The sequence below is a fragment of the Gymnogyps californianus genome, chromosome 20, assembly GCF_018139145.2.
Source record: "Gymnogyps californianus isolate 813 chromosome 20, ASM1813914v2, whole genome shotgun sequence".
NCBI lineage: Eukaryota > Metazoa > Chordata > Aves > Accipitriformes > Cathartidae > Gymnogyps > Gymnogyps californianus.
In genome coordinates this window covers 10,957,871-11,097,132 of record NC_059490.1, presented here as the reverse complement: position 1 = coordinate 11,097,132, position 139,262 = coordinate 10,957,871, and the positions used below count along the sequence as shown (strand labels likewise).

The 139,262-nt window shown below is 49.3% G+C and overlaps 5 protein-coding genes across 13 annotated transcripts; 4 read left to right on the top strand and 1 right to left on the bottom strand.

The window, feature by feature from the left end:
• The first annotated feature begins 903 nt into the window (after positions 1-903).
• Positions 904-19,114, top strand: HEATR6 (HEAT repeat containing 6). Its single transcript, XM_050909066.1, is given in 21 exon segments — positions 904-1,101; positions 2,352-2,459; positions 2,870-3,010; positions 4,012-4,127; positions 5,831-5,945; positions 6,208-6,309; positions 6,734-6,871; positions 8,019-8,311; positions 8,708-8,885; positions 9,195-9,401; positions 9,956-10,055; positions 10,274-10,632; positions 11,553-11,675; positions 12,258-12,344; positions 13,375-13,509; positions 14,694-14,816; positions 15,724-15,799; positions 15,802-15,847; positions 16,546-16,642; positions 17,084-17,288; positions 17,757-19,114. Coding segments are annotated over 21 exon segments (3,498 nt in total). The 3' UTR covers positions 18,308-19,114.
• A 12,549-nt stretch (positions 19,115-31,663) lies between these two features.
• On the top strand, positions 31,664-55,094 carry HNF1B (HNF1 homeobox B). 2 transcript variants are annotated; one of them, XM_050909019.1, is made up of 9 exons: positions 31,664-32,001; positions 37,511-37,710; positions 39,192-39,378; positions 39,862-40,103; positions 47,588-47,751; positions 50,786-50,918; positions 51,048-51,239; positions 51,986-52,104; positions 55,074-55,094. In XM_050909019.1, exons 1-9 carry the CDS (start codon positions 31,664-31,666, stop codon positions 55,092-55,094), a joined length of 1,596 nt encoding a protein of 531 aa, XP_050764976.1. The 2 variants fall into 2 exon arrangements, with proteins under 2 accessions (XP_050764976.1, XP_050764975.1); XM_050909018.1 differs by having other exon boundaries at positions 39,114-39,378.
• An 11,100-nt stretch (positions 55,095-66,194) lies between these two features.
• On the top strand, positions 66,195-74,357 carry DDX52 (DExD-box helicase 52). Of its 3 annotated transcripts, XM_050909128.1 has the most exons (16): positions 66,195-66,281; positions 66,470-66,550; positions 66,605-66,713; positions 67,054-67,184; positions 67,386-67,571; positions 67,838-67,981; positions 68,615-68,726; positions 69,033-69,105; positions 69,258-69,461; positions 69,872-69,962; positions 70,492-70,614; positions 70,845-70,995; positions 71,376-71,451; positions 72,308-72,379; positions 73,017-73,109; positions 73,678-74,357. In XM_050909128.1, exons 1-16 carry the CDS (start codon positions 66,195-66,197, stop codon positions 73,763-73,765), a joined length of 1,821 nt encoding a protein of 606 aa, XP_050765085.1. In that variant the 3' UTR covers positions 73,766-74,357. The 3 variants fall into 3 exon arrangements, with proteins under 3 accessions (XP_050765085.1, XP_050765084.1, XP_050765083.1); XM_050909127.1 differs by having other exon boundaries at positions 66,470-66,713; positions 67,057-67,184; XM_050909126.1 differs by having other exon boundaries at positions 66,470-66,713.
• A 1,456-nt stretch (positions 74,358-75,813) lies between these two features.
• On the top strand, positions 75,814-118,210 carry SYNRG (synergin gamma). Of its 6 annotated transcripts, XM_050908795.1 has the most exons (23): positions 75,814-75,899; positions 80,514-80,554; positions 81,877-81,995; positions 83,954-84,084; positions 84,412-84,517; positions 85,134-85,245; positions 86,405-86,704; positions 87,443-87,667; positions 90,158-90,235; positions 90,952-91,148; positions 92,025-92,273; positions 93,110-93,246; positions 95,752-95,870; positions 96,050-96,112; positions 98,576-99,526; positions 108,287-108,889; positions 109,246-109,409; positions 110,148-110,201; positions 111,536-111,632; positions 111,920-112,068; positions 114,907-115,017; positions 115,470-115,505; positions 116,535-118,210. In XM_050908795.1, exons 1-23 carry the CDS (start codon positions 75,814-75,816, stop codon positions 116,664-116,666), a joined length of 4,260 nt encoding a protein of 1,419 aa, XP_050764752.1. In that variant the 3' UTR covers positions 116,667-118,210. The 6 variants fall into 6 exon arrangements, with proteins under 6 accessions (XP_050764752.1, XP_050764753.1, XP_050764754.1 ...); XM_050908796.1 differs by lacking the exon at positions 86,405-86,704; XM_050908797.1 differs by lacking the exons at positions 86,405-86,704; positions 87,443-87,667.
• Positions 118,211-122,775: 4,565 nt separating this feature from the next.
• On the bottom strand, positions 122,776-137,668 carry DUSP14 (dual specificity phosphatase 14). The gene is made up of 3 exons (XM_050909130.1): positions 137,603-137,668; positions 126,421-126,519; positions 122,776-124,895 (listed from the first exon to the last, which is right to left on the bottom strand). The coding sequence occupies exon 3, from the start codon at positions 124,775-124,777 to the stop codon at positions 124,181-124,183; it is 597 nt and encodes a 198-aa protein (XP_050765087.1). The 5' UTR covers positions 124,778-124,895; positions 126,421-126,519; positions 137,603-137,668; the 3' UTR covers positions 122,776-124,180.
• Positions 137,669-139,262: the final 1,594 nt, after the last annotated feature.

The following is a 139,262-nucleotide window of genomic DNA, read 5'->3' as shown; positions in this document are numbered from 1 at the left end:
AGCATGGCATGGCTGCGAGCATGGCATGGCTGCGAGCGTGGCACGGCTGTGGGGGTGGCACAGCTGCAAGCGTGGCATGGCTGCAACAGTGACATGGCTGCGAGCGTAGCACGGCTGCGAGCGTGGCACGGCTGCGAGGGTGGCACGGCTGCAACGGTGACATGGCTGCGAGCGTGGCATGGCTGCGAGCGTGGCATGGCTGCGAGCGTGGCACGGCTGTGAGGGTGGCACGGCTGCGAGCGTGGCATGGCTGCAACAGTGACATGGCTGCGAGCGTGGCACGGCTGCGAGCGTGGCACGGCTGCAAGAGTGGCATGGCTGCGACAGTGATATGGCTGCGAGCGTGGCACGGCTGTGAGGGTGGCACGGCTGCGAGCGTGGCATGGCTGCAACAGTGACATGGCTGCGAGCGTGGCACGGCTGCGAGCGTGGCACGGCTGCAGGCCCCGTGCCTGCCGGACGTACGCCCAGGCCTGCAGCCCCTCGGCCGTGCAGAGTGCCGCTCCCTTCAAACCCGCGAGGCCGGGGCAGGCTGCGCCCCTGCCCTGACTCCAGCGGCCGTGCCGGGCCTGCCGCCGACCCCCGGGGCTCCCCCTCGCTTATTGCCTGGCTCCTTCGAGGTGAAAAACGGGCCCGTGGGGCAAACGCAGGCCCCGGGGTGCAGTGCGGGGGCTCTTCGGCCGGGCTGCCTGCTCGCCCCACGCCCCCGCAGCGGGGCTTTACCCGCCGCCCCGACCCCCGGCCAGGCCCGCACCCCGCGTCCCCGTCCCTCAGCCGGTCCCCCGCCCCGCCCGGCGGACGCGGGCCCCGCCCGGCCGCCGTGGCCCGCCCGGCCGCCGTAGCCGCCCCCCCGCCCCGGAAGTGCTCCCCGTTGCCATAGCGCCGCTGCCGGGAAGGCGGAAGATGGCGGCGGTGGCGGGGCCGGAGGAGCCGGAGCCGGGCGGTTCTTTCCGCCGTTACCTGGCGCGGCTGGGTGCCCTGCGGCCTCAGCCTGGCGCGGAGCGGCCCGACGGCGGCCGCCGCACCGAGCTCCACCTGCTCTTCGACCAGCTCATCTCGGAGAGCTGCGGGCCGGCGCCGGCGGCCGGGCCCAGCTCCCAGGTACCGCGGGGCCCGGGCGGGGAGCGGGGCCGATGGGCCGGGGCCGGGGGGCCGGGCGGCGCCGGAGCTCCCGCCGCCCACACTTGCGCGCACACGCACGGGGATGTGAACACGCTCGGGGCGGGGGGGGTGCGGAGAAGGCGCTCGCACGCGGGCGTGCACGTCACGGGAGTGTACACGTCAGGGGAGTGTACACGTCACGAGAGCGCACGCTTACGCGGGGCTCTCGCCCACCTGCATGGGTGCTCGTGTCGGGGACACGCGTGTGCCTGCCCTTAAGGGTGGGTGTGCGCACCGGGGTGGCCGTGCAAGTGCTTTCCCGGCTGTGCACCCCACGGGTGTGCGCAGGCTCGCGTGGAGGCACTCGCAGCCATCTCGCCCGGTGCCTCCAGGTAGCAGCCCTGCACGTACACCCCTGGGGCTCCCCACGGGCCGGCTCGCTGCAGGCCGCAGGTTTTCCTGCAAGTCTTCCGCTCTCCTCCCCACGACCACGTTCTCTCCTGCCTTCGCCCGCCCCTGGGTCCCTTCCCCACCTCTTTGGGTACTTGTGAGCTCTGCTGCCGTGTGCCGAAACCCGGCCGGGTCGGCACACGTGGCCCAGCGGCAGGAGGGCATGAGTGCTGGTGGAGATGGTGGGTGACGCCGGTGAGTGGGCAGTGGGTGGGACTGTAGGCACGGGGACTCGGCAATTTTCACAGTCTACTATTCAAACAATTAAAAATTTTCAAGTCTTAAAGTAAGCCCTTCAAAGCTGAATGCTGTAGTTTTGCAATATTGGTACTGCTTCATCGGGAACATGCTGTACTTCATTATTACACTGTAAACAGTGCCGACTTACCGCTTTTTCTTCATTTTATTTCCAGAGTAGACTTACTTTGCATTTTGGAATTAATTGATTTTTTTGGACAGTGCTCATTTTTCCCCCCTTCTGTCCTTGATCTAAATTTGTATTTTTCTTTTGCCGTTATTATTGGCTTTGCTTTTGCTCCAGTGTTTGAGTGGTATTGTTTGAGCAGCACTCCTGCAATTTGAATCCATGTCGGCATATCCCTGCGTCGGGATGAAGGTCTGTAGATAGCTGAGGGGAAGCTCACTAGCTGGAGTTTCATTTGTTTCATTACGTTGTCTGTGTATGTTGATGTTAGTGGTATCCCCACGCAGATCTGGTTGTGTGATCAAAGTCTTTGCTGATGTGGTTTCCACCTTAGCTTTGTAGTCTCTAAATAATAAACTGAGGCTTTCTTTTCCAGGATGTTTGTGCTCTGCTTGTCCAAGCCTGTCAGCTGGTTCATCTTGATCAGGAACATCTTGTCAGCAAAGTTTGTCAGCTTATCCATCACTTACTTAACAGATTTCAGGTACGAAAAGTTTGGCCTTGTCCCTCCTTTCCCTGTGTGCTGGCCCTCTGGTCCCCCACTAAGCCAGGGAAGCCTTCTGTCTTTTTACGGGGCTATGGAGCCGACCTTCATGCAGAGTTTCTCGGATTTTCACTGTATTGCTTATTTATTCTTAGGTGAGGTTCTGATCTGTGGCTCTAGCATGGTTCCTCATGTAAAAACAGCTCTCAGTCAGAAAGGATGTACCATCAGAAACACTCTTGGCTATAGGACACTTGTGTGGATTTATCCAGTTCTTAATTCTGATTCTGTGGTTGTGTGTAATTTTAAGAGCCAGATGACCCGAGTCTGTAACCAATATATCTGCGTATATTGACTCCAGTGGTACATGATGATATTTTCTTGACCGCAGTCCTTTTCTGTTACAACAGGTGATGGTTGATGAACAGAACTTGAATTTTCTTCTCTCCTACTGCATCTCTGCTCTTAAGCAGTGCAGCTCTTGGACACATGTTGAAATTCTGCAAGCCTTAGCAACTCTTGTTTACAATAATGGACCTAAATGCCAGAAAGTGAGTTTACAAGCTAAGAGAAAGTAACCACAAAAATATTTGCACCCTTTTGCTGTTTCTACTTTCTTTTATTTTTTTTTCCCCCAAAAGAAAGAATAAAAAAGTATCACGTTCTCAAATTGCCTTACGTTTCGTGCTAAGATTAGATGCCGTTTAAATAGTGACTGATATTTATGGAAAAGTTGAATTTCAGGTGTGATAGGTGTGTATACTAATAATCAAGAGATAACAGGATTCTTCCCATGCTGAATACCTCTATACCTGCAGGCTGCAGCTGTAGGGACCACCTATTACCTGGCTTGAGCCAAAGGCACGCTATTAAAGAAGGGCACCAGACTTAGTCTGCAGGCTAACCACCCTGGTATGCCTGTGTATCAGGCAGGAAGAACGCGGGGAGCTTCAAATTGCACGTTACTCAGCAGGCTCCATTGAGGATCCTGAAATTTATCCTGTAACCAGATCAGGTCTTTAGTGTGCGGAGGGCTCAAAGCCATTTCAAACTGGAGACTATCAGGTATCAATCCTGAGGTTTGTACGAAGCTCCTTGTTGCTGCAGTGTGACTGATAGTGTTTGTTGTGTTGAATTGTCCTGCTGTCACCAGCTCTTGGCAGCTTGCAGAGCAGTTTCTGCTGTTGGGCTGAAGCGCGGGGTGGTGATGCTAGCAGTTTTGGAGCTGCCAGCTTGCGTGGGTTTGTAGCCTATATAACCGCAGCGGTTTGGTACAGCAGTTGTTACTAACTTAGCTTTATGTCTGGGAAGAAAGCATAAACTGGGACTCAGTCTGAACTATGCTCATGCTCAATTTTGAATACAAAATAAGAGAACTTTGGAAATTAATATTTTCATGTCATTTTTTATAAACATAATCTGTCTATGGAATCTGAAACTGTAGCTGACAAATCTTTTTTTGTAGCGTAGATGTGTTTAGCTACCAAACAGAAGAACCAGGAGGCTGAGGGAAGAGCACTGACCCCTAATGACTTTTGGTGGTTTGTTTTAGTATCTCTCGGATTTGCTGGGCAAGACTGGGCTCTTGGTGCAGTTCAGTGATTCTGCTCAGCCAGACGTGGAACTCAGGAGGGCAGCAGTACGCAGCATGGCAAATCTGTGTCTCAGGTGCGTACAAGCCTTTTCAGATGGTGGAGTGGGTGCTTTAGAAGCTGTACATCTGGCAGCACAGACAGCTCATCTGCTCTGTGCTAGGAACAGCAAATTCAGGACCAGTAAGGTGTACATGCATGAATTTGAAATGTAGAACTTTAGTGCTCCAAGATACTGTGGATAAAACCATAAACTCTCCGTCTTCCAGAAATAATGTTACAGAGATCAGTTTAGGGAAGAAAAGAAAAAATGTTGTGCTGTCTGGTCCCTGCAGTGATTCTTTGGGTTAATTTTGCATAAGAAATGGTCAGCTACAAGTTTTTATAGTGCTTGTCAGTTATTCTTTTGCAATTCATCCATTTTTCCATTCCACATGTAAATAAGCTGATGCCACAGCAACATCAAATCTTCATTAACTGCTGTACAGGAAGAATTTTGACTAACCAGACTCTGTGGGCAAGCAAGCAATTAATAAAAGCAATAGATATTTGGACTTGCTGTAAAGAGTTTTTTGGTTAATAGTTTCCCTGAACAGATGGCTTTGTTTTTATTAAAAAAAAAAAACAAAAAAACCAAACAAAAAAACAAACACACACAAAAGCTTGGAATTTCAGCACTTATAGATGAAGTCTGAAGAACTACTTAATGTAAATAAAAGCAACATCTGGCAGTTTGGGTCATGATGGTTTTTCTATGTGGAGAGTTGGGATTGTTTAGCCCGGAGAAGAGAAGGCTCAGCAAGAATCTTACCGATGTGTATAAATACCTGATGGCAGGGAATGAAAAAGACAGAGCCAGTCTGTTCTCAGTGGTGCCCAGTGAAAGGACAAGAGGCAATGGGCACAAACTGAAATACAGGAAATTCCGATTAAACGTAAGAAAGAAAGAAAGAAAAAAAAGAAGTAAGGATTATCGAACACTGGAACCAGTTGCCCAGAGAGGCCGTGGAGTCTCCATCCTTGGAGATATTCAAAACCCAACTGGACGCAGTCCTGGGCAGCCTGCTCTGGTTGACCCTACTTCAAGCAAGAGGGTTGGACTAGATGATCTCCAGAGGTCCCTTCCAACCTCAACTATTCTCTAATTTCAGGAAAATCACTTGCAATATTAGAGTTGTCCTGTGAGTATTATCAAACATGCGTTGATGGCTTGAAGTAATTAAATATGTTGGAACCAGGTGCTTAGGAATCCATTACAAAAGAATTTGTTTAATGACTCTAAATCCACTGCAACAATGGCCAGCTCTTACTAAATGGTACTCAAGGTAGCAAAGATGAAGTGATGCAGTTGCCTTCTCTATTCATGTAGTAAGTCAAGTGGATATTAAAATGTTTCAGCACATTAAGGTTGCCCAGACTTCATGGAAACTAGGGAAATGGCAAAAGTCATTCTAGGCCCTTTTCAATGCCAAATTTTGCCTAAAAAGCATTTATAAGCATGACAGCTTGTTAAGCTACGCTTGGAGAGTCATTGTAATTGAGAAGGTGGCCACAGAAGCAGAGGAGGTGTAGGGCACGCTATGATTGTACTAGCTCTTTGTGCAGAAGGTTTCCTTTTGTTCTTTGTAGTGGTAGAGCTGATCCCTGTCAAAGAACCATCCATCTGGGGCTGTGCTCTTCAGGCTAGCAGAGGGCTTGGATCTGAGCTTGTGTAACTTTATAAAAAGCTGTGGGACAGACTGTAAACCAACCATTTGTCTCTTCCTGCTTTAATTTTAGTGTGCCTGGACAGCCATACTTGGATGAGTCGTACAGAAGTGTCTGTTTTCAAACTTTTCTAAGTGTTCTGCAGTCTTCAAAAACCTCTGATGTAGACGACATCACTTTTTGCATGGTAAGTGTCAGTCTAATTTTCTAGAATACTCTAATTAGGAGATTGTGCTGCTGGGATATTGCAATTTGGAATATATGAAATTTGGAATATTGTCAACTGAGATTTTGCTTAAATAGTCTAATTTTTTTTTTTAATAACCACAAGTAACTGTCCCGGTAATTATGTTGAGAAAAACCATGATTGCCTAGAAGGTCACTTGAAAGAGGTGAACCTTCCGTGTTTTGGGAAGGAAAAGTAAGTGATTCTGTGTTTCGGTTTTCAGTTACTGCAAAGTGCACTGAAAGGTATTCAGTCGCTTCTCAATGGGGGGAAGATGAAACTGATGCAAACTGACCAAATCGGATCTCTTCTTGCAGTATTAAAGGTAAATACTTAAATTCACTGTGAGAAGGAGGCAGACACTGGAAGGTGCATGTTCCAGATGCTTGTTAAGTGGGAAACAGTAGAAGACAAGAAAGAGGGAGCGGAGAAACCTGAGCTTGGGGGGAAATGTAGTGTGAGATATAAAGAAAAAGACATTGAGTTTCTCTCACAGCATCTTAACTGCACTTCCCACAAAGAATGTGAGAGAAAGATGGGAGGCTCATTTTTTTTAGACCTACTTAAAATCTTTCTAGATATAGTTGAATTTCAGATGTTGGATAGCTGTTACGTAGCATGGGGAGAGGCAAGACCTGGGGGAAGGATCACAAGCCCAGCTGACAATTGATGAACACCTGAGTAAATACACAGTAAACCTTTGTGCATCAAACAGGGAAAGAATGCTAATGTTTTTGTTACTGTTGTAGAAATGTATGTTTCACGGACTGCCAGGACTGAGCATAGAAATGCCTGCAGCCCTGTACCCGGCTCCATTGCCTCAGTATGATAAAAGGTCGCCCGTCAAACAGGAACAATCAGAACCGGCCGCCTTTAAGCAGACAGGGGTAAGCTGAAATTATACTGATTCTACTGCGTGCTCATTGTGTGCGTGTTTGTTGCGGTTGTGTGTTACCTGACGTGATATTAGTGGCTAACAGGCTCTTTGTGTTCTGAGCATGTGATACATTTCACGTTCTTTGCTTTAAAGGTATTGATTATAAATCTCTGCACTGAGTAAAATTGCTTTGTAAACTCAGATGACAAGAACAAACGGCTCTGCAGAGATTGGTTTTCCTGAGTTAAGCTGTGTGCATCAGTTATTCATCTATAGCCAAGAATTCTTGGCCTGCAGACATGGGACTGGTGTGTGCAGACTAGCCAAAGCTTTTTATTTTATAAGTTACATTTTCTCTCCTAACACTTGTGCAATTGTTTGACTCTTTCTTAGGGAAGTCAAGTTCATCTAGACGTTGATTTCCTCCCCCCTCCCCCATCTGTTCTGCTTAATCCTTCTGCAGGTTATTTTTTAACCCTGTAAACACTTTGGATTACCGATTATCTGAAAGACATTAGAGAAAATAAAGTTGTATAGTCATGTTGACTTGTTTCTTTTTAGATGTTAAATACCTACTGTAAATCTAAAAGAACTACAGGAGTATTTATTGTTCCTCTTCTTTAATCACTTTCGTGTGAAATATGATTTTTAACTAAAAGTTTTCTTGGAAATCTTTTGCTTTACTGATGAATAGGCCAAAGCTTAATTTTTGAGGCTATTCAGATATAAACTGCTTATTTACACTAAGGTATTACTACACTGATGTTATTGTTGCTACTAATAAGCAGTTTGCAAACTCTCAGATACTAAAGAATGATTGTTTCTGTATGTACTGTATTGCACATACATATAATTGCACTTATGTGCAGTATTGTTGCATCAGAAGATGCTAAATAGCTGTGATGACTCTTGGTTAAACTAAATCTCATCTAAAAACTCATTTAGAAACTTGTGTAATTTGATGTTGATGTACTATACAGAAGGCATGATTTATTATATTAAACTCTCTGCTTTTATTCTGGATTGGCAATTAGTTTTGTTTTCAGATAAGATCTTTTTCCCTTAGATTTACAACTAGAAAATGTTTGCACATCTTTCTAGATATTATTTCAAAAGATTAAAAAAAAAAAAAAATCTACTTTTTTGTCTTAAAACAGAACCGAAGAAAAAAGTCCAAAGGGAAACAAAAGAAGGGAGAGCCTGGGGAAGAAGGAAGAGAAGATTTGGGTGATGCAGGAAATGAATCAGTCCTTGGAGCAGACATGCTGAAATTACGCTTGGGGGATGTGCAGAACAGTCCTTGTTCGGATCCTCGGACTCGTGCATCAGATGTTGCATTCGTGCCTGCTGGAAAGGATCACTTGTCTTCACATTATACTAGTTGGAAAAGAATCAGCAGCAGTGAGTCGGAATATTCTGATGCTGAAGGTGGAATACAGAGCAAAATGAGGTGATGGTTGTTCATGTAAACATAAAGCATGGTAGCAGAGTGTGCTGTTGTTCATAACAATCTAAGCTCATGTATCATGTTAAAGCATGCCTTTTGTTCCTGTAGATCTGGCACAAATTTTACATGTGTGCAGACTCTTAAACTTCCACAGGATCCTAGCACTTTGTTCTCAATCAAAACTGTTGAGGAAATCACTTTCCCTTTTGATTTATGTGGTGATACAAGAAAATTGGAAGGCAGCCATTTGTATTGGTTTGAAAGTAAATTTGTTCTTTCTCCTCCTGTTCTTGGTCTAAAAAATTTCTTCTCACAGCTAGCCACTAACGTAAGTGAAAAAGTTTAAGTCCATTACTTTTCACTGCTGCTATTTCATTAATCTTTTTGTTTGTTTTTAAGATCTTATCAAGCCAATGTTCGTCAAGGGGCTCTAGCCTGTTTCCTCTCCGCTATAAAATCAATAGAAAAAAGAGTTCTTTATGGCTACTGGTCAGCATTTGTTCCTGATGCACCTGGGATTGGCAGCCCCCAGTCAGTGTCCTTGATGACTATTGCTTTAAAGGACCCTTCTCCAAAGGTGAGGCAGTTCTGAGTAGAAAAAGCATTGTATTTTTCCCATATTAATCTTAAGAGTTGTTTTCTCTGGCCTTCAGTAAGTACTTTGGCTTGTATCTGTGTTGCTTGGTCACCATACCGCAAGAAATAAAAGAGGATGTATTGGTTAAGGAAACAAAGGATTGGTTGTATACTGCTTAAAGTTATGAGAAAAGATAGTTGGAGTTGAATTTTGTCTTGCTGGAGAAAGAGACTTTCAGAAATTTTAAAATTCTCCATCAGCTCGAAGGCAGTGTTAAAAGTGGGTAACAGAAATGTTTTATCATTTCAGACCCGTGCCTGTGCTCTCCAAGTTCTCTCAGCCATCCTGGAAGGTTCTAAGCAGTTTCTTTCTGTTGCCGAAGACACTAATGATCACAAGAGAGCTTTTACTCCCTTCTCCGTAACTATTGCTTCTAGCATCCGGGAGCTGCACCGCTGCCTGCTGCTAGCCCTGGTGGCAGAATCCTCTTCTCAAACACTGACACAAATAGTCAAGGTAACTGTACTGTAAGTGTTTCAAATCCTGCCCAAGAGATGATATTGGTCTCTAGATTAAGTCTTGAAGCAAGATTGCACAGAAGTTATTGTAGCTGTTGAGGACTAAGGTGGTGGGGGGAAATAGACTGTTGTCTCACAAGGCTTCAATGACTAAGTCTTCCTACAGAGTCCTAGGGTTTCTTTTCTCTTCAGCACAATTCTCGTGTTCCTGCATTTCTTTCATGTAGTCTTTTTGGAGCTAAATGAACCCATGAAATTATTCTGAAGACTCACGTTGGCTTTAAAACTGGAATCCAAATTGGCAAAAAAAGCTTTCCATGGGCTACTGAAATTCCTTGGTCTTTGTGTCAGTCACAGTAGTTAAATACTTGTTCTTAGGAGCCAAGTTTGTTACCACTTTTCAAACAGTAGATAATTTGGGGCATTTGTTTTCAGGTGCCCTCAGATAATTAGCTGTCTGAATGACCTAAATTGCAAATGTAAAAACAAATCTGTTGGAGGCAGGCTGACATTGTAACCACCGCTCCATGTATGTTCTTTTGTGTGTTTCAGTGCCTTGCAAATTTGGTTTCAAATGTACCATACAGCCGTTTAAAACCTGGGTTGCTGACAAGAGTGTGGAACCAGATAAAGCCATACATTTGTCATAAAGGTTTGCATTCTCTTTGGCTGGAGCCTCTTTGTATATGTTATATCTTAATTCAGCATTGGTTATTACAAAATAGTTGGGGACTTTCCCCTCGCCCCGTGCTTCGTAAATACATAAACGTATGTATTGCTGTCGAATTTTATGTTATGATCTGTCTTGTCTGCTGAAGGAAGATGCTAATGGACTGGCTTTTTCTTCCCCCGCCCTTTTCTTTCTTGCAGATGTTAATGTTCGAGTTTCTAGTCTCACGTTATTAGGGGCTATAGTATCTGTCCAAGCACCTTTACCAGAGGTGCAGTTACTCTTGCAACAGCCCAATTCTTCAGGGCTAAATAATAGTGGTAGCGCAACCCCTCACCGTTTTAATTCTTCTGAGCAGTGGAGAAAAGCACTCCGCTCAGAAGGGGAGCCTCCAGATAATCCAGCAGGATGTACATCTTCAGAACCATGCTGGCTTCTCCGTCTCTGCGTTTCCATCATCGTTCTGCCCAGAGAGGATTCCTGTTCTGACAGCGATGCTAACTTTCCATCGTTTTCCAGCGTTTATGAACCATGTCCCCTTCGACTGGAATCCTTACAGGTGGGGATGAACAGCTAGCTTGTGAAATGAACAGCTTGGTACAATATCAAATTACCTCATGTCAGTCAAGCCTCAGTCGTGGCTTGACTTTGCTCCTAGCTCTTTCAGTGAGATTTGGCCTAAACCATTTGCTAGTGCAGCATGTCTGAGCTGCTGTGACTGAAAGAGCAGTAACATTTTGATTCTGTGCCTGTGGCCATAGCATAACTGTCCCACAGTAAACCTGCTGCAGCAAGTTCATCTGCCTGTGATTTTTGTTACCTTTGTTATTTTTAAATATTATTTGGTTGTGTGTGCTGGCATCTGGTGAAGGCTGTGAGACTTCCCCATGCAAACTCCTCCATACAGAATCTAAGTTAAAGTTTTGCTAGAAGACAGTGGGGAAGAACCTTGCAGTCAAAGAACAGTCTGCAAGGAACTACGGAGTGATGCTGGTATGACTAAAGGAGTACCTGTAAATGTTGAGACTTGGCCTTGTTTTTCTTCATGTAACCACAGAAAATAGTAAGATTTTGTAATGTGCATCCCGAAGAGTCTTACTCTTTTTCTGGAACAATGAATATTTGTTAAATCCAGCTTCACAGAATGCAGCAGCAGTATTACAGGAGAGTGTTGCTCTTACAGGCACTCTTGCTTAGTTTTTTAGCTACAGGAGACCTCACTTACAGTAAATAATTCATTGTCTTGCTACCTGATAGTGCTTTTGTGGCCCTTTTTTGAACAGGATAATGGAATAGGGAGGTTTTTAATTAGCTGTAGTATTCTAGAAGTTGTGCTGCAAGGTGTATCTGTTACATCAGAGTTTAGTATATGGTCCCAGTGTTGATTAGCCCGTTAACATCCTCTCTGTGTGTATTTGGGGTATTTTGGTTTAATAGCAGGAAAAAACGCTGAATGGAATTTCTTTTGTTTGTGTTTAGGTGCTGGCTCTTCTTGTAAAAGGTTATTTCTCTATGGCTCAGAGCTATTTCCTAGAACTTGGAGAAGTGGCTTGCAGATGCATGGAAGAAATGGATCCATCCATTCAGCTTCATGGAGCCAAAGTAAGAGCATGACGAAACATCAACGTTGTTTTACCAGGTCAATTTTATCTATTAGTGTGCTTTGCAAATACAGATGAGTAGCGATGAATATTCAGAGCATCTATGTGTGTGTGATGTAGAACACCGTAAAGAGCTGGTGCCTGCTGTAGCTCTTTGGGAAGTGCAGTACCCTGACACTTTCAGAAATGCACCTTCTGCTTCCAGTCTTGAATTCTCAGCAGAATTCTGTTGCTCTGCTGAGCCACCAGGAAGCTTGGGAAATGCAAGGACTGTAACACTGGCCGTTCTCTGATTTAGCATCAGCTGGTGCAGGAACTGTAGTCTGTCACCCAAAGGAAAGCTCAGAGAGATTTCCTCTTTGCGCGGCAATTTGTTATGCTGTTCTAGCTGGAGACTTTATCTAAGAAAGGCTTTTCCTCCAGTTTCTTCACTAGCAGGGACAGAATAGAGTCCAAAACAATACTGAATCTTTTATTTTTGTTCCCTGGGTAAGTAAGTATAGCCCTAGGTAAAGGTTACTATAGTTCCATGGTACACGAGTCATCCCTGATAAAGACCTAGTTGCTTTTTGTTTCCTTGCAGCTTCTGGAGGAGCTGGGCACAGGTGTACTACAGCAGTACAAGCCCGATTCAGCCGTTGCCCCTGATCAGAGAGTGCCTGTCAGCGTGGTAAGTGTGTGGGCTCCCTCTGAGATTCCACTTCACTGAGCTTCCTTTCTTGAGCTCGCTGCAAAGTCACTGGCATGGATAGAGATAAATCAATTGCAGGAAAGCAGAAAGGGCTCAGTACCCTGCGGCTTTAAAGGTGCTGATACATACAATTTTTGTAGACTTCCTGCATTATTTTGGCATTTGTTTTTATCTGTAGGCAGGTGCGTTGTTTGGGTTTTTTGTTTTTTTTTTCTTCTACATGATGTTAACACTGCCTCTGTGCCTTTCCTCATCCCTCCTCTTCCTGCCTGCTGTAAGCCAGGAAGCTGGAAGAACAGCACTGATTTTGCATGCGTCATTACTGCTGCATAAAACCTAGACATACACTTTTAGAGTTTTGGTGAATTTGCATTGTTACAAGAGCCAGCCTACATGTTCTGGCTGCTCACAAGTGCAGAGAGAGTGGCCGGAACCATAATATATGTGATTCCAGAAAAATCCATTGTTTGAGGCTGTTTGTTGGATAAGTTTGCGGAAGCTGAGGAACTGGCATTCTAGTAGGAACGTAGGCCTGTTTAAGTCTTGCTTCTGTGAACAGAAGGCAAGTTTAAAAATTTCTTTGGCGTATGCTAAGTTTTGAGCTGGTCACCAGTGACCCTACAAGATAGGAAAGGTGTCCAGTAGCACTGGGTTCCTGTTACTTGATATGAATGTAAATTGTCAGGCAAATGAAAATACCTAGCCGTGTGGATTCAAGAATGGAATTGTTATTCTACCTAATGCAATCTAATCTGAGTGTATGTGGCCTTAAGAAGGAAACAAACAGAACTCAGTGAATAAGTACTCGATAGCAGTACTAAAATGTCTTTAAAATGTTTCTGAATGCTAAGTATTTTAGGCTTTCAAAGAGTGGTAATCACTTTCATGTGTGATTATGCTATCTGCTGTAAGTATGTCTTAAAGATGATCATAGGAAAAGACAAAGTGCTATAGAACTTAGGCATAATTGCTGAGTTTAAATAGGTAAACCTGGCTGCTTCTTCTGTAGGTTGTAACTTTCTGGACTATGATGTTAAATGGCCCTTTACCTGGCACTCTTCAGAACTCTCCACATGCGACTCTTCAGACAAGTGCCTGTGATGCCCTGTCCTCTATCTTGCCAGAAGCTTTCAGCAGTCTGCAGGTAAGAGAGCACTCCTTAAGCATGGCATTTTTACCTATTGAGGCTTTATTCTTGTCTACCAGATTACAGTAAAGCCTTTTAAAACTTATAAGGAGAGGGTAGAGAAATCTTCCAGAATTTTTTTTTTTACATTCTGAACAAGTTGTGACTACTGAAGACTGGAACAGGCAATGCTGGGAGTAATTAGTCTGTCAAAACAATTAAACTGTGGGTCACAGAAGCTGTTTGGCCCTGCCATGAATACTCAGCCTTGGCGATGATGCACAGGAGATGGAGAGCAAGAATTTCTTTGCATGAGGGAGGGGTGAAGGGCTGGTATTTTGCTGGTTAAGTCTTTGAAGAGACAGCTGAGCTAACAGCCATGGACTGACGTTGTTCACCAATTTGCATGCATGGTTTTTTTTTCTTTTCGCTGGCTTTTAAAACACCAAACTGCGGTGATCGCCCTGGCAGAAGCAAACAAATGTGTTGGCCTTACTCTCCTTTTGCAACATGAAATATGCTTTTAAACATGAAAGCCTTGGCAGTGTATCACCGCTGCATTGTGCAGCTCCTTTTGTGTCACTGTGCCCTTCTTGATGGGGAGTACTCTGCCAGATCTCATTTGCCCAAGAATTGCTAGTACAGCAGTATCTCTGGAATTCTCCGTCTGGTTTCTCCGAGTACAGCATGTACTTCTTCACCCTGTACTTTGATCCCATACACTCTCTTGTCCCTGTGGCCGTGTGGGGTCAAGTCAGTGCCCACTCTGACCCTTTGCTCTGATGAAACAAAGATCTTTGTCATGGGTTGGTAAACTGACAATCTGTCCAGGATGAACTTAATCTGCCTGGCTGTCCTTGTTAATGAAGGGGAAAGAGTGAAGTAAGACAGGAAAAAGCAACCGATCCAGTCTGTTTTACCTCTGATGGGCCATGCCTTCTGCGTTTGGATGATAGTTAATATTTTGGTTTCCTTTGTGGTCTTAATCTAACAGCAACAAGATCATGTTTGCTGGAAGCATTCCCGTTTCCTGTGTGGCATCCTGAAATGCCAGTCAATTTACTGAAAAGAGTGCGCTCCGAATGGTAGCTTCTATAGATTCCACATATTAGGATCATTCAGAGTATTTGTCAGTTGTCTGTCTTTGTGGGACAGAGATCTTTTCAGTTTCTCTCTATTGCCATGACTGCTTATCGTTGCAGAATGACCAGCAGATACTGTGCGTCACTCTGCTTCTTGGCCTGAACCACAGTGAGAACCCGCTGGTAAAAGCTGCTGCTGCACGTGCGCTTGGAGTTTACATCCTCTTCTCTTGCCTTCGGCAGGTCAGAACTGGCCCGTTTTTCTTATTTCAAGCCATTTTATAATGGGTTTGATGAACCATAAGATGTGGGACATGAGTTCTTTTGGAATGAATTGGCCTTCCTTCTTGCTTTTGGTCTGTAGTGTGTATATAGCTTTTCCTTACTGTCTCCAGACCTGCTCTTGCCTTCTGTGTGGTGAACAGAACCAGTGCAGTTTTAAGTGAAATGAAGGAGAAGCCAGAGTGCCTTGTAAGTGAGAGCAAAAGGAGGGGGGTCAGGATCTTCCCCGAGCTCTCAGGGACAGAAGTGGGAAAGGCTAAGTTGGCACAAAGGAGCTGCAATAGATGAGGTAGAGCTGGGAAGAAGGGACTGTAGTTTTTGCAACGTGGCCTTAAATGAGTGATTGTAATAAAAAAATGATGCAGTAGCTGACGTTGAGATTTGATTCCAAAATATTTTGAAAGAAAATCCTTTACCATAGGCAACGGAATGAAAATGCAATGTAATGTGCCATAGAAGAGAAGATTAGACAGGGAGCTCAACAGGGAGTTTGGAGAAGCAATTACTTTAAGAGTGGGATTTGACGAGTATAAGATTGGCAGGCCAGGTAATTATGTTGAAATCCAAAGTAACTAAAACACCAATGAAATTAAATAATACATTGAAACCTTTCAGCAACAGCTACCCAAGAGAGTGGGGAACTTGGTCAGCATGCAGGCTTAGACTGTTAATTACAGATCAAACAAAGCTGTACAGAGAGCACCATAAACATGTGAAAAGTTGTTGCCTAAAAAAGAAGAGTATATGACTAGAGCTGGTCTCTGTGCAGGTATCGTCTTCCCTAGAAAGGCCAGAATGTGTATGTTACTAAGGAAATCACCTGAGTTTTAAAAACTCTCTAACTTTGCAGCAGTTTTTACATTTATAGGATGTGATGTTTGTGGCAGACACAGCAAACGCTATTCTGAATTCCCTCCATGACAAGTCTCCGAACGTCCGTGCCAAAGCGCTTGGTCCCTGGGCAATCTTACGGACACTCTGATCATCAACATGTACGTAAGCGCGCCTTGGCCTGCAGAACTCCTCTCTCTGCCTGTATTCCCGTAGCGTCAGACAGAGGGTACGGATCTACTTAGTATCAAAAAAGCCAAAATTTGGCTTGGATGCTTCTTTTTAACCACTCTTCAGCTTGTGCGCCTACCAGTGTATGGCACTGTATTATAAGTATCCCATAGCCATCTGGGGTTGAGTTCTACTAAACTGCTTGGGCTTAGGTCTTTCTAATCATTAGTTCTGGGGTATATTCCAAGTTTACTTTTCAGTTTTCTATTTCTTGTATGTTGCTTTGTGTAATTGCATGTTCCCTGGTTACTTTACTTTCAACCTAACACAGAAGTAAAATTAATAAATATTTAACACTTCCTCAAGCCAAAGACTGAAGGAAGTCTAACCTACCGTTACATTTTTAACAGGAGAAATAGTTATCATATATTCCTGCTACAGAATTGCCTCTGAGCAATTCATTGCCCTCTGTTTTTTATTACAGACTTAATGCATTGCTAACCAGCTTTCTTGCATTGATAGTTTGGTTTTAAATTAATAAACATAGTGGTCACATGTAGTAAGGTCTGCCTTACATATTAGCCTTCTAAAGAGTGAAGGTTGTTCATACGCCTTTCTAAAGGATTGTATCACATCTCTGGGGATGGATCATCTGAGCTGGCCTTTCACAGTGTGATTCTTCTGCTAGGGAAACGATGGGACAAAGTTTTCAAGAGGAATTTTCTGATCTCCTGCTGTTGAAAATGTTACGGTCTGCGACTGAAGCATCCAAGGACAGAGACAAGGTACGACTGAGGGGAAGGAGGGTGGAGTTATCATAGTGTAGTTAACTCTTGCATTTTTATTTAAAAAAAAAAGGAAAAAAGGCACCAGTTACTTTGGGGCGTTTTGCCCCAGCGGATGGGGCGCTGCAGCTCAGCATCCTCTCTTTAGGGCTGGCGTTTGGAGGTTTCCCGTGTTGTTTGACCTGCAGGGCATTTGATGGCGCTTTTCCACAGTGCAGCGGGTTTTTTGGGGGGTGGTTTTGGGTTTTTTTCAGAGTGACCATTTGCAGAGAATGATCTTTTTGGTGGCATTTAGGAAGTTACCATCTGATAAGACACCAGTCTGATTCCAGATGGGCTCCTTGTTGGCTCTGAGCATGATTTTGTAGCAGGCTTGACAAAAGCTTTGCCTGTAGCTGAAAGCCAGAATCGTTTTTTTTTGTGTGTGTATGTGTATTCCAGGTAAAGAGTAACGCAGTCCGGGCCCTTGGGAATGTGCTTCATTTCCTTCAGCCGTATCACATAGCAAACCCCAGGTTTAGGGAAGCCATCGAGGAATCTCTTCAGGCCCTTATTTCTACTGTTCAAAGTGAGGCCACTATGAAAGTGCGCTGGAATGCTTGTTACGCGCTGGGGAATGTATTTAAGAACCCTGCCTTGCCACTCGGTGAGTAACTTGTCCCGCTGGCTTTGGATTTGCACAGCAGGTTGTGGTTTTGATAAGAAGGTCTCTGTTACAAATGTGTTGGGGAAGAGGGGAGAAAGCAAACTGAGCTCCATCTTGCTGTCAGCTTTCCCAGAACTCTTGCCAGTGAAATAGGCTCAGATCCTGTGAATGCTAATACAGGCATAACTATTCAGTTGGATATCATGTTAGAAAAGAGCGTGAGGATGGGATTATAGCTGTGAATAGATGCAAAATGTCACTTTTCCTCTTGCAAAACTTCAGGAAATCAACTTTTTAAACTAATTCTTCATTTCATAACCCCCGATTCTCTCATTTAGACTGGAATAAATACAGTAAGTATAAGCCCATTAAATATTTAGGAGATACATTTACAGTTTTGTATATTTTGACTGATTGAAAAGGGTTTTTTTGGGTCTGGGGTTGGTTTTGTTTTGTTTTTTTTTTTAGGAGAGGCTCCTTGGACCACGCAAGCCTATAGTGCACTTTCCTCAGTAGTGAAGTCCTGCAAGAATTTTAAAGTCCGAATCAAATCGGCCATGGCCCTCTCCATCCCTAGCAAGAGGGAATGCTACGGCTCCACTGAGCAGTTCTGCCAAATCTGGAGTGCCTTGGTGGTTGCCTTGCAGAAGAGTGAAGATACCGAGGACTTTCTGGAATTCAAGTACAGTGCCAGCCTCAGGACGCAGGTCTGCCAGGCTCTGCTTCATTTGTTGAGTCTGGCAAAGAGCACAGACCTGCCAGTCATTTGGGAAACCATAAGAGAAAACGGGGATGCAATCAAACCCTATGTCTTGCAATATCTGAAATCTGGAGTTGAAGAAAACGAAGCAGGAACGCACACGGACTTGTGCGAGAGGGAGAGAGTATTAAAAGGAGCTATCGAACATCTCGGTGGGATAGAGAAACAGCTGGAGGGCAAAGCTAGGGTAAGAGTATCTGTTTATCTGGAAGATGTCTTGACAAACCATGCCAATGCCACTGAGCTAACAGAGGCTTAGAAAGAAACACCTATTTCAGTGACCAATAACTTACCCTTCTGCCTGGGCACAGAGAAGAAACACACTGCTTTCGCTCACACAGGGCATCCAGAAGAAAAGTTTCCTGTTGCTGGTATTAAAAAATTTATTTAAAACTTAAAATCATTCATAATGCCTGCTGAAAAGATCTATAGAACTTAATTTTCTTTTTTTTTTTATTTTTGTGTTTAGTGAACTCTTAAGTTGTCCTCGCTTGGTTTTGTTTGTACACTTAACTGTTACAGCGTTACCACTTGGAAAACAAATGCCTTTTCCTTCTTTGTACGTTTTATAAAAACAGCCTGTTCTCTCAGCTTATCTAAAAGCATTTTGTTACTATTGCTGCTGTATTCAAAATCATGTTTGTAAAGGAGGGGTCTGGAAGAATTTTGTTTTTCTGAGCGCTGCAAATGTTGTCACTCCTGTGTTCCCGCAATAAACCGAAATATGCCAATATTTGAATAATAGCTTAGAGCAAACACACTTTGCCTTTACCTGTCTGCGTTCCTGGTGTCGTACACCTGGCCTGCGCCTCCCTGCTGCCTTCGCTCTTCCTGTCTTCCCAAAACTCGAAATTCCTTGTTTCCAGGTGGATTGTACTGTGCTGCGTAAGCCAGAAAATTCAAAGTAGGTCCTCCGAGGCTGGAATTTTGACTCTTCAAGCAGTGCTACCCCTGGGGCTCTGTCGCCTTTCTGCGGGAGGTGCAGTGATGTTCTAAACCGCGCGTGGGTTTGTTTCTATTTCCGAAGTTCGGTCCCCTTCCCATTCCTTCATGATGATGTTACTTACTCTGTTTGCTGTGTGCTTACTGCGCTGATAGCCGGTGGAGGACTGAGCTCTCTGATGTTGCTGGGGACAAATCAGTGCCTCCAGGAATGAGCCTGTCTGTGGGGCACTTTGAGAATTAAGTGCCTGCTGTCCTAACCTCTGGGTGGATGTTTGAACAGAGCTCAGGGCAAGCCCTGGCTGTTGTAAAAGCTCTTTGGGATACAAAATTTGTCTGCTTTGTTTTTTCCATCCTCACCGCTGGTTTCAGTGGGGCTCAAGTAGCGTGAGTATCCGAAACCCCTTCAGAGTAATGGAATCTTTTTCCCTGGATGTATGGGGCCAGTTCCCTGCCGAGAGTGACTTCTCCCGCTGTAACAGCCTGCGGCAGGAGCGGCTCTGCCAACGTCTGGCGTACGGTCGGGCCTGTCTGAGTGCTTTGAAAAGCTGAGCAGCTGCCTGGGATGGAGGCTGAGGAAGAGAGCGGCAGAGCTGAGCACCGCTCCTGGGCCCCAGCACCACCCTTGCTGGTCCGTAGTGGGGCACGGGCCCCATCCTGGCTCAGGAGCACCCCTGGCTATGCTTCAAGTTACAGATTTGCACTTAAGCTGACGCTTGCTCCTTTTCTTTCTTGTACCTGTACCCATCTTTGAGTTTCCACCATCTGAAACAAGCCTGCGTTTTACAGCTGCATTCTGCCTCCAGAAGAAATCTGTCCCGTTACCATTGAACACACAACTGTGCCGGGATTTCTTGCCCAGGTTTGCTGACATCTCTAGAGCCGCCTACAGACTGTACCAGTTGAAATACTGGTGGTGAGGCAGCTGTGGGACTCGGTATCCAACACGTGGTCAGGCAGCAGACACCAGGCGTACCCGTGCTGAGTATCTGCTCCAGCAGCCCACATCCAATGTTGGGGTGTTCTTCTGAATAGAGAAATCTCTGATTTTATGCGCCCCAAGAAGCAGATGGGAGCTGCTGGGATTCTCAATAGCGCATAGCCAACTTCTTTGGTTTTAATAAAAACTTCTGTGAAGTCTCACCTGGCTCCTGAAACACCTAAGTGAGCGGCAGAGGTAAACGGAGAGCTCGAGCGGCTGCATAAAAAGGAAGTGAGCGTCCCTGCTGCACATGGTAGGAGCCTGCCCGCTCCGTGTATGAAGCTTTCTAAATAACCACGTCCAGTACTTCAACCCATATTGGGGAACCTGCAACTTTTCTCAGACAGAAAGATAAGAATATCTTTTATCTTTGGGAGCAAAAGTAGTTTCTAGGTAGCCTTGGCTGGAGGCAGCATAAGCAGTTTTCTCTGTGTGAGCTATCCATTTAACGAAGAGCCCAACTCTTTACTGGATGCTAAGCGGAAGGGGTTCAGCACCTTCCGATCTGCTGAGGCTGTTCCTCAACATTTGGCTACTCTCTCCCTCGAGACCAGACAAGAATAAGGCAGCGTGTCTGGATGCCAGGTAGAGTTCATCTGTAAAGGAACTGAACCAGTTAGGGGCTGGGTTTTGCTGGCTGGTTGTGCACACCTTTAGCCGCTCTCTTCTGTAGCTGTTTTCCCCAGGGATGCTCACAGACTCCGAGTGTCCCAGGCATCGATGAGACCCATCACCACATTATAGCAATAAGCACTGAAATGCTGTTTTGGGTAGAGAGTCTGGATTTTGTGGTCTCAGCCCACACACATTACAAACCTCCTGCCTGTGAAGAGGACGTACGATGGGTCTTACATTGATGCCAGCCTTCATCCTCCTGTAGGAAGATCCTTTTCCCAGCTTCTGGACACCCGTAGCTGACCCTCTGGGGAAAAAATGGTGTGTGCACAGGGGAGAGCGGAGAAGCAGGAGCTAGTTTTCGCTCTGGGTGGTGGAACTAAACTAATTCCATCCAGCATCTTCTGAAGATGAGATAAACATGTCATCACCCCTGCCTCCTGTCAGGGCCGGCAGCGTGGGGCTCGGCCCCGCTCAGCAGCCAGGGGTGGCCACGAGCTGCATCGTCTCTCCTGCCAGCACATGGGCATTGCCGGAGAGTCACAGGTTATAGGAGGGTGGAGGGGGAAGCTACAGAGATTCAGGCCTAATTTCTGTGGGCAACAACTAAAAAGCCGCTGGGTGGGGACCCGGGTCAGTCATGGATGGTCAGCTGTGCCTGGCCCCAGCCCCGCGGGCTGTTTCTGCTGCTGCTGGTTGTACCTCGGTGCAGTGCTGAGGGTGCTGGAGCAGAGCAGAGCTGGGATGGGCTCTCCTGCCTGTTATCGAGGTCAGTGATGATTTTATGTGTCCCTTCAGCGTCAGATGCTCATTTTTGGTGCCTGGTGGAGCAGCGTGCGCTGTGCACACCTTGTGCTGCTGCCCGTTGGCTGCCAACGAGAGCAGCGGGGGCGGACGCAGCCTCCGTCCTCAGCCAGGGACTGGTGAAGCACAAGGTGCTTGGGGCCGGCAAAAGCAGCACCTTCCCCACCCCGACCAAGGTTTTATTGTCCTGCCTCTTTATTGTTGTGTTTACAAGCCAGGCGCTTTGTAGGTTTTCCTATGAATAGTTTCAAGGAGAAGGTAATTACCTTATCACATGCAGGATGATTTATAGCCAAGGTGGCAAGGGACATTCAAGCTCCACATCGGCTCCGTTTGAAAGACAATCCGCCCGTTCTTCCATGCGGGGTCACTGGGTGGGTGAAAACAAAAGGGCTTTAGTGCCCGGCCTGCCTGGTCCCAGCACGGGGACATCTCCTGCGGCCGAACCCCGGAGGGAGCGTTTCTCCGGGCCGTGCCGATGGCCCTCGTGCCTGCCTGCAGCCCCGTGGGTCTCCCTGGGGCTGCCCGCGGTGGTGGGCTCTGCCCTGCGCAACCCAGCAAGGAGCAACCCGGTGAGTTCAAAGCTCAGGTTGCAGCTCGGGTTGTAAAGCCCTTTTTATTTAATTGCGTTACCTGGATCAGTAAATACGCAACGTGCCGCCCGAGAGCTGCGTGGCCTCGCACGGCAGCGACGTGCCTCTCAGCGGGACCGGGCCGGCGTGTGCGGTGATGTCTTGGTGAACAGAAGCAATTGCTTTTGTTGGACAAAACTCCTCGCCAGCGGCACCAGACCCGGCTTGCAGCGGCGGGGGGGGGTTGTTACACGTCTCCCCTTGCCTTCACATAGCAATTCTTTTTTGTTTTTCTTTTTTTTTCTTTCCCTCCAGTAACTCTGTCTTCATGGACTCGGAGCAAAGAGAACAATTCGCCGGTTGCCTTGTGGCTGTTGTGCTCTGAGCATCCCGACGCAGCCGCTTCTGGGGTGGGAACGGCAGCGCTCTGGTGGCCCCGGGGGAGGGAAGGGGCCAGGCCGGCCCCGGGAGCTGCCCCGGCCACCGGGCCACGAGGTGGCACCACGTCCCCGGCCACCGCCGAACGCCATCCCGGCGGCGTGGGCTCCCCACGCGGGGCGGCTGCCGGCGGGCGTCCCCTTGCACCGGGGTCCCCCTTGCAAGGGTCGTGAGAGTCCCCCTTGCAGGGTGCACGGGGGTCCCCCTTGCAGAGCGTGGGTGCCGCCTACCCGTGCACCCACCGGAGGTCGGACCCCCGGGGGCCGCAGCACCCACAGCCCACACCGGGACGCAGCGGGGAGCTGCCTTGGAACAGCGTGATGTGAGCGGGGTGCCGGCACAAAGTCGCAGGCGTGTTTCTCCGTGTAATAAACTGAACCTTTCTGCTCCCGGTGCACAGCCCCGGGTGGGGCCGATGGTTATCGCCCCGGCTCCGCAGGGACCCACGGGTTGCAGGCGCAGGGTGGCGGGAGGGCTGCGATGCCCCTTGGGACGCGGGTGCTCCGTGCAGCCCCGGGGACCCAGCCTGCCCGTGGCCTCGCTGCTGCCCACCTCCCCAAGCGAGGGGAAGAAGGATTCCTCCCCTGGCCCCTCTGTGGGACCCTGGGGTGGTGGTGGGTCACAGCAGCAGTGCCGAGCACCGCGGGGCCGGGGCTCCGGTGGCAGTAATGGCACATCGGCACATGAGCAATGGGGTGGCGAAGGCAGGGGTGACTTCCAGTGGCGGGGTCAGAGGGAAGAGGCTGATCCTCAGTTCATGCCTGCTGTCTCTCCCATAAAAAATGGCTCTGCACTATCTTGCAGGCCGTCCCTCCCGGGACCCGCTAATTTGGTGATTTTTATCCTGTCTGTTTTCCTTTTCTCCCCTCTGCCCCGCTGCAACCTCCCGTCACTCCTCCTCGGGGCGGCTCCGGGGTCGTCGCTGATGGATGGCCCCCGGCAGCGCCCGCACGGAGGAGGCGATGGCCAGCAAGGGGGCTTTCGGCACGGCCCGACCCCCTCCGGTGAGTCTGACCTGGCCGTTGCACCGACCTCCGCTCCGAGGTGACGCTCTTCCCCGGGGCTGAAAGCCCGTTGCAGGAAAGATCACAGCAGGAAGGGCGCAGGCGATGGGGGAAGGAGTGCAGAAGAAAACCATGAGGCACCCCAGGGCCCTGGGCACAGGCAGCGCCAAGCTGGGATGGGGACAGAGACAATAAAGAGGCTTGGAGAACCCCAGGGAGCAGGGGCATCCCTGGGGTCATGCCTCCCTGTGCTACCCCCGGGAAAAGGGAGCCCACGCTGCCCCGGGGGGTCCTCTGGCTCCCTGGGAGCCCAGACTGGTATTTCAGTCTAGACATGCTGGTATTTTTTCAGTCCAGCAAATTTCCTTGATGGCCCAGCGGCGAAGCACGAGCGCGCTGGCACCGGCGGCTGCTGGAGGGTGGGGGGTTCCCGCGGGGGCACGGGGGGCAGAGGCTGGGCAGCAGTCCTGCCGAGGCGATGTGCCCGATGCCTCCTCCTGGCTCCCGGGGAGGCAGGAGAAACGTTTGCACTGGAATGGGAGGGAAAACTATGCGAAACTTGAAATTTGCTCATAAACCCAGGCTGGCTGGGTGGAAAACTTGCCGCATCTTGCTCGAGCATTGGCCCAGTCTGCAGAGGGCTGCGACGGGCTCGCGTGAAAAGCTTTATTCAACAGCCGCCGACGTTCCTGCTGCCCCTGCGCCGCGTGCGGCCGCCCGGTCCTGCGCGCCCGGCAGGGTTGGGCTGGGTAAATACTTTGCGGGGGCAACCGGCTCGGCGCTGCCGGAAACATCACGGTGACTCAGGGGTCAGTCCCTTCCCCTCGATGCTGCAGGCACCGGGCTGATGCTTTTACCAGCCTGCCCGCCCGGGTGATGCTCCTCCTCGCACCACCTGCCCCGAGGGACCCCCGACGCCTGCCCGGGGACCGGCCGGGCGGACAAAGGCGGCTTTCAGGGCCCCGGCGGGGCCGGCCGTGCTTGGGCGGCCTCCGAGATGTGTGAAATTCAGCTTTTGCCTGGCTCCTTCCTGGAGCGGAACTGTTCTCAGCGAAACCGTCCCCGCCGCCCGCCCTAATGGCTTTTCTCTGTGCGCCCGCATTAATGAACGCGAGGCCCAGCCTAATCGGAGGGAAGCCATGCAAGTAATTGCTTGAATTTTTAATTCGGGGTTATGATAGGGGAATCAAAGTCACACGGCAGCCGCTGAGGCCGCCCGCGGCTCCGCGCCATTGACTCCCGCAATTTGCTTTTGATTTTTGCCCTCCCGGCTCCCCCCACGGCCTGGCGGAGACCCCGCTGGGCGCCGGGGCCGGACCCTCCCGGGGAGGGCACCCGGCAGAGAAATGCATTTGGGGTGGGGGTCCCACCTGGGGCGAGGGCTGGGGTGCGCTTGGCCGGCGCAGCCGTGCCCACGGGGGGCCCTTGCCGCAGGTGTGAAGCCATTTGCAAACCTCCGACGGTGTTTGCTTGCCTCCAAAATCCCTCTCCCAGCGACGGCCGCACCCCCACCTGACTGCGCTGCCTACGGGGAGCTGGGCGGTATTTTTCTTTTTCCATTGTGGCAGCTCTCACCCTCAGCCCGGGGAGCCGCCAGCGGTGACCCCCTGCCCGGTGCACAGCCGGTGCCACCGTCCTTGCACGAAGGGGCGAGCGATGCACAGACGGGCACCCATAACCATGGGGTGAGACACGGAATGGCAGGGCTGGCCAGGGTTTGGGTTGGGGTACCCGGGCCGGGGGCTCCCTGCAGTGCAGCCGGGGCTCCCACTGAAGCTTCGCCCAGGGATGGGACCCCCGTCAGCGGGGAGCTCCTCCAGCCCCGAGCATCTCCTGGGCCGCAGCACGCTGCCACGCTGCTTTTGTTTTCCCAGAAAACAACCCCACCTCCCGCGCTGGTTCCAGCTCGCTTCCCTCCTCTTTGTCTTAAAATTAATAAAAAGTCAGAGGACGCGCGGCTGCTCGGTAAAGCAGAATGGCATCTGCGAAATGTTTGCCCCGCGTGGGGAGACGGCGGCTGGCGAACTTGCCCCTGCCTCCCTGCCCGGCACCGCTCGGGGCTAGGGTCTCGGGAACCGGGTGCCCCGGGAGAAGCCGTGCCGTGCCGTGCCGGTGCTGCGCTCCGCTGTTCGGCACGGCCACGCACGGGATGGACCCCGTGTGCATGGGGCAGCCCGGCTCCTCTCAGGGAGCCGCTGGCTGGCAGGCTCTGCCCCGTGACCCCGTGTTTGGGGTTTGGGCCGCTGTTGTGGTGTTCTTTGTGCCGCGATTCCTGGGCAGATAGCATTGTTTGCCCTGACACGTAAGCCAGTGACAACCTGCAAGAGCTCTGGCATGGATTCCGGCTGCGCGGCTCCCAGCCTGCCCCGCTTCCAGGGCCTTTTTATAGCCCAGCAGAACTTGTTTTGCTGTGGCAGCGAAGCAGAACCCGAGTGTGGGCTGGGAGCCGTGGGGGGACATGCGTGTGGCTCACGGTGGGTGCTGGGTCACGTTGGCACCCCCTTACCCCCAAGCACCCCCCGTGGCGGGTCCCTGCTCCCCCATGGTCGCCCAACTGTAGTGCTCACCTCCAGCTCAAGACTTGGGGAGGTTGAGGGAAGCCCCCAAGCTCTGAAAATGAGGAGTCCAGGGTTTTGGGGGGGTCCCAGAGAGGGCTGGGTGGCCCTCTCTGGGAGGGGGACGCGGTGGCCAGGCCACCAGCGCAGAAGGGCATGCTGCCATGGCCATGGGCAGGGGAACATGCCAAGGCAGTGCTGAGCCCCACTGCCCGTCCCCTTGGCAGAGCAAGGGGACACCGAGCAGCCCCGGAGGGGTCCCACCTGCGGGCGAGGGGCCGCCAGCACCCCTGTGCCCCCCCGCCCCAGAGCAGCAGAGCCTCAGCAAAGGACAGGGGGTGAAGCCGGATTATGAAAGTGTTTCTTTGCTTTGCTTTTGAGAAAGGAGAACTTCAAAGGGGCCATTTATCACCAGACAAAGAGAGTCGCAAGTTATTTGCAAAGTGTAAGGGAGAAGCATTAATTATCAGAGTGACAGACAAACGCCGCTGCCGGGTGTCCTCCTGCCCACCCCTCCGCCCTGTCCCGGCAGCCCCCCAGCAGCTCCCGGCAAGCCCCGGGGTGGCACCCGTGCTCCCGTCCCTCCTGCCATGCCATCCCCGGCTCCTGCCTCATCTCCCCTCCATCTGGGGCTCGGTGTGCTGGGTAGTGCTGCGGCACCCGAGTTCCTGCCCGGCTCTGGGTGATGGGACCAGGGCGATGGGTGTTCCCAGCATGGGTGCACCCACGTGGCTGCCGCAGCTGGAGGGGCAACACGGGGGGGTTCCCCACTGTGTCCCCAGCTCTGCTGAAAGGCTGGGAGCTGCGGGCTGGGAGAAGCACTGCCAGCAAAGCCCACCTGGTGCCCCAGCCCTGCCTGGGTGCTCCTGTCGAGTGAGACAAGACCATGGTGGAAACAGACGGGGAGAAATTCGGCACCTTCGAGGCACCTGAGCAGCCTGGGAGCATTTTTTCCCCGTGGCAGCCCAGCTCACCCCAGCTGCCTGCGAAGCCCAGGTTCACCAGGACTTGCTGCGCTCGGAGCCGGGGGCACGTGGGTGGAAGAAGAGTCGTTCCTGCCTGCCTCGCTCTGCAGCTCCGTGACCCCTCGGGCACGTCCCTTCCCCGGGAGCCCCTGCCAAGCCCGGCCTCGTGCCGAGCGGGATGTGTGGCACAGCCGGTGATGATGCTGTCCGTGGGGTGTTGGTGCTGGTGGGGTCTCTGTGCTGGGTGAGAGCTGATGGCCGTGGCCGGCAGCCAGGCTGGGGGACGGGGACAGTAGGGCTCAGCCCGGAGCTGGGACACCAGACCCCTACAACTGAGCCCCCATCCCAAAAGCTCTGCAGGAGGAGAGCCACGGCTCTGTCCATCATCTGGGAGGGAGCAGATGAGGAGCGAGAACATTTACATCCCAAACCAAAGTGCCAACAGAGCCGGCCACCTTCGGAGGGTGAAAGCGGCATCCATGCCACCGTCCCCACCACCTCTGCAATGTCGGAGGGCTGCAAATATTGGGGTGGCTGGGGCACGAGGGCTCCCCGTGGCCCTGCTGAGCGAGCCCCACGCGGGGCAGGCAGCTCTCCCTTTCATGTCTGATCCCTCCCGAAACCACAGCTTCCCTTCGCCCCGCGCGGGGATCAACCGCGGGTCATATTTAATAAAGGTGGGGATGGGAGAAGGCTTCAAAACATTACGTCACCTCGGTGTGGGGGAGGCGGAGGCAGGCAGGGAATGCGAAAATCTCGGCGCAAGTGGGGGCAGAGGAGAAAAAATATCAGCAAGGGGATTTAATGGCCCTGTTTTGGTGGGAACTCTCTTGCCCACTGCCCGCGAGGTCAGAGGCGGTGTGTCTGCACGCGCTCAGGCGTTAAATGAAACTGTAAGAAAAAAATGAGAGGCATATACGAAATGCGTAAGCGCGTCCATGGCAGAAATCCCCCGGCGCTGCGTGAGTCACGGCGCTGCGCCCGGCTGGCCCGCCGTGGCGGCTCACGGGAGAAATCCCCGCCAGTCCCCAGGTTCCGCAGCTCCCGTGTCCCTGGGCTGCCTGGGTGAGGGTGGGCACAAGGCTACCCCGACGGGGACATGGGGGTGCCCTGGCAGGGTGCCCCCACCTGCCCCAGGGATTCTTCTGCCTGAGACGCAGCCGCACGGTGCCAGGAGCAAAGTCCCCCGTGCCGCAGCCTTGCCCGTGCCCGACCCCACGGGGCTGGCCATAGTGGCCAGCATCCGGCACGGGTGGCTTTGCTGCCCACTGGGAGCTGCTGCCCGTGCTCGGGGCAAACGCTGCCGGTCCCTCCACGGGTGATGGAGGAGGCTGTGGCTGCAGGCGAGGGATTGCCTGGCCGAGGCAATCGCGCCGGGATGGTTATTCCCTTGCGGCGATTGTGAGAGGATGGGCTTCTAGTTTGGTGCTGGGGAGCCTCTCTGGTGCTGTGAGTGATGGGGGAGCGGGAGGCGAGGCCGCCTCCAGCCATGGGAGCCGGTGGCCAGCACTGGGCATCCAGGCCCTCCCGCCACACACGTGGGCTGGCTGCAAACCAGGTGGCTTTGGAGGGCTGGGGGGCAGAGCAGAGCACGTTCAGCTTAAAAAAAACCCCAACCCTGTGCAGCCATCCTGCGTTCCCAGCCGCAGTCACCTCCTGGTGAAAGCTCGGGCTGATGCTCACGCCGGGCTGGTGCCTTCCCCCGGCTGGGAAACTATGTGCTCCCAGCCCCGTGGGGCACCCATCGGCCCCCCGAGCCGTAATGACCACGCTCTTCTGCTGAGAGGAGTTAATGAGCTGTGCCGGACAACGATGGGAAAAGGCTGATTGCAGTGAGGCTCCTGACACTGCTCGGAGGAGCTGGGCGTGGAGGAAGGGGGAAGAGCAATAGGGTGAGAGAGATGGACCAGAAAACGATATCCACTTCATTAGCCAGGTGGCTCCAAATGTGTGGAAACAGGACAAGGTCCAGGTCACCCACTGTGACAGAACATTATTATCATGCGATGCCATGAAGCCTGTGCAAAGACCAAGTCAAAGCTCACCAGCCCACTTGAAAGGGAGAGGGGACGTTCTCGGAGCAAGAGCCAGGCTGTTCCCAGGCTGGTGGCAGGGTGGGGGGTATCCACAGGCGGGTGCCTGGGTGCTCAGCCCGGCTCCTGCTCGCCCCCGGCACCTGCGGAGCCTCCCACAAGCTCTGCCCTGGTCAGGAGCCTGCGAAGGGGGCAGCTACGGGAGGACAGCGTGGGGGGCACAGCGGGTCTAAGCCCAGGTCCTGGTGGCAGTGGGTTGTTGCTCAGGGACGGCAGCGGCTCTGCGTGGTCCCCCGGCCCCAAAGGCGGGTGGGCGGTTTGGCATCTCAGCCGGCACCTGGGGTCAGGGGAGCTTTGGGGTGATCAGAGACCCGCTGCGGTGTGAAGGATGAGAGCACCTATGGGTGCGAGGGGCCTGGTGGGCATGTACCACTTGCCCTCGCAGGTGGGAAAGCCGGGCACGGGGGGGAATGTTCACCCAGCAGCCTGGTCCCTGCACCCTATAGACATTTGGGTGCTGAACTCCTTTAGGGCTGACCTGAGCAGGGCTGGCATCGGGAGAGGACCAGCCCACCAGTGCTGGGCACAGCGGAGCCTGGAAGCCCCCCCACCCTCGCTGCAGGCGCAGCAGAGCAAGGGCTCGCCCGGTGCAGGATGGGTGCAAGGGAGCCGCCTTCGCCTCCCCGGCTGCGCAGCCCTGAGCATGTGGGAGCAGAGCCGGGGAAGATGCTCGGCCGGGCTGGGGGCTCCAGGCTGGGAAGCGAGAGGGGGCTTTTGGGATTTTTCAGTCCTGTCTTCTACGGGTTGTGCTCAGCCTGCTGCGTGCCCACGAAAAACCCTGCATGGCCATCACGTGCTCATCCACAAACTCCCTCCTAAGCAGGCAGAGAGGTTTCCCACTCCCTTTGGGATACTCTTGACCCCCAGCCCTCCCGCCCCTGGCTGTGGCTCTGACCCCGTCCCTCGAAGGGCAGGGGGGCTCCGAGGACGCTGCGCTGCCATCCCGGCCCCAGGCTTCTCCTGCGCTGCTCCACCGAGCAGGAATGGTTTCATCTGACTCCGCAGCAGTGCGTTCAATCCATGCAGCTCCCAAGACACTCGCTCCCGCAGGCGGGCGCAGGCTGTTCCCAGCCGAGCTGCGGGGCTTTTCCCTTCGCTCTGCCTGGCTCTGCTGGAAGCCAAACTGCTGCCAGCTCCCCGGAGCATTTTGCTGGGAGGGGGACCCATGGCCAGCAGCAGCAGAGACCCACAGCCGGGCTCCCGTGGGGCTCTGGGGCCACACTGCAAAGCAGTCGGGGTCTGCCACAGGTGCTGGTGGCTGGCAGGATTTTCTGGGGGCTTTTGAGATAGGCAGGCAGCTACAGCTCTGGATACCCTGTAAATGTCCGAATCTGGGCTGGAAACGCTGCGTTTAAAGCTATCATCCTTTGCCAGGGCTGACATCCAGGTGCCAGCCAAAAGCGGCAGGGAACTGGGCTACCAAACTGAAAGTGCTTTGGGAGGCTGGGGGGGTCACGACTGGAGATTTCGGACACCGGCCCTGCCTTCCCCCGCAGAGTCCCAGGTCCCTCCGCATTGCGGTCTGGGTGTGGTGGTGCCTCTTGTATTCGCGCCTGCTTCGATTTAAGTGAATTTGTTGATCTTTGGGACTCAGTGCATTTACAGCGTTAGGAAAAGCAGCTTTTGTTCAGATCCCAGAGCCCGGCTTGGATCTCTTCTGCCCACTTCCAACCCATTCCCTGCTCCCACCCCTGACGGCTGCCAAGCTTCAACGGGGGCTTCGTGTCCCCTGAGCACCCCTGTCCCCACAGGGTCCCCTTTGCTAACTTGCCGAGAGTCCTTCCACGCCGCGCACAGCTAAATTGCCGTGAGCCTGTGCCGAGCCTGTCCCCAAAGCTGCCCCACAGCGGGGCCCAGACCCCCGTTGGAAACCCCCGGCTTGGGGGTGCTCTCCTGGAGCCTCACAGCCTGTACCCGCTCTGTGCCGGGGCTCGGACAGCGGGACCCCGCACGGTGGGGGATGCCGGGGGTGAGGGGGAGAAAACTCCCCTGCGAGGCCTGGGGGGAGTTTTCTCAGCTTGGCCCCCTTTCAGCGTGGGGCACAGTCCCCGAGGGAGCCAAACCCACTGTGGGGTTGCCCCCCGGACCTGGGGGGTGCGGGCAGTGGGGTGCCCGTTGTCGCCCTGGGGCTGTCGGAGCGGCGCAGAACGGGGGATGCCTGCGGTGCTGGAGGGGAAGAGCGCGTCCTCATCCCCGGGGGTGCGGCTGGCACCAGGGACCGCGGCCGCGCACCGAGACCCCCCCACCACCACGACCACCACCCCCGACGGCAGCCGGGGCTCCAGCGCTCGGAGCCACCGTCCCGTCCCGTCCCGTCCCGTCCCGTCCCGTCCCGCCTCGCCGCTGCCCCCGCCGCTCCTCCCGCTCCTCCGGGGCCTCCCGGCGGCCGCGGGCAAAGTCCGTCCCAGCTCGACCGATAAGGGCCGGGCCGGGGCGGGGGCGCGGGGGCCCGGGCGGCGGCCGGAGGAGAGGCCTGCCGGCGCTGATTTGCATAAGGTATATTGCCTAATGGTGGCGGTCATGGCTTGGTAGAGGGCGGCCCGCGCCCCGCAGCAGCCCGCCGGCCGGGGCGGAGCGGCAGGCGGCCGGAGGGAGGGCGGGAGGCGCGGGGCGAGCGGCGGGGCGCGCCGCCGGCGCCCGGGAGGATGGTGTCCCAGCTGAGCGCCCTGCAACGGGAGCTCCTGGGCGCTTTGCTCAGCTCCGGAGCCACGAAGGAGGGGCTGATCCGAGCCCTGGAGGACATGGTGCCCGCCGGCGGCTTCGGCGTCAAGCTGGAGAGCCTGCCGCTCTCCCCCGGCGGGCCGCCCGACGGCAAGGCCGCCTTCCCGCCGCTGGCCAACGGGCACGGGAAGGGCAAGCTCTCCGGCGACGAGGGCTCGGAGGACGGCGACGACTTCGACACGCCGCAGATCCTCCGCGAGCTGCAGGCGCTCAACACGGAGGAGGCCGTGGAGCAGCGGGCCGAGGTGGACAGGATGATCAGGTACCGGCGGGGACCGGGACCGGGACCGGGACCGGGATGGGGACGGGGCGCACCCCGCAGCGCGCCGGCGTCCGTCCGCAGGCGCTCGGTCCGACGGCCGCGGCCCCAAGCGCCCTGCCCGGTGGCGGGTCCCGGTGCTCCCTGCCCGGTGTGTCCTACCCGGTGGCGGGTCCCGGTGCGCCCTGCCAGCCCCGTGGTTAATCCCGGTGGGCCCTGCCCGGTGTCCGCTGCCCGGTGGCGGGTCCCGGTCCTCCCTGCCTGCTAACCACCGTTAGTCCCGGCGGCGGGTCCCGGCTCGGCGGGGCTGTGCCGCGGTCCCCGCGGCGGCGGTGGCGGGGAGCCGGGCGGGCCGGGAGCCCGCTGCGGAGAGGAGCGGGCAGGGAGAGGGGCCGGGGCCGGGACCGGGCAGGCTGGAGCCCGCCGGCCGCGTCCTCCCGCCCCGTCGGGTGCTGCCAGCCCGCCCGTCGCGGCGGAGCCGGGGGGCGGCCGGGATTGCCGGGGCCGTGGAGGCTCGGACCGGCCGCCGGCTCCGTCCCTCCGCCCTCCCTCCGCGCCGGGAGATAAAACATAAACTGCAACACGTGGAGCCCGGGGTGTTATTAATTTATTTCTATAAATCATCAACAGAAAGATACACAAAGGGCCGCGATTAGAGCGAGCGGAGCGGCGGGTTATTCATTGCCGAGGTTGTAAAGCGGCCGGGGAGGGGGGAAGGAGGAAACCCGCAAAGCGGCGGGCTGGGCTCCTGCCCGGCCCGGGGATGCGGCTCCGGGACCCGCTCCGGGCCGCGCCGAGCCGTGCCGTGCCGTGCCGTGCCGTGCCGTGCCGCCGTGCCGTGCCGTGCCGGTCCCGGCCGTGCCGCGCCGCTGGGAGCGGGGCCGCCGTCGGGGCTCGGCGGAGCAGCCCCGGGCTCAGCGAGCACCGCCTGCCCCGGGCCCGTCGGGGCGCGGACGGCATCGGCTCCCCTCCGTACCCCGGGGCAGGGGCAGCCGCCGCTCCTCCCGCAGCCGTGGGCGCCGGGGCGATCGTGGCTCCCCCGACAGTGCCCACGGGGCTGATGTAAACGGGTGGGGAGCCCCACGGGAGCATCCCTGCGTGCAGCGGGGGCACCTCTGTGTGTGTGTCTCCCACCTCGCACTGTGCTTTTCATACCTGTCTGGATGCCTCAGCGGCACCCTGAGTGCGGCACTGATCCTGCCCGCCAGGCTCAGCCCCTCCATGCCTGCCTGTACCCTCTGCCAGCCCACAGAGCCCAGGGTCGGCCCCGGCTCTTGCCCCCTAACAGCCCCGGTGCCTCGGCAGCAGCATGCCAGGGCCTGGCGACACCGCCATGGTCAGTGCGGTGTGCGCAGTGCTCGGCTCCCAGTACCGGCAGGGCAGACGGTGCCATTTGGGGACGGGGCTGGGCAGCGGCACCCGTGCCTGCCAAGGGGCTCGGCTGGGACACACTGGGTGCTAAAGAAGCTCCATGCGAGGGAGAAATCACTGCAGGCCTTTTCCGCTGGGGTCCCACCCCTCCTGTGTAGCACCGTGCCCTGCACCTCTGGGTGCTCCTGCCTGTCCCCAGTGCCCCCCTCTTGCTGGCTGCATCCGTCCCCGGGGGTGCCTGGGGTGGCAGTGGGGGTGCAGAGAAGGCTCAGCCCCGGGATCGCTGTGCTCCCACAGGTGTTTCTGTGCAAAGTTTGCCTTTGGTGCAAACAAGAGCAGGCACATGTCCCTGAGGAGCCTTTGCAAAGAGCTCGTGTTTGCTCTAAGAGAGGCCTTTGTACTTGGAGAGGGAGCCGGGTAAGAGAGTCGGGAACCATTTATTGCCGCCATGCATGGGGGCTAAACCCCTTCTGCTCCCGCTCCCCCGGCGTCAGCGTCCTGACCCCAGGGCTGGCTCGGTCTCAGGCTATTCCCACATCCCTGGGGGTGCTCAGCCCCACGGCTCTTTCTGGGACCGCGGTGCAGGCTTGGCCGCCCACCCGCGGCGTGGGGTGTGGGCAGGAGTTGCCCGTCTCGGTGCCGTGGTCCCGGGCGGTTCGCCCTGGCCGCAGCCCCTCGGCAAGCGGCACGTTGCCTTGGGCCTGTTCATGGCGCCCAAAGGGCTTCAGCTGATGCGGGTGGGAGAGGGGCGAGTGCGGCACCGTGGGCAGGCTGGCCCCGATGCCGGCACGGTGGTTTCTCGCAGAGCCTGGCTAGAGGGGTGCCGGCGGCATGCAGAGCCTGGCTCCGGGGCGAGACGCCCTGCAGCTCCCTCCCTGCCCCATCCCACTCGCCCAGACCCTACTTGGGCAAATAATATATCCCAGGAGCACCCAGATCCCATGGACCTGGGGACCGCGGGAACGCCACCCGCCCTCGGGCACCCAGCCGGAGATGCCCCAAAGCCGCTCCGAAACGTGTGGGGAGCGATGGGCGCAGCACACCTCCCCGCGCCGATTCCCTGTGTGCACGGGGAGATGCAGATTAGATAGATCGTTTCTGTAGGGAGCCGGGTTTATAATCCATCTATATAAATTCTTGGCATATTTCTCCGAGGATGTGGAGTGTATTTACCTGTTTTCAAGGCTGACAAAGGGGGTGAGCGGGTCCATGAATCCCTGGGGAGAGGGACAGGCTTTGCCCCCCTGCCTGGGCGTGAGGCTGGGGTGGGAAATGCCTCTTTCTCGGTCAGCGTTGGCGGCCGGGCTTCGTCGGGGTTAATTTTGTCCACAAAAAACCCCACCTTTCCTTGATTTCGGTGGAGAAGGACCGCAGAGCCAGGGCTATAAACTGGTTTTCCAGTATTACAAAGCACTCCTGGGTTGGGTTGGGTTTTTTTTTTTTTTGCATGTAAAGTCTTGGTGAAGATTGGACAATTAATGGGTTTTTTCATTTTGGTGACAGAACCAAAAAAAATGGGCTTGTGTTGAATCAAAAGGTTTTCCTCTCTGGCTTGTTAGGTTAACCAAAAAAAAAAAAAAAAAAAAGCCAAACAAACACTCAAAGGTTTCATTTTGGGTCAAGTCCAAACATTTTGTTTAACATGAAACAAAATGTTTGGGTTTGGTTTCAGGTTGTTTAACCCTTTTGAATACGGTCAAGTTGATTTGTAAAGAAAAATCACTGCTCAGAAATTAAAAGCTGAATAATTGTTTTGAAAGTGTAGGTGTGAAACATGCTGGAAATATCACGGTGAAGCATTTCTTAAAATAATAAAATGGAGGGAAACTCAGGGACTTTTTTCCTAATTCTCACGTATTTTTTCCAGCCAAAATGCTGCCAAATTTTATTTCAATTCAAAAATCACGTCTGTAACCCCCGAGTCACTTGTTTGACATTTAAAAAGTGCGCTCTGTTGCACTGGCTCACGATTTTAACTCTGGGAAAATGATGCCGTTGGCTTAGTTGTGAACCAAACTGCTATTAGAAATGATAATGAGCTCTGTTCCATTAACTTATCATTAATCAGTAATTAGTAGGATCAGTTAGGTGACATGAACCGCTCGTGACAAAAATCCATGTGAGCCCCTCGGCTTGGGCACTGCGAGAGGCACGGTGGCCGGCGGGCTTTGCCCGGCTTCTCCGGGAGGGAGCGTGCGGAGGAGAGCTGCGGTGGAAGGACATTTTCTTCACATCCTTCTTGGTGGCTCCCGCCTTCTCCTGGGCGAAGACTCAAGAACCCCGAAACCCCGTGTGCCGCAGCCATCCCTGCCGGCTCCTGGTGCCGACCGGCAGCGAGCGCCCGGCAGAGAAGTGCCCCCGCCTGCTGTCGGCACCCACGTTTGCTGCGGGGGCTGCTGAGCCGATGGCCGGGCCGCATGGTGCCATGCGTTTTGGGGATGGGAGCAGGCTTTTCTGTTTGCACCATGCCTAACGTGGTCTGGGGTCTGGGCTGTTGGGAAAACCGGAGTCAGTGTGTCCGTGTGCCTGTGCATACATACAGCTCCGCAGGTCTGCAGTGCCATGCGAGCATCGCCATATAGAGGACACCGTCTATACGGTGGGGTTCCCCTGCCCGGAGGACGGAGGATTGGGCACAGGGACAACGTCTCTAGGAAGGCTCCGTGCCCTCCTGCCCGGGCTCTGACAAAGCCCCCGCCGCCGTCAGCGGGCTGGCCCTGGTCGGGTACTTTTGCTTTGGATCCAACCAGCTTTGTTTTCACGCTGCGTTCAGGACAAAAAGTAAGAAATCTACTTGTTGGTTGTTTTTTTTTTTTTTTCCCCTTGACAAGTTGAAGGATCCAAAATAAGTAATGAATTGGGAAAGCAGTCGGACGGTTATTCCAAGCGCAGCGTTAGAGTATCGCATTATTTGAGTGCATGACTGTGACCAGGTTCAGGCTCCACACCGATTTTTCAGCGTTAAAGCACTTCCTTTTAGGCCAGCGTCCTCCTGTAGCGCAGAATAAACCCAGGGGTCTTGAATACAGCGAAGGCGTGTTGGCCGGTTCCTCTGCCGTCGCGTTGTGCTTTTGTTAGAGCTAAAGAACGCAGACAGCATTTTGGGTTTTGGCTGTAATTTTATTTGTTCCCTAGATCGGTGTCAGCTACCCCAAGGACACCAAAGCAATGCGGATTTAGGAAAGAGTCGTTTTCCACCTGGATCCTGCGGGAGCCAAATTCAAGTGTTTAAAAATATTCAAGAATGACTTTAAATTATTGGGGGGGGGGTTGGTTTTGGTTTTCCATTCGGGGACTTGCCTGGGTTTGTGTGCCTGGTTTGACCTTCGCTGCTCAGCCTTTTGCATATGGCCCGCGTGTGCGCTTCGCTGTTGTGGGAGCATGGAAGTAGGGTCTTTTTTAAGTGAATATTGAGATTTTTGGATAATTATCCCCGCGGGAATGGAAGGGAGAAGATAAAGCAGCAAGCGCAGCGGGTGGGGTTCGGTGGCAATGCAGGGGGTCCCCGGCAGCCGGTGGCAAGCTCCGGGGCACGGGGCACAGCGCGGGTACCGCACCCGGGAGCGGGGGCAGGAAAAGCATCCTCGGCACCTCCAAATGAGAGGTTTCTCTTTCTTCAGAGAGATACCCAGTATGGGCTTCCTGTATCCATACGTATGTCTGCGTTTGTGGATCCCGTTGTGTGTGCATATCTGCAAAGGGAGAAATTGCAGTGAACGTAATAACGGCAGCAGTTAATGGATGGGCTGCGTTTAGAATGGACTAGACTAGAATAAATTTCTGCTTGAAGGATCTGGAGGTGCTTTACCAGCATTAACGAGACCTCAGCGTGCCCCGTCAGGACACCAGCATCCTCTTTACTTCTCCCTCCCCGGGCAAACAGCCTGGTGGGCAGCCCCGGGGTGGCCGTGGCACCCCGTGAGCCCCCATCCCGCCAGCCCCTGCCTCCCTGGGGCAGGACGGGGCTGTTTTGGGGGGCCGAGATGGGAGTCGGGGAAAGACACACGCTCAAGGGTTCTTGTGCCCTTCTGAAACAGGTTTCGGAATAATAATAAATGGGTTTCCATCATGGGAAGAAGCAAATACCGGGGTGCTTTTCCCCCACCAGGAGAGATTAACCCTTCGTTTCCCTCCCCCCCAGCGAGGACCCGTGGCGGGCGGCAAAGATGATCAAGGGGTACATGCAGCAGCACAACATCCCGCAGCGGGAGGTGGTGGACGTCACCGGCCTCAACCAGTCGCACCTCTCCCAGCACCTCAACAAGGGCACCCCTATGAAGACGCAGAAGAGAGCTGCCCTCTACACGTGGTACGTCCGCAAGCAGCGGGAGATCCTCCGGCGTAAGTACCCGCACCAGCGCTCGCCCTTCGGGGCTGGCAGGGGGGGAGCTGGGGCGAGCGCCGTGGGGCAGAGGGGGTCCCCGCATCCCGATCCTGCCTGCGGGTAGCCGGTACGTCCGGAGCTGGGTGAGGAGCAGCCCCCTGCCCTCTTCCCTCGCAGAGCTCCCTGGACCCAGGCTGCCTAGCATCTTCCCCAAAACAGTTTTACAAGTAAAATGAATTTAAGGCGCAGGAAAAGTGGGCGAGAGCCCCTCTTGGTCACGGTAACACCGTGCGAGTTCCCCCAAGCCCATCCACACAGCTGAGTTTCTGTATATTTATATTCGTCAGAGCTGGGAAAGCAATTAATGATTAGACACAATTAGATGCCTTTCCCACCTCTGACCCCTTTTCCTCTCTGCTTCGCGAGACTGCTCATTTTCTGCAACTACTTGCAAAAAAAGTAAAGAGAGAGAAAAGAAAAAAAACCTGTAAATTGCTCCTGTCTGTAGCACGGTCTTGGGGCAGTCCGTGCTATTTAAAATGCAGATGACTTTGACCAAGTACACAGACTATTGCTTTTGTGCACCCCTTCCACCGACCCCTGCCCCGGGTTGGTCCCGTATCGCTCGAAGCAGCCCCGCTTTCGGCTGCGGTGCAGGTTGGGGCACTGACACCCCCCTTAAAAGGGCTCTGCCTTCCTCCTCCTAAAGGATGCAATATCCAGCGGACGGGAAGTGCAGAAAAGGGTTTAGCACTAAATACCATTGCTTTGAAAACACACCTTGAGACGTTAGAGCAAACAGAGCCTGCTCCCGCCTTGCCCTGCGTTTCCCCCCTCATCACAGGGGGAAAAGCCATTATAAAAAGAGGGAGAATTCCCCTGCAAAACTGAGAATAATAAAACCCTCCCATTAATCTCCCTTTACTGCCGCGGTGACAAGTGCCGGGTCTGAGGCGGGCTGCCGGGGAAGGTCACCTCTGGTGCCTGCCCGCCCCGGGCACGGGGCCGGCGTCCCACTGCACTGGGACGGGAGCGGGAGCCGGAGGGGAGCTCTGGGCGAGCGGAGAGAGGCACCCTTTTGGGGGGCTTTGCAGTCATCCTGCCTGGCTCCTAGCTTGCAAAAATCCTCCCGAAACAAGTGCACGCCGGCAGAGACCCTGTCCATGAATATGCATGCCCTGCACATGCCTCCCCATTAAACACCGTCCCTGAGGGATGGTAATAACTCCCCTGCCAGCGTGCAAGGCTCGCCCCTTCCCTGGGGTGGGTGGCAGGGAGCACCCGGCTTGCTCCAAAGTGTGCGGGGGCCGTGGGCTTGGGGTGCTGCGGGAGGGGACACGGGGGGGGGCCACCTCCGCGCGGGACGGTGACTCCGAGCAGCGGCTATAGGCCAGCTCACGTCTGCTCCTTTCTCTTTCAGAGTTCAACCAGACAGTCCAGGGTTGTGGAAATATGACAGACAAAAGCAGTCAGGATCAGCTGCTGTTTCTCTTTCCAGAGTTCAATCAGCAGAACCAAGGGGCTGCCCAGCTCGACGATGCCTGCTCCGAAACCCCCAGCAAGAAGATGCGTCGCAATCGGTTCAAGTGGGGGCCGGCCTCCCAGCAAATCTTGTACCAAGCCTACGACCGCCAAAAGAACCCCAGCAAGGAGGAGCGCGAGGCTCTGGTGGAGGAGTGCAACAGGTAACGGCTGCCCCGCGCCGCCCACCGCCTCCTCGCCCGCCCCGCAGCCTTCCTTCCAAAAACTGCCTGCGATGCTGGGCTCCCGGCTCGCAGCCCCGGCCGCTGGCTTGTGACACGGCTTTGCTGAGCTGCCGGGCCTCTTTTTGCCACGTTTTCCCCATCTGGGTGACATCCAGGGCTGAGCGAGCTCCATGCTGGGGCGGGGATGCCGTGAGGATGTTGCAGGGATGCCACGAGGATGTTGCAGGGATGCCGCGGGGATGTTGCAGGGATGCCACAGGGATGCTGCAGCGTTACAGCAATGTCGGAGGGAGGGGGGATGGCTTTCAAAGCATGAATGTAGTTGGAAAGAGCCGGCAGGCTTTTAGGAAGGGCTTAAACACCCCCAAATTCGCCTGTCCTCCCGAGGTCCTCTGCCCGGCGGTGCCGGCGGAGGCCCCCCCAGCAGCACCCTTGTTCCAACGTGTCCCCTTGCACGCACAGGGCCGAGTGTCTGCAGCGAGGGGTGTCTCCCTCCAAGGCGCACGGGCTCGGCTCCAACCTGGTGACGGAGGTCCGCGTCTACAACTGGTTCGCCAACCGGCGGAAGGAGGAGGCTTTCCGCCAGAAGCTGGCCATGGACGCCTACAGCTCGGGCCAGCCCCCGCACAGCATGAACCTGCTGCTCTCCCACGGCTCCCCCCACCACAACCAGCCCAGCGCCTCGCCTCCCAGCAAAATACCAGGTAAGCCCTCGCCGGGGGTGCTCGGGCGGTGGCGTTGGAGCGGTTGCAGCGCTGGCTCCCGTTTCTGCTGGGGAAAGGGGTGCCGAGCCCTCGGGGCCGAGCATGGGTAGCCTCGGGGGGGAAGATGGTCACCCTGGTCCCTGCCGCAGCTTCGAGGGGTGGTGGTGGTGCGGAGGGGAGCAAGCGCTGTCGCTGTGGTGTTATGGCCGGGCGAGCCACGTGGCGAGGGCTGGATTTCCATCCTGCCAAGGATAAATTGGCGTTTGCTTGGTTGGTTTAATTCACCGGAGTCCCCGTGCGGGCTGGGTTGGGCAGGGGAAGGCTGTGCCTGGCAGGGCAGGGAGGCGGGCTGCTCTGCGCCTGACGTATCAGTGCTGGGGCCTTGGGATGCAGCCCAGTGATGAGCACTGGTTTTCGGGGGGGATGTGTGCACAGGCGATGCTGCAAAGCCCGTAGGAAGATGTGGCAGCGTCTTAGCCTCGCTGCAGGGCTGGAGCTGGCCCAGGCTGGGTGCATGGTGCTGCACCATCCCCGTGCCGGAGCAGAAGGAAGTGGATGAAGAAAGCTGCTTGGGGGGTGCAGGGCTCACCCCAGCCTCCACCTCCCCACACCACGGTCTGGCCCCGTTGTACATAGTGAGGAGCCGACTGGGGAGAGCAGAAAACTCCTGAGGGATTTAAGCAGGAGATAACACCACCGGGGAGGGGGCTGCATGCCCGGGGAGGCTAATCGGGGCGGGCGGGGGCGGCGCGGCGTGGGGCGAGAGGCATTGTTGGGAGAACAATCCCCATTGTCCCCCTGCCTGCCCTCTGCAGCCAACGCGCCAGCCCCCCAGCAGGCAGGAGTGCTCGGCAGCGGGGGGTCAGCACGGGGGCTGCCCCCCAACCGCCCCGTGTTCCCCCTCCGCCATAGCACCAGCACCGGCACAGCCCGGCCGGGGAGGTTAAAACCAGCCGCCTCTTGGAAATGACCCTGCCTGGCTCGTTACACACACCCAGCTCGTTACAAAGGCAAATTAAAAGAAACTCGTGTGGCGGAGAGTCCCTGCGGGAAGGGCAAGGTGCCTGGGGAGAGGAAGCTGAGAACTGGGGACCGTGCCAGTCCATGGCTGGACACCAGTCCTTGGGCTTTAGCAAGCAAGGGCAGCCCCCAAAGTGGTACCCGGGGGGGGATGCACAGCATCCCACCCAGCTCCTGGGTACCGCTCTCCTCGTAGGGCCGGCCGGTGGTGACCAAAATGTGACCCTGCCCCAGGAATGCCCCGCACAATGGCGGGGACGGGGAGGACGTTTGCCCTCCTGTCACCGGCTGATTGCTTACAAGGTGCCCTACAAGCACATTGTCAGCAAAATCAGCTGTTTTCAGTGTCGGCCGGCGGGCTTTACAATACCCCACCAGCATGCAGCCCCACGTTGTCATGGCGTTGTCCCCCCCGTGCATGCTTAATTGACAATTAAGCCGGGGCTTTGAACGAACCCCGCTGCCTTTGATGTGCCCCCGTCCTGCCAGCGCGCATGCAGGCACCCCACGAGAGCCTTTGTTTTCTTCTATTAGGGGATGGCAATTACTGTAACTGCGGGCATTTATCTCGGGGCTGGAGGGCCGTTAAGCCCCAACCTTTATTTTCCCGTCGGAGCAGTGGCCAGCAGGAGCCGGCCGCGGCTATAGGGCCGATGACAGCCCATTCGGAGGGGCTTTTGAGCAGGGCAGGAGTGATGGCCGCTGCGTGGCAAAGGGCCCCTCTGGAGGGGTCAGGAGGGCTTGGCCGCAGGAATTTGTTGGCGGCCGGCACTCGTATCCATCGCCCTTGCTGAGGAGGAGGAGATGACGGGCATGGCGAGGGCCACCGTGGGGTTTTAGGGCTGGTTTTAGGGGCGATGGGCAGGGATGGAGCTCAGCCATGATTGCTTCAGGGTCGCTTGGACCAAGCTGGGTCCGGCAGGCTTGCAGCTCCTAAAACATCGCCGGGTCCGTCGCTGCTTAAACCTCCTCCGAGAGATGTTTGGGGACCCGCTGCCTCAGCGGGGTGCAGGGCAGTGCTGGCGGGGCCAGCCCCGCTGCCTGGCTGACCCCAGCCGGGGCTGGCCATGCTGGGATTTGAACTGCCCTTGCACCGCGTGCGACGGCGTCTGGAGCGCTCAATGCCTTAACAGCTTAATGACGGCGCTGGGACGCTGCCCGCCTCTCACCCCTGCGCGGCCCCGTCCCCCCGTGACGTCCCCCCGGGCAGGAAACGATGGGGCTGGCGGCGTGGGGCAGCTGCAAAATCGCTCCCGCGCCCGCAGACAAAGAGGGATCGCCGGCTCCTCAGGATGTCAATGGGGTCTTGCGAAAGGGCGTAATGACGGCCGGGCAGGGATAAGAGCTGTAAAAGTCAAACATCCTCCCGGCCTCTTCTCGGGGACCCATCTGTCAGGCCTCAAGCCGTAGTTTTTAACTATTTGGAGGTAAATACTTAAAGCCTATCTATCTCGGAGGCTTCTCTCAGACTCTGGACTTTTCCCTTCCTACGGGGTATTATCAGCGATCTTGGTTCCCTGTTTGATTTGAAGGTCACTCGGGGCTTTATCTCGGTGCCATGCCGTAGACTCTGGCTTATGCCATTTTTATCTTCAAGAGCCTCGAAGACAATCAGCGCATTGATGAGATTAGGTGACGCACCGCCCCGCTCGCCAGCCGCCCCCCGGCCTCCCGCCCTGCATACAAAGGGCCGGCCGGCGCCCGTCGGACCCCGCAAAGCCCTGTCCCCGCGGCCGGGGGTCGCAGCATCGCCTCCAGCCCAGCCCGGGGGGGGCCTGCACCGAAAAGTGGTCGGGGCATCCATCCATCCATCCATCCATCCATCCATCCATCCATCCAGCAGTACCTGCTCTGCAAATATCAGAGTAGCGGAGCAATATCAGAGCAATCATGTGTGTGTATATATATGTGTGTGTTAATATATATATGAATGTACATTACTTATATATATTTTTAGATATCTCTATAGATGGAGATGATAACAAACATAAAAATAACTCAGTACCACCCCTGAGATTCTTCCTAAACCCAAAGGGCAATTTAAGTGTTTTAACTTTTTTCGTAAAGAAGAGCCTGTCGATAAACCCTCGGTCCAGAGGTGCTTCGGTGTGTATCTGGATCCTACGCGTTGCTCCCTGGGGTATGTGCTGGTTCTGATTGCGGACCCGGTGCCAGCAGTTGTAATATTTTACTGTTGGGCGCATTGTGGGGTTTGGTGGGTACAGTGCGCTGTTAGGAGCTTTTCCCGGTTTTATGGGGGGTAATTAGAACTTTATGACAGCAGCGAAATGGGAGGGTCCAGTCCCCATAAACAGGTTTATAATGGACATAAACTATGCACCTCTGTAACTTAGCAGGATTAACGCTTTGGGGACAATTTGAGTGGCAGCCCAAAAATCAGAGCTGCCCTCGGCGCTGCCCGGACCTGCGTTTGGGAGGGTGAAACGGTTCCATCACCGATCCGGCTGCTTCCGTGATGTCAATAGGGTGCAGCATTGCTGAGTCCAGCGTGACCCCAAAATCCACACCGGTGCTTTGCCTTTCTCGCCCCGCTGCCGGGCTCCTGGTCCACGCCGGCGGCTGCATCCCTGTGGGTCGGGCAGAGCCGGGGCTGAATCCCTGACCAGGCATGTAGTACGGCCGGGTCCGTTTTGGGGTTGGGCATCGCCGGCGATTTGCAGGATGTTTGCGAAGCTCCGGGCAAAAGTGCAGCCTGGTGCCGGGGCGAGCGGCGGGCGCTGCTGCCGGAGGAGGTTGGGATGTGCCGTGCGACGGCGGCGGCAAGGGCTCCCGCTGCATGGGAGATACATTTAAAAGTACAGTGAGGGTTTTTTTTTAAAAAGTACAATTTAATCATATCAATATGACTTAAAGCAGAGGAGAACCAAGCTGCTTCATTGCTTTTGCCTGCCAAAGACACAAGACTGGTGTGTACCTAGAAAATGGCACAAGCCTGCAATGAAAACAGCAAAGTTATCAATTACTGCCCCAAACCCCCCCATTGCTCTCCCCACCTCAAAAGCCGGGTCGAGGGAATGGGTCTGGCACCTCTGAGAAGCTGGGGGCTGCTGGGGCTGGCTGCAGAAAGCCGTGGGTGCACAGGACCCCCTGCACCCTGGGTGCCACGGGGTCTGGGGGCTGTCACGTCGTCCGTCCCCGTCGGCTGAAACACAGGGTTAAGGCTCCGGGAGCTGGACCCCGCGGCTTGTCTGGAAACATGGGAAAGCAGTAAAACATTTCACAGGCAGTGCAGCTCAGGGGCTGCACAATAGCCAGGTCCCATAAACAGACTTTTATATTATGGCTGTAGCTCCAGTAAAAAAAAAAAAAAAAAAAGCCTTAAGGAGGGCAGGCTGCGTGGCCAGGCCCGTTCCCGGTGATCCCCATCCAGGCTCCTCTCTCGGGCGGCTGCAGGGAGAGGCTGAGGAGGAATAAATCTCTTTGCACGGGGGCTGCTTCCAGCTGCGGAGGCGCAGGAGAGCGGCGGGAGAACAGTCGCGTCGGGCTTCAATGGCCGTCTGAGCCCCTGCTCATAAACACTGGACCACAGAGCTCCCCGCTCGCTCCGGGAGGAAACCTTCATGTCCCGGTGCAAACCGCCGGAGCCGTCCCCGTGCATTCACCCCGGCCGGCGGGGTCCCCTGGGGGGGGTCCCATGGCAGGGGTAGAGTGGTTGTGCTGCCGGGGGACGGCTGGCTCCCGGCGCTTGGCACCCCCTGCAATGGTAAAGCGTGCCGAGGAGGGTTTGCCGGAGGGCAGCCGAGGAAGCCTGGGCACGGATTATCCGCCCTGCGGCAGCACGCTGCGTCCTGGCGTTGTGCAGAACGGGGTCCTGCTGCTGTAACAGATAAAGCCTAAAAGCAGGAAAATGGGGGCCAGCGAGGTGGCTGGGGGCAGCCTGGAAGAAAGCCTGAAGGTGGCTATTGCCCAGGTAGATGCTTTAGGTGAGGCTGGGCTGGGCTGGAGCTCGCCGTGCCCGCTGGGCCAAATCCAACCCAACCCTGAGGGCATATAAATAACGATAATACCCGTCCCATTCTAGAAATGGGAAAAACCCAAGCCAGGATAGTCGGTGGCTTCCTGAAGGTCTGCAAGGTAGCCATGGCAGAAGGCTTTTACCCTGCCCAGCGAGCGGTTTCTGGGCAGACCCAGGTGCCCACGGGCTTTGGGGACACACGAGCCCCCCGCCAGCACAGCCTCTGCCTCCGCGAGAGCGGGGTCCTCGGTGGGGCCGGACGGTGCCCGACCTCGCACTCCTCGGGAGAGTTAATCTTCGTCAAGACTCGGAGTCTTCAGCCGTTTTATCTAGAGACCCAAAATCTCAGTCACCAGACTATCTGAAAATCTCAGCATTGATTATTGTTTCTCAAACAATAAAAGTCTTGTCCTTTGGATTGCAAGAAAAAGCTTGAAAATCAGCTTTTAAGCTCTTATATGTTTTAAAGACAACTTCATGAATCTGAGTGTCTTTACTCATGAGTGAATTGGATATAGCATGGTTTTGGGTTTAAAATTGATTATTTTTGTTCTTACTGAAAGCTTCACCGAACCCAAAAGAGATTGAAGATTGAGCAGAAACTCCGATTTTCTTTCCAATAGGAGCCGCCTGTGCTCCTCATCTATCTTTAAGATCACGCTCAGAAGAAAGGGCTTTATTTTATCTCCCCTCCCATTGTTTAACCAGCGCTGCAGGATCTCAGACCGGCAGCGGCTGAAGCACACTCTGCACGAGGCCGGGACCGCGGGGAAGAATGTGTGTGACAGTGCGCCGGTTGAGTAATGTTTACCCTGTTCACGGCAGGGACGTCCACTCGGACCGGCAAATATCCACCTGCCAGAGGACATTCTTTTATTATCAGGGATAAAAGGGGTTTGCTGGGAAATGATCAGGAACCAGACATCGCGGGGAGATTCCTATCTGTGGGATGTGTTTAACCAGCTGATGGGGAAAATTCGGAGGAGATTAAAGAGTGATTTTGCCGTGGTTTTGGTGGAGGGCGCGGGTAGCCGTCTGTGCTTTGGCAGATGCTTTTGGAGCTCCTGGAAAGCTCCCGGACTCCAGTTAGCATTTCTTTCCTTTTCCTTGATTCAGAGATTTTTAAAGTAGCCCTTAGAGCATCGTTCGCTGAGCCAGCCTGCATCAGCTCTTCCCCTCAGGCACCTGGGAGAAGGAGATCCCGAAATCCCAGGAGGAAGATCCTTTACCTGGGTGGGTTTTGTATGTGGAGGTGTCTGTGCTGTGCCAGGACAGCCGAGAAGCCGCCGGCAACCTCTGCAGGCTGAGCCTCTCCGGCTGACAGTCATTCTGGAGAGCCATCCCCAACGCCCCTGTGCAGTGGCTGGGGGTCACGGGCGGACGATGCTCTTGGTGGTCTCGGTTGGGAGGGTGGGCTTCACCACCGTGGTTTTCTTTCCCAGGAGAGCTGTGGGCTGTCCGTCCGTCCATCCACTGCTTCAATCCCAGGGCAGTTCGGTGAACCCAGCCGGGAGCACGGTGCCGGACTCCTTGTAATAAATGGCTTTTCGCCGTAGTCGTCAAGGCAGCCTCGTAAAAGACGCTTTTGTTTCCCGTGGGTTTTCCTCAGTTAATTATTTGTGATCTGTAGATGCCTTTCCATGACACATGGCTGATCATATGGTTATCGGTGCAGGGTGTTTTAGCCAAATTAAATATATTTATATAGAAGACCTGTGCTCGAGCCAGATTTCCCTCCTCGGCAGTGGCGGGCTGCGATTTGATTTGGAGGTTTGTGTGTGTCTGGTCCCTCTGTCTTCCTGCGGTGATCTGTTAATCATACACTTGTCGAGAGGGAAATCGGATGCAGAAGGGCCTGAGAAAAAAGTGAGAGCCGTCGCTGTTCAGAGCTGGGCTGGCTGGGGGCTGCGAGGAGCCAGGCGAGCCTCGCAGAGGGAAGAGCTGGAGGATGCAGAGTCGCTCCCCGTGGCTCAAGGCCCTCAGGCCGGTGCCCGAGAGCCGCGGGGACATGGCAGGAATTTGCACGACGGGTGCAAACCGTGCAAATTAAAGCACGAGGGATGCAGACGGGTGCAGATGGGTGTCCAGGCTGTTGGTGCAGGTTGGGTTCCCATGGGAGCAGCTCTTTCCACCCCACAGCATCAGGGCCCATGGGCAGCGTGGGGGCTGCAGCCGCGGTGGGTGCTCAGCATCCCTCACCATAAACTTCTCGCAATAATTTCAGAAGGTGGGGTTGGGGAGAGGCTGGGAAGCGGCACTGGAGGAAGGGGCACATTGTTCGGTGCTGTCCCTCCCGTTTATCGTTCAAGGGTGTCATTTAGGAGCTCGCACGTCTGTTTGCATCCTTGTGCCGTGCACACCGAGGGAGCCGGGGCTGGGCGGGGGGTGGTTTGCCTTTGCAGGGACACTTTCAGAGGGGGTTGACACAGCCGGGGCACCCTTGCCAGGGTGCCCGTGGGTGATGCCAACGCCTGGCGGTGTTTTGCAGGGGTCCGGTACAGCCAGGCGGCGAGCGGCGAGGCGGCATCCTCCGGGGCCATCAGCCACCACGGCAGCGGTTCCATGGTCACCACCAGCCAGGCGGTCCTGCAGCAGGTCTCCCCGGCTGGCTTGGACCCGGGCCACGGTTTGCTCTCGCCCGACGGTAAAATGGTGAGTACACCTGGCCTATTGTGGCGGCGGCGCTGATAAGATAAGAGGGTCCAGCGGGCAAAGCAAACACGCTTTCCCCGGGTTTCACACGCGGCCCGCGCCGAACAATGGGTCATTGTGGGGCCGGGGCCGCGGCGCGGGTGCGCGACTGTCCCCGCCGCCCGCCTCAAAGGCGGCGCTCGGCCCCCGCGCTCCCCGGCGGGCAATGGCGTGTTTTCCGAGCGCGGCCCATAAATCTGACAGAGCCCCGCTCTGGTTTTTATTGATTGCAAGCCTTGCAGATTGAGTGCGCGCTGGGTGGATCACTGTTTGTTTTCTCGTGCCAATGACACGGGTATCGATAAAATGCTCATTCATTATTTTTTCCCTAAGCCCTCCCAAGTTTGGAGTTCCGCTGAGGAAGCGCTTTCCTTGCAAGCAGGGACCTCCTTGTCCCAGGGCATCACCCGGGGTACCTAACCCGCTAGTGCCAGCTCCAGCCCCAGAGCTCCTGCCTCTCCCCGTCCCCTTCCCCATGTGCTTGGGGCTCTGCTGCAAGGGCTTTGCTGGGCAGAGCTGCAAACGCCGGTGGTGGCAGGCAGCAGAGATGGGACATCAGCATCCCCGCCGGGTGCCTGACACCTCCCCATGCCGGGTGCTGCAGGGCCATTGCAAAAAAGTGGTTGTAAATGCAAGGCTGGGCTGGGTTTCCAATGCCCGAGCGCTCGGGGTGCTCCTTTCCGTGCATGCCTGGCTGGTGCAAAGCCCTTTGGAGGAGCGCGTGAAGGAGTGGGGCGAGGGGGGGGCGCAGGGGGACGGGGCAGGACGGGACAGGAGAGCACAGCCCTTCCCCGGAGCAGGCTGGCAGAGGTTTGCGTGCGGCCGCTGCTCTTCCGGGAGGAGGTTTTTTTCTGCTGAAAGCGAAAGTCAAACATGGCACTGGGCGGCGGGGCTGAGCCTGCTCTTCCCCGGTTTTCACTTCCATTTTCAGAGGGTTGGCCCTCTTGGGCCATCGCGTCGGTCTCCTCGCAAAGCTGGGTGGCTGCAGAGGGGCTCGTCGTCCCCTCCCTCAGCTATGGCACCGTTTAATTTTGCCTTTCCTTCTGCCGCGCTCTGGCTCGCCAGGGTCTCCGTGCAGCCCCTCGGGCTCGGACGCTGACCCTGCAAAGCCAAGTGTCCCCCACCAAGCAGGGGGGATATTGCAGAGCAAAACCCCAGCCCTGCCAGCACACTCCCTCCGCCCCAAACGCAGCCATATCTCCCCAGGGGTGTGTTGAGCCTTATAACCCTGAGCCTTGAAGTCATAAAATGAGTCAGGAATAAAGGCAGGAGCAGCAGGCACCGAATGCCCAGGGCAGGGGTCCACGAGGACGAAGAGATGCAGAGCTCGGTGGCAGAGGCTGCCAGCACCCCCCCGCCAGCTCCTTTTGCAGGGGCCGTGTCCAAGGGGTGGCTTTGCAGGAGCACAGGGAGGGACCCTCGGACGGGGCAGAGGGAGCTCACAGCAGCCAGGCAGCACGGGAGAAAGCTGTGTGGAAATGCAGCGGATTAAACTGGGAAAAGCAACCTGTTGAAGTGCGGTAGGCAGTGGCGTGCGGCAGCAAAAGCCCTGCTGAGTTATCCCCGCTGCACAGGCATTGCATAGCGCTGTCTGGGACTGCTCTGGTCCTCAGCAGCATGCGGCTCTGCCAGCTTATCTCTGATCTTTAAGCAGGGCTAGCTAGTGCTTGCAAGTGATTTAATAAAAATATGCTGTAGGCTGTGGTTTCTAGTAAGTAAACATGTGCCTTTAATACCCCACATGAAACCAAAAGCTGCCAACAAGTTGCTGCGTCTGAAGGGAATCAGTTTTTTTAGGGAGGAGCATTACTGAGGCTGCAGAAAGCTTTGGAGATTCACTCTTTTATGCTCCGGTGTTGCCCTTAGCCATGGTAGTGCCAGAGGGCCTCCCCCGAGGGTCCAATGTCTGGAGGGTCTTCTCCAGTCATGCAGTCTCCAGAGGTTTTCTTTTGGGTGCAGTGCTTTGGGTCTCAGCCCCCCGTGAAACGAGCTCGGGCTGCAGGCGAGCAGCGTGCACTTGCCGTGAGCTGTTTGACTTGTGCACCCGAGTGTGGCGTAACCTGGCCTTGAAGAGACTTTGAAAGTGGAAAATACCGGATCAGGAAATATGAGTCACTCCCGGGCTTTGGAATTTATTGATGGATTTGTTTCAATTGCAACGAGGCTATCTCCAGCTCACATGTGCAAAATAAACAAGGTGCTCGGACTGGTGTCCAGAAATGTCACACGAAGAGCCGAAAGGATGGCTCGGAATTGGGATGGAGGTTGCTCAGCGCAAGAGGTCTAATTAGAGGGATTAGGAGAATGTGCAGCAATTAAAGAAATCAGGCACTTAGCCCCTGTTTGCCCTGGGGACCAGCTCCAGTCCTCTCGGCACACTCCATGTGCCTTTGTGTGTCTGATCCCTAAACACTGACCTGAAATCCCCAGCTCCCGCTGGCTCTGGCTGAGTGCAGCCGGCCCATCTCACCAGTATCCTGCCCGTCTGCAAAAGTGGTGACTAAGATCATCGCCATGAGGCCCTTTTTATCTGCCTTCTGTCTTTTTTTTTTACTTCCCGAGTTTCTATTTCCCACTTCCCTCTACAACCGTGACGGTTAGAAGTTAATGAGTGTTGAGAGTCCTCAGCTGCCCCCGACAGCGGGAGCTTGGACTTGGGGGACAAAATGGCAAAGGCTCGGGATGTGCCGTGTCCCGGTGCCGTGCTCCAGTGAAGCTGGAAGCCAGTGCCAGCAAAGTCCTTCACCGCTGCTGCTGCTTCGCTATTTATTAACACGATGTTCAGGCATCCCAGCCGGGGTCTGCAGCCCCGGGGCGGCGGGAGCTGTGGGTGCGGAACTGAAGGTGCCCCAGCGAGGCTGCAGCCTGCTCGCCTCTTGGGAGGGGGCTTTGCTGATCCCCCCCCCCCAATCTCCCCCCTGGCAGGGGAGGGGGCCGGGAGCAGCCCCCTTGGCTGTGTCTCTGATGGCGGCTGTGTTGCCTTGCTCCTCGGCAGATCTCCGTTTCGGGGGGCGGGCTGCCCCCGGTGAGCACCCTGACCAACATCCACAGCTTGTCGCACCACAACCCGCAGCAGTCCCAGAACCTCATCATGACGCCGCTCTCAGGAGTCATGGCCATCGCACAGAGTAAGCGCGCGCCCCGAGCTCACCTCTGCGCCCCGCATGGACGCCCCCCTCCCCGCGACAGGGAGGGGGGACGCCCTGCCCGCTCACGCCGGCGCTGACTTCCCTGTTCCGCTCTCTCCCTCCTCCCAGGTCTGAACACCTCGCAGGCGCAGAGCGTACCTGTTATCAACAGCGTTGCCGGCAGCTTGGCAGCTCTACAGCCGGTCCAGTTCTCCCAGCAGCTCCACAGCCCGCACCAGCAGCCGCTGATGCAGCAGTCGCCCAGCCATATGACGCAGCAGCCTTTTATGGCCACCGTGACTCAGCTGCAGAACTCGCACAGTAAGGGTCCGGACGGTAGCTGCAAAGGGAAGGACCCAGAAAATGAGTTCAGATGGAAAATAAGCTTTTGCTCTCTTCCTGCTCTCCCCGGCCCAAGCTCGCAGCCTTGGCTGCCGCCTCTCTCTGCGGGTGCCAGCCGGCATGGGGCTGCGAGCGGGATGCATGGCGGTGCGGGGTGGCCACATCCCACCCCATCCTTTCCTTCCCCCGTGCCACCCGCCGTGCCGCATCTCCCGTACCGCTCCGCTGCTGCCCCGCGGGTGGGATGCAGCCCCCCACCAGCATTTTGTACAAACTTTATTTTTCCTTCCACGTTCTTATTGCTAAAACACGTGCTTTGCCAAAGGAGGTGGTCGGGCCTATTGCGCTCCCTGCGAAGCAAACGCTTCCCTGCTGTGCCCTGAAGGGATCTGGGTTCGCCCCTCAGGCTCATCCATCATCCCGGCTCTGCTCCAGCACTGGGCTCTGCTGCAGAGGGGTTGCGGAGCTCCAGCGTCTGGTCCAGCCGCAGCCCTTCAGTCCCCACTGATTTCCCCGGGTGAGCTGGTAGCTGAAAAAGTGGTAGCTTTTTAGCAGGCGGTGCTTTCTTTCCGTGGCTTGTTTTATCTCATTTGTGTCTCCACGACGCTCGTTCCCACGCAGCACCCCTGCGACCTGCCGTAACACGGCGCTCAGCTGCTCTGCCCCGGTGCGAGGGCTGTGGGTGGCTTTTCCTTGACGGCTGCTTGTCTCCCTCCTCTCCGCAGTGTATGCACACAAACAGGAGCCTCCCCAGTATTCCCACACCTCCCGCTTCCCCTCGGCGATGGTGGTGACGGATACCAGCAGCATCAGCACGCTGACCAATATGTCTTCCAGTAAGCAGGTAATGGTCAGGCAGACGTGGCCGAGGGTGCGCAGGGGTGGGTGTGCGGAGGTGGAGCGGGGCTGTTTCTCCCCTGGAGATGGGGCTGGAGGAGGGTGTAGCAGAGACCCTGTGCTGCACCCACGTGGGCAGCTGAGGATGAGCCTCAGGGTGCTGAGAACCCCATCCCAGCCCCTTCACGGTCACTGAAAAACCTGCTTGCAGATGGCAGGCGTGATGGGGATTCGGGTGATGGTCTGACGGTGCTGGATGAGGACTTCTCTAACGCCTGGTGGTGCCATCAGGGCCACGCTCGTCCCTGGGGCAACTTCATCAGCGTGGGAGCATCCTACTGGGGTACAAATTGGGCTGAGAAGGTCGGGACCAAGCAGGCTCTGCTGCCTTTGTGTCCAGGGTGAATCGACACTGGTTGGAGTCAAGCGGAGGAGCCGGGCTCCGATGCGCCCCGACTTCTCCCAGCCCGTAAATCTTTATCATCTGCCCAGTGCCGGCGCAGGTGGAAGGCAGGACTTATCCTGGTTCAAATCAGGTGTGCGCGGCCTTACTCAGACAATAGTCCCTTTCTGAAAGCCAGCTCCGGGGACTGTGGGAAATATGTGGCCCTTATTGATTGCTAGATAAATAAGAGAGCCTTGAACTTGCATTCAGATAAACTTTCTTACCGAGGTTTGACAGGGGAGAGGAAAAAAATGTCTGCAATGACCACAGAGTAAATACACCATGGGATTGCTGGGAGACCCCCCTGCCCCCGTGGATGCCCGGTGCGGGGCGAAGGAAGGGGCTGGGGCTGCAAAGGGGAGAAGTGGGGAGAGGGGCTGCCCGGGTGGGGGGTTTGGGGTGCCCGGGAAGGGGTGATGAACGCCACCGCCCCCCGGCTCGGGTCGGGCTCCCGCGCTTTGTAGTGCTTGGGGTGACCATTTATCTGCGCCCGCTCATCTCGGTCCGGGAGGCGGTCAGGCACGGCCGCGCTCCTCGGGAGCACCATTTCCTCCGCGCGGTTTTATCAGCCCATCTGGTGTGCGCTCAGCCCGAACTCCCCCTGATTAATTGTGCTCTCCCGCCACGGGCTGCCTTTGATGCCGGGCTGGCCGAAAGGAGCCCTGGGCACACAGGAAATATCCCTGGCAGGGAGATAGCGCCCGGCCATCCCCGCTGCCCGGCCGGGCGCTGCGATCAGCCTACCTTGACGCAGCACTGCCCGGGGTGGTGGGGGCTCCCTCGGTTTTCTCCCTCCATCATGCTTTTGCACTTTAATTAAAGCAGGAGGAGGTCTCGCGGCTCAGGAAGGGGGGGAGATGGGGCTGGGCCCCCGCGGCTGCTGCGTGCAAATTGCCGAAGGGGCACGCACCCACCCCGTTAGCCCCCCGGTACGTGATAAACAAGCACGGGCTGGTCCTACCAGCACCGGGGGCAGGATCTGGCCCCTGTCCCCTCGCACAGAGCCGGAGCGGGCACGGGGATCGTGTCCCCCCCAGCGCAGCCTCCCAGTCCCTGGGGCCTCTTTTCCTACCAACCATTTGACGTTCAAGCTAAAGCTGGAAAAATTTGTCTTTCAACATTGTTTTTTTTCTCAGTGGTCACCCGTTTCGTTAGCAAGGGGCAAATGAAGTGCTACAGAGGCAGCACGGGGGCCCGTAAATGCTGGTCACCCCCCAAATGGCTCAAATGCCTAAATATTTTTGGTGATTTGGGTTTCTGTCACTGACTGGGGCTAACAGGGGCCATCCCTTGGCTCCTCCACGCTTTGCCTCGGCATAAGGCAGGCACTGCTGGGCACAAGGATGCCTGGCAGCGATGGGCTCCTCCGAGGTGGCCAGAAAGGGCAGGAGGGTCACTTGGATCCCCAGGAGAGTTGCAGTTTTCCGAGCGCAGTTTGCTGGGCGAGGGCTGGGTGCTGCTGGTGGGAGTGCACGGATAAACCCAGGGGGTGCACAGCCCACATGAAACCCCAAATCTGAGGGGCTGCGCTGCTGCTCCCTGAGCAACCCCCTCTTTGCAAGAGGAGAGGCATTCTCATGGAAAGCAAAGCCTCCGTCATTCCCCGGTGGCTCTTCTGCACCCTGCAGCCCCCGAGCCAGACCCTGCAAACCCGCTCCGTGGCAAAGCCCGGCTGCTCCCGGTCCTGCCGGCAGGGACGGAGGCCGGCGGGATGTCCCTGGTCCCACCCTGGCTCTCCCCTCGCAGCCCAATGCTGCGGATCGCTTATCAGATGTTGTTATTTAGGCCTGGAAGGGGCAAATACCTCCCGGTTCCTTTGACAACGCTTGAGGCCGAGCCACCATTTTTATTACGTTAGCAAACACCTGATAGCCGCGGCCTGTCCCTAATGACATGTCACGGGAGGCTCCTGGCGTCTCCTTATCTCCGCGTTATGATGTTTGCTGTGCGCTCCAGCCCACAAGGTCAACCCGTGGCTCCTGGCCCCCCACCCCACCGGTGACCAGGGGGACCCCCGGGTGGGGGACCCACCCCGAGGGATGGAGAAAGGGACCGCTGCGGTGGGATGGATGCGGGGGCTGCTCAGCTCCTTCCCCGGAGGTGACAGCAACGCTGGGGGACAGCAATGAGCGTGGCCCCCGGCCCCGCTCCCACCCAAGTGCAAGCTCCTGCCCTCAGCCTCACGCCTGGCTGCTCTCGGCAGCGCTGCTGAGCTGCGTGGCACAATCTCTGCAACAGCCTGGGCACAAACAGGCCCTTTTCTAATTATGATTATTTTTGGGAAGGGGTGGCAATATCTGGCTCAGAAAGTATTTTCCCACTGCCTCCCCCTCGGGGGTGCTGGGGAGGGCTCGGGGCCAAGCAGGGCTTGTGCGGCACCACCGAGGTGCCGGGGTGGTGCAGGAGGTGATGCCTCCAAATGCTTTGCAATGCCCCCGGAGAGCCCCCCGCGGTGCTGCCTTCACCTCCTGCCTGCCTGCCTGCCTGCCTGCCTGCCTACCGGTCACTGTGCTGCTCTTCTCCCTCCCCAGTGTCCCCTGCAAGCCTGGTGATGCTCCACACCTCGCTGCTTTTGCACATAGCAACGGGATCTTATTTTCCACAACATCCCACCGGCGATCCGCGCGCCGAGCCCGGGGAGTTGCCAGAGCGAAGCCCAGCGCCGCAGCAAGGAGCCCATCAACCCGAAACGGAGCCGGAGGCTCGAGACTCCCCGTCGCCCTTCCGCGCCCCGACGGGGACGAGCCTGGACTCGTGGGGTGCCCACCCAGGACCATGCCTCTCCTTCCCTCCACGCAGTATTTCCAAGATGTGTCTTGGGGATTTTTTTCTTAAGTATTTGCCTTCCAAGAGGCCGTTGGCTCTCCCGAGGAACTAGGAACAAGCTGTACTGGGAACTGGCAGAAGGGGAAGATGGATAATATTTAAGTTATACTCCTCCACCCGACGGACTGAGAGGGACTTGGGTCTGTTACTTGGCGTTTGGAAGGAGGAATTGCATGTGCTGTTGAACTGAGCCAATTAAACTGTAAATATAGGTACAGTCTGCTCCGTCCTCACCCTTCCCCACTCCTATACATAGAGATTTATATAAAAAGAAGTAAATTCTGTCCAATGGATGTAAACTACTGTAATTAAGTGCAATTCCCCCATCTGTATATATTGTTCCCAAGTCTCTTCTCTCTCTCCCCCCCTTTTTTTTTTGGTAAAGGTCAGAGTTGATGGTTTTGGTTTGGTATTTCTCTTCTTCCTTTAAATGAGTTAATTCAAAGACCTGGGCCTAGGCAAGGTCAGGCAGCACCGGTCTCTGCTCTGCGGGAGGACAGGCACACGCGTGTCCTCTGCACGGTGACATCTCACGTGAAGGAAAGGCATGGGGTGAGCCGAGCGGAGCCCTGGCAGGACCTGGACGGTCCGCGTGGGGACAACTGCCGCTACGGAGGTCTCAAGGGACTCTTCTGCTTTCGGGGACTCTGAGATGGACTATGGTGGGGTGGGGAAGCGCCCAGCAGCCCGGTCAACACATCCAGATCGCTGGGAAGCGTTCGGCATCAGCAGTTTTCAGGTGAGCCTGTAGCATTTGCTGCTACAGAGGTGACTGAAGCTGCAAGAAATTCTGGTGGGATCTTCCTCAAGTGAGGTTCAGAGACTGTCTCCCTTTTCTCCTCGCCTTGGGGCGCAGAAGGGACTGGGTGCCCAGTTACTGCCTCGTCTCCTGCCCAGTGAACGGCCAGTACAGGTGGCTTATTTTCCACCATTAGCAGGTTGATGATGAGCCTTGTTGGCTCCACCCTTATCAATAAACACGGTGCTCTCGTCCTCGTGGTGTCACCTCCGAGCTGCAGCTGGACGGACGGACGCTGGGCTGTGATGTGAACGCGCCGGTCCGCGGTCCCCGCCGGCTGCCTGCCTTGTCTCGCCTGGCAGCGCCTCTGGGAGGAGAAGCTTCGCAGCAAGATCTCCAGCTTGTGAATGGGCCCACCTCTGCGGTGAGGGCACATCCCAGCTGGGCACCTGCTGAGGACACCGAGCTCCACACCCTCCGGAGCCCTGACGGGGTTTAGGTGCCCAAGTCCTACCTCCCAAAGCCTGCGGAAGCTGTACAAGGCATCGTCTCCCCTCCCGTGAGACACAAGCTCCTCCATCCCTGCTCCCCTTTGTAAATGGATCTAATGCTCCCCAGTTGTGCAAATTTTTCGTGAGCTTCACAGCGTGTGCCGACTGCTGAGAGTGATTTAGAGAGGTGGAGAGCGGTAGAGGTGCCCATGGATGGATGACCACTGCTAAAAAGAAAAACACTGGATGCTTTCTTTGGGGCAAGAAAGGCTCTTCTGCTGTGTTTGTACAATGTTTAGCGCAGTGGGACCCTAACCCTTGCTGGGACTAATAGGAGTTGCCCTACGGTGAATAAGTCATCATGAATTGGAGACCAATATTCAGAATGACATTTAATTTAATGTATACCATAATTAAATACCATTTCTTCTGAATCATTGCTGCCGTGTGGTCTGTAAATTCCGCAGTCATCATCTGCTGTGGTTTGGCAGACGTCGGTCCGGCAGGCAGCGGGAGGCAGGGACGCAGGCTGGTGGCAGGGACGCAGGCTGGTGGCAGTGACATGTCCCTCCTGCTGTCCCTTGCAATGCTGATCTGGGTTTCTACCTGCCTGAACGTGGTGAGTCAAGTGTTTCATATGAAGCCCCAGGTATCAGCCAAAAATAGCAAGAGGCTCTAGGAGGCTGGGAGACCCATGTCCTCACCCTCCTAATGATGCACTAATGATGTGGCCCTTAGTCCAGCACAGTTTATTCCTCATCCTCTGCTAACTTTAGCAGCCGAGTGTTAAGCAAACCAATTAGGAGCCGAGTGCCAGACAAAGCCAAACCCCATCCGTTTTGGATACTGAGCCCGTGGGTCCCTAAAGCACGAGGGGGAGGCGGGAGGGTGTGCTGCGGTCGCTGTAAAGCTTTTGAAGACCTTTGATTGCGAAGAGCTAACATAGCTGAGTGACTCAGAGCACATCAGTAGGAAAGGGTGGTCCTTCTGAAGATGCGGTGCAGGGCTGTGGTTTCAATCACCTTTGAAAATGCCTGGTTTTGGTTTGGCACTCTTTTTTTTTTTCATAAGTTAAGCGTGGGCTGCTGTGGGAAAGGCTTTCAGAGCAGCAATCTGGTGCTCACCTTTATAGCCAGAGCAGGACACCCTGATAAAAACCTTCCCACGCAGTTTCTTTGTTTCTGTGAATTTTAGCTACCGCAGACAAAAACTGGAAGCGCAAAGCTGGAAGAGGACGGGAGGCACGAAGACTGCTTGGTCCCTTTCGTGCAGACTCGGAAGTGATGCTCTCTTTTAGCAAAAGTTGGAGAGAAAAGATGCAGGTTTTATTCTGAGATCCCCTTTGCACCTTCCTGAGTGCCAGGCTGAGCCCTTTTCAAATTCTGCTCCTACCTATTGCATTCCCACCGGTCAGGGTGGAAATTACTTCGATTCTTCTACTTATGCCAGCTATGTTTTGCTCTGTGAGTGGCTTGTGAAGCTAAATGGGCTAAGCTTTCCCCAGCTGATGCACATCCAGCATCAGGTCGAATTGGTCCTGCAGAGGAATGGGCATTCCGGTGGGAAGCAGAGGGGAGAAAGAGGCACTAGATAACCTGCTGTAGCTGAGCTGATGCTCCAAGGGGAGCAGTACCTTTTGGGGCTTGATTTCTGCACCAGCTTTAAGATAGACACAATGGGGCTTGAGGTGTGAAAACTATGTGTAAAGCACCCTTTGGTAAGTGCTCCAGTATCAGTGCTGCTCTCCAGAAAGCCCCGCAGAGAAGGTAAGTGAAAACCTTGGGGAAAGGAGACTCTGAGATACAACCCCACCAGAGAGGGACCTGGTGAGGGAAGGAGGGACTGAGCCAAAAGAAAACTGGGAAAAAGAGCATAGGACACATCCAAACAAAGACACAGATGAAGAAGGGGACTACCACAGAGCAAAGAGTGTGTGATAAAGCGGGCAGAGTAAAGTCAATAGTATGAATAGAACAAATGATTAAGAACAGATGGTATTTGCCCAAGAGGTGTGAATTTATGAAGTTGCCAAACAGCTCATCGTGTGCTGTCACCCACCCCTGGGTAGCAGGAGATGGGAAGGTAGAAAGCATGGCGGGTTGCTAGAGGACGCTGTGGGTGCTACACATACCAGCGGCTTCATGGGGAGAAAGGTTCCCCTGTTTTGGATTTAACCTCTGTGCTGAGGAAACCTTTCTGCCCAGGGAAACACCATCCGAAACTGCTTCCCTGAGCAGCCTCTAAGCTGGCCTGGGGCTGGGACTGTCCCTGCCCAGAGCTCACCTTGCGCCAGAGAAGCACTGGGTGGGGTGTTTGCTCCCGCAGACACCCTGGCTGCCTCATTAGGTTGTTGGAAAATACGATGGAATGTCAAATGAGGCTCCTGGAAGACATTTTTTTTTCCTCCCGTTGCTGTTGGGCACGTTGTGTTTGTCCGTGATGCGGTTGTTATGGAGCAAAGAAACGAGCAGAAACATGACAAAGTTCATTTATGACCAATACAGTTCTCCAGGGCTGAGTGATTATTTTACAGGTCAAAGCTGTTCACAAGGGAATTCCTTGCACATGAGGATCCGCAGGCTGCCACGAGGCTTTATCGGTCACTCTTCATGTTCATAACAAACTGCAGCCTCCTCCATGGCAGAGCGCAGGGACACCGCTGCATTGAATTTGAAGTGCAGGTGTGGGTGCAAAGGAAAAATCCCCCAAATCCCAGCGTAACCGAGGCCAGGGGGTAACACCCAGGGTCAGGGCTGTCGTGGCTCTCTGCGATGTGAGGACCCACTCTCTCAGGTATTGCCCAAAGCTCACTGTGTTTTGGTGCTCCTTCTCTGACCGGGATGGGTGGGCTGTGGGGCAGGGGAAGGGCACGGACGGATACAGGGAAGCCCTGAGAGATGCGGAGGTGGGATGCGGGAGGGCTGGGCTGGTAAAGGACCTCTCCTTTACCTCCAGAGGAGAGCGCAGCCTGGTGACACCTGCCTGGATGGGTAAATCCCATGCCCCGACTGCCTCCTGCTTGTGCTGCAGCACCGGCGATGCTGCCGGTGAAGTCACTGGGTCAAAACCAGTTTAGCGCCGCCCTCGCCGCCTGCCCCAGAGCCGCGATAGAGCTTTATCAGACCATGAGCACGAGCCCTCGGCGCAGGGCTGCGGCCGTCCCCGGGGAGCAGGGCTCCTCGGTGCTTATCACCTCCGTAATTGTGGGGAGGAACAGAGCCAGGGAAACCCCGTCCAGGGCCAAACCCTGCGTGCCGGCTGCTGGCCGGAGGGCTGGGGCACCCTGGTGCTGGGCTCCCCGTCCCCGGGTGCGTGACGGCAGCCCGGTGGTGGTGCAGATCTCGCTGCCAGAGCAGTGCCGGGGCCGGAGCAGTGCCGGGGCTCAGCTGCCGTCCCCAGTGCGCCAGTGCTGGCCAGGCTCTGGTCCTGCTGCAGCCAGTCCGGCTCACATCAGCCGGCACGGAGCATGCGGGTTCCTAAGGAAGTCTCAGGTCATCCCCGTGGAGGAGCAGACGTCCTGCTGGCTGTGAAGGCAATGGCCTCTCCAGGCATACCAAAATACAGAGGAGCTATTTCAGCAACTTTAAAAATGTCATTTGGTGCGCATGTAAACGTAACGCGCAGTTGCACAACAGCACCCGGCTCCAAACGTGCGGATCTTTCCAGACTTGTTCTGCCAGTCCAGCCAGATGGCCGGATCTGCTGGAAATTTCAGCAGGAAAACCAGCAGCAGCGGCGTGGGGCTGTGCAGAGCCTTGGCTCTGCTGGGGCTGTGCTCCCCACCAACGCAGCCTGCACCCTGCACACCGTTGCCCAGCGGTCCCAGCGCTGCCTTCCTGCACGACGGGTCAAAAGGGAAAGCATCGTCAGTCCCCTGCAGACAGCAAACACCCTCTCGCCCTTTGAAGCCTTTGAGTGGATTTGGTTGGGCTGGTGGCAGAGTTTGAGGAGTACGCAGAGAGGAATGCAGAAAGTGCTTGCGTTGGGAGGACGGGCTGTTTGCAGACGTTGCCAGCTCCCCGCTGCGCTGTGGTCTGGCCACGGGAGCAGGTATACGGAGCCGGAGGAGTCCCTGCGCCAGGCGGGTGGCAGCTTCGGGCAGCGTGCATTGATCCCATCTCCTGCTGACACGGGGTTTCCATGATGTGTTTGCAGGAGGTCTTCACAAGTCTGTGAAAATGTGAAAAGGTTTGATGGGGGGAGAGATGTGAGTCATAAAGACCAGCAGCAGCAGAGAATAGCACCGTAACAGTTTACTGCCCTCAACCAACGCGCTGCTGCCAAGCACCTTAAAATGCTCTCAGCGGCCAGAGAAAACCTCACTCTGCCTGCTCCAGTGCCTCTCCGATTGCTCCTGCAGCTCCGGGTGCTGGGACCTCCATACCTGCTGCTGCGCTGCCCCACACCGGCCTCCCCCCAACAGCCAAGGGACCTGCAAATCTGGAGGGCTCACCGGTCTGCAAAGATCTCAGGGAGCCTTGATATCCCACCGTCCTCCTACCATGACAGGCCAATGCGTGCAATGCTCCGCATCCCACGGCGGAGCAACCAGGGCTGCCTCTCCTGCTGCCAGCACCAGCAGGTCCATCCCTGCAGCCCCGCACACCCACCGCAGCAGAGCCCGGCCAGCAAACCTCGTGAGCTGCTCCACACCGTTTGCTCTGCAAAGGTCCTTTGCAGGCAGACGCTCAAGTGGCTCGCTTGCCTTCTCACTGCGAGTGCTACGAGATCTCCTGCACAGATGAGATGGGCAAGACACCGCCCTGGGTCCTCCGGGAACAAAGGACGGACACTTTGTGGAAGGAGTCCGGTTTCACTGCGTGTGGTCAGGTTAAACATCTGGCGTGAACAGACTGAGCCACGGACAGTGTTACATGGGCCGGGGAGCTGGGCTAGCTACTCCTCTGTGCAGACAGGTAAACAGCTAAATAAAAGCTCAGAGTCAACGTTCCCAGAGGCAGAGCCCCATGGGAGGCTCCAGGGCTTGGCTGCTCAGCCAGCACAGGGAGCCCGGCTCCCCTCGGCGCTTGTAGAGTGCACCTTCGTTTAATCCTGAAGGGTGATTTACCCCTGCTGCGGACGGTGGAAGGGCGACAGGTCCTGCAGCAGCACCGGGGCGAAGGAGCGGTACGTGCTGCCACAAAGGGCTCAGCGGAGCCAGCAATGGGAGTGCTGTGGGAGCCACCAGCATCGGCGGGGAGAGGTTTCTGACCCCCTGGACTTTATTTCTCTGACCCAGGGATAAAATTTAAAAGTCCAAAAACTCAAATGTGGACTCAAGAGCTGTCCCATCCCAGCAGATGTGTAATACAGAGCCACACAAAACCTGCACCTCAGACATTTTACATTATCTTCTGATTCAAGGAACTTTGATTTTACTTTTGTATTCAGCAAAATTAATTCTCCTCTCTGTAATTAATATGCTGCTCAAATGGATTCTTAATTACAGATAAATCACAAATCTACACACTCAACTGTTATGCTTTTCAAGTAATAAAAGAGATCATTTGTCTTCCTCAGATGAACAGAGACCAACTAGCACACCATTTCCCCCTTTATGAAGAATTCATTTGCCTTAGAAAGAAAGTCTTTAAAAAAGCATTGCAAGGATTTCTTGAATAGGGGATCAAAGCTCCCACACTGCTGGAAACCATTTTTGCTAAATAAGATGTGGGTAAAGGAAAAAAAAGTAAAAGTTTTTTGGTAGCGGTTGGGATTACAACACCCTTGGGAGGGATAAGGACGTGGGGTCAAGAAGTTGTGACCAGGTTAGCAACACAGGGAACAGAAGGGGAGGACAAAGGAACAGAAAGTGGAAATGGACGGATGAATGAGGAAGCATGTTTCTTTGCCGAAAGAGAATGGATGCTACATCAATTCATACTGAGAGCTAAAGGATGAGGGCCTGTTAATGGATTGGGGGACACAGCAGGGATCAGAGGTCATGAGTGCACTCAGCTAGGCTAATTGACTGTTATGTGCATATTAGTGATGATAATGTAGTAAGCTAGCGGGACGCGGGGAGCAGATATGCAAAAGTTCCGCTGACAAGCGCTGTCCTCTAATTCCTGTCTTACACCTGCTAAACGAATGCACACACACACAAAAGATACTGGCCTTAGCTGGCTGGCTTCAGGAGGGGAGCCCACGCCTACAGGTAAGCATCTCTGACCTGACTGTGCCTGTGATGAAATGAACTCGCTCACCGGATTTGCTTTGCAATCTTAAGGGTTTTTATTTCAGTGCTACGTGTTGGGCATGGCCCAATGATCTGACCAACGCATCTCACCGGGGCTGCTTCTACACCGTCACAGAGGTCCCCGGAGCACCCCGGTGGGATGGGGGGGCTGCTTCGGGGTCAGGAGCGTACCCTGCTACTAACCACCTGCCTGTACCTGCTGCGGTCCCAGGGACTGTCTGCAAGAATAACAAAGAAAAGGGGAAAACCATACAGCCTGGACTCTCCCCCACATCCCAGTTCAGTCCGCGGGCGTCCTGCCAGCAACTCCAGGCAGAACGGGCTAGCGCTGACCCTCCTCTGCTATAATTTTATGCCAGCCCCAGTGTGTCGGAAGCACCGTGTTCCCTGGCACGTACAAGCACGTGCAGGGGGGTTAATATAAAGACCACGAGCTGGCCCAATAAATACTGCGTTCACCCCGCCCGAGTGTGGCTGTGGCTGGGGAAGGTGTTGATGCCCCCCCTTAGCGGGCACAGGCGGCTGTCTCTTGTTTGCTGCGGTGCAGATGGAGTGAGAACTCCCTGGCAGGAGGCACCGTGCTTTCCCTTCACTGGTTTGGATCAATTATAGGGAACAAAGCAAGTCATCCTTTGCCTTGCGGCGTTTCTGCAGCGTGCACCTGAGAGGGGTCCTTCTCTGGGAGGCTTTAGGTCACCTTGCTCAGCAAAGCAGGAGCAACACAGAAAAAGAGTGAAATCAGCTTCAGTCCCAGATACAGGATCAGTTTTGAAGTCGGGTGCAGTTTTGAGCTGACTTTTGTGGAATCAAGATCCAGCCCGGTGAGCACCGCTAATAAAACAGGATTGCCCAGGTTACATCAGGCTGTTGGGGCATTAATCACCGCCTCTGTGGCTGGGCTGAGCTGAACCGCCTGTGCTCCCGCACCACGCGCACCCTGCAAAGGCCTCGCTGGTCATCTGGTGTCAGCGCTGACTTGGCAATTAGCGCCGAGTAATTGATAGAGCAGCACCGAGGAAGCAAAGCTAAACCTGACACCGTGACAAGAGCGGTTTTGCTTTGCGTTAACTGAAGTTGCTCCATTTTTGTATTTCACCGACTTCTCCCTTTCACCCCCGACACACTACATGACCCCTCGCAGCCCAAGTCCTGGCGCTGGTCCCTCCGACCGCTCCAGGGCAGATCAACTTCAGTGTAAGGCAGCTCAGCGCCCGGGGCCGCACGTGCTGGAAGATGGGAGTGTAACGCCGGGAACTGCTCCTGCCGGAGGTTCCCTCGCTCCTGGCGCACGGCTTTCTGCCTGCCTGGCACCTGGCGCTGCTGCCTCGGAAGCAGAGCTCCTTACTCCTTACACAAAAGGATTTCCCAGTCGACTGATGAAGAGAATATTTCCCGTTTCCTCGCTCTTGAATCTGCTGACAACATCTCTTGGTGAGTGATGGATATTGGAGATGATTTATAGTTCTTTGTTACACAAATGCCTCCACATTCTTCCCCGTCCTCTCACAGCAACCATTAGTCACTTCTCCCGGCAGAAAAGCAAGAGCCTCAGCGCGGGAATGGCCCGAAGGACATGGCGTCGAGTCTCTCTCTCCCGCACTGGCTTTATTCGCTGTAAATACAACATCGGCAGCAGCTCGGCTCGGGGACACAAACAAGGGAAGCGTCAGCGTCGCGGTGCTCTGCACCCACCCAGGTCTCCGTGCGGCTGCTTCCACCCGGCTGCCGGGAAGTCAAAAGGTTGGCAAAGAAATAGCGCTATAAATCAGGCAGATAGGGGCGGCGGGGAGGATCGCGTTTATGCAATTTTTCATCTCAAAGTTTGTAATTAAAGTAGTGAATGTTACAGGAGGAACAGCCATCGTCCGTTTCTCTTAGAGCTCTTGGCAATGTAAACGTTTAGCCCTTGAGACTTTTATTACATAAAATAGTTTTTGTAATGCTGTTGTTGCTTAATTGGATTTCTGTTTGTTTTCCTTGAAGAACACCAGGAAAAATATCTGTATTGTTCGATCTGATATAGAGTACTAGGAGACTTACCTGTACTATTAGGTCTCACAGTTGATCATAATGAATAAATACATGAATTAAATAAATTCTGATCTTAATCTATGCAAAGTTACTCGATTGCCCTGAGCAGCTGAGCCAGTTGCTGCATTGCTCCTGCCATTGCCTCTAGCATTTCTTTCTTCAAGCACAGTTGTGAGGCCGGATTGTATCAGTGGAAATCAAGGATTAAACAAATTAACGGGGCACATTCCTGACTTTTAATTTAGGTGTCGCTGGGACTGCTAACCGGCGTCACAAAACGCGCGCTGAAATGTTCTGTCGATGTGGGTCTTAAAATCAGGAGGGTAGTGCAGGATTGAGCCCTAAGTATTTTTTAAATACTTCTTAAATATTAAGTATTTTTAAAATGGGTTTGAATCAAACCAAAAGAGAACATTCCTCGGCTTTCACAGGAAAAGGCAGAGCCACTCGTTGCAGATCACAAAGGGACTTCTCCGTCAATCCACGAAGAGAATATAAAACAAGGGATGATCCAGGCAATGAAAAGTGCTAATAAGCCGCTGTTTTGCCTCCTCAGAAATATCTAGGGCCTAAGTTTACATCTCTAAGAGGCAGAGTGGTTGTGCCCAGCGGAGCTGATAATCTCGACTTGCCGGCACCGTGATGGATAGAAGAGAGGCCAGTCCTTTGAGACGGGCTAATGATACTGTAAATCACCAAAGCCCAGACACGTCCGAACAAAAACTTCCCGCAAAAGCTTTTGTCCTCTTATTCAGCTGAGCCGTTCCTTAAAAACAGCCGAAGCAGTCAGCGCAATTAACTTGCCATCAGGAACACACAAAAGGACAAAACGCTGCGCTCGGCCTATAAAGATGTAGAACAGTTTTATGGCTCATATGCCGGGTTTGATACTTCTGATTCGTTTAGACCTCACGCAGATGATTAAAAATTTTTAAAAAAAAAGGAAACAGGGCATCAACAAACACCACCCTGCTGTGGGTCCCTCCCGTCCGGCCGCTTCCAGACCCCGTTACTGCAGCTCCGCTGCAGTAACGGGGTCTGGAAGCGGCCGGACGGGAGGGACCCACAGCCACACCGCTGGCCCGGAGCCCTCGCAAAATCGCTGCTTTCCGCCCTCGGGCTGTCGGGACAGCCGTGCCCGCCTCGGGTTGGCTTCTCCCGGTACCCCGGGCCTAGTACGGCCTAGAACGGAGCGCGTCCCAGAGAAGCCTAACCGCGCCGTTGCCATGGCAGCACGGCGCCATGACACCCCGCGGGGTGGTTGCTAGGCTACCCAGCCAGGCACGTGATCGGTTCCGCCTCCGCGTCCCCGGAAGTAGCGAGTACTTCCGGGGTGTGCCGCAGGGAGTGTTGGGGGTGCGGAGGCATGGAGGCTCAAGAGCTGTTTCGGCGGTTGGGTGCCGGTGCCCGCTTTGATGTGCGGCGCTTCGGGCTCGATGCGCGGCGATTCGGGGTGCGGTGCCACCGGGGATGGGGGGGGGGAAGGCTGAGACGGGTCCGGGCACCGTTCCCTCCGCGACACTGGCTCATAGGCCCCGTCCCTTCCGTACCCCGGGCCTACCTGCGGCCCTGTGGTAGCGGTCGGGGAGGCGCTGGGATCTGGTCAGGGCGTCTCATCGTTTTCCCTGCTCTCACCCCCAGGTGATAAAGGGGAGTGGCGGCGGCGTCTCGCTGGAGAGCCTTGACTTCTTTGGACGCAAGGAGGAAGCCCCACTGGGGTCTGCCGAGGAGGGCTGGGGGCTCACGGGGGCCGGAGAGGAGGTAAAGGGTGGAGAGCAGCAGCAGCAGGAGGATGGAGCAGGGAGAAACGACGGAGAGGTGGCAGGAAAGAGAAAAAGAACTGCAGAAAGCAGTGAAGGGAAAAGAAAAAAGAAAAAGACACGAGGTATTTACATACACATACGTGTGTCCTTGGCAGAATACCCTGATAAAGTTCATGCTTCTTTCTTGTTTCAGTTTACTTTAAATCTGCAGGTACTGTAGGTCATTTTACCAGAAAAAAAAAAAAAGAGGCTTCTGGGTTCTTTGGCTGGCTTGTGTCAGAGGTGATAAAATAATTGGGCCAAGATTTGGTGTTAAGGCATGGGGATGTGACTGCCGTCCTTCTGGATTCTTCATTAACTTTACTGAGAATGAGAGAAAAAAGGTTTTGAGGTGTTCTTTTTTACCACATAATTTTTGACTGGATTTTACTAACGGAAATTTCAATTTTTTGAAACTTCCAGAAGGGGCATCAGTGCCAGAGTTGTCAGAAAATAATGGAATAAAGTGGATGTCCTCTCTGGAAGCAAAATTCGAAGATGCAAAAGACAAAAAACCTACTGCAGAAAAACTTGAACGCTTGAGAAGACAAAAGGTGGGACCATGGGATTCTAACGTAGCAACAGATTACTTGGTTTCTGTGGGTGTTTCATCCAAAAGTTGAGGTTCATTTATGGTAATTGCTCTTGGGAGGAGGGTGACTGAGTATGGGGAAATTAACCAGAAGATGAATCCATACATGTTTAGTTTTATGCTCTCAAAGAAAGAAAGAAAGAGTTTGTCTTTTGCCTTTTAGATAAACCGCTTCAGAAATCAACACAAGATTAATGTTCAAGGAACAGATCTTCCTGACCCAGTTGCCACGTTTGATCAACTTCAAAAGGAATACAAAATCCACCCTAAAATCATGGAGAATATTCAAGCTGCTGGCTTCCAGGTCCCAACACCAATCCAGATGCAGGCTATTCCCGTCATGCTTCATGTAAGTTTTCTGGTATTGCGTTTTATTACAGGGAGTATGGCAAAATTTGGAGAGCAGCCTCTCTTTAGGGTCACGGCAGTGGTTAGTCGCACCACTTTAGAGATACGTCAGCTGCATCAGAGTTCAAAACTTAGCCATTACAATATTCTTGATCTGTGCTTTTACTGTTGTATTGTGGGTTAGTTTGTAGCATTAATATTTATGTGAATGTGATTTTGATATCCCCCCCCCAGTAAAATATAACACCCTTCTTGTTTTTTTTACAGGGTCGGGAACTTCTAGCTTCAGCTCCTACTGGGTCTGGAAAAACACTGGCATTTTGTATTCCTCTCTTAACACATTTGAAACAACCTAGGAACAAAGGATTCAGAGCTCTGATCATATCACCTACCCGAGAACTTGCTAGCCAGGTGTGTGTTGAAGGGAAAGGGGTTGTCATATTGATGTACTTCAAAGTTTTCACTCTGAATCAGTAAAATAGCAGCTTAGTAAATATTTTTTTTTTTCCTTTATTACCCTCAGATATCAGAAAAAGCTAGTTTAAACTTTTAAGTCTTTTGTCTTCTGTGAAATAGCTACATATCTAGTATCTCAGTCTAATCTAAATGATTAGATTAGAGGCTCAAGAGTCTTTGATCATATTTTAAAACTGCCCAATGCTTAGGTGCTCTTAATACCTACTTTCATATTTGAGATTGCTGCAAGAGATTTATCTGTTTGTCCCAAACACAGAATTTCAAGGAATAACTTTATATTGAAGCTTTGTTATTAAACTGAAATAAAAATTACAGCTTTGGGCAGAGTTCCATTTTTATTCAAATGGGCGAGGGGGCTTATGGGAGCTATATTGTTAGAGTCAAAGTATGGTAGTCAGACCTGTGAGAAATGCATTTTATTATGCTAAGAAAACCAGACAGCTTTCTCTTAACACTGAAATCATGGTGATGTTTGAAGCTGTATCTTCAGGATTGTCTGTGGTTTTTCCGGTTAGAAAAGCTAATCAGCTCAGCTTGAAAATTTAATCTCTGCTGCTGCCTTTTCAGACGCATCGGGAGCTGGTGAAGTTGGCTGAGGGGACGGGCTTCAGAATACATATGATCCACAAGGCAGCTGAAGCAGCAAAGAAGTTTGGGCCCAAGTCTTCTAAGAAATTTGGTAATTGTTCTAACTACTGAAGAGCTGCTGAAAATTTAAAAAATGTCACTGACCTTTCTCTTCTGGCCTGCACGGTGTTAAAGAGATCAGTTAATACCACTCAAGACGTGCAATCTGTTGCTCAACACTAAAAAAGTAGCTGGCATGGAAGAAATAGAAAGTGAGCCTGACAGTGGGCCCTGTTAAATTGTACCTCTGGCAGATTGGATTAGGACTTATGTTTCTCAGGGCTCTGTTAGTCTGGTTTATTTTGTGTCTTTTTCAATGTTTTGCCTTTTTTTTTTTTTTTCCCTCCCCTTTCTATAGATATACTAGTTACTACTCCAAACAGACTCATTTATTTGCTGAAACAAGATCCTCCAGCAATAGACTTGACCAGGTACCGAGAGTCTTTATCAAATCTGGCTTTGCTACTGGCTTTGCCACTGAAAAGCGGATGCGTGCGTAGTCCTTGCATCTGTGACGGTCTGTTAGAACTTTTGCCTTCTCCACAAGTGACTCTTACTGAAAAGAAAACCTCTCTGTTCCTAGTGTGGAGTGGCTGGTGGTGGATGAATCAGACAAACTGTTTGAAGACGGGAAGTCGGGGTTCCGAGACCAGCTGGCCTCCATCTTCCTGGCATGCACGTCCCACCTGGTGAGAAGAGCCTTGTTCAGCGCAACCTTTGCACATGATGTAGAGGAGTGGTGTAAACTCAACCTTGACAGTGTTGTTCTGGTGTCTGTTGGAGCAAGGTAGGTGTGCAGTTGTACTCTGACCCTTTCATGGTTTTTTTGTTGGTTTTTTTTTTTTTTCCTGGGCAAATTATTTGTTTTCTTTGCATCATCAGTCTGCTTGGTTTTATGTCTCTGTTGTTAGTCTTAGTACTGCAGGTTGTTTGTCTCCAGAAAAAATTGTGTAGCCATGTAGATCTTTCTTGCGTATTGGGGAAAGTGTTGTTTTCCTTTGCCCATTACTTTATCATCAAATAAACATTAATCTTAGGAGCGTGTACTGGTGAAATAAGTTTGTCATGCAGTATTTCTCATTCACCAGGTAGTATTTTATGGGGTTTTTATATTTATTTATTTTTTAAATATATATATATATTTATATATGTAAAAACACTGACAGCAGCACGCTTCTGTTGGATTTCTGGTTTCAGAAACACTGCGGCTGAGACAGTAGAACAAGAGCTGTTGTTTGTTGGATCTGAGACAGGAAAACTAACAGCAATGCGAGAGCTTGTTAAAAAGGTATTTTGGAGAGATTGAGTACGTTCTGCTTACTACTGAACTGAGCTGTATGTTCTGTCAGAGACTCATAATTTCCTAGGTCAAAGATTTCTGTGTGACACATGTTAAACCATTGTCCAAATCTGCTGTACAAGAGGAAGAGTAAGTACTCTGCCTATGAAAACTGAGAGTGCTCCCCGTTCTTGGTTATATATTTGAGTCTTGCTTAGGAGCAGTTTGTATTAACAGTCTGTTTAATTTTACTTGGCAGCGTGAGTGGGTTCTTCACACTGGGTGGGGAAAAAAAAAAATGTTTGTTTCTGTGGATTAAAATGCAGCCTAATGCTTAAGTTAGGAACCATTCCATCAAAGGCAATGGAGCTGAACTTGCTTAGTTCTGACTCCCAAAGATTTGGCTAGTCAAAAAAAAAAAAGTCCTCTGAGATGTAAAATACTGGGGCTGGTTAAGTCTCTTTTTAGTAGCTCAGTGTCTGCAACCAATAATGGTAGGAAAAGGACTTGAACCTTAGACAAGCTTATTCTTTTGCAGGGTTTTGCTCCTCCGGTCCTTGTTTTTGTACAGTCTATTGAGAGGGCTAAAGAGCTTTTCCATGAACTTATTTACGAAGGCATCAATGTGGATGTCATCCATGCAGACAAAACTCAGCAACAGGTAGGAGGATGTAATTTCTTTCCAAGAAACACTTCAGAAAGAAAGGTAAAAACAAGAGTGTTGGAATGTAGCTTCAGGTAACTTTGACAGTAAATTACTGCAGGTTTTTGTTTAGAGGTTTAATTTTATTTGTTAACATCATGACAGCTTTCAGGGAACAAGTTCACCTCCTTTCTCAAATTGTTAATTAGGCTGTTTCCAAGTACCTTTCTTCTCTTTTCTTGTCCTAGAGAGATAACGTAGTACACAGTTTCAGAGCTGGGAAGATCTGGGTGCTCATCTGCTCAGCCTTACTAGCTCGAGGGATTGACTTCAAAGGAGTGAACATGGTCATCAATTATGATTTGCCAACGAGCGCGGTGGAATACATTCACAGGATAGGTGAGTGTTCACAAATTATGTCCTTTTTCTCATTTCCTAGATCTTTAATGTAGATGCTCTTGTGCATGAGCAAAAATCCTGAAACCAAGCCTCCTCTATTGCTGCAGCACTAGCTTCTACGTCGCTTGAGCCAGCTTATATCTGGGCTCAACTTTCAGTAAAACTGCATTACTCTTGTCAGTCTCCTATGAACCTTAAATATTTAGATGCTTCAGACATTCCTGTGCTTTTATTCAATGGGAACAATCTTTGGGGGTTGGCTGCTTAGTAGTATGCTTAGTACACTCACACATGTCAGGAGGCTGGGGCTGTGAAGAGGAATAGAATAAAGGGAGATGTTAAGTAAAATCTCTACTCTTTGCAAAATTTGTGTTTGACAGGTCGTACTGGAAGAGCAGGGCACACAGGAAAAGCCGTCACTTTCTTTACAGAAGATGATAAACCTTTGTTACGGAGGTAAATGGGAAACATGATACAGCAAAAAATGTTTTTTGTGTTTCGTATAGTGTACTGCTGAACCATATGGTTGTGTCTGGTACCCCACACCTCGTAAGCACAGTATTGCCATGCTCTGGAAACCCCACACTGCTGTAAAAAGCTCTTACAGAGCGCACGCTCTCTATTTCTATCGCGATGGTGGAACTGCAAGGTGGTACCACGGTGCAGGAAAGACCGAGAACATTTCAATTTTAAGGTTTCTTTTTGAAGTCTTTCACTAAGGCATCAAGAGAGAAACTAGCATCCTTTCACTTCTTTCAGTCATGTTGCCAGTAGTGACAACGTGATGGCTTAGTTGGTAGCACCTTTCGGGGAAACTCGGTTATTCTGGCTTGAACCTCACTAAAGGGCAGGTTCAGCAGTCTTTACAACTAACTTTGCTCTTGTTCTGGTTTTCCTGAATCATTTGCCATGTAGAAAGTATGACTACTTCATGCTGTGCTTTAGGTTTTCTAATCCAGTTCTTTAACTTCCTTGTGTCCAAAAGGACTTGGTACGATTCTCTGTTTTGGCTTACTGCTTTCTCTTCATCTCCTTGAAGACTGTACTCACATAGAGTTTCAAATTGTTTAAACTATCCAAATGGAGTGAGTAGTTTCATTTAAGCCTCTTATGGCTTTTTGTTTCTTCCTCACCTTACTTCAAACTCGCTTTTGTGTCTTTATTTCTTGCTTCAAAAAAACCACAACAAAAGAAAAACACAACAACACAACAGCCAGTTGTTAGGGATTGCTGTTTTCCACAGAAGATGCTTATCTCTTGTCCCAGCACTCACTGCTGCCTGAGTTGATCTCTTCCTTCCTTTTCTTTCCAGTATAGCCAATGTTATTCAGCGAGCTGGCTGTCCCGTGCCAGACTACATAAAACACTTCCCCAAACTGCAAAGGTACGTTCGTTTGAATAGTTACCAGTTTGTTTCCCATTTTAAAAGCCTGCATGAGTGGTGCTGGGTGTATAAGGGTTACAAAAGATCTAGTTGTTTGCAATATAGTTGCAGTTTAGCTGCAAAAGGAATTTTAGACCGGGTTGGGGTGGCAGTTCTTTACCCAGATAAAAATGGAAACAAAAAGAATTCTCGACTTACGGTTTTCCTGGAGTTAACTATTTTTCAGTGAGTTCCCTGCCTTAGACTTCCTAGGCCCATACTCATGAATTGGGCTTGTGATACATGAAAGAAATTCCTTTACTCTTTTGAGTTACCTTTAGAAAAATTGGTGTATGCATATAGATAAATAATTTTTTAATTAGTGCTTCTTTTCATGCTTTTTCGTAACTTCTAATAGTTTCTAAAACTAGAAAGCCTTATATATACATTAGACTTATATGCTAAAATAAAGTTTGTTTGAATGTCTTGGAGATAACGTGGCTGAACTAATCTTGGAATAAACAACACTGAAAATATATTCAGACCCATACATCCCTAACAACCAGTAAAGGTTTTCATTATCTGTTTTATTTACTTTGGATATTAATTTTTGCCCTTTAAAGTAATTTAATCCTCCTTCACTAAATGTCGTTCTCAGCAAACAAAAGAAGAAATTCATTAAGAAACCCTTGAAAAGAGAATCCATTTGTACCACCCCTCAGTGCTTCTTAAAAAAAGCCAAAAGAAAAACGTAAGTAGGTTTTTCTCAAGAGGAGGTAAGAGATGCCATTTATCCAGAAAAGGCCCAGCAAGCTTCCTCCAAAATAACCGCTGACTGGTTTGGATGGACCACCCGGTCATAACGATTTTAGCGATGGTGAAGTTTTAGTGTCAGTATCTGTCTACTGGAAATTGGATTAATGCCATCAGTTTGCCTCGCATGGTGCCGTGCATCAGGTGATACAAGCTGAGTTTAAACCGCTGGCCTTAAAGCCAGACTTCAGACTAGCTGTCATTTGACAGAACCTATCTGCTCCTCTTCTGGCAAAGGGCTGGCTTTGATTTTAATGCATGGAGTATGAATACAAGAAGCAGATCTTAAGTTGTAATGACTGGAGCTCGCAGAAGGCTGGCGTGTAGCAGTTTGGTATAGCAGAAGTGGTCACAAAGAAGAGCATTCCCCAAGCTTTGGAGGTTTGCTACTCAAGGATTTATGTTCAGCTGCACTAATACGATATAAAACAACTAGTGTCTGTGTCACTGCTATATACTTCATATATTATGTTCAGGTGTCTTGGTCTCCGATGTGTTTCTTGTAGGAAAACTACAAAGGAAAATAGTAAGGAAAAAAAGAAAGTTAAAGAAGATAAAGATGGCGGTAAATTACAGACTGTTTCAAAAAGCTGAATAGCGACCGACTACTCGTGAGCTGGGGCTGATGCCTATGTCTGTACTGAAGAGCAGAAGAATGAAGATAGCAGCAAAGGGCAAGGGGGCAAAATATTTCTTATGTTTCCTTCTGGATGAGGATGGATGTTGACATGCAAGAAAGTCTCTACTGAAATAGCAGTAGAGGATTCCTGAATGCTTCTCACAGAAGCTGAAGAGTGTGCTCTTGCAGTAAATGCCTTGTGTTTCTGAACAATAGTTCAAAAATAGCATCTGTTTGTGTTACTGTCACGCAGTTTTATATTACTCCTTGGCAATACTGTCAGTTCTGTGTTCAGATCATCCCTCATATGTTTGTCAGACTTCCAGAAGATTCAGTGGCAGAAAACACAAAGCTTACTGTTAGGCTTCGTAAATGCAGCCGTCAAAGACTTCCCCAGACTCTTTAAAAAAACAAACCAAACCCAACCCATTTGTATGTGAAAGTAAAGCCTTGCTTCTCCTACTTTTTTTGCTTCTGCTAATTTACATGTCTGTAAACTCTAGTGATTTTGTACTGTTTCCTATTTAAGCCTCAAAACAGAATAAACAAGGTCATAAAAGATTCTAATACAGAGACCTGCCTGTCTATACAGCCTTGACGGAACAAGTCTGCAGGCATTATTCCTTAGCCTGTTACGCAAAAAGGCCAGGCGCCACACATTTTCCACTTCCCCATCTGCTAATTGTGTTCTCAGTCCGCTGTCGTCGTGTCAGAATTCCGGTAATGCAGGAATGGCTTCTCCTTTGCAACTATAATCCTCCTGTACAGGATTGTCGTGTTGCTGTGTCATACTTAATCCAATTTGGAAATGGATCCCAGGTCTGCGTAACTCATTTACAGTAGAGCACTGTTAATTGCTCTGCCCGACTGACAACTGTGAAGTTGTGTGAGAAACTGATGTAAGACGCTCTGCATCCTGTTTTGCTTACTCCTGAGCTAGACTGGCTGTTTGCAGAATTGCATCTTATGTTTGGGTTATGTAGGAAATAATGTCTTCGTTTTGACATCTATGAACAAACTTGCCTGTATATTTTAATAAAAATGCAGTCGTATATTTTGATAAATACCAAGTTGCCTGCTGCAAGATATTGATGACTGATATGGTGTGGGATATGTTTAACAACTTGAGTAAGAAATCACTGCTACTCAGCTTTAAAGGCACTGCTAATACGTAGAATAGATGTGCTTATTCCAGTGGTGGTAGCAGGAGAGAAAACAGCTTTTGATCGTGAGCAGCTTTGTGCAATTCCAGTTCTGCAGAAGGTGCCACCGTTCTCTTTCTGGGGGACTTGGTTTTAAAATGAGAGCTTAAATTTCATCTAGCTCTTCCTCTAAGGCTGGGTTTGATTTTAGTGTGATTTCTGACACCAGTCGGTAGCTTATCGAGAAGTTTAAGCAGTGGCCTTTCTCGGGGTTCACTCCCATGTGACGTACGGAAAAGCTCTCACGCTGAACACCCTCTTTACCCGAGGGTAAAGGACAACTCCACAACTTCCACGCTTTGTCCTGTATTTTAGCAAGCCTTGGCTGACCTTACGGAGAGAGATGAGCCGCTTGCGCGCAAGCTGTATGACCATCATACCGCACCTCGTCAGGAGCGCTAGTTTTACGGTACTTCTGAGGTTTTGGGGCTGGCACAGTTACGGTGTGATATAGTAATATTTCCAGTGCCCTCAGCAGGGGCGCGTTCGGCAGCAGCTGTGGGGCAGAGCTCGGCCCCGGGGTGCGCGTCCCCGCGTCCCCTTGATGTTTGGGCGGAAGGGCGGCACTTTTTCACGGAAAAGAGATCTGGTTGTAGGTGCCTGAAGTTGACTTTACCAACACACGGCCTCGATTTTAAAAGCGTTCTTGAAGAGAAGGCAGGGCCCTTCTCCCCCTGTCAGGTCGGCATCGCCCGCCCGGCCGTGCGTTCCCGCCGAGGCCGCTCTCTGTGGGGCCGGACCGTGGGCGGGCCGCGGCCGGGCCCGGCCCCGGAAGCCGCCGCCGCTCAGCTGACAGCGGCTGCCGGGGTCGGAGCGGGAAGATGGCGCTGCGGCCGGGACCCGGCGCGGGGGGCGCCGGCGGGGCGGCGGGCGGTGCAGGCAGCGGCGGCGGCACGGGGGCCGCCAGGTCGGTTTGGCGACTAGAACACGGTGGGGGTGGTCGGTGCCGGGTCGGGGGAGCGGGGCTGAAGGGCTGCGGCCGGCGGGGGTGTGGGGGCGGAGGTGGGGGGGGGGGGGGGCTGTGGAGAGGAGGAGGAGGAGGAGGACAGATGGGGTAGGGATGGGGGGTGTGTGGGAGCAGAGACCGGGGGGCGATGGGGGGACTGAGGAGGACACGGGGCGGGGGGGCAGAGATGGGGGAGCTGGTGGGTGATGAGGGGGCAGAGGTAAGGGGGAGACTCGTGGGGTGGGGGCTCGGGGTACAGGTGGGATGTGGGGGCAGAGGGGTCAGGGCCCAGGCGGGGTGTGTGGGGTCCTGGGTGGGGTGTGAGGGTCCCAGGCAGGGTGTGGGGAACGCAGCCATGGTGGCTCCGCAGTTTGCTGGGATTTATTCGCGTTTTGGGAGCCCACCTTATCCCCCGGCTCATCTGGGCCTGTGGCAGTGGTGTCCGGGCTTGGGCAGTTGTAGCCCGCTTGCCATCAGGCTCCGCAGTTGCAATCTCAAATATTGGGGCAGAAAGGGATTTCGGGATTTCGCCAGCCCTGCTTGGGTGCCGCTGGTGTTGGCAGCGATAAATGTTGCTTATTGCCACCGGGCAGGTTAGTGGGTGCTGCAGGACGGAGCCTCTGCTCGCCTGCCGCTGCTGCGGGGAGTTTTCTTTTCCCCTCCATCCCACAAAGGGCACTTCAGTGAAGAGGGAGGACTGAGGAATGGTGTCAGGAGAAAGAAAGAGTGGTAAATGAGATGCGTGAACATGTCGTCGTGTTTTTGGAAAAATTGGGAAACTGTATTTCACTACCTTTGAAGGCTTAGTAGTTTTTTTTTTTAATGTAGGCTCTTGCGTGCTGTTTATCTGTTGTCCTACTTTTAGGGAGGCTGGGTAAATTTTGTATTTGACAAAGGGAATTTAAGTTCATTGAGTCTTCTTGGATATCTGAAGCCTACAGTTTTGTCAGTGTTACTGGGAATGTGGCGGCGGGGGGGGGGGGGGGGTCTGCACCGGGGCAACCTTCACCCACGAGGCATGGGTCTGGAATACTTGGGAGGAGAAAAGCTGAAGCGTAGACGTCTGCCTGTGTGTGCTGCGGAAGGGATGGGAGGCTATCTTTGTGTTTCCCCCCATATATAAGTCTGAAACAGTTCTTGTGAGGGGCTGGATAAACCACCTAACCTCTTAGAGCAATGCTGCCTGCTCAGCAATTTAATAGGAAAGTAACAAAAACGTTGTCAGCAGGCTATGGGTTTTGAAAAATAAAAGAATTTAAAAATCATTGTTTCCCATTGTTAGTATTTTGGTTTCTTTGAGAATGAAGTCTGGAGGTAGAGGAAAAGTTCTGTTCTCTATGTCTGTGTGGGTTCTTTGCCTTGTTTCACTTTAGTTTTGTGGATTTCTGCCATTCAAAAATACTATGACAGTCTATATTGCGTTGATAGAGTTGTATTGATTGGGAATTAAGAGGTTTAAAAAATCCACTTGTAGATGGCAAAATGTTAAGTGTAGTTTGGAGCTTTTATAGTGAAGTACGAATATAGAGAAGGAGTTGCTTCTCCCCACGCTCCTGCATTTTGACTGAAGCTGTTGGTTGGTTTGTTTAGGTTTTCTTTGAAGCTCCATATTTAAAATACTTGTCTGATAGGAATTTACAGATTTATGTTACTACTTTAAGAGTTCTACTGCAGGGTAATTGCTTCATCTTCCTTATATTTATTTTATATTACACTTTCTTACTGTGTTACCCAAAGCATTATGGCTAGTTGCATGAACCTAGGTGGTAAAGTGCTTCTGCTGTTGAGAACAGAAATGTCTGCAGGTGCATTTAAACCACTGTGGAAATAACAAGGAGGAAGAAACTGTATTAAAGTAACATGCTTGATGATAGTCCACTAATCTATATATTTTAAACATCTGGGGTCATAAAAGTTTCCATTGTCTAGAAAGTGCATTTGGTCATTTTAGAGCATACAGTCAGCTAGCTATAAATGTTCTTTTAGCCCCCAAGTAGTATATTGGTCCTTACAGACTGCTTAATTTATCATGCCCATCTTTTTTTTTTTTTTTTTTTTTTAAAAGAGGAGACTGTTCTCATTTTGTCTGTTTATTCTTAATTCTCCTATCAGTGTTGTTGTTTTGAGATAACTGGAATTAAAATGTTTTCTTTAAAAGAAAGCTACTTCTGATGTTGCTCCTATCACTATATGGTTTATCAAGTTCAAATGGTTTTCTGTAGCGCTTCAGTTAATCTCACAAATGACTGTGCCTTAGCTTGCTTTCTCAGTGATGAGAAGCAGCTGCTTTAACTAGATGCATGTGGGCATTTCTTTTGCATCTCCAAAAAGCAGTTTAGAAACAAAGTTCCTGTTGCTTGACTAAATAAGTTGATGGGGTTTATGTACGTGCGTGTGTGGCTGATGTTGGCAGTTGCACAGCTAAATCTTGGAGTGAGGTCCGTGATGAATCCGAGCCACATGTACAGAGTGCTGTGCTGCAGGAGCTTGCTTTGCTACTTTTAACTAGCTCTTCTTCCAGTGCCCTCTAATTAGCTGCAGGTTTTTTTGTTGATTGGTTTTTGTTTTCAACAGAGACTTATAAATAAAGCAGGAGCTCTGTAGAAAGGGATAAATATTTAATAGTCTGGCCTTTATTTGCTTCCAACAAGCAGTGGTACCTTGCCATGCTTGTTCAGTTTACATGACGTTTGCTGATTTGGAAGAATTCTTGTTGACTGGATTCCCCAACAGGAAGGGAAAACATGAAGCTACGAACACTTTTCCATACTTGTGAGCTTTTCAAAAATAACTTTTAATGTTTCATCGTTCTGACTAAACTAAGAATGGTGTATTTTTATGATGCCTAAAATTGCTGCACTTGCAGATCTGGTTTGCAACAGAAGCTCTACACATCTGAACTTGCACACATTTTAAGGGGGTATATTGCGGAGGAGGCACTCTGTACTGATAACTATTTCCATAGGTGAAAACAAATGCAGGCAAAATCCAGTTAATTCACTGGGCTTCAGCCCCTGAGTGGAGAAAACAGCTTTTCTGACCAGCACCGGAGTTCAGTCAAGGGTCCTTCTGTGATTTTCAGTCAGCTGTTTGTCTTCACGATGTTAATATTTATATGCTAAGAAGTGGATTAAAGACGACCAAATTGAACACCAGTCAATAGACCTTGGCCGCTGAACTGTGTGAACTGAACCCAATCCAGAGAAGCCCAGCACTTGTTTAGAGATGAGGTAGCATGCATCTGCACAGCGCTTCAAAGAGAGAAACCAAAAATTGCGGTGATTGAGGATGATAAGACCTGGACCCGGTGGAAGACGTAGGTGTGTGTTAGTTGTGGAAGGAGAAATTAGCACATAGTGCTCAGGGTAAAAGAAGAAGCTTCAGTATTAAGAGGATTCTGAGTTAGAGGATGAAATGAAGAGTAATATGGGTTGTCTTGGTGACCGTGTAACCTGCTGTCTGTATAGTGGGTAGGTACAATTTGCTCCTGGATAAATGCATAATTTAAATTCCTTATTTTATCTTAGCACTCATATTACACAGCTCTTTTATATTTATAAACTAGGCTGGCTTTTGGAACTTCCTGCAGGTTTTGAAAAACTGTCTGCAGTCATTTATGATAGCATTTTCTCCTTTACTCTTAGGCAGTTTCTTTTACATCCACCCTCGTGCTGAGGAATACTGAATATCTATAAGTGTGTTTTTCTTTCATGGTATTTTGATGTAATAGCTGCCTGGGACACTGAGTGAGGTTCTTGTTTGGTAAATTACTGCTGACGTGGGTTTCTGAGAGTTGCTTGCAAATGAGACTTTTAAACTAAGTCCTTTTTTGCTGTTTGGCAGCACAGCACATGCTTCTGTTTGAAAGGGAGGGCTAGCAATTTCCATTATGATTTCAGTTGAAATTTTAACAGTTCTTCCTCCAGGTGCACTTGGCCCTCGATACTTGAATGAATATTTTTTTCCAAGGCACTATTTTTCTTGTAATTAGATGTAATTGAGAAAGTAGAAACTACATTATTTTGTGATACTTAGTGTTTCAAAGGGGGGGAGAATGCAGAAGTGGTGGATGGTTTGTTTCTCTGCAGAAAACTGTTACTAAGCAGCTGAGAACTATTGTCTGGTGCAGTTCATGGTCTTGCTGAATCAGATACTTCCAACAGGAGATGCTTATTCATTCTGCGGTGCTTGAAGGCCTAGCCTACACTAAGAAACTGACCTGTTACCAACCCGCGTAGGTGCCGAAACTCTCTTGTGGGTGATGTCGATGAGTCAAAGCCATTTTAGTGTTGCTGTGGAGGATAAGATCTATTTCTTCCTAGCTTTGCAGCCCATGACAGCACGGATGGTGCTGGTGGGACTCTCTGGTGCTTTGGGGGATCCCTGGGAGGGGTGGCCTTTTCCCTGCGGTGGGTTTGGGTTCTGTGAGACCTGCGGGAGCAGATGAATACGCTGACCAGAAGGTGGGAGGCTTTGGGTGGTGGTGCTGACTGCAAGTCGAGATAGATTTTTTTCCTTCATTTATATTTGCACTAAAATTATAGACTTTCATGTACCCTTGTTTTCCTCCCGCAGCTTCATGTTTCCTGTCGCTGGTGGTTTAGGCCCCCCTCAAGGTATGTATCGATTTAACATTTTGAGCGCGAAATTCTTTACTTTGTTTAGATACATTAAACAATTTAAAATAGTTCTGCACTGCTGCTCAGAAGTGTGATTATTAATTGAACTCCATAGCTGTTTTTCCCCTTGAATTCAATACTGGTAAGGTGGCTCTCACAACTCTATTTATAAAACTTTCTATGCAATGTTGACTAAGCAGCGTTACCAGAATGCTAGATTAAAGATCTAGGAAAACTATATCTCCATTTTTAACCTGAATTTGCCTTTAAGATTTTTGTGTTATTTTGAGTGTGGTATTTAACCTCTTTATGCTTCATCTACCAGCTGTGTATACCCATATTGTGTGGGTGTTGCAAGACCTGGTAAATATTTACAAAGCACAGCAAGACCCTGGGACAAGAGTCACAACCTGTGTGGAAAGTATTAATACAATAGGAGAGCCTCAGCCTTAAATTACCTTTGTTCTCATTCCTGTTGCAGTGCTGTTTAATTAATGGAAAATACAGCGAGAACTTGTAGGGGAAGTGGAGAGTTTTCTTATAAAAAGTCTCAGGGACTGATTTATAGATTATTCCTGAGCGTGTCGCGTCCCTCCTGGAGTGCTTTTGCGTGTGATGTTCAGTTACGCACAGTTATAATTATCTCATGGTGTGCTGGTAACAAATGTGTGTTAGTGTGTGTCTCCCAAGATAGCAAAATATGAGATACGAAAATACTGAAACATAATCCACTTGGCTTTATTCAGTGAATTAGTACATTCCAACTTGATTTGTCCAATTTTGTTGAAGTTTAGCTTTTATTGACAAATATTGTAACCATTCTAATATATGTAGTGGGCTAATTAACTGACAGACAAGTTATCCAGCCAGATCAGAGTGTGAAGTTATGTTGTGAAAATGATGAGTTTATTTCGCAAGACTTACCTTCAAAAGCTACCAGTTTGTAAGTTTTCCTGTTCAAGAGAAATGGACAATTATCAGCACCAGTCAACCTGGTTAATTAAATCTTGTTAATTGGAAATGACCCTTTCAAAAATCATATGGGAAGAAACCCACAGAGAATCCTTAGGATGGTGGGAGGATTCATCAGCTTAGTTATTGAGAAAGCCCCATAACGTTTCTTCCCTTAGACTGACCAATATCTAAACTAAGGAAATTCTGTGGCTGCCTGCAGTGTAGCATATTTTTTTATTTTTTAAATAGTTCAGCAAGACTGAGAGTTTTTTCCTCTCCTTTGCTGGTTTAGATAAAAAAAAGCGTGAGGGGAGGGAAGCTTTAACACTAACTGGGAGCTTACCTTGTTTAATGTTTCATTTTAGGGATGATTCCTATGCAACAGCAAGGATTTCCAATGGTTCCTGTCATGCAGTCCAATATGCCAGGCATGATGGGAATGAATTACGGTTCTCAGATGCCTCCGGGACCCATGACCATGCAGGTGCGTGGCAATGAAATGTGGACTGAAATGAGATGCCTTGATGCTTGTCTGAAAGGTGACAGCTGATGCCATAGTCCTCTCTCAACTGCAGTGGGGTGAGGGGGTGGAACTTGGCTAGAAACTGCAGTGTGGGTGTTAGTCCGTAGTGGGACATCCGATTTTGTAGTATTCTCTTTGAAGATATTTCTGATAATTTAAAGAATTCTTTAAGTTTCGTTGGGATCTGCATAGAGAGAGTGGGGGAGTTTGGCATACATTACTCACTGTTGTAGAGTGGAGAGAAATGAGGGTGTAGTGCAAGGACAGCATTAGTAATATTTAAGGTAACTTGGACATTATAGCCCACTCAAAGATGTCAGAATCTGAACTTTAATTTCATTATACGTGTTATGACACCAAAGTCTGATAAAAGAAGCATGGTCTCTGAACAGGAAAGGAAACAAAAGCATCAGCAAGATGTTGAAAAGCTACCAGATGCCACCTACTCCAAAGTGTGGTTAGTAATAGTATTGAATTGTTAAGTAACTATAATTCAAAACTCCCACAATGTACCTCTTCTGTCTTTTTAATTTTTCTTTGTGCTTTTTCTTCTTTTGCTTTGGTTTTATGTACTTACTGTTAAGGTGGCGTATTGTGTAGTATTTTAAATGAGACCTTTATAAGCTGATAAGAAGTGACTGCGTACACAATCTGATTGATCATGACCAATTCAGTGAATGGTTTTATCCCTTTGTAACGCAAATGCTGGAGTTAATAGAATTAAGTTTCCTGAGTGTAGGTGGCAATTCATAAACTTTCTTTTTAAACACCTTGTTCTAGGGAGCAAGGAATCTCTTAAATGTGCTGTATTTCCTCACGTGACCGGTTTTCCCATTTGTCCTACTTCCTGTGTTTCATTCTCATTCTTTTTCTTGCTTGAAGTAACTTTGTCTTTAACTTTGCTGTTGCCAATTGAGGAATAAGAATGAAATATGAGTAGGTAATATTATGTTTTCTCTCTTTTAATCTTTTGTTTTCTATTTAGCACCATATGTGCTTATGTACAAATTTGCATTTTGCTGAAATTTAGTGTTTTGGCGTGGCTTTGTAGCCAAATTGCTATGTGACAAATTGAATTTATTGTATCTTGCCATCTCCTTACATTCCCTTCCCTTCCCACCCGGAATTTATTAGATTAATTTTGTAAAATTTATAGTAGGAAGATGTTTTTATGAGAGCTGGTCTAAAAATAATAAACAACTTTTGTTCTCTTCCTACGTGTTCTGATACCAAATACAAAATGAATGGTAAGAAAAGTAAATTATTTTCTAGCCCCTTCTATATTAGGCAAGCTTTGCTGCTGTAACTGTACCAGAATATATTTCTCAGCAAATGTTTCTGATACAGATGCAGTTTATTCAGACAAGTCTCCTCTTGGCTGTTGTCGTATACTGTCTCCCTCCCTCGGAGCCCTGGATAAGCTATGTTTGCAAAATGACTAGACTACATTTTGTCAGCATCCATTGTTGGTTAGGAGCGTGCACCTCCAGCAGGGAATTTTAAAGTATTATGCAATCACTTAGAATAGGAAACAAAAAAACCCAGGAAAACCCAAAAGCGTGGTACTGAACCATGTGTAGCACTGCAGGATGCCTGTAACCTTCCTGCTCTTGAGGTAGGTTGTATGGATTTGAAGTCTTGATTTTTGCATTTGAGCAGGAGACCATCCTGTCTTCTAAAATCCTTTAAGAATTGTAACTCATTATTGAGAGGGAAGAGTGCCATCTACTGAATGTCCAGTGCTTTGTTCTGTAGTAGCTAGTCTGTGCTCAGACACTGCCCATCCAACTATTCTTAATGCTTTTAATTTTATGCGATCTACCTAGTTTGCAATTTGGCAGGGTGTAATTGCCAGTGGTTTGGCTTTTTCTATGGGGAAAAAAAAAAATCTTGGAGTTGTATTATTTATTTTGTTCTAGGGTGGCATGCCCTTAGGGCCGATGCCAGCGACTGGAATGCCTTACATGGGACAGGCTTCTTTCTTGGGAATGCGTCCAGCAGCCCCGCAGTACACCCCTGACATGCAGAAGCAGTTTGCAGAGGAACAACAGTAAGTGACACTTTGCTGACTCTTGGGGAATTCTTCTTTTTTTAAGGGGAAGATGTAGTCTGGAGGGGTGGTCCACGCAATAAAAATATTGATAGTTTCTCTAGAAAAGTAGTCCATTTAGGGCTGTAGAATATTGTTGAGATCATTCCATTGCATTGGAAGGCCATCTATGAAGTTAGTAGTGGCTGTCAATAAAGCTCTGAGAAGAAGCAGAAATGTGTGCAGCAAGCCATCTGAATTTGAGACAGAAGAAATGGAAAAATCTTGCCATGAAAATTGTAATGAAAAATTATTTTTAGATTTTTTTTTTTAATTATTTTGCCTCAGGAAGAGATTTGAGCACCAGCAGAAATTCTTAGAAGAAGAAAGAAAACGGCGCCAGTTTGAAGAGCAGAAACAAAAGCTGAGACTTCTAAGCAGTGTGAAACCTAAGGTATGTCCTAAATAATAAGTGGGGTGTTTCTTTCTTCAGGTTTTTTTTAGTGACTTTTAATGGGATGGTCTCTTTCAACAAGCAAGTAAGTGGGGAACTTACATGAGACATCAGATTACGTCTTGAAAAGCATCTGGAATAGTCAGTCCTTTACACACTCTTGGGGTAATGTAAACGAAGTCTGGTGTTGAAAATGAAATTGGCTTTTGGAAAAGTAAACCAACCTGGTGTGTAACATTTGGGAACAGACTGAGTTTCTAGAATAGAGAATGTTTGGTTTCTTGTTTGTTAACTTTGTCCAAAGTTTTGGACACTTGCAGTGAGCTCGAAGGCTCTTATCTGCAAGAGTACAAATAGCTGAGTAAGGTTTATATATTGTTCTTGTGCATAAAGCTGTGTCTACGGACTGAGAAACACTGTTATGGTGTAGTCTGCAAAATAAATGCTTTCTAAATATGGGAGTTATTGTTGATATGCTTCAGGAAGGCACTGCTGGAGAAAGACGGGTTTAATCTAACAGCAGGCATTGCTAATTTTCGTACTGAAGAAGTGTGGATATTGAAAGAAAACTGAGCTGTACCGTGAATTTTTCAAAATGTGTTCTGTGGTGTTTCAGACAGGTGAAAAAAGCAGAGATGATGCTTTGGAAGCCATTAAAGGAAATTTAGATGGTTTTTCTAGAGATGCTAAAATGCACCCAACGCCAGCATCACATCCAAAAAAGCCAGGTTTGTAATTTTTCTCATCTTCCAACTGAAAATAAAACTGTAATGTTTGAAATCCTCAGCAGGGGGAACTAATTCCAAGAAGTATTTTTATTTGATGGTACAAAGTGAGTGGATTAACTGTTTTGTGAAATAAAGTGTCATTCTAGCAACTGTTTGCTTGATCAGGTTATGAGGGTGAAATATTAGATATCGGCTTTTATTAGAAGATTTGAAATCTTTAAAAGAAAGCTTAATGTGCTGTGCTTAATGTGAAATATCATGGAAATGGATAATGCGTTTGTTCTTTTCTAGTCAAAGCATTAATTAATGTTTTGCAGAGTGCTTTTGAAGCCGAGAAGTGCTATACAAGTGCTAAGAATGATCAAAATATTGTATAATGACTTCAGTGTACTGTAACAGCTTACTTGTATGCCGTTGTCTGGCCACGGTCAAACCGAAGCCTTCTGTATTCTCTTCTCAGTAATTACTACATTAGTAACAGTTACTACTAAAGATTTCCTATGGGTTGTAGTATAGTTTGTGTCTGGCCTGAAACAAAGCTTATCTAGACAAGCTTTTTCCTATATAAAATCTTTTTCTCTACTGTGGATTTGCTCTTTCATAATTTTGAAGTTACAGGTGGTTGCTGACAATTTTCCGTTGTCTGTAGATTTGCCTATCCTACGTCAGTTTTGTTAAAATGGGTAGCTATGAAAGGGATCAAGCAGAAAATTGTCTAAATGAGTAGACATTTCTTTTGTATCTTATGATATATTATTGAGTTTCTGAGGATAAAACATTCCTTTGAGGGAGAATGTGCCCCTGTGCAGACCCCCGTTATGTCCAGTTTGAAATATTACCTCTTGATTTGTTTTGACCCAGTCTGTTTAAAACAAATAGAATACTTTCATAGCCAGTGTTAAGAACCAAGTTTCAAAGTGTTTATGTCATAAAAATCTGGGAGAGAAGATGCATGGTTGGAAGTGGCTGCTCAGTTTTACCTTATGTGTTTGTTATGCTGACAATAATAACTCTTCACATCTCTGTCAAATAATGCATCCACTGCTGTTTCCCCTCGCCCATTTGCTATGTATACCTAGTATTTACCACTTTTCCTCCCTTTCCACCTGTGAACCTTTTTCCTCATCACTTTGCATTGTGTGTTCATTCCATTTTACAGATCATCCCACATCATCCCATTCTGCTGTATCTGTTTCCCACTCTGCTTTTCTCGGTGATGAAGAATTTAGTGACTTTATACAAGGGCCTGTTGAAATCCCCAAACTGGTGCCTCAACCCACCTCTCAGCCTTTTCAGCCTTTCCATTCTGCTACTGAGGCTGGGCAACTGCTTTCAGAAAAGGCTGTGGTCCAACCTCTCCCTCCAGCCCAGACTCCAGTGTTATCCATCCTGCATGGTACAACTGGGCAGGTTCCTTATTTTCCTACCTCTGCATCTTCACCCAATATCCATAAAACAGGTAACTCTAAAGTATCTTTTTTTACATGTTGCCTTCTGTCATAGAGCTACACAGTGTCTTTACTTACTTTGTTGGGGTTTTTTTAGTCTGGCTGAAAGAAGTAATATATAGGCAAGTAAGGAGAAACCTGCTGATCCATGGGAAAAGATGATTTAAGTCCCCTTCTTCCTTCCCTTAGAACTGCACTGTAAAAGCAAGTCACATGTGGATCCAAAGTTTGCTAAATATGCATATGGCTGATCTTAAGTGAATTAAGTCTTGTGTGCTAGCATCTTCGTAAGTCTGTGTGGTAGAAAAAGATACAGTTGATGGAGGTATAAAAAATAACTATTATGCTAATGTGGAGCACTTGTGTGCTTCCTCTCTTGGAGGCTAAAGGGATGTTGGTGAGATTAACATGAAGAATTTTGCAGATGTAAGTAGATCCTGGACACTTCTACTACTGATGCCTAGATGATTATGCAATGGTAATCCTGATACAGAAAATAGTTTCGTGTATTCCTTCTCCTACTTGTTGCTTTTTGTTTGTTGAATTTGTTGTGTATGCATGGTAAGTAAAGGGTGGAGTCAGGCTATAAAAGTGCTTGAACAGGGTGGTGCTGTTGGTTTGAGCTGGGACGGATACTCATCTTGATAACTCATCAGTGGTACCAATAATACTTTTCCTTTGAAAGTGTGGAATTGCTGTCTGGGTGGTTAATAACAAAATATAAATAATTCCTCCTGCTGTTTATTCAGGCTCTTCCTTGGAGGAGAAAGTCTTAGATAATGGCTCAAATGAATCTGAACAAGAGCAAACCAAACTTAAAACATCCGAAGTTGGGCACAAAGCCTCGGCTGCAAGCCAAGTTCATCCCAGTCTAACCATCAATGACTGGGATGTTGTAGGTGGACATGAAAGTGGTACCACTGCTGCAGAGGTGCACAAGGCTTCAGAACAAAACATAGCAGTTGAAGAGTGTGGTGAGCAAATGAAACATTTGACGGAATTTAAATCTAATTAGATGCTGCTTGAATGCTAACACTCTGTACACTAATTCTAAGGCCAATCCTGCATAATTTTGCTCTGAACGCCTGCTTGAATAATATGTCAGTGCCTCCTGCTCCTTGCTGAAAGTATAACAAGTATGATTTTGCTCTGAACTTTTTCCACGTGAGTTTACTGCTGTAATCACTTTTAACATGTTTGTTTAATGAGGTCTGCTGTTTTAAAATATTCTGTCCTCTTTCCTGGGGGAAAAAAAGATGTGCTCTCTAAAGTTTTTTGGTTTTTTTTTTAATTATTTAAAGAAACTTATTACTAAAGATGGTCAATGTCATTGTGGGTTTTCATCTTTTAACTTTGAGGAGATAAAATCTTGTTAGGTTAAAACTCTTAGCTAGTTAATACTCATTTCCCAGACAATTTGCCGCTCATATGCATTATGTCTAAAACTATCTGTGCTTCAGGGATCGAAATTTCAAAAGCTGGACTAGATGAAAACTTTAAGCAAGCTTTAGTTCCAATTTGGATTTTATTAAAGCTGACTATTGACTGTTTGGTTTTGTTTTATTCCAATCAAAGTAGAGGCAAGGTCTCTGGTGCACCTTGATTAGTACTCTGATGATGTACTTAGGGGTTACATGAAACGTGGGCTCCACTGTAGTAAAGTATGATAAAAATACATGTAGTCCTTTGTGTAATCTCATTTTACTGGGCGGTGAGAGGAGAGAGAGAAGGGGGAGAAAGCTCCTGGTCTGTAGATAATTGAATTGGGCACTTTCTCAAGCAGTTACTTCTTTCCTAGAAGTACCATAACTTTTAATAAACTCATGTGTTCCTCTCCTCAGTTATTGGATATGTTGCTTTCAAGTGTTTTCTTATCCAATATATTTAAGAAACATTATTGGATGAAATTAAATGGTCTGAATGGATATTTTTAATAAGTGGAGGGGCTTTGTAATACACAGTAAATTACTAAAAATGACTTAACTTTAAAGAATATACAGCATGAAATAGGAGCTGTTTGTTTATTCATAGTTCAGTCAGTTGCATTGTTCATTTTGTACAAATCCAACACAATCTGATGCCTGATTTAAAAAAAAAAAATTAAGGGGGGGGGGGTGCGGAGGGAGGCAGGAAACTACCCTCGTTTAAGAGTGTGAGACAGAGCGAGTTTAAATACAGCCTGCAGATGAAGGTGGTGTTGGAAGTGATTGTGTAGAGCAACAATAGTTAAGAATAGTTCCAAATGTTGTTAAGGGTGCTTTGAAGGATGAGCTGAAGTACTTTGTGCGGAACAGAAGTTTAGTAGTTAAGTGGTAATGCTGAAAAATGGCAGACCCTTAGTCACCTGGATATTATAAAAGTTTTGAGTAAGACTCTCCTATCTATCAACTAAATGTGACTGAGAATTCCTTTTCACTTCTCATATTATTTGATTTTTACGGGGCTGAATTTTATCAGAGAGATTCAAGGGTGAGAAGCAAGAATTGGTAGGATGCAGAAGCGTATGGAAGGGTGGTTAAAGCTGAAGAATAATGAGACTGGAGGAAGTAGCAAATTTATTTTACTTGGCTGGTGAAATGGAAGGAATTGCTTATATTAAAATGTGCTTGGAGTTGCGGGATGACTAGAAATTAGACTGCAGTCAGGAGGGAATCCATGTGGAAGATGAGGAGATGCAAGGGCACTGGGAAAGACAATGAAATCTGAAATTATTCTGATTTTTGTCACAGCTCCATCCAAGATGAGCATAAAATCTGCTCGGGGAGACTAGATAGGAAGTAAAACTGTGAGACTGAGGGGAAGAGTCCACACAGTGGAGAAGAAAATAACCAGTTCGCAGGGAGTAAAGTATGGCAGATCCCATTATGAAAGCCTGTAGTAGTGAAGGCGGCTATGATGTCTTCTGGATCTGAAGACTAGGAGCAATGGGGCAATGGATACATTTTTGTGAACGTGGGATAAGATCTTGCTGAGATTCAGTCTAATAGGCTGCTTGTGGATTTCCCTGATAAGGATGTTCTGGTGGAACATTGTGGTTCTTATGGTAGGTATGAATTTATTTATTCCTCAAGTAGCCCTAATAGCTAGGGCTAATATAGTTAATGGGAAGACTAAATTTGATATGGCACAGAACTGCTGCTATGAAATTTTACGAGACAATGAGACTTGAGCTTCTGTACAACTAGAAATTAAGAGGGAGGCAAATGAGGAGCTCCTTATTTCATTATGTATATAACTGTATTCTTGCTGTTACTGCCAAATCATTCTAGTTATTATGTTGAAATATATATTCCTGCAGTAGCTGTTTTTCCTCTGAGCACGGTGATTCCTATCTGAAATCTTTGCCTGAAATGCTAAATGATACTGACCAGCTGTGATCTCTAGTCTCTAAGATCTTTATACTCTGAATCTGTATATCCTAATACAACTGTCTGTCTTTTTCTTACTGAATGGAATATGTTTAGGAGTTGGAGTATTCCCTTCACAGGACCCAATTCAGCAAATGATGCCTCCTTGGATTTACAACGATAGCTTGGTCCCAGGTAAACAAGAAAGTGGGCATTTAGCCAAGGGGGCAATAAGGTGTGAATGTATGTGTGCTTACGTTGGCATTTATTGATCAATGCATTATTCTTCAGTCGTCAAATGAATCCTATGTCTTTGATGCATTACATATTTATGGTGGCTTTATCTGCATTTGAAGAAGTACGAGTTTTATTCAAGCATGTTAAATGTTTAATCTAGAATTTGTTATGACAGCAGATTGTGCTAGTAGAGGTTGCATTGCTGATAATACTGCTTTCATGGGTAGTCTGGTTTTTGGCATGTCTTGTAATTAAGCAGGCTCATTTCTTAAGGCTATTTATCTTATATATGCAAATAACACAGTAAATAGAAAATGAAATGCTGTAGCAAATATTGATTACACTGAGGTTTAAATACATAAAGCTGTTATAACTATCCTTTTATATGGATTATCCTGCAATTTCGTTGAAGAAACATGCTTTGAAATGGAACACTAAGTGTATTTTATATAAAATATTTCTTTGCTTGTGTTAAACCTGTCTGTAAAGACCATCCAATAACGCATCTAAATGAAACATGATACAATACAATGCCAGAATGCTGTTGCCTTACCTTACACTTCAAGTGTTACTAAGTTGATATAATGTTGAGTTTGAGACAAAATAGAAAAGCAATCTTAAATTCACTTGAAAACAGCAGTTGTCACTGTCTAATACTGACTCCTTCTTGACAGAGTTGTATAAGAAAATTGTAGAAACCACTTTGACTCCTGCTGGAATAGATACAGCTAAACTCTATCCCATACTGATGTCGTCTGGATTGCCCAGAGAGACCCTTGGACAGATATGGGCTTTAGCCAACCGCACTACCCCTGGGAAGCTCACAAAGGAAGAGCTCTACGCTGTCCTGGCAATGATAGCAGTAACTCAGGTATGGCTAACACTTTGGAGATTAGTGCAAAAAGGCAGTTCACTTAACTAATCTGCCATAGGTTGTGTGTTAGCATAAGTGGCAGGTATACCACACCTGTAGTAAAATACTACTTCTGTTGAAGTCCAGAGGAGGAACTGCCCTTGTAACTTCAGTGGGATTATAATTTCATCCCCTGCACTTACATTTCAGTTACTCCTTTCTTTAGTGTCAGTTGAAGGTAGTTCTTGGATATACCTACTAAACACGTGTGTATGTGTTTCTAGTATAAAATACTGTCTTTTTTCTTCTGTTGTATAGTTTGAGGAAAACAGATGTGTATACGGTTCCTGTATCCCTTAGTCTGCGAATAGCTAGACTTGTTACCTCTCTCCTGAACCAGTGGAGTGTTAATTTTAGGCTTCCATTCTTTGTCAGCGTAGTGTCATCTCTTAACAGTTTATTTCTAAATACCAGCCCTGTATGCAAACTAAGGCAACAGTATCTTGAGCGACGAAGATTGAAGCTGAGGTACCTTGTGGGAGTGCTGTGTGGGAAAGATGATACAGCACACACCAGGTTCAGCATAGCTTTGCTTGCCAGTGCTTACTAGATTGGTTTACCAAAAGTCAAACAAGAATGCTGTCAAATGCCTCTGCCCACCCAGACAGGTATCAATCGCTACCCTCTGTGTAACTCCAGCAGTCAGGGTGTTGAATAGGATTCACTTATACAGGCTCTTGATAGCATGTTTTGATTTGGAAGGTTTACTCGAAGCTTGACCAGTACCCTGCTCTTTCATGATTTCAATAATTCAAGCTAGAAACCAGAACTGAGAACGCAATATGCCTTTTTGTTGAGGTGTACATGGTTGTCTTTGCTTTTCTGCCTTTGCAGAGAGGAATACCTGCAGTGAGTCCTGACGTGTTAAACCAGTTTCCAGCTGCCCCCGTTCCTACTTTAACTGGATTTCCGATGCCGCTGCCCGCCACGGTGAGCCAGCAGCCTCTGATGCCCTCCGCACCGCCGGTCTCCGTGCCTCTGAGCATTGGGCCAGCCGTGATGGGAATGAGCATCACGGCACCAGCGGGCGGAGCTGCAGGACAGCCTTCGGGAGGGTTCGTGCCATCCTACCCGCCGAGTCAGGTTAGCTCGCTCTTGTTGCGTGGCAAATCTCCGTTCTCCTGGAAAGAGAATTAGCCTGGCTCTCAAAGCTACGTAGTGACAACAGACTTTAAGGAAGCGGCACAAAATGAAGCTGCAATCTGGCACGTGACATCTTGAAAACATGAAGTCACGCCACTAAGGATGTTCTTTTATTTTTCCCCTTTCTTTCTGGTGGCATTAGAAGAGGTACAAAAGCATTCTCCATTACAAACTAACTGCATTGAAAGAGGATTTTAGTTGTAGTTAGGATTTTGTAATGCACATAAAATGGAATTTTAGGTTAAACTACACAACAGACTCTATTAGCTGGTAAAATAAGTCAGAGTTTTCAGAAGAAGCTGAGAACTTTGAAAACCTTAGGTTTACAACACTGTAAATTTTCCTGTTTGCAAATATGGTTCATCCGTCTTTGGAAACTATTTCTTCTGATGCTTTTGCTGTGTGTATTGATTTTTAAATTATTGATTGATTTAAATTATTAATATTTGTCCTGTATTACAAGATTACGTGGCTATGATCAATAATACATTTAATGTGAAAGGAGTAGAGTTCCTTATTCACCTGTTCTTCATGCACATTACTTGTAATTTTGTACACCTTGTGTGTGTTTTGAGTTGGGTGAGGTGCAGGCGAAGTGGAAACACTGACCATGCTAATTTTGCGTGCTAATGTTGAAAGGCTTTTTCCTTCTTTTGTGTTTTGTTTTGGGTTTTTTTTTCCATCTTAAGTCAATCATGCTACTCTGAACTGCTTTCATGCTATATGACAATTTGAAAAGACACAGTATAGCAATTTACATGCTGTTTGTAATTCAGGTAGTAAAACCAGAAGATGATGACTTCCAGGAGTTTCAAGATGCTTCAAAGTCTGGCTCACTAGATGACTCTTTCACTGATTTCCAAGGGGATGTAGTTGGCTCCTCCAAAGCAGCCAGTTCACAGCATCGGAGCAGGTAGCCGATCTTTGATTTCCACCCCTTCAGTATTTTAGAACTCTCTTAAGAAATGAAATGTTTTCCTCTTTTGTGGGTAGCTTCCTAGCCTGTAATTTTCTTCTGTCACCTGACTTCTACTCTGACAGTTTCTTTTGAAGGTTGTTACAACTACAATTAGGCTTTCTGAATCAAAAATGACATTTGATGTGCCATAGGTGGTTGGCCATTCTTTAGCATTCTAGTCATCATGCTGAGGTAAATTGCATTTACAAGGTATGGGGATAGGTTTTCAAGTGTTTATACTACTGCACAGGCAATTGAAAGTTACTTCATACTGTGCATTCAGGCGAAAATCTTACATAAAGCTATTCAGAAGAAATACACTGGGACAGAGGAGTTCTGCATTTAGTGCTGCGTGCGTCCATTAAAAGTATGACCCCATGTTTGCTGGAGTTGATAGAAACCATTTGCTGACATCAAGGTCTTTCTTCAGGCCCTGAATATGGACCCCAAAATTCATGCAAAGAGCACGACATCGTACTCTTAAATGACTGAGAACTCCAGTGGACAGGGTTTTTGTCATTTCTATCGTTTCTCTGGCCAGTGCTTAAACTTCTGATAACTGACTGTAAGTCTCAATTGAAATCTCACTCAGACCTCAGCAATCTTGGCTTTTCATTTGGGAGACTGCCAAAATGTAATTCCAAATCAGGCAAATTTTGTATAACAAAATAAGTAAGCATGTTTACTCCCTTTGAGAGTTTACAATTAATCTTTCAAAGTCCTGTGATTACAAAATTTCAGTGTTGTTTCCTTTTACTGCACATGGCAAACTTTTATGTACCTCCAGGTGTCTAATTGTAGACATACCCAGAAAATTTGTATTGAACTGACTGTTCGTAGTTGCAAATAGAACTAGCGCTTTCCAGGTAAGCAGTGGTTACCAGTTGCTTCCTCAACAGTGACGTCAAATGGGGTACTGAAACAAATTGTTCTGTTACACCGTGCCTAATGGCATTCTATGTAAGAAATTAAATTTTGCTGATGTCAATCAATGCAACATGCATCTGAAGATGCTCTATTTTAAGTATATTGTAATTTGTGTTAGACGTCATTTTTGCAATTAAAGCTATTCAGTTACTGAAAGTTTTAACAGAAACATTGTTTGTAAATTCCACAGTGGGAAGTAGGGGATCATTAAAAAAAAAAAAAAAAAAAAAAAAAAATTTAAAATGGTGTTTCTTTTTCACTGCAGCAATTCTCTTTATTCAGTTGTAAAAGCGTTCAGTTTTGAACAGAATGTTACAATGAGCTATAATCTAATTGCTTATGGAGCTTTATTTAAAAAAAAGCCATCTGTAGAGTACAGATAATTAACCATTACATTTGCCAAGATTGCATATCTAATAGCCTGTTTTGCAGTGATGTGAAATTTAATTATATTACCATAAGCTATATTTTTTTGACATTGCACTTTCTGTCTGCAAGCGTCACGGACCATCATTAGCACATGTGTGCAAGTGCTAGGTTTGTATGTTGCTTGTAGGCTGCTGATAAGGAGATTTAAATGGCTCTGGAAAGATTCTTGCTTCAGGCTGAAGAACGCCATAGAAATTCATTCACGTTTTCAATGTGCAGTAGTATTGAATGACACAAACTAGAGGTAAAATGCATCATTCATATGTAAAGGATGTTGTTCTGTAGAGCTGCCAAGGTCTGATAAGGGGGCTTGTGTGGAGGGCAAGCAAAGAACGTCTTCTCAATCTTACAGCAGTTGCTAACGTGGTGTTAGGTTATTATGGCAGTTTTACTATATAAAGTAGAGTGTGTTTATGTGCAGAAAGATTTGCTTGTGTAACTGTGGACTAATCCTTATTTTGCTGATTAGATAGCTACCTAAACTCGCTAATTTGCACTGACAGAAATTCAAAGTTATCCTTTCCTTCCTTTTGAACAGTGGTTCCACTTGATTCTCTTAATTTTGCAATATGTAATGAAATATAATCAAAAGTAGATAAGCTGAAAGTATGGAGCTTGCAAAATCTCATGCAGTTTTAGCTCTTCACTATATCTAGTTCTATCAGGGAGGAATTGTCCTTACGCTGCCCTGGGCAAAGTGATAAATTAAACAGCAGTGATTCCTGCGATATGTCTGTGTGCTTATTCTCTCCTGGGCTAAGAATTCCTGTGGTGTAAAGTTCTGAAGTGTTTTGTTCATGTTTTGGTACAAATTAAAATCAAGAAGGGTGAAAATTGACTTCTGGCCTAAAGAAATATGATTAGGTGAGATAAAGTGCGAATTTACCCATCGGTTACCCAGCTGCCTGTTTACATGCTCTTATTCTTAATAGATATGGAGGTAGTTTACATCAGGTTCTTGATTAAGAACTCTTTAGGGTACAAGCTTAGGTTCAGTGATCCAAATGTGTATTCATAATAAGAGGCTCTTTTAAATAAAACCGGGAAATGTAGATTTCTTATAGATAAATTAAGGAACTTTGCTTTTATCTCTCTTGTTTTTAGTGTTCCTTCTTTACTAATGCCACTCCCAGGTAATAAGACACTCTCATCAACTGATAAGTATGCTGTGTTTAAAGGAATTGCAGCTGAGAAGCCTTCTGAAAGTACAGCTACTTTTGGAGGTAAAAGGAAAAATATACAACCACTATGAGCAATTTATTGCAATATTTCATATATCTTGTTTTTGGCATTGATAAAATAGCAATATTTAAAAAATCAGAGCAATTATGTCAATATAAAATTTATGATAAGAATTCCTAATATCTTTATGTAAATGTATTCCTTTTCTCATATTTGCTAGATTGTGGAGACAAGTATAGTGCTTTCCGTGAATTAGAACAACCATCAGAGAGCAAATACTTAGGTAAGCAGTATGGGTTTTGGAGCTCTTTTAATATGTTTTCATGATTATTTTTATGAGCTGCACAATTTCCATTGCTAGAATAATGGTGCTTCTGCTCCTCTAAACAACTTAGTAGGAAGTATCCTGAAAAAATAGTATAACATACTATTGGAACAATCTACAAATCGTACTTCTAGACGATTGGCATCTCTTTTGCATGCTTTGAGTTTTATTTAAAATAACATTTTATTTTAAAATGGCTGGGATTTGTTCATTTTAACTAAGGAGTCATGTATTCTTAGAAGACAGAATAAGATGCTTCTGGACAAAATTGCAACTTTTTTTCTATTGTTAGGGCAGAATTTAAACTTTTCCTGGTCTCTGGTGCTCTAAGAATAAATCTGATCACTTATTTTGAAATTTGTGTTTAACTGGTTTTGATTGGGAAAAGTAAAACCTAGATGGCATCCGAGGTGCAACATTTGTGTAATTACAAAAGCAGAGTCTCCCTAAGCCTTTTCCAGAACCGTCTATGTCTAACTCATTTATGCAATGTAAGTGGTAATCTCATCTTTTTAATCAGATGGGGAAAAACTTTTGTATGTTATCAGTAGACAGATAAGAAGATAAACATATTACTAACTTAACCTGACTTCCACAGAGTTATGTTCTTACCCAGCATTTTGTTTCATTATTAGAAGACAACTTTAGTTTCTAGGATAGAACTGCTTACCTGAGTTCACTCCTGCTCCTTATTTTTCAAAGATGGAATTCTTCTTTTCAGACACTGAGTTTCTGAAACACGTGTAATGTTTTGTGAGATTTTCATGCTCAGTACCTCTTCAGGATTAAATGCATGCAATGAAATGAAATAACATTTTATCTCTTTCCGTACATGTTCTAAAATATAGAAAATTACTATATTTGCCTGCTATCCAGGTCTGACCACTCTTAACCCTTTCACCAGCTTACATTTCTAATGGAAAAGTTTGCGATTCATCAGTAAGTTTAGTTTGCTGTGATGTTTTAATTTTGATCACTGAATAGCAATTTCACGAATATTTGTATTGTTGCTGGGCCAAGTGAATTGATTTGGAGGGGAGGGAGAATGGAAGAATGTCAGGTATAGTCATGGTCCTTTACTACCATTATAAAGGATATTCTTTTAAATCTTCGTTAAACTAATTTAAAGTATGACACTGTGTGGTAGCTTAAGAATTAAATGTTAATGGTGTACTTCTAAAATAGAACAAAATCTGTTTATCGGACACTTGTCTTAAAGTACACATCGATACTTTAAAATTACAAGTAGTCTAAGTATGTACATGCTGGTGAATGGGTTAAACAACTCGACATTTTTCACGTTCAAAAGAAATTGCTTTATAAAAAAAATAATTGCGTATGAACAGGAATAAGCTTATAAAATTAGTACACCAAAATACTTAATGTAAATTCAGTAAAAACATTGTTACCTAATGTTTAATCAGGTTTAAATTATAATCCTTACATAGCACGATCTTACATTCAGTATGTAGTTCAACTAGAGATCTGCACATCTTGTGATTAATCATGCTGACTTTCATGTGAAAGTCTGTCTCCAAGCTCCCTAGTAAAGCTGTAATCAGTCTTAGCAGAAGATGCCCGAGTTATTGCAGTTACTGAAGTTCTGATCACTTAACACTTTTGTACGTTTAGGTGAACCTGATGGAAGGAAAACATGACAGATTAAAATGAGAGCTTAAAAATGTTCTAAACCAACATGTTAGGATCACCGCCTTGCATTCTTTTCTGTTTGGGGCTTTGTCTCTTCCACCCGTTGGGTTCCCCATTGTGCCCAGTTGGATAGGCTTGCTGGCTGGCTGCCGCCTTTCGAGTGAGCTTTTTTTGAAAGTACCTTCAGCCACCAGGCAAGTCTGGTTGGTCTCTCCTCTGTTCCCCTTTCAGCTTATCAGCAGGGTTGCTTTTGTCTCAACCCTCTGCTGATGCCCCATGAATAAACTGTATTTAGGCAATATTTTGAAGGGAGGGAGGGGGAGAATTGCTTCTGTAAGAAGGCAAATACTATATTGGTATAAATGAAATTCAAGATTACGTTCGTTGTTTGGCAAATATGAGAAGGATGAGGTGGGAAAAAGAACTTATGTGGAAGCTGAATAAGACAGTACTGATCACCTTTTGAATCTATTGGTCATGATGTGTTTTGATATTAACTCAATGTAAAGGGAATTTAATATGACTTTGAGGCTATTTGAAAGACTTAAGTGTTTGCTGGAATGAATATTAGAATTGCTGACCTTGAAGCTTGTGTGGCTCGTAGAAGTTGAGTTTGCAGTTCTACATGCATCCTGAGGTCTTAATTTAAATAGTGTGCATAAAAACTTCTGACATTGCATGAATAATTTGCTTGCTTGCATGGTGTGAGTATGATGTATTTGTTGTCACTGCAGTGTCTTATTATTGTTTTTTCATTGTTTTTATTCTCAGGAGATAACCTTGCAGAATTCAAGCCTGCAGGAACCGATGATGGTTTCACAGATTTTAAAACCGCTGACAGTATCTCACCATTAGAGCCACCTGCAAAAGACAAAACTTTCCCTACATCCTTCCCTTCTCTGCCCGTTCCGTCAAAACAGCAAACACAAGCAAAGACCTCTTTGAATCTAGCAGACTTGGATCTCTTTTCCTCTACTGGAGAAAACAAGCAGCCATCCTTTCCACCTGCGTTTAATGCATCAAAATCGGGCTCCTTTCCTCCACCGCCCCTTCCATCTACCACTGCCCAGCCAGCACCCAGCAAAAGTTCAAGCTTAGCTGATGACTTTGGAGAGTTCAACCTTTTTGGGGAATTTTCTAATTGTGCATCAGCCAGTGGACAAGATGACTTTGCAGATTTTATGGCTTTCAACAATAGCAGTGGATTTTCCGAACAAAAACCAGATGACAAATACAATGCACTTAAGCTAGAAGCCGGTCCTGTTCCTCAGTCTGGCTCGTCGGCCAGCACAGTGAAGAGTGGGCAGAGTTCTGCCACCGCTGTTACGCCCACCAAATACGATATCTTCAAACAGCTTTCTCTGGAAGGCTCTGGAGCAGGCTTTGAGGAGGCGAAGGACAATACGCTTTCTTCAGTGAAAAGCGATGATGATTTTGCCGACTTTCACTCTAACAAGTTTTCTTCCACATGCAACAGCGTGGATAAGTCCCTGGTGGACAAGGTCGCAGCTTTCAAGCAGGCCAAAGAAGACTCTGCTTCGGTGAAGTCTCTGGATCTCCCTTCTATTGGTGGCAGCAGTGTCGGCAAGGAGGATTCTGAAGATGCATTGTCTGTTCAGTTTGACATGAAACTGGCTGATGTGGGAGGAGATCTTAAGCATGTCATGTCTGATAGCTCTTTGGATTTGCCAACAGTTAGTGGCCAGCATCCACCAGCAGCAGGTGAGGAACTGGTTAGATTGCTCTGGTAACGTAGGTGACGGAGATTTCAGTGTTGTTCTGTGTGCTAAATTACAGTATTATGCACTAGTCTTTCAGTAGTGAAAGGCTTCTAAATCTGTGCACCCGCTAGCCAACAGCCCCTTAGCAGGGCAGTGTTTATTTTTTGTCTTAGAAGACTATAAATAGATTGAACAGTTTGAACTCCATGCCAGTTTATTTTTGAGATTTGACAACATCATATGACTGGTACCTGTTAGCTATTGTCACTTAAGGGATTCGAGTGGAAAATTTTCTAATGCAAACAATGTCATTCCATTTATATTAGCAAGATGAATGGCAGAGAGTCTCACTTTAATCTCTTGGTTTCAACAAAGCGTTTGGCTTGGGGACTTAACCCGCTCTGCGCTTCTAAAAGGGTAGGCAGAACACTAATTTGTGCTGTTAATGAAAAGCTGTCTAATCAACAACACTAGTATATTCCCGTTACAGTGGGGCTTAATCTGTGTAGCCAGTATTTTGCAGGACTGCAAGTAGAAGTATTGCATACACTTTTTAGAGTTAAAACCCTCATTGGAATAATTGTGCAAAGGGCCTGTAAGTGCTAGTCTCATGATTGGTAACTTTTGGACCTAAATTTAAAACCATGGGACTCTTACTTTATCCTTATCAGGTTTTCACCTTCTTTAATTTCCCTCTATGACAGTACTCCTGAGAGAGTGAATTGACCATCTCCGATCTGATCGCATATCATAAAACAAATTTCCCAAGTGTCCTGCTTTTTCTTTTCATATGTACATAGGAAGATAAGATGTAGTTAAATGTTCTGTGGCCTTCAATAATACGGGAACCATTACTGTGTTCTAGCGACAAGTATTATGCAGTGAAAGGCTTTTCTGAACAGGGGGGAGCATACAAACTGTAAATGTAAAAGCTGTTACTGCAAGAACTGGTTATTTCCATATGAAATATTTCTTCCATTTTTGCAGATATGGGTAGAGAAAATATACAGTACTGTAATTTTGCATTATATGATATTTTTAAGTAGGGGAGAGAATTAAGTTGGCAACTTTGACATGGAAGATACTCTATAACAGGGTACAAAATATCAGGAATAATTTATTAGCAAAGACATTTAATTTTCATATTACTGCTTGGTAAAATTCCAAGTTGAGTGAGCTGTCAAAAACGTAGCACCTACAGTGTATTCTTGAATGTTTACTTTGGTTTTGAAAGCACTTTTTCCTAATATTTTTCTAGCCTCTTTCGGTGGTAGTTTGGCTTATGTAGGTCTTCTACAGGATGTGAGATTTTGCCACAGAGGTCAGTGATTAATAATTGCCATTTGTGGCAGGAAAGACTTTTTTGGTTTGTTTAAAGGGGTTAGCCGATCATGTGCTTGTTGCTAAACTTTTGAACTCTGAAGTATTAATTAGAAGCTATTTTTATTAAACTTAAACAAGTCTGTATTCTCCTATGGTGCCAAGCTAGATGTTTTTCCACAGGGAGAGTTTTACTCCATTTAACTGTTTGGATTTCGTAGCGGAGCGTGCTCTGGACAATCTGTTACGAATACTTCTGTGCTCATGTGTTCGTTTATGTGTGTTTGATGCATTTCAAGCTATGAACTACTGATGTTCAAGTCCTTTTTTTTCAGTTTACATAAAGTTAAAAAAGCAGATTTTTTTTTTCTCTTAATTTTCTTCGATCTGTAAATCTAATGTCAAAAAGGGACAGTATCCCTTTGTCATCCTCACTGCTGAGAAATGGGAGACTAGTCATTGGGAACTGTATGTTTGCAAGCACCGTGTAACATCTCCAGTGAAAGAGCAGTGGGACAGAGGTGCTGATAAATGATTTGACTTTTCTGACATCGATACAGAGGTCTTTATCCTTTGGCTATAGAGATTTCACGTTGCATAGCTTCCAGGTATGGACAGGTAGGTTGCTTATGCTAGGAATTAGAAAGAAATTGTTGAGTTGCTTCCCATACGATGGACTTTGGTCTCTGAGGGAAGAAAGGTTTTCAGTTTTGCTCTCTCCAAAGGGGATACTGTCTCTTTAAACTTTGCTATAATTCTTTGTGTGAAAGGTAGATTATACTAATGTTGCCTGATTTCTCTTGCATTTACTTCGTATAACCCTTTGAGCACTGGCTGCATGCTGTTCGTTTCAACCAGGCTGCTTCTTTTAAACCAAATTTACGTTTCACTCCAAGACGAAAACATTTTAATTAGCACCTAGTCATGTTATATGAACCTAATTTGTTCTGCGTCCTGCCGAACGTTGCAGCGAGAGCGTACCCTCGCCCGGGTATTCTCAAAGGGTTATCCATTTGCTGCACTTACAAATCTGTAAAGTACCTTTTTCTTTGGCATTATTGGAGATCTCTGTATATTTTAATCAACTTCAGGTTTTTTGCTGCTTTTCTAATGTCTAATTTCAACTAAACATTTCCTGTGTGAATGTGCCTTCTCAATCTGCTTTGATATCTCTCTTCTGCAAGTATTGACCTGCATGCTTTATTCTGATAACGCCCTTACGAGCTCCTATGTATCACTATCTTTTGTGATCTGTAAGTCCTGCTGTGTTAATAAATATTATCTTGGCATATTTTGAAAACGTGGGGATGTGTGTGATTTGTTGCAAACCAGCAATGTATCCCTCTTTCCTGCAAAATACAAAGTTTAAAGTTATAGTATCCCCTTAAGCTGGCGGGTGCCTTTCTCTTGCAGAGCAGCGTGCGGGTGAGCTTCTTTCTCCTCTTCCAACGCTTTGACCTTGCTCCCTGTGCACTTCTGAAACCTTACATATCAGGCTAAATAATATTTTTCAAAAGAGCAGTTTTTGAGAGGGATTGAATAGAGGAAACGTGTGGATGGCAGGGTTGTTTCTGTGAGGTGGTTTTGAGGGTGTGGTGGTAGTTCAGGCTCCAGACAAATACTGTTTTCTCTGTCCGGTTGTCTCCTCATCTGGATTTCCCTGCTGCCAGCCAAGGTTATGATACGCCTTTGTGAAGGGAACCAACTGCAAAATGTGTCGCTATCGAGGCCTTTATGAGTAGGAGCCCATTAAACAATATTCTGATATTTATTTAGCTAATCTGGAGTGATTTAATCAGTGCCCCAAAATAAAGGGTCCTGCTTCCTTTTTCTGTTTGGGAAGTCCTGCCTTACTAAATATTGAAACTTTCAAACACGAATGATAGCTGCAAATTTGGGTCACGTAATGATGTCACTTCGAATTCCTCCAGATCCTGGGCCACTAACAGTTTGGGATTAACGTCAAATTAGGAGACAAGGTAAAAAGCTAAAAATAATTGACATGTGGAATAAAGTTAAAGCATTACACCAGCGCGAACTGGGGTTTTGTAGTTCCTTGCCAGAAGAGCAAAAACCAGACCAGAGACAAGAATATGTTGGGTTTTTTTCTTCTTTACACGTATCTTGATAGACTTTAAAAGAAAAAAAAAAAAACCAACACCCCCCTTTCATTCTGGAGAACCAGTAGGTTATGCCTAGCCCTAAAGCTTTTTAAACTGAAGGCTTGAACATAAACCTGAGAAACTTAATTCTGCAAGGCTTGTGCTATTAGTATTTGTTCAGCTAATCATACCTGGAGGAGAGAGAGTAATGTTCATGACTCTATACTTTATTACATTTTTGTCCAGACTTGACAGTCAAATTCACTCACTTGCTCTCATTTAGTACAATTCTGCAAATAGAAGAGCTTAACAACACTTATCCTGCGAAGGCCTCTAACAGCGGAGGGTGCGTACGTGTTTTCTGAACGCCTTCCAAGCTGAGCCAAAGGGCGCAGGGGTGCAGCGGCTGCCCTGGGCTTCTGCAGGACTGAGCTGAGCTGTCTCTCCGCTTCCAATGCAAGCTCAGGGAGTTTTTATTACGCTGTGAAACGTTGTTTATCATGATAATTAAAAAATAATAAGCAAATTCTTTAATTCCACAAGGTCTGAAGGCTTTTCTCTGCTTTTTCCTTCCTTTTAATTTATCTTAGTCAGCATTCTTGATGGTTTCCACCTTAGCAGTGCTAGGTACTGCCATTCTTTAGCGAAAGTAAATTGGAGTAACTCCCTTATCATTAACGCTGTTCCAGACTTCACCAGCTGAGAAATGGGCTTTGAATTTTTCTGATTGCTAATAGGCATGACACAGATAGCGGCAGTACATACAAGCCTCTGTATTCTTCCAGTTTCATCTCTGCCTTTATCAGGTGAAGCCCCACTGGAAGCAGTAAGGCAGTGGTGCCTGTCCCCATCCAGTCTCTGGACTTCTTGCTCAGACTGCTGGCGATGTTCCCAGTGTAACAGCTCTGGTTTTGGTGCGTTGATGCTGTTCCACTAGGAACAGAACTACCTACCACCTGCATCACCCTAACAACCAAAAAATGACACAAGGGTTATATTTATTCGTCAGAATTTAATATAAACTGAAATATAAAAACTTGAAAGTCTCCTGTGTTGGTTAAAATCACTAAATATATTACAATCTTCTGAATTGTCTTTTTCAGTTTTCTTTAGAATATCACGAATGCTGTCAAGGGTTTTCCTTAAATGACTAAACTGTTGCATTGAAGGCTCCAGCTTGTAAATTGCCTCCAGCCATAACTTAATCCTTGGTAGTTGAAATAAATTGTTATAGTTGGCTCAAATGAAGGATGTCAAGTTTTTCTGTAGATGAGATAACACTGGGAAACGGTGTTTTAACTGTATTTCATCCTCTGTCAGTATTCTCCTGTACATTCCTTGGCAGCTATTGCTTTGCCTCTCTCCAGCAGCTGCGTGGCTGGCTTGTATAGCTGTAGCTGTCCCCAGGTGATGATCAGGCAGGTTGGACTATGGTTTTGGTAGTTCAAAATAGATGGGAAGTAAATGGTAAATATTTCAAACCTTTTGCTTTGGAAGAAATACAAATTGGGTTTGGTTTCTAAAGCTTTCGGAAACTTACTGCACTCTAGCATGACACTGTGAAGATCACTTTTTCCATTTTTGGTCCACTAGAAAATATTTTTAAGGAAAAAAAGCATGGTTACGTGATATTTGAATGGATCTGATTTTGATCTTTAGACACACATGCACCTGTCTCACCCTGCCCTCATCTATAAGTGATTTGAGAATCTATATCCAGTGTATTTAATCTGCGGTGTGTTTCGTGGTCTCACCAGTGCAAAGCTGACGGTGCTAATGACATGTGGCTTTAACTCTATTGGGAGTAAGAGCTTTTGGATTTTTATAACAAAACTAAACTCAAATCTCTTGTGTCATTTCTGAAAGACACCACAGAATTGCTACTGAGATTACTAAGGAATACTGTTTTATGACGATCTATTTCACTGAAATCTATTGATATATCTCTTGTGATCAGATTATAGGATTCCTAATGCATGATCAATTCAAGATTTGCCCTGCTTCGACAGGGAATTTGCTATATGCTCTCCAAAAAATGCTAAGAAATCACTTTTAACCTTACAAAAAAAGATTGCATATCCCCAAACCAAAGCATTTTCATAGAATTTTGAATGGATTTAGTCTTTGCTAATTTTTTTGATAAAATTTGATGCTTCTCATCAGTTCAGATTCTGTTCTTACTAAAAGCATCCTCCAGGAGGAAATGGCAGTAGCTCCATAGCATCTGTCTGCGCTAAGTGTGATGCTTAGTTAAAAGTAATTCTTTTTTTTTTTTTTTCCACTTAATCATCTCTTGTTTTGGAAAAAATATTACTGATACACATGCATCTTTTTAAATTTTGAATTGCCATACCAGCAAAGCGAAGCTTTTATTACATCAGAGGCTAGAACCGCAGCATTGTAACTGGAGCTTTTTTATTCATTACATGTATCTCTGGTCTTTAAGAAAAAGGCTGTTGGAGGAGCAGTTCTTAACAGTGCTTAATAAAACAATCTTTTTGCCAATAATAAAGATACCCACATCATGAAGAGTTCTCTAGGGTCAGCCAAGAAGTCCTTTTCACATGTAAACTGCTTCTTCACTTATTAGTCTGGTGGCAAGTTGCTCTGCTACCTGTCGGGTGGGAAAAGCTCCTCTCTTCCTTGTGCAGCAAATGTGCTAAGAGCTCAGATAAGCCTTTAGTTTTGCTGTAGCTATGACGAAGGTTACGATTTTACTTCCTCTAGTCAGAAACAGCGAACTTGCGGCAAATGATTCTATGAAGTGCAGTGCATGGCACAGCAAAATGTTGGGTTTTTTTGCAATAGAATAAAAATTCTTATAAAAGCTAGTTTACCTTGGATTATGGACGGTTACACATGCATTCTTATTTTTCATACTTTTCAATAAATTGTTTTAGAACTGCTTTAGCTGTAAACACTTTGTCTCTCAACCCAGTATTTTTCCTGTAATATAATACTCTCAGGCAAGTTTATGCACCAGAGTAATCCTTTCATAACTATCCAAAAAAATAAAATGTACAGAATTGAACTATTACATTTCATGTCAGCTCTTACACCCATGCAGATGGGTTTCATGTCTGCATGAATTCACGTAGAGAATCTTGAATCTTAGTTTGTGAATAATTAAAATATTGTTCTGCCTTCCCTGCTGTGACCTATTGATTGCAGGTGAAGCAGGGGGAGTTCAGGATTCCCACCGAAGCCTGCTGCTGATTCTGCCTATCCCTGAGCCAGGATCAGATCAGGAGGAGTAGACTGACCTGGTCCTTTAGGATGTGTTTTCAGCTCAAACTCTTACCAGTTATCAAAGAAATCATTCACAATATATTGTGCAGATCTTCACAGTAGGATCATCGCTCTTTCTTTTCATTTCCTGGTGAACACTGAAACAATAGCAGTGCTTAAATCTTTGCTGGGTTTTGGAGTCAACACAAAGTGAGGAAAAAAAAGAGGTTGCCTAGTACACTGTGGTATTTTCAAGATCCCAGGATTAATTACAGTTGGCTAACATTTTGTAGGTTATTCTGGCACTCTCTCTAATGCTAGCGAAGCTTTCATTTAACTTCTTTAAACAAAACCATATATTTGAGAGCACAAGGTGTGGTTTCTTGTGATAAATTACTGATCCCTTGCAAGTCAGCTTCTTTTTACCTCAGAGCCTTCCTTCTATTCAGTTTTGCCATAAGCAGGTGATTTCATCTCTTGCCTGCTTACCCTTCTGTAAACTGCTTGCTCTACAACTTTAATATTCAAATGGCTCTTTGAAATCTTGCTGTACATATGCAAGGTGCTAACGTTTGTTACTGAGATGCTGTCATGTGCAAATGCAGCAGCTGCAGGCAGACTATCCCTTAGGAAAATCTGATAGATGACACACCATGCCTCGCTGGCCCATTGCAAAGGGCCTTTTATTGTAGGAGCCATTAAACTCTATCATTATATTGTATATTTGTTGGACTTTTTAATTAGTCATGTATGTGGGTCATGCCTGGAAAGCAGCCTAAAGCATAGCATGCTCTCCCCTTCCAGTAAAATGAATAAATGAAGGCAGAAATGTTTTGTTAAAATGGCTTAATCCTCAGGCTGGTGTGGCCAGATGGAATAAAGAGGGCAGCTGGAAAGTCAGCTTCGTCCCACCCTGGCTGTATTAAACCCAAGTTGCTGCTACTGTGAGCCAGCCAGTTAAGACCATAATGTTGATCAGAAGAGTCTCAGCTAAAACTGTGCTAAGAGAATATATTTTCTGGTTTGGGTTTGCTTTACCTCGAGACCGTTTGACCCTAGGCACTGAGCAGCAGCTGAATGTCTAATCCGAACTGACAATTGTTAATGCTGGAAAACAAATGCCACATGTAGTCTAGTAGGGCTTTTTTTTTTAATGCTTTAATGAAAACTACCCAGCCCCTGGCTCTCCGTGCCTTCGCTATGGATCAATCTCAGTCTAAATGTGAAAGATCAGTTGAATGAGTAGCGGACAAAGCCCAGCAGACCCTGGTCACTGTGCAGGCTCCTTTGCTTGCTCTAATGTAAGCAACCAGGCTGTATCTCATACCTGCTCATGGCAGCGAGAAGAACCTATTGGCCCATATAATTGCCAGGTGAGTATAAAGGTTTGGAGCTTTCTGCAAAATAATTGGATTTTCTCTATACTTAACTGAATAAATAGTTTGTAAAAGCTAAAACAAGATCTTTGCAATATTCACGTCATTCCTGGAACCTGTAAGTTTGAGGAGTCGGCTGTGTGGCACTGCAGTAACTGTGATAAGCTTAAACAGGATTTCTGTTTTTTAAACATTCTTGCAGCACATTTTTATACATTATTTGTATCAAAGCATGAATATAAAATTAAAGTGTATTAATACTTTATCGGAGGGAATGGAAAAGTTAGCCCAATCTTCTGTGTGGTTGGTTTTGATAAGATGAAATAATGCGATAAGATGTTTGAGTTGCTAATGTTTAGATTTTGATTGCAGATTCTGCAGCCAGCATCAGAACACTGAACTGGTGATCTGTGCAGTCTGTACTGTCTAGAAACATTTATTTTTTTAGTGTTTCTTCACTACCCGTAATGGGATGGTGACTTTCAACTTAAAATATAAGGCAATATTCAAAGGTCAAGGCTTACATTTATTAGATGGGGAATTTTTTTGTATTAAATGCTTAGGTATTTTTCAGATTATTTTTGTGCAAACTCTAAGCCTCATTGAAACAACAATTCACTGTGTTTGTTCTTGCAGTTCTTTAAGACTCTTAGCAAGTTGCTGTTGTTTTTATACAGTGTAGAGAGATTAACGTTTGAACTTCAGCTTCTAATTGTAAGGGTTTGTTTTTCTCAGATATAGATGACTTAAAATGTGCCCCATTTGGAAGCTATAACAGTGGGTCTGCAGTCAGCAGCCTGGCAAGCTATGACTGGTCCGACAAAGACGACATTCATCAGGGCAAGAAGCTCTCCTCCTTTGTCCAGTCTTCAGGAAGTGGATCCTCTGCGGCTACTTCTGTTCTTCAGAAGAAGGAGACTTTGTTTGGCAGTTCGGAAAACATTACCATGACAACAGTTTCCAAAGTGACAACCTTTTCTAGTGAGGATGCTTTACAGGATGTTTCCTTTGCAGCCTTTGCAAACTTTAAAGACTCTGGACCAATATCCAGCGGTCCAAGTGACGATGACATTGGAGACTTTGGTGATTTTGCAAGACCTTCATCAGAAGCACAGGATGCAGCAGCAGCAGCTGACACAAATCAAGAGGCAGATTTCCTCGCCAGTGGTATCTCTTCCGAACTGCGCCGAGAGTCCACAGATGACTTTGGAGAATTCCAAAGTGAAAAGCCAAAAATCAGCAAGTTTGACTTCCTGGTGGCAACTTCCCAAGGCAAGGTGAAATCTAGTGAAGAAATGATCAAGAGTGAACTGGCTACCTTTGACCTGTCTGTTCAAGGTAAGCCTGTTCAGGGTGGAGGAAGCCCATAATGCATGTGCTTATCCAAAGCTAATTTTTCTAATCAAATTATAAATTGGCCAAGGGGGGGTTTTCCAAAGGCTACTGGAAACAAGCTGAATCTTCTCATTGATTTCTATTGCATTTGCAGCAGGTCTCTTTCTAGAAGAAAAAAATTTTTGTGCCAAAAAATTGTAAGAATTGAGGAACTGGGGAAATTTGCACCAGTCACCGAGTAAATAGAAGGCTTTGTTCTTCTGGAGCAGTAGTGCATCCCTTGCTACTACTTTATTCATTTTAAATAGTCCGTGCCTTTACGACTAAAAGACTAACTTGTTTATATCCTAACTTTTTAGGGTCTCATAAAAGGAGCTTAAGCCTAGGTGACAGAGAAATAAGTCGCTCTTCACCTTTACCAGTTTTGGAACAGCCATTTAGAGATCGTTCAAATACTCTAAGTGAGAAGCCTGCTTTGCCCGTCATCAGAGACAAATACAAAGACTTGACTGGGGAAGTTGAGGTAAGGAATTATCTGGAATACAAGTAAACTGGCAATGACTTTCATCAGTGTGATATCAAGGGTGTTCTGTATCCCAGCTCTTTGGGACTTCAGCTATTTGAATTTAGGGTATGATTCTAAGATGGCATCGGCTAAGGTTAGATGTTTTGATTGGAAACTGCTCATAAAGGAGGTTTCTTCTCTCCTGTCTTTGAAGGCTTGTGAAGTGGGACAAAAATGCTGTTGTCTGAAAGTCAGTTGGAATCACTTGACCTTGCAGTCTAAGCTTGTAACTGGAAATTAGTTACGACTTAAATCTAATCCCCACTTTGGCACTGAGACCATTGCCTTTGGGAAATGGCTTAACTTTTTTGGCTGTGTGGTAGCTATTTCTCTCGCTCATCTTGAGAATAGATGGTTAAAGGACTCAGATTAAATTCTGCTAATCCCCATTTCTAGAACAGCAGACCTGTAACAAATGTGTCAGGAGTAGGTATGTGCAATGCAAACTTGTTACCCATTCGTGTATGTTCTTCCTTTTGAAACTAGTTCTAACTCCCAGAAATCAAATTTTAGAGTTCAGGTGCAAAGAGAATATTTAAAGAACGGGGGAAAAATTAGGAATAGGTATGTTAAATGTTTACATAGCTAATCTGCAAAGAGTCTCTTAAAATACCTGTCTACTGTACGTCTATTGTGATAGGAGAAAGGGAAATGTGTGTAGGAACAAGATTCAGACTGTCCTTTTCTTTCAAATAGGAAAGTGAGAGGTATGCATATGAATGGCAAAGATGTTTGGAGAGTGCCCTGCAAGTAAGTGTATACCCTCCTCCGAAACCTTTTCTTCCTTCCTGCAGGTACCACCTCATTCGGTGTTTAAGACCATATAGGCATAGAAAGGGTGTGAATCAGCCCAAGTGGATTACAGTTTTTAAACGAAAAGCTGTTACACAGCAGAAGTGCTACCTCCTGAGTTAAAGAGCCTATATTAATCTCCTTGTCATTTGTGATTAGTTTGGCTTTTTCAAGTTAACTAGTGGTGTTCTGTCGTGGTTTAACCCCAGCCAGCAGCTAAGCACCACACAGCCACTCGCTCACTCCCCCTGGCCCCACTCCCAGTGGGATGGGGAGGAGAATCGGGAAAGAAGGTAGAACTCGTGAGTTGAGATAAGAACAGTTTAATAACTGAAGTAAAATATAATACTAACAATAATAATAATGAAATATAATAATAATAGTAATGAAAAGGAATATAACAAAAAAAAAAAGCAGAGGGAAAAAAAAAGGAAAAAAACCCAGTGATGCACAATGCAGTTGCTCACCACCTGCTGACCAATGCCAGAGCTGCGATCCGCGCCTCCCGGCCAACTCCCCCCGTTTATATACTGGGCATGACGTTCCATGGTATGGAATACTCCTTTGGCTAGTTTGGGTCAGCTGCCCTGGCCGTGCTCCCTCCCAGCTCCTTGCACACCTGCTTGCTGGCAGAGCATGGGAAACTGAAAAGTCCTTGGCTTAGGATAAGCGCTACTGAGCAACAACTAAACCATCGGAGTGTTATCAACATCATTCTCACACTAAATCCAAAACACAGCACTGTACCTACTAAGAAGAGAGTTAACTCTGTCCCAGCCGAAACCAGGACATGTTCCTATGTTTTGGGTGCCCAGTAAGGCATGTTGTTCGGGGCATTGATACCAGCATCTGGCTCTTCAGCGCTTCTTGAGAAACAGGCTTGTTCTATGTGCTGTGCAGAGGGCCATTAATTTTCTGGTAATGGGTGTCAAATGTTTCACAGCCAGATTAGTTTTCCTTCACATTTCTTCTTTGCATTTGAGTATTAGACAGCCAAAACTATGAATGTTATTATTAAACTAGATAGCAATGCATGCATACTCTTAAAACTATTATTTTGGTAATGAAAATATTTGGGGGAATATGTTAATGTTTTAAATGTTCATACTTTTCCCCTGATCTACTTATAGTTACAGCATGAATATATAAAACCATGGGATGGAGTATGGCAATTATTTCTTATTTAATTTGCCTCCTTTTTTGTATAACAGTTTCTGTTGGGGACAATCTTGTTTGTAATAATTATTTTAAGGTAGATAACACCATCATTTTATGAAATTCATTTTCACCAGGTCATAAAGAAAGCAAATGATACCTTAAATGGAATAAGTAGTTCATCTGTTTGCACTGAAGTTATCCAGTCTGCTCAAGGCATGGAATATTTACTAGGTATGTTTTAATTTACCGTGTCTCTTGCATTGAAAGTTCTCCTCTGAAAAACAGTAATACATAATAACTCTTTCCAAAATGGTATTATTTTTTTAGCTTAATCTTTGCCTGCACCGAAGTAATGAACAACTCTTCTGGTAAATAAATGTAACTACTACTTGGAAATAGCTGTCCATGACCACCTTTCGTGTGCCATGCCTGTTTTGTGCTGTTTCTGAGTTAAAGTTTCAGGAACCTGTGCTTGCAGTGAATTCTCTGCAATCCTCCACTGTGTTTTGTATCAACAGGGGTTGTTGAAGTCTACAGAGTAACCAAGAGAGTTGAACTGGGTATCAAAGCAACTGCTGTTTGTAGTGAGAAACTCCAGCAGCTGCTGAAGGATATTGATAAAGTGTGGAACAACCTAATAAGCTTCATGTCACTTGCTGCTTTAACGGTAAGACCAAAAATAAGCTATGTCTTTACTAAAGGAAATGTCATAATTATATGTAAAGTGATGTCGCAGGGTGTCCTAACTTTACAGTTTGTATTTTTCTCTTGCAAAACGGAAATACACTTATTTGTGAAATCCAGTTTAAAGCTCTCTGTAAGAAAACTGTTATTTATGTACAAACATGATGTTATCTTACTTAGTGTCTTAATGATTTAGATGATATCCTGTGTGTCTGTGGACCTCTCCAACAAGGGAAATTTAGTAAAATTTCAATAAGCCATTTTATGAGGCCAGAATAATGTGGACATATCTTGTCTTTGTAATATCCCTGCAATTAGTTTTAATGCTCACAATACAAGAGCACGCAATGTAGCAACACAGGAATAACTAAACTGTTTTCCTTTCTCTCTGCATTTGGAAATGCCTAAGTTTGCTTTGGTTCCTGCTACAGACTAAATAGCTTTTCCTCCTCTGAAAAGAACTGCCAGAAAAAGCTCAATTGCTCTGAGACAGTCTGGTAGGAGCTCGAGAGCTTTCTACGTAACTGGGCAAGTGTTAGAAGGAGAGATGGTGAGGGGCTGTCTGCGGGCTGGCCTTTAAGAGAAGGAGCACCCCATGGGAAGGGTCTGCAAAGGAATGGGGAAAAAGAGGGGCACATTGGGGCCAGGTACAGAATACACAGAATTAGAAGGCAAGAAAATCACCTTGCCGTTAAATACCTTGCACTTTTTTGTGTATGTATGTTGCAGGAAATACAATGTGCAAAATGACTTTCTTTAACCATGGTAAAACTCATATTTTTAGGGAATCATCCATCTGTAAGTGCTTGATATCGTCTTGCATAATGGATCCCTTTAACTCAGTATATACCTAAGGAGTCTTTAACACTTAGTTAGTATCAGTACGTCGCATCAAGCATCAATAAGCAGATCATTACCATGGTTAAGTTTTCACTGAACATTTTGATTTGTGGCTTCCTTCTTGCAATGCAACTACGGCCACTAAAGATTTTGAAGATTTGGGAAGATTGCTTCCCAATAAACACTCATTTATAAGTAAGACCCAGAGTACTTGGTTGCTGCTTGAAATAGCCATCTTCAGCTCATTGTCATTCCCTGCAAAACAGGTATTATAAATGATCAGTTCCTTTTTACATAGCTTTTACACATTTTAAACCTCTCCAGTACAAACAGCGGTGGCAAACAGGTATTTCTGGTGATGTCCTGTGTTGCACAAAGCCTGTCGTAATATGAAATCTATACTTTCAGTATTTTACTGCTTGGCAGATGAAGTTGATAGACTGGGATTCATCTGTGTGAACTCTGACATTGTTGATAGTAACAATCTAAAAAGCTATCAGGATCCTGATTTAAGCAAGTGGATTAAAATTTAGTTCTTAAAGTGCTTTTCCTTGGAAGATTACAGGGATTACCTTAAAGTCCAAAGCTTGGCCGCGTGTTTTCTGAGCTGCAGCAGTCCAGATAAATTTTAAACATACTAGGAACTGTGAATAATGACTTCTCATACACGCACAGTACCTCTGAAGTTATCTAAGAGACACGGACTCCTGTAGCTCTCAAATTCATCCCTTCCCCTGGGTCACAGGAAGGTGTGGAACCCATACCTTCTTCCCCTGGTGTTGCAGTCACGGATCCCAAACGATGCAGAAGTGCCAATTAAGTAGAGAGAAGTATTCCAGCTCAGAGGCCTGTGCTTGGAAAGGTTAATTTTATCTTTTAAAGGATTTTGTTACAAGGTAATTTTATGCACAGCCTTGTGGTTTTTCACTGCAAATTACAGGATGACCTTCTCATTTGCTTCACTCATGCATTTTGTAAACAAATATTAGAGTGCCTTTATTAATTTGATTGATCTACTTAAAGATTACAGGGTGTTTTTTTCAGGATTCCAATTATTCTCCAGCCATTCAGCGGGGGAGCGTGATCAGCATACCTAGAGTGTGGATTAAGAATACACGTGTTCCAGGATCACGCCTTTTTTTTTAAGCTTCTTGCATTTCTAGTCATTGTTTTTATTTGCATTACTATCTTCAAGCAAAACTTCAACAGTTTTATACCAACCTTATGCAAAGTTTTAAATTATCATTTATCTTGTGGCTGAAATGTAAGATTACGTACCGGAAAAGTGACTATATTAATTTATTACTTATTTGCAGGCTTATTCTCCCAACCTTTGCCTCTCTTTAACCTGAGCTTGTATATGGCTGGTAACCTTAATTATTCTATGGTTTGGTTAACCTTAATATCCCATTTTGTACTGCTGTGCCATATTCTAGCTTCAGAAAGAATAACAACTGCCCTCTTTTGATCAGGCAATAATACGGAATTCAGGACAATAAACACCGAGACAGATACCACTTCAAATGCTAACTAGTGAAAGCTGTGCTGGCCGATGCCTCGCTTCCTTGCAGCTGCACAAATAGTTGTTGCATACCACTGTTTATCTTCGTCCAGTTCTTAATACGCTGCAGTTGAAACGTAGCAGCCGCCGCCTGGGCTCTTTCCTCAGAAGTTTCTTCCCCTTTTGATGTGGGAACGTGGAACTTAAGAATTCTTTCCTTTGTAGTCTAACCCTTTTTCAAGAGCTCGAGTGTTATAAATTAATGCTGATGGAGATTGCATAGCAGGATTGCAAATACATACTAATGGCTTTGATTAAATCTTGCATCAGTTTATGAGAGAAGGTAATATGTCATCCCTGCCATGTTGCCAGTGTGATACCGTGGCTCTCGGTAGCAACCGGATCGATAATTTTTATCATGACGTCTGAAACTTTTTCAGTCACTGAAAATGCCTAACTTTTATTGTCTCATTTCTTTAGCCAGATGAAAACTCACTGGATTTCTCTTCTTGTATGCTGCGTCCAGGGATTAAAAATGCCCAAGATCTTGCCTGTGGAGTGTGCCTCCTAAACGTGGATTCAAGAAGTAAAGTAAGTATAATGGCCTCTACTGTTAAACTCATTTCTAATTTACAGTGTGGACTTTCATTTAGGCCTTGGGTGTATTTAAAGAATTCTCATGGCTATAATTTGTAACTGGAAGTGGCAAAGGCAAAATCTGACCTATAGATGGGACTCAAATAATCAATGTCCTATATTCATTGGGCTTTGGGTATGACACGGATGCAGATAAAGGGTTGAGTTAAATTGTTCATAATGGGGAAGAAACTGGGATACTAAGATTTAAAAAGTATATATATTTTTTAAAAAATAAAAATCTTTTAATGACTTTTCTTTATGAAATGCATCTCTGAGGATCACCAGGAGGGGACTACTGCAATTAGCAGAGCTGGGAGGGAATCCCAGGATATGTACAGAGTAATGCCAACCCATTAACACATATCGGCAGTTTTGCTGACTTTTTGGTTTCAACATTATTTCAGAAAGAAGAGAAACCTGTGGAAGAGCTTCCTAGAAAAGTATGAATCTGTAAAAACCATGTTCTTTATAGAATCATTCTTAGTTGAGTGTGGAAGGCTGAACTGCTAACTGGCTTTCAGCTGTCATTCTCAATTGTACCAATCATTAATCCTTTTCTTCGAGTCATTTTTTGTGACTGTAACACTTGATCTGATCAACTAACATGCTCTAGAGCCCTCCTTTGTCTTGTCTGCATGCTTGTATCTTGTGAATAGCTTTCTGGTTTTGTGCTACTTCTGTTGTGTGGTAGAAAATTCACTGCAGTGAGTTTCTGAATTTGTAGCTGCCTGTGTGTCTGTTGCAGAAGAGGGGGAACTGTAGGGGTTTTTTTGCTACAAATATTGACTTTTGGCTATATGTAGTAGGCAATGGCATTTTTAGAAATCTCTGCAGGAAATCTGGGGTGTGAGGAACAGGATTAGAATATTTTTTTTAAATAGGTAGCTGTGAAGCATTGGAAAATATCTCCTAGCAACAAACACAGAGATGTTTTAAGCTTGTTCATGGCTTCACACGCTCTGTTCAGAAGCTCCTATTGTAAAGCAGATTCCATTAACAGAAGAAAGTAGATCAAATTCAACCTGAAATAACACTAATATCAAGAACTGCACCTGCCTAAATCACAGCAAAATTTGAGCCAGTGAAATAAATGCAGTAGCTATCTACTGGCTGGCAGAACAAGCTTTTCTCCTGTATGGATATGTAGCAGAACTAGAAGATGCATGAGACAAGGTGAGTTAGTTGCCAGGTGTCAGATCAGGCAGCATGCTAATCAGATGGTTCACTTAACACAGGGTGTAACAGGCAAAGTATGCATCAGGTGTGATGGCTGGAGCTTCTGTCCCCCTGCAAACACTTCGCAGACTAAAATAAAATATTGTTCATTGGGTGATCTGTTCAGAGAGAGAGGGTCCTGCCATGCTGTGCCATTCTGGGGTGATACCTGTGCAGTATCCATTTTCCACTCTAGTTTCTAGATCCTGGAGTAGATGAGACTGTCACACTTCTTTCAATTCTTATTATTTTAGGCCTTTAATTCAGAAACGGATAACTTTAAGCTGGCATATGGAGGGCACCAATACCATGCAAGCTGTGCAAATTTCTGGATCAACTGTGTGGAGCCAAAGCCTCCGGGTCTCATCTTGCCAGACCTGCTCTGAAAGCAGTTGCACTGAAGATGGAGTATCAGCTCTAATAATGCGGGACACTTGGAGTAAATGGTGTTGTAGGGTAAGTGGAAAGGCTTGAGGTGTGGTTAGTGTTTGAAATGTTTCAGTTTGATTTTTGTACCATAACGGGTTAAAGCCACTGTCGCATACAAATGGCTCGTGAAGAATTTCACTTGAAATGGCCGGTGTTTCAGAAACAACCAGGAAAAAAAATGTAGTGTGGCAAAAAATGCGGCATTTCAGTCTTTCTCAAGATGAAAGCGGGTTAGTCTTTGTAACAAACGAGTCTGCTAACCAAGTGCATAAATCTCAGAGAGAGGACAGTACCTAGCTTCCAAGAAAAACTGAAATGCTAGACTGATTTGCATAGAAGTGACCACTTAAATACTTGAAGTACGTATTTGCAAACAAATCTCCTCTTTAATGTTTTTGGTGTATGGACCATGATGTTTTTCTTTAAATATTTGCTGCTATAATATTACAATGCATACAATGCACGAGTCACAGGAACTTTCAAGGCAAAATGAATTATTGACTTAGAAGGAATGAGACTGCGGAGAGCCGTTGTATATTTATACTTCTACTGTTCTGTATTGTAAATTATACTGTATTCCTAGGCATAGCTGGTTAGTACTGGGGGATAAGGACTTGGAAAAGTTGTTGAAATTTTCCCTATCATATCTGGATTCTTTAGTACAGGCAGCTGGATTTTAAAACTTGTAGTCTTTGCTACTCTGTTGTAAATATAGACAAACTCCTTCCTTGGACCTGTCCTGAACTGCAGGTATGATTTGTTATGTTTCACCCGACCCTTTGGTAGTTGTGTGGCTGCATCACTGTCGAAAATTGGACTCCACTGATACAGCGTGTCTGCTCCTGTATATGTATATTTTACCTTTTTTGTACGTTAATACGCTTTTCTTGATGGGATGCCTGCATGTAACTTGTGCAGTCTAGTGCTATCTGTAATAACGTGTTTCTCCGACTCAGAACTGGCAGCACAAGATGGCCCTTAGCTCCCGCTACAGGCGGGTGTGATTTAGCACTGAAAGTTGGTGGCCTGAAGCAGGCTGTTTTTTGAAGCAGGGTATTGCACGCCTGCTGTTTCGTTGCTTATGGTAGGTATTTGCGTACACCTCTCTGGACAGGAGGAGGTCAGTATAATAGACTATGACAAAAGGTTACCCGTACATCTGAAGTACCTGATTCTCTCTTCAGATACAATATCCAGACGACAGTGCAATCAGCTGTAGTGCCAGTTACAGAATTTTAAACCTAGTGGGAGCTTCATGGCATTATTATAAGAGCCTTATCGCTATACAGTCTTACTCAGTCTGCAGTGAATGAAGTGGGGTGTGCACCCATCGGGTACAACTTGCTGCTTAATTCTCTGACTTAAGTTTCTCAGATCTCTAGGAAATCTCCCTTCTCTCTAAAGACATCAACAGCTTTTCCAAGTTAATCTTGCCTCCATTATAAGTAGCTGACACTGACCGGTGGTTATTTGCTGAAATAGAAATTACAAGGAGGAAAAATGATGCTTCGTAGTTTAAAAAAAAAAAAAAAAAAAAAAAAAGGCTTAGGTATACTAAACTATTAATTATACCACATGAAAGAATCTTGGCTAATAGGAGCGCTAGGTGTCTGGCCCCTTATTTACACAAATTAAAATAAATCTTCTTGCTGCCTGAAATTAGCTCATTCATAAAATAAGCAACTTGTGCCTCCAGTCGCAAGCTCAAGCTAACCAAGTGGTAGATTTTCCACAGCGTGACAGTGACCGCCTGCCTTCTGTTGCCCAGTAATTATCAGAAAAAGGGCAGTCACTCATCGCTTGCTCTCTATGTCATTTATTAGGTGTGAAATAGTTACAGCAGTCAGCACCATAGCTTTTGACCACGTACATTGTTTTCCATCGTAACGAGGGGCTGCTGTATACATCACCAGTGCAAGTATTCCCACTGATGTTTGGGGTCTACTTGGCACAGTGAGCCAGCGCTCACTTTTGCATCCTGAGTTACAGAAGCACTTAAGCATTGCCTGACTTCAAGCAAATGCCTCGTCTTGCTGCTAGCAAGGGGACTTCTCAAGTGGCTTTGAGTATCTGGCTGACGCAAAGGCTGTTGCTTATGAAATGCTATATTGGGAAAAGGGAGTTTATTGTTAGCGTGGGTTTCCCCCACAGTTCCTGAACGTTAGCTAGATAGGATTTTTTTTTTCTAATTAAAAGAGAATGCCACAAATAAGAGGCCACAATGTGAAACTTAAAGCAACCAGTATTTCAAATACAGCACCAGCTATATTGTCGTAAAAGCATTTGCCAGTGATGTTTTTCTTGTACTTTTTAATGTACTTGTTAAGTGAGTAAGTTCCCTCTCTAAGATGTATCCAGCGTGTCTTTTGGCCCATAAAAATAAGGAATTGACATTTACAATTATAATTGCAGCAGAGCTTACTGAAGTCACTACTGCTTGCTTGCTCCCTACAGAAGGGAAAGCAGCAGGCAATATTACTGCGTTTGTGGCAAGCAGAAAGCGTTCTTCTGAACACCTTTACGTCATGGGAATACACCAAATGTTTTGCATGTAGATACCCTTGATAAAGGCATTGCACAACGAGGATCATCTCACTTACACATCCTAGTCATTAAAATGACTTACTGTTGCATTCACCATCTTCTCAGATATTACATTGCCAGCCAAAGCCCAGTGTCCTTGCAATCCGTATCCAAGGTTACAGTATTTTCTACAGTGCATTGTAACAGACCACGTTCCCCTGCTTCCTTTGCATACAGGCTAATGGACACACTGCCTTTCGCTTTGGTTGTGTTGAATTTCATAAATGTAACTCCTTTTTCTGCATGTATCTTTCACTAGAAAAGAGAAACGGGATTTTCTTTTTTTTTTTTTTTATTTTATTTAATGTACGTGTTCTCTGGAGCTGCCTTGGGATTACCTACGGAAAGTGATTTTTCTATATATTTGTGTATATTTGGAATTCTAAGAGATTATTCGCTTGGTTATTTAATGTATATATCGCTTTACCCCGTTGTATTCCTGATGCTTCTGTGCTGTCTTCGCGTGTTGCAGTTTTCCCTCGGTGGTGGGAGCGCTGGGGAGCGAAGAGGCTGCTCCAGCCTATTCCCCTGCCCGTCCGTTGCCGTGTTTCGGTTCGAGTACCTCCCCAGGCGTGCCGACCCGTATTGCCTGTAGCTGCTTGGAGGTTATTTGTGGCGTGGGAATTGTTACGTTCTGCACTTGACCATTCCGCTGACTTTTCCTCTCTGGCAGCAGCTTCTCTTCACCTGGGTTTGTTCTGAACAGCTCCTTCCTTGAAATTCGTGCAGTGTATATGAAGTGATAGTGAAGTTCAACCTAAGGTTGAGAAGCCGCTCATGAAAACCCAAGGAATGCTCCCGACTTCTAGTTAGCTACGTGTCGGATTAATTAAACTTGAAACAGAAACTGCCTTTTCAATAAACGCTGCTATTGTACAAACTACTTTTTCTGAAAGCTTTTTTTTTTTTTTTTTTCTCTCTGGACCTGTATTTAATTCCAGTTCTTAATATTAAAATATAAATGTCATAATTTTATGAAGAAAAGTGGTCAGAAAACTTCTCTTTATAATGTGATTCTTTATTCTGCCCTCCGGGCGAACGTTATTTCTCTTTTAGAAGTGGTTTTGTGATTAGTAGTTGGAGCTGTTTCGGTTTGTGCTATGCTGGAGTCACTGCTGCTATTTCAAATCCAATGAGAATAAGTGTTATTAATGGACTTCAGTACATTGTTTACTCCCTTAATTCTTGCAATGATTTCTAAGTCCTTTGTGGAGATTCAAACCTTCTATTCAATAAAGAGCTCATTTCATATCTGACCAACCTGTGAAGTGGCTTGTTCCAGGATGCAGCTAGAAAAAAATGCTGCTTTTGCTGCTTGCTGGTACCCGAAGGTTGTCATCTCTGTAAGAGCTCCCCGGGCACTGGCCTGCCGGGGGGCTCCTCCTCAGAAATACATGGGCAGGGTGAAATCTTCCCGTGACTTGGGTGAAGCCTTGAAAGGTTGGCCAAAAGGGCCTTAAACATAATGAAGCTGTAGAAGTGAAACCTTCTTTGTGGCTAGTATTTGAAAGACGTCTCGCTGAGTAACAGATAAAATATTCTTCGAGCAATTAAGAGATCGACCATTTGGAAAAGCCTGTGGGGAGCAGGAAGAATGATCTTCCCCTCACACCCAGCCGGTGTGCTTACAGCAATCCGGAGTTAAACCCTGGCTCACTCTCTTCTTTGGTTTCTATAGATTTGAGGATGCATGAAAAACTGGATTTTGAGGGAGAAAAACCACTCATGTAAAATATCTTTTGTTGGAATGAACACAAGAGGAACTTTCGCAAAGAAATACCTACCAGTATTAATACCATTGCACTTCTCCATAATGTAATCTCTAATGGGTATTTCAGGTGAATTCTTTATTTCCTAATGTGCTTTATTAGGCAATTACATTTTTTATAGGTCTAGCTTTCCTTTTTGTTTAAAAGTCAGTCTTGATGCTTTCTTGGCTGAACATTAGTATCTTCCCCTCCCCTAGGTATGAGCACAGTGTGTGTATAAAGTCTATATAATAATTCAAAGTGGAGAGTTTTTACCTTCCAGTTTTTATATAGAGAACACTGTTAAATTATACATAGTCCATTTTTTAGGTAAACTTTAATTTTGCAAGCGGATTTCAGTTTTTCATATTTTTTTCCCTTTGAAATGTCATGCTTTCGGAATGTCTCCAGACTAATGATTAGTCTTGATTTTTAATCTCTAGTTCCTTTTCTTACTTACCATTTCCCTGGTTGCAGTTTAACTCACGATAAAAATAGAGAGATGAGTAGAATTATTTTTTTTAAATGGACAGTAGTCTCCTATGTCTGTCTGTCTGTCACTGAAACCAGGCCGCAACCGTGAAACCTGAACCGCGCGCAGCTGATGCCAAAACTCTTTTAGTGGGGCAAAACTTCGTTCTTGCTCATCTGCAAAAGCAGGAGACGACCTCCCTCTGCCAGCGCGGGGCTGCGCTTTGTACTCGTCATACTGAAGGACACCGAGATCCGTGTGTTGATATTGTTGGAAAAACCAATGTTGAAGTATTTGGGGGTTCTTGGGTGCAGTTTTGTCTAAGCACATCCTGGATAACGGCTAAAAGTAAGGGTTTGCAGGGGGAATGGGGGGAATATATATGTGCATGCAGGAAACTTTTGGGCTTTGGATGCCCTTGTAATGTTGAGGAATTTGCAGTCACTCTTTCCACAGTGGTGTCTCCGTGCGCAGGTTTGGCATTAATGCAGTTTGTTGAAGCTGTGGCCAGCCTCGTGACTTCCATGCCCGTAGGGGCTGAGCTCTCTCTCTCGTGCCTGCGTGCCACCAAGCCCCTCCAGTAAGTGGCCTTGGGCCTAATTTAAAGTCTGTGAACTTCTACAGCAGTCCTCGCTGACCTTGCTGGACCTCTCACCGGAGCCTGGAAATTACAGAGCACCGTTTCCTTCCCCTGGTGAGTATAAGCAAGTGGCATTTGCCCGGTCTGGTAGAACTCTTGTCTCTGCAGTAAATTTTAAAATTGTGGGTCAGAGCTCGTCAAAGCCTCTGTATCAAATTCACTCTGATCTAGACTTTTATTCCAAACAGGTCTGGTTTTACTCATGATCCAAATGAGGCTGAAGGCATCTGCGCAGTTTTGCATCAGCGATAACGGTATTTCAGCCCTAGCGGCTTTTAGTCTGGGGAAACCAGAAACCTGCTTGTGCTGCAATCCGCACGCAGTGTGGTTCAGCTTGGAGAAAACCTTTAGCCGTGTCTACTCTTCCTTAAAACCTCAGCTGTTCAGCTAGGACTTCAGAAGGTAAAAATTTTGAAATAGCGAAATTAATTGCCTGGCTTTTGTGATGAGGACCGGGAATTGCAGGACACCTGGATGGTCTGTAAACTGATTAGCCAAGTGACAGGAACAAATCCCAGTATTTTTCTCAAGGCTGAGGTCCAGATTTGTTTAAAGCCACTGCTCAGTATTACACCATGTTCTCGCTGTTACTTGAGATACATTAGCACAGTTCTGAATAGGAAACCAACACATGTTTTTGTTTAATCTTTATTGATTTTTTTTTTTTACAAGTATAGAATCTCATTTAAATCAGATAGCTATCTCAGCATCCAGCAATCTGCGTATTCCTCCTTCAGAGATGCAACAGAGGACACAAATGTCACATCGAGGAACGGACTTGCCTCGCTCTCCTGGTGATCCAGTTACGCTTCAACAAAACCAGTCCCTTCCCATCTGCAGGGAGGGGAGCGACGTCCAGGAGGCAGTGGCTACGCCACGGAAAGGCTTCGCCCACGTCTCGGGTTGGAATCGTTCTCGTCACACGCAGAACAAGGCAAAGCCTTCTCCGTAAAGCCATCCTTGTCCGGGAGGTTGAACAGATCGCCATTTTGCGCAGAATAATTCTAGAATGCAGCATAACCTTGAGGACATAATGAACTGATTTAGAAATGGGCTAAGGCAGATCACAACCATACTTAGAGCTAAGTAATCAAGCGGATTTACCTACTTCCAATTTACTGGTTGATTGAATATTAGAAAACACAGCCCAGCCCCTTTGGAAGGTGGCCATGCACAGAGTTTCCTAAACATTTCTTTGGCTGTCCAGTGCGGGGAGGGTTAACCTCTCGCTTCTGTCTTGAGCCACGTTTGGACAAGATCTCTGTTTACTTGCCAGCCACAAAACACACCGGCATTTTTCAGGAGTGTAAGTGTGTTCCAGGGCTATTGCCCTGGCATGGAATGAGTGAAAAAGGATCTTGTATTTGATTTGAATCATTCAAATTTTATTTTACTTGTGGCCGACATGGACTGACTTCACTTTTTTTTTTTTTTTTTTAAACTTTTAATACAGATTAAGAGCTGACTAAAGATCTCAAACACTATATACTGAGAGTCACTACGGATGTTAAAGAAAACACCAGCACTAGCACCACAACCCTGCACGCCTGCCTTCCTGGCTCTCGGAAAAACCCACTGCCGTAGAGTAGGACCTCGCTCGTTCTGTGCTAGTGCCGCTCCCTAGCCACTACAGGATTTTGCAAGGAAGCAAACAAGCTATTAACGAAATATCCAGGCTACCGCATCACAAAGTGCACTTTGTTCATTAACTCTGCCAAACGCCTTTTAGGCCTTTCCTCGTAGGATACTAATAAACTGACTAAAAAAGGGAGGGAGGCTTTATGAAAGGAATAAACTTATAAGGAGACCTCATTCTGCTAAATCAGAGAAATGCGGATGGGGGAATCCCTGTAGAGAGAAATGCTTTGAAGGGAATCGTTGGCCTTGCAGGTTAGTGAGGTGAGAATTAGTTGAGGTTCTGCTGTATGGTAAAGAACCAAAGTTGGCTGTAGAAGGAGAAGGGAATGTCTCCAGTCTGGTCGACTCAGAACAGCGAGTCCCTTCTGTTGTGCTTCCTGTCTGCAGTCATTAAATTCCCCAGTAAGGCATCAGGGGTCTCCTCTCTCTCTCATAAACGTCTGGGATGATGCCATATGGTGTCTGTACCATTTTAACCGTCGTCTTCCCAAAGAGCTTCCTCTCGTAGTCTATCAGTTGCCTCCAGAAGCCCACGTTGGGGCGTATAACGGGGCGTCTCGATTTGACCCAGTTGTATGCCTCGAAGAGGGACACCTTGTGGTACTTCATCAGGTAGGCGATGCAGAGGGTGGCCGACCTGCTCACGCCGGCGGCACAATGGACTAAGGTGGCCCCGTGCTTCCGCGCCACGCTGTTTATCTTGTCGGCGACGCTGTCGAAGTACAGGGAGATGGGGGCGTTGGGCATGTCAGCCAAAGGCACTTTCACGTATTCAAACTGGGGCCAGTTAAAATTGGGAATCTCGATGGTCGCATTGATTATGCAGGTGATTCCCCGGGAGAGGAGCAGGTGCCGGTTGGAGGCGACGCTGCCCCGGCTCAGGTACAGCGAGGGGGTGATTTGGGCGATGCCCCCGAGGGCACCTTCGGAAAGCATTCGCGGAGCCATCAGAGTTCTCGGTAAGGAGTTGTGGCTTCTGGAGGTCATGGAGGATCTTGGCGCTCACGCTTCCATTATGGGAAGAGATCCAACGGGATCTTCAGCCAAGGGAAGGATTGTCTGGCCTGGTGGTGCTAGGACAGCAAGAGCTTCCTCCGCTTAGTCACTGCAAAACACAAGCAACGCCACGTGAGCGGGGCAGCTGTCCGATGAGACCGTGTCTATGCAAGAGAAAAGGAAAACCCAACTCACCCTGCTGTGGCCTGGACAACCTCCTACTGGCAAACCTCCGTGGGGTAAGGTGGTTCTGGGTTTGCACAGGGCTTATTACCATGGGGCCCCCAGGCATTGCCTGGACAGATATTAAGCAAAAAAAAATCTTCCAGCCTAATTAGCTCCAATTACTCGTCGAGGCTTTAGGCAGCCCTACCTGTGGGCCTGGACAGCATTTCACCCGGATTAGCGCGTGGGAGATTAGCTACGCCTTTTCCATGCTCAAGAGCAGCCACTTCACAACTGGCCAGAGTCCAAAGGGATGGTGGACGGCTCGCTCGGGCTGGATGCAGATGCCAGCAATTTAGATTACCCTGCCCTCTCCCCAATGCCACCCTTCTCCTTTTTTAGGTATATGAAAGGCCCTGCCAAAGTACATAAACGGAGGAAAGTTGCTCATTAGAAAAGGCAGTGAGTCATGTCCATCCAGATCAGTCATCGGCTCTCATCTAGGCTGGGGAAGTGTGGAAAGAGTGACCTGGTTATGTCAGAAGCTGAGAGTAAAACCAAAGCAGAGGCTGGGACAAATGAGGCTCTTTTCCTGCTGCTTTAATGACTGACTAATGCTTTGGAGAAACACACGCTCTGCAAAGGCTTGCGTTCGCCTGCGTGAGCCACGCGTCCCCGGCTGCCTCCGCTGCGGCCCCCAGGAAGGATCCCCGCTTTTATCTCCCCTGCTTCTTTAGGACTTCTCCGAAGCCAGGGGAGAAGCCGCAAGCAAGGGGACGAGCCCCGGAGCGTTAATAACTTACCAGTCCCTTTTAGCTCTGCATTCTCTGGCTAGAGATGGGCCATGGGAGAGGCTCCGGTCTGCGCGGGCCAGGGAGTCCCTGCTCTGCCCAGGCACTTCTGAGCCTGCCCAAAGTGTCGCTGGGCGCCGCGTGGAGGGGATCTGGGGGATGCTCAGCGCCTTGGGTGAGAGGGTGTCTGTCCCTCCGGCAGTTAATTCTCCGGGTCAGAGAGTCCTCAAAGGGCTGAGAGACCCCGACTGCGGCTTCCCCGGCCCTGACATGACAGTGCAGCCATCTGTCTGCATCCTGCACTCCGGGAAACAGCGGCAGGTCTCAGCAGCGGCTGGTAACGCTGCCAGCGGATTTTTGGCACGGCTTTGCGGTATGGTAACTTAACGAGCACAACACGGTCTCCTCTGTGGCTTGTTCCCTGCTGGCAGCTACTTGAGCAGCTCCTGAAACCATGGGCCCAAAGTGCCGGTGCTGCAAGAGTTCATGCCCCAACAAGAAGATTTTTGCTGCAGCTGCGAGCGCTCGGCTTCCCCTGCGGACACCCCCCACCGCAGTCACCCAGCTGGAGCAGCAATGAAAGGCATGGTTTTTTCAAAGGAATAAAGTCCTCTGAGTAGGGGAAAGCCCTGCTCTCAAATAGCTGTTACTGACAACGCAAAGGATTCGGGCACTTACGCTCGGTAACAAACTGTCCTGCTCCAAATCACTGACCAGCACACGGACGCTGTGGGTTGCTGAAGCTGGGATGTCTCATAGAGCGTGTCCAACGCTGAGCTGGGGAGAGAAGAGAGCAGGGGGGTTACTGGGATCTGTGCTGGACCCAAACGGGACAGCAGGCAGCCCCCTCCGCTGAGGTGTGTTTCAGCCACCCAATTTAGATAGTTGTCCGAGAACTGGGAGGACCACGGCTTCCCTGCCCGCTCCCTGGGGAGAGACAGAGGCCTTGGGAAGGCACTTGCTGCCGACAGCGTAACGTCACCAGTTGTTGCCAACACAGCATTCAAACTCACAGCAGGCCCAGAGGAATCTGAGGCTGGCACAAAAGTTATGATTTAAAAAAAAAAAAAATAAAAATAGTTTAAGTAATTAATTTGCTCTAACGTCTCCTTTAGCATCCACCAAGACGCTCGCCTAGTCCCAGACAGCTGGTGCAGGTCTGCGTTTCTTCTGACGGTGCCCAAAGCACGCTCCTGGGAGCCCCTCTGTGAGGACTGTGCTACCCGCTCCTGTTCCCCGGGGCACTGCTGGAATTACAGGGGCAAACGGGAAGGGGCAGAGCTGGTGCCGTAAGCCACAGCATCCCGCTCCTGGAAAGCAGAGGATGGGGGGCAGCATCCCCTTTTTTTATTTCTCCAGCCAGACCAGAAATAACACAAGTCCCCAGAGTGCAGGTGAAGCAGCTGCCGGCTGGGAAACGCTGCTGGACCACGGGAGAGTGGGAGTAACGCCTGCCCCCAAAACAGCTCTGAGCAAGGCAGACCCTCCCTCGCCCTCCCTGCTTTCACGCAGCTCATCCGTCGGCCATTTCTAGCACAGCGGGGCCGGCAGCGAGGGGCTGGTGGCTGCTCTGTGCCCCCTCCCGGGACACGTGTGCGGAGGGAGGGCCAGGGAAAGGACTCGCTTCCCCTGTGCAGGGCTTTAAAATGATGAAAGAACCTGCACGCTGAGCTCCGGAGCGGGAGTGAGGGGGAAAGGGGCCGGCTTGGCTTTGCAGCTGGGGTTGGAGAAGGGAGAGCTGCTGCGCCTGGCGGGTCTCGGTGCTTCGGGCAGGCTGCACGGCACGACGGCTGGCCGGGGAGGCTTTGCACAGTGCCGCGGAGAGGCCCGTGCCGGCACGGCCACGGTGCAGGGCTGCTGCGAGGCAGGGCGGGCCGGGAGGCTCTGGCAGGCACTGGGGAGCTGAGAGAAGCCGGCCGGAGGCCAAACGACAAACCCAAACGGGATTTTTAACGCCACACCTCCCTTGGGGATGGCTGGGAAACGTTAGCGGAGGGTGACCTGCAAACATGCTGCGGGGTGGCGGGAGAGGCCGGCGGGTGCTGCCACGGCATCTGGCCCCGCTCGCCTGCCAAGGGCCTGCTGGTGCCTCTGGGAGCAGGGCAGCAGCATCCCTGCCTCGCTCCCACAGACTGAGGCACCCGAATCTCTGCCCCAGCGGGGCCCTGACGCGCTGCTTGGGGGTGAGCACGCTCGCCTGCCCCACATCCATGCTGCTGCGCCTGGGCTCCAGCTGCTCCCCAGGGGGACTCGGAGCGCTCCTCGGGGCGGTCTGGGAAGGGCTTTGCTGCTTTCCATAAAGTGGTTCCTGTTTGCAAGCAGCAACTTATCCGGATATTTGCATGTGACAGGCTGGGCTCGCTCTGCAAACTCTGCCGCCGCCGGGCTGGCAGCAAACTGCCGGTGCACGGCATGCAGCCGGCTCCCGAGCGGCCGCCCGAGACGGCATCGCATGGCGGCAGAGATGGACGGTCGGTCGGACGAGCGGCTTCCTGCTACAGGACAGGCTGCTCCCCTGGGAAGAGAGGAGCAGCGCAAGGGAGGCGGCCGTCTGTCCCACCTCTGCTTGCTGTCAGCAGCAGTGGAGGAACGGGGTGGATTTTGGGACCAGCTGGGAACGCAGGCGGGTGCCCACAGCCCCATGTCCCAGTTAAACACACCACTTCCCTGGGGCTCTACATGGCTGACACCAGGCAGCACTGCCTCTGCTCCAACCAGAACAGCTCTCATCCAGAAAGAGTTAATGTTTTGGAGAGGAGTTCATTATATAAGTGAGAGAGAAGGCTGCTGTGCTCGTCAGACCAAATGCCTGGTAGCAGAGGATGCTGCCCGGGGAGCAGATGCTGGGGGAAAGGTGCTAAGGGAGAGGGGCAGGTGCCAGCGTCCCTTCCCGTGTTTGACGGCTCTCGCAGCAGGAGCTGGCTGGGATGCCACCGGCTGCGACATGCTGTCTCAGGCATGTGACAAAGCCGTGGGTCCTCCTGCCCACACACACCAGGCTGAGCAGCTGCTGGCTTGCAGGGAGCCTGAAAATGAAAGGGGCCTCGTCTGCCTCGGATGGCAGAGGCTGCGTGCTGGGTGCGGCACCTTCGGCTGATGACGAGGAGCTGCCACCAGGCTTGCAGACGTGAGTCTTCATCTGTCCTGATAGCTGCACTTTCTCGTAACCCTCCTGCCTGGCCCCAGCCAGCTTTGGACAAAGGCTTGCCTAAAGTCCGCTGTTTCGCTCCTGTGAAACTCCCTTTTGCCTTTCTCAACACACCCGCTTTATCCTGCCGTGTCCCTGCTGTAATCCAACACTGTTGCTTTTCATGCAGTAGTTCCCGTCATTGTGCTGGGGCAGAGAGAGAGGCAAAGAGTGAAAAGCCTCTTCCCAGCCGTTGCTGTGTGCAAAAAACAAAAAAAAAAAACCAGAAAAATAGCTGAAGATCAAATGAGGCACGCACACAGCCCGGCCCTGGCTGTGCCACCTGGGGTACCTGCAAAGGACAGTGGCAGAACAGGCCAGCACAGCGGCAAACAGGCTCCTTGCACGGGGAGAGGTGCTGGCTGCGGGTCCGGCCGTGCCTCATTCAGCCTCTGCACAGCAACTGCACAGAGACGGGGAGAGCTGCACTCATACAGCCAGTCGGCACCATCGCACGTGGAAAAAAAAAAACAACCCACATCTCCTCCCGTTTCTTCTTGGTTTGAGTTTCTGAGTGGTTGCGTAGGCTGGGGTGGTCACACAAGCCTGAAGTCGGTGTCCTCGGGGTGCTGCAGCCTGTCTCAGCTGGCTCGTCGCCGCGCGTCACCCTGCGAAGGGGCCGTGGGTGCTCTCCGGCACGCTGCGCCCGGGCTGCGAGGCGGCGCGGGCTGTTACGCCGAGGGGTCAGATCCAGGGCTGTCTCTAAAGGAGCAGCTGAAAGCCGCCTTCCAAAGGAGACGGGATGTGGTTGTGGTTTCCTGCAAAGGGCTGAAATTCCCAGAGGGTGCAGCGTGGTCCTTCGGGCAAAGACCGGCTGGTGTTGGGCCGGTAGCAACCAGGTATTCCTGCCATCGCATCCTCGTTTGCTGAGCTGACTCCAATTAATGGATTAATTAATCTCGTAATAGCCCTGACCCACAGCAAATCCCCTTCTAGACTCTGCCTTGGTCTTCCCCACGCACAGAGACCAGCTGCTGCCACGTGCTCACCCCGCTGGGCTGCTGGGGAGGGCTGGGACCCCCCAGGGTGGCAGGGGGTCCCTGGGGTCCCTGGCCCTGGTGACACGAAGGTGGGACCAGTGCAGCCTCCTCCCTCCCCAGCAGATTGGTGGGTTCTGCCAATTTTCTCATTTGCATAATTAGCAGGTAATTACAGCCTGGAGATGACTCTGGTCTTCAAAGCCTCCAGGTCCTTCCCACGCAGCTCCTGGCCAGCACCATCCTCGGGTGCAGGTTTATGGCAAGGGGACACTTCTCCAGCACCCACCGTGGCCGGGACCTCATCCTGCACCCACCGGCTCTCCGCAGACCCACTGCTCCCAGCCACGCTGCTCAGGTAAGTCTCGCTGGCTCGTATTGGGCACTGTGCATGTTTCTGTTGTAGCTCAAAGCTAAGCTGCGTGGTCCATCTGCGGTCGGGTCTGCAGCGAGAAGGGGCAAGCATTTTGCCCATGGTAGCGGCTCCCATGGAAGGCCAGTGGTGTGTGCCTTCAAAGGGCTGACCAGTTTGACACTGGGTCGTATCCCACCTGGGCTGGATTTCCTGGCATCAGAGCGGCTCCTCTCCAGGCAAGGGAGTTTCAAAAGCAATACGACAATACTGATGTAATGGTTTGCGTATCGGGTAGTGCAGTCCCTTGGAAAGGTTGCTGCTGGCAATGCTTATGGCTCTGTTCTTCCAAATCTTGCAATAGCTGGAGTTTGTTTCTCTTGCTTTCATTCCCGGGAATGCAGTCCTGCTAACAAAGGCTGAAATTCCCAAAGGAAAGCATTCCTGGTTCCTGGACCTCCTGAGAAAGGCTTGAAAACACCTCTGAAAGCTCAAAAGACAGGCAAACAGGCAGATGTTAGTTAAATACACAGCGATCTCTAGGACAGGAGGGGAGAGCCTTGCTTGTTGGTCTCTAGACAGTGAGTTGGCAAGTCTGAGCTTCTGGTTTCTTATTCTGGTGCTGCTGGGTAGTTTTCTCTGATTTTTGGCGGTTTTATTTTCCTTTTTTAAGGGCTCCTCTTGCTTGAGAGCAGAGGCTGTGACTTGTTCCTGAGGGACCTAAGACTTGCAGTTGGCATCGGACTGCATGTCAGTAACACGGCAACGTAGCTGGCACCTGGCAGAGGTGAGAGCATCTCCCAGGCTCTTTTTCCCCTGGACCACATGGAATTCTGCAGATGTGTGACTCAGGAGCCAGCTCACCGGGTGGGAAGGGACGGCTGGTCCTGCTCCCAGCTTTGCTGCCGCTTGCTGGGTGCCTCCGGCTTTCTGGCACCCGTTCTGCTCCTTTTGCCCTAACGCTGCCGGGAGGGCCGTGGCTGAGCAGGGCATCCTCGGAGCGGTGCGGAGGGCAGGGCCCGAGAGGTACTCGGCAAGTTTAGTGCGTGGGGAGGACAAGGTGAGTCGCGGGCCCTGCTCTGCTGATAAAGCAAAGACACCGAAGCCCCTGTTTTTATTCCCAGAGCATCATCTGGGATTCGAAGCAGGTTTGTGGGCTGGGTGTGTGAAATGGCAGTACTGAAGCAAGCCTTCTCCCCCTTCCCAGGAGAGGAAAAGTTATTCATTTTAGAGATGACAAATGCTCTCTAATACTGCAGTAAAGAGAAGAGTCAATACTGCAGGCGCTGAATGAACGAGCCTGCTCAGGGCTCTTCCTAGCCACGCTGAACAACAAATTGCTTCAGAAATGGTCTTGGAGAACAGCATTTAAAATAAATTTCAGCAGAGAGCACAAACTGCAGCCGTTCTCAGGGTCAGGTCTTGCTCGGGCTGAGTCCAAGGGAGTCTGAAGTGGGCTTGAGGCCATCAGCAGGCCCGCCTCTCCCGGCTGTCACAGCAGCGACCGCAGCTCGCTGTTTGCTCCGCTGGGGTCTTTGCTTTCCTACCTTTGGCTGTCGTGGATGTGCTCCTGAAGCCGTTACAGACTCCTCTCGGGCGCGTGGTTCAGAGCTGTCAGCACACCCTTGTGACGGAAGGGACGAGCAGTTTGGTTTTGAAGCGGAAAAGAAGGAAGGGGAAGCAGGAGGGGATGGTGGGGTGATTTGGGCTGTGACAGAGGATGCCTTGACCAAACCCTGATTGATTCCTGCCTGCAGCCTGCGTTACCCTCTCGGGTGTGCACAGGATGGAAGCTGTCAGATGTTAAATCCAGACAATAATCTGTCTACCTGAAGCTCTGAGCAGGCCTGGCTGCTCGTGCAGCACACAGCACAACTGGGTCTCCCATGCTTGCAAGAACACACTGGTAACTTCCCAAAGGTTTCACCGCGCGTTTCAGGCATGACTCCCCTTTGCACAAGAAACTCGCAGGGTTATGGCTGCAAAGGGTCCCAGGCTTATCCTTGCTCAATGACACCAGATCAAACACGTTTAGTCCATAAGCACAAAGTCTTGCTTCCTCTGGTGTGGCACTACCTCCTCCACACACCTGGAATTCAGGCTGCTCCCATGACCCAAGCCAGCTCTCTAGGCTGCAGGGCTGACGAACCCTCATTAGCCTGTCCCAGCCTGCTGTGACGCTGCCTTTGGAGGGGTGACAGCAGACGCTCCTGCGTCACAGCTCATCTCCCTTCCACGGGCACGGATGGCGTGCCTGGCACTCTGGGCAGGCTTGGGTAAGGCCGGGACTTTGCAAGCCTCACCCGGCTGCCTCCTGCAGCCCAGGAGCAGCATCCTTGCTCTTGCAGTCAGTCTCTGCTCACGCTGCAGGCGCATCGCAGCACCAAGCCTCCGTCTGTGACCAGGCTGCTGAGGTCAATACACTGAGCAAACTTCTGAGGGGTTAACGAGCAATTGCAAAGTGCATGGGTAGCACTGCAAGCATTTACAGACCATCAGGGCATGCCTTATGGTTGGTGACTTCTAAATCAGCCCAACGTGCCCAGCTGATGAGCTCCTAACTGTCTAGCAGTGCTCTGCCAGACCCTCGGTCCCTCCCCGCTCTGTGAGCCAAAGCCTGGCTCCCTGATTTGCTATTCTCCCAGCACCAAAGGAGCAGAAAAAAACGGGTGGTGAGGTTTTTGGAAGGATCCATCCGAGGATGCTACTTGGCCCATCGGCCAGGGTCCCTGGCTGCCTGCTTTCTTGCTGCCTGCGTGCCTCTCCCAGGCAGGGGGAGGCAGCTCCACTGACTCTTTATGCACGCTGCCACTATTTCCTCGGCGAGGCAGCAGAGCCTGCCCACGGGCACGTTATGCGCTCCCTGCCACGCAGCCGCCCCCCCTCCTTGCTGCTGTGGAGTGGAAACAGGCAGGGCTGCTTCCTCCCCTCTTGACAGCTGGATCCCGCCAGCTGCGAGCAAAACCTCTCGCCACGGGGAGAGCTCCCGGCCGGCGTGCAGCGGCAGGGACAGAGCGAGACGGGGAGCAGGCGCGGGTGCAACCGAGAGCACGCTGGTATTCATAAACGCCTGCACGATACAGCTGCTCCGCTCTGGGGACAAGCTTCCCTCGGCAACCAGCAAGAGGATTTTATGCAAGAAACACAAACCATCTTTCTTTTTAGAGCAATGTCTGTTATTTTGGAGCCGCTGGCTCTAACGTGCCGTGCTCTGCGTGCCAGTCGCTTGGAGAGAGCGGCGAGGGCACAGGGCTCACCTGCGGGGCCCCAGTACAAGCCAGTAGTGTGGCCATCTGCATCTTACTTAAACTCTGGCAGGGTGCATGAAACACTCTTTAAAAACCAGAATTAAGCCTTGAGGAGGCACGAACGGGATCCTACAGTTGCATGCAGCATCAGTTCTGTACTCAGCTGAACACCAAGGGCTGTTTTCAAACCCCGCGTGGAGATATCATCTGTTCTGAAGCGCTACAGCTTATTCCAGCGCCAGCTGATGGCATCTGGATTGCAGGTGGAGTTTAGAAAAGCTCCCCTGCTCCATCCCCTGCCCCCTGTGTCTGAGTATGCGTGACCCTGGGGGGACGTGGATGGAGAGGAGCTGGGACATGCTTGGGGAGCAGACCCAGAGCCTTGCTCTGGCTCCCGGGGTGCTGCAAGATGGAGCCTTGTTTTTCCTGGGGACGTGCCCCGTGCAGTCACAGTTGACAGGAGGGACACAATCTCTTCCTTATTAGTTGAGCAAAACACAGGGACCTGGTGTGTTTGCTCATGTGTGACCCTGCTGGGATCAGGGCTGCTCGGCTCACGCCGCAGGGCTCACCCAGGTCTGTGCTGCCGGGGGTTGTGCCTCTTGCTTATGTGGCAGGGCTGTGCACAGGGGCAGCAGCTCTGGGCTCTGCCCCATCCCTGCCAGTCCACCTCAAAACCCATAAAATTGAAGGCAGCTGCAAATTCACTGCAATATGCCCTGGAAACTGTCCGGTGCTTCCATGCTGGCACTCACCCGGACCTTTTCCAGGGGCACTGCCAACTGGTGCACACTCTGAATGCAGCCTGACTTCTCGGGGCGGGGGGATGGTCCTCAAAGCCTGGCACCCCTGGTAAACCTGACTGTGACACAGCCCTCGCTGGAGGAATCCCCTGCAGGCAGGTCAGGCAGGGGCTGCCCACGCTTTCCAAGGCCAGGCGGTGGTTCGGCACAGGGCAGTAAAAGCAGGAAGCAGGAGCTGAAGGGGAGAGCAGCAAGAAAGCAGGATGGGCATGGGCTGGTCGGCTGCGCCTGCCCGCCCGCAGCAGCTGTAAGGAGTGAGGTCACCTTCTGAGCACATCGATGGGGTTGCTTAGGGTAACAGGAAGGGAGGCCAATTTTAATCAATTAGTTGGAAATCAAGTTTACATGCGGCAGCGAATGCTTCCCATGTAAGCAGTGCAGGGCCAGCGCCCCTCGCCTCCCGGTACGTAGCTCGCTCTGCTCACAGCTTGGTGAAATTGTATTTTGCTCAGCAGAATGGACACTGAGCAAATTCAAATTTCCTTCGCGAACGGGGACTCCTGCCCCTGCGAGCTGCTGCTCAGCCTCCTCCCAATGGGAAGGGACCCGCAGCCACCCCCCGCGCTGCCGGGTGGGATGTTGACAAAGGGTAAAATTAAGTCTCATCAGTTCAGGCACCCCAACCCGCCCGGCTGTGGGGCGCAGAGCTGGAGCGAGCGCGGCGGCACCTGTTGAACCTTCCTGCTGGGAAACTAAAACCTGCCTGGTTATTATTATTTTTCTTTTTTTTTTTAAAGTGGGGGAGTAGCCATGTGAGGCTAGCCCACGAGCTGTAGTGCTGGCACTAGGGAATGCTCCGCAGGCACCGACGCTGGGGCAGCCACCCCCAGCCCTGCAGCAGCCCAAGGAAGGGTGGGCAGTGCGTTTGCCTTCTAGTTTAAGGCTTTATTTCCAAGCAGCTGGGGAGCTGGGGCTGCTGTTCAGAGATTTCTCGGCTATTTCCAAATGCCAGAGCCCTATCTGCTAGACGTTCGCATTTCTATTTGCATTATGGTTGCTCGGCGTGTCTTTTTTGAAGCGATAAATCAGCGCGTGTGTGGCGAGGGTTGTGTACCTGGAGAGGAAAGGGGCTGGGAGAAGCTCCCATACCTGGTTTCAGGAATTACCCCCACCTTCTAGGGAAAACCATGCTGGAAGGAAGGTCCTGCAGCAGTGGCAAGAAGCCTGGAAGGCTTCTCTGCTGCGCTGGTGAACAGCCTTGTGTAGACGGCTCTGCTGGAGCCAGTCTGTGGTGAGCGGGAGTGAAGCTGCTCCTGGTACCTGCTGCCTTGCCCAGATGCCTTATCCCCTCTCCTCATCCCCGACTCCTGCCTGGATGCCCAGATGTGCCATGTGGCCGGTTCCCTGGGACAAAGCTGGTACCGACTCTCAAAACAGAGGTCTGTTTGAGACTTTCTTGTGTAGGCTTCTGCATCTCTTTCCTCCCTCCTGTAACGTCTGGTTTAGACAGAAGATTTTCCCCCACACCCTGTACGTTTCTAGCACTAGAGCAGCATGAGCTCTCTGCCTTTCCAGCTCCGAGATTCCAGCTGGGATCAGGTATTGAATTAAGCCGTGCAAATTTCAATATTGCCCTGATGGACAAGGAAGCAGTGCCAGAGCCTGGAGCAGACCCCGCAGAGCAGCGAGGGCTTGGATGAAATCCCTGGGATTTCACCTTTGTTTCTGGAGGAAGGATGGGATGTGCATGCCCCTGTCCAGGACCCAGGCGAGCCCTCGGGGGCAGGAAGGACAGGCAGAGCTGCACGTTCACGCCTTCTAGGCGTAAATCGATTAAAACCTGCTGCATTACTGCTCCCCTCCCGACGTTCACCAGGGTCACGTTAGCCAAGTCATAGCAGCAGATCTGTGCTGGTGGGGAACGGCATGTGCTCTCCAAACTGGGGACTCTTGTTTTTCATTGCTTGGGAACTGGGGTGCTACAGAGCCTGTCCCAGCCACCTGGAACACGGCACACACCAAGGTGGATGGAGAGGCCTGGGGGAAGAATCTGCTCCCTGCCAGAGTAGGGACAGCTGATCCGGTGTATCATAAGGGAAAACAGTGTTTTGTCAGTGCTAATCCCTCCACCATTCCTGTGGCAGTAGCATTAGGGATAAACTGAACTTGCAACATGATATTAGGGCATCTGTCAATACTCGGAGCTTCAGAATAAAAGACTCATTTGCTGCCCAGTCGAACAGGTTATAATCCTTCCCAATCTCCCTACAGCCAAATGCCACTCATTGATTACTAGTGTTGCTCAAAGCAGCTACTCCAGAGCTGAGTCAAGGGCCATGCACGCAACCGGTTTGGTTTTGAGGCCAGCCAGCCGCAGGCACGCGCCAGGGTTTGCCGGCACTGGGGTGTCCTGCGAGCCGGGGGTGCCAAGGGCGGCCGGCACCCCGATGGGCAGGAGCCAGGGATGTGTGCTCTGCTCCGGCACTGCCCGGAGCGCGGTGTGGGCTGAGGCTTGTTTCCACATCGAGGAAACACACCCGACCTCTGCACTTGGCTATTCTGGTGCAGATCTGAAGCGACTCCCTCTCTCCAGCCAGGCTTGTTTGGGGTTTAACCACCCGCGACCGGGTTTTTTTTTTGCCTTGTCCTGTTCTTTTGGGCACCTTCTGGCAGAGCCGCCTTGGTGGTCTGCACCGTCCCACCGCAGCCAGCACCATCTCTGCGCACACGGGACTGTCCTGACCCTGGCAATGGCCACAACCCGGGCAGCCGGACTGAGGGCCGCCGGGGCTGCATCCAGCTCCTCTGCACCGGGGGGGGGGGGGCTGATCTGGTCTCGCATCGGCACAGCCCGAGTACCCCGCTCTGATGGCGGCGGGGGGGGGCATCTCCTCGCATCCCTGCGGGACGGGGAGCAGCGCTGTACGGGCAGGCCTGAGGCCACGATGAGGGGCTGGGGCACCGGGGGGGGGGGGGGGGGGAGAGACAGCGCTGGTCTCCCAGGCAGAGCCGGAGCTGCCCTGCCTCCCGGGGAAGGCACTTTAAGGCACGTTTACCAGGGCGAGCTGTAAATAACGCAGCAGCACCGGTACGGCAGCAGGGAAAGCCGGCAGCCCCCGGCCCCCGCCGGCCGGAGCAGCCCTGGCAGGCGGCGCTGGCTGCCGGGCGGGGGCGAACCCGAGCCCCGCGCTCCCCTCCGCCCCCGCGGGGCCGGGCGCCCCTTCCCCTCCCGCCGCCTCCCTCCCTCCCTCCCTCCCCGGGCAGAGGCCCGGGCGGACACCTCTCCCGGGGCCCGGCCCTGCTGTACACACACAGAGGCACCCCCGCTCGGCGAGGGCCCGGCCCGCTCTTACCATGGCTCCTCGGTGGCGGCGGCGGCGGCGGCGGCTCCGCGCTCCCTCACGGGCGGCGGCGGCGGCGGGGCAGGACTTTTATCGGGCGGCGGCGGCGGCCGGGCTCCGTCTCTCGGGCTGCCACCTGACCGCGGCGCTGCCGGGGCCGCCCTCCGCCCGCCGAGCGGCGGTTACCAGGCTACGGCGGGGCCCGGCCCGCCCGGCTCTGCCCCCGGGCGGAGGCAGCTGGCGCCCGGCCCAGCCTTAAAGGCGCCGCTGCCCGACGGGGCCCGGGGGACGAACCGGGCCCGTGTCCCGCGGCGGGTGGGGTGCGACAGCTCTTCCCTCGGCCCCGGCCCTCTCCCCGGGGGCCCCGCGGGGACGTGGCGGGGTCGCTGTGGGGATATGGTGGTGTGTGGGGACGAGTGGGGGTCGCTGTGGGGATATGGTGGTGTGTGGGGACGAGTGGGGGTCGCTGTGGGGCTGGGGATGAGTGGGGGTCGCTGGGGGGGGGGGCATGATGGGGGACGTGTGGGGATGGGGATGTGTCAGAGTCCATGAACGGATGTGGCAGGGCCCCCCTGGGGACATGAGGAGGGTCCCTGTGGGCGCGGGGATGTGGCAGGGTACCTGTGAGGATGTGACAGTGCATGGGGATGTGGCCAGGTCCATGAAGGGGCATGGTGGGGTCCCTGTTAGGGATGGGACGTGTCATGTCCCCAAAGGGACCCTGCCAGAGTGTGTGGGGACGTGGCGGGGTCCCTGGGTGGACATGGTGAGGTCCCTGTGGGGACAGAGATGTGGCAGGGTCCGTGACGGGGGTCCCTGTTCGGGATGGGACATGTCATGTCCCCATGGGGACGCTGCCACCGTGTGTGGGGACAAGGTGGGGTCCCTTTGGGGATGGATGTGCCAGAGTCCCTGTGGGGACTAGGTGGGTGCCCAGCGGGGAGGGGGACAGCCCTAGGAGAGAGAGCCGAGCCTGGTTTTTGTGGACTCGGGACATCCCCGAGCCACAGCTGCTGCTCTCTCCTCCCCGTGCTGGGAACCAGGGTAAAGGAAGGAGGGTGGCCCCGGGGGGCCCCTCGCTCCCATGGCTCCTCGTGGGCACCATGCTGGGGGCCAGGCTGGTCCCTTGCCGGCGGCAGGGTGGGCTGGGGTCCCCATGGAGGGACGGCGTGGGCAGGGGGATCCGCACGGCAAAGGGGAGAGTTTGTCTTCGGCTAGAAACCATCGGGCTAAAGTGGAAGGGTCTGCTCCCACCCACCTCACCACCATGGCAGGGATGGGACAAGGCTGCCTGGCACTGGGGAGAGGAGGAGGAGGAGGAGGACAGCCTCCACTTTAAACCCCCAGCTGCTGGAGCGAAGCGTTGCCACCCCGGCCCGCTTTTGTTCAGTTTCTGGTTTTGTTGTCGCACGTTCAGACCGAAATAGCAAAAATCCCTAATAGGAAGCTTCCCCTACCCCGAGCCCTCTGGCTTGTATCTCACTTCAGCAGGTTTCATGACTCAGCAGCCCAGATGGAGCCATCCCTCACAGCCCTCAGCACCAAATCTGTTTATTGCTCCAGAGGCTGTTTTTCCGAGAGCCTCGCTGCTTTGTAACAGCCAGCGCTCTTCCTTAAAACCTGCCTCTCCAGCGAAGGCTCTCGTCACACTCAGCGCGGAGGTGGGCAAGGA

Excerpts from the sequence above, each read along its gene's own strand:
- HNF1B (XM_050909018.1), top strand. The coding sequence starts at position 31,664 with ATGGTGTCCCAGCTGAGCGCCCTGCAACGGGAGCTCCTGGGCGCTTTG. Across the intron at positions 47,752-50,785 it reads TCTCGCCCGACGGTAAAATG|ATCTCCGTTTCGGGGGGCGG; the intron begins GTGAGTACACCT and ends GCTCCTCGGCAG. Across the intron at positions 50,919-51,047 it reads AGTCATGGCCATCGCACAGA|GTCTGAACACCTCGCAGGCG; the intron begins GTAAGCGCGCGC and ends CCCTCCTCCCAG.
- DDX52 (XM_050909126.1), top strand. The coding sequence starts at position 66,195 with ATGGAGGCTCAAGAGCTGTTTCGGCGGTTGGGTGCCGGTGCCCGCTTT. Across the intron at positions 67,982-68,614 it reads CCCGAGAACTTGCTAGCCAG|ACGCATCGGGAGCTGGTGAA; the intron begins GTGTGTGTTGAA and ends CTGCCTTTTCAG. Across the intron at positions 73,110-73,677 it reads AAAAAAGCCAAAAGAAAAAC|GAAAACTACAAAGGAAAATA; the intron begins GTAAGTAGGTTT and ends TGTTTCTTGTAG.
- SYNRG (XM_050908795.1), top strand. The coding sequence starts at position 75,814 with ATGGCGCTGCGGCCGGGACCCGGCGCGGGGGGCGCCGGCGGGGCGGCG. Across the intron at positions 87,668-90,157 it reads CATAGCAGTTGAAGAGTGTG|GAGTTGGAGTATTCCCTTCA; the intron begins GTGAGCAAATGA and ends GAATATGTTTAG. Across the intron at positions 108,890-109,245 it reads CTTTGACCTGTCTGTTCAAG|GGTCTCATAAAAGGAGCTTA; the intron begins GTAAGCCTGTTC and ends CTAACTTTTTAG.
- DUSP14 (XM_050909130.1), bottom strand. The coding sequence starts at position 124,777 with ATGACCTCCAGAAGCCACAACTCCTTACCGAGAACTCTGATGGCTCCG.